Source organism: Oncorhynchus nerka, linkage group LG10, assembly GCF_034236695.1.
Source record: "Oncorhynchus nerka isolate Pitt River linkage group LG10, Oner_Uvic_2.0, whole genome shotgun sequence".
NCBI lineage: Eukaryota > Metazoa > Chordata > Actinopteri > Salmoniformes > Salmonidae > Oncorhynchus > Oncorhynchus nerka.
In genome coordinates this window covers 93135619-93279378 of record NC_088405.1, presented here as the reverse complement: position 1 = coordinate 93279378, position 143760 = coordinate 93135619, and the positions used below count along the sequence as shown (strand labels likewise).

The 143760-nt window shown below is 43.7% G+C and overlaps 5 protein-coding genes across 12 annotated transcripts; 3 read left to right on the top strand and 2 right to left on the bottom strand.

Annotated features, from left to right (window-relative positions):
• The first annotated feature begins 40557 nt into the window (after positions 1–40557).
• LOC115119474 (neuferricin) lies at positions 40558–43498 on the top strand. 2 transcript variants are annotated; one of them, XM_029648286.1, is made up of 4 exons: positions 40558–40962; positions 41142–41282; positions 41756–41942; positions 42499–43498. In XM_029648286.1, exons 1-4 carry the CDS (start codon positions 40707–40709, stop codon positions 42665–42667), a joined length of 753 nt encoding a protein of 250 aa, XP_029504146.1. In that variant the 5' UTR covers positions 40558–40706; the 3' UTR covers positions 42668–43498. The 2 variants fall into 2 exon arrangements, with proteins under 2 accessions (XP_029504146.1, XP_029504147.1); XM_029648287.2 differs by having other exon boundaries at positions 40842–40962; positions 41228–41282.
• On the bottom strand, positions 43086–83253 carry LOC115119473 (rabankyrin-5-like). Of its 2 annotated transcripts, none has more exons than XM_029648285.2 (25): positions 81657–83253; positions 79673–79889; positions 79208–79326; positions 78860–78995; positions 78472–78595; positions 71343–71492; positions 69713–69878; positions 65343–65547; positions 64817–64885; positions 64315–64520; positions 58567–58664; positions 57757–57958; positions 57523–57621; positions 54793–54946; positions 52825–52993; positions 52503–52621; positions 51556–51712; positions 51118–51318; positions 50806–50982; positions 47598–47745; positions 46445–46535; positions 46208–46332; positions 45769–45915; positions 45457–45547; positions 43086–45238 (listed from the first exon to the last, which is right to left on the bottom strand). In XM_029648285.2, the coding sequence occupies exons 1-25, from the start codon at positions 81664–81666 to the stop codon at positions 45106–45108; spliced, it is 3513 nt and encodes a 1170-aa protein (XP_029504145.1). In that variant the 5' UTR covers positions 81667–83253; the 3' UTR covers positions 43086–45105. The 2 variants fall into 2 exon arrangements, with proteins under 2 accessions (XP_029504145.1, XP_029504143.1); XM_029648283.2 differs by lacking the exon at positions 81657–83253 and adding an exon at positions 81314–81634.
• A 105-nt stretch (positions 83254–83358) lies between these two features.
• LOC115119476 (ubiquitin-conjugating enzyme E2 G1-like) lies at positions 83359–90882 on the bottom strand. Its single transcript, XM_029648293.2, has 6 exons — positions 90623–90882; positions 86362–86464; positions 85912–86009; positions 85452–85630; positions 85067–85189; positions 83359–84863 (listed from the first exon to the last, which is right to left on the bottom strand). Exons 1-5 carry the CDS (start codon positions 90666–90668, stop codon positions 85103–85105), a joined length of 513 nt encoding a protein of 170 aa, XP_029504153.1. The 5' UTR covers positions 90669–90882; the 3' UTR covers positions 83359–84863; positions 85067–85102.
• On the top strand, positions 89338–129075 carry spns3 (SPNS lysolipid transporter 3, sphingosine-1-phosphate (putative)). 4 transcript variants are annotated; one of them, XM_029648290.2, is made up of 16 exons: positions 89338–89430; positions 96416–96501; positions 98951–99050; positions 101243–101329; positions 102016–102153; positions 109585–109831; positions 110966–111031; positions 118211–118347; positions 119029–119180; positions 120181–120247; positions 120805–120947; positions 123153–123305; positions 123471–123660; positions 123823–123888; positions 124085–124183; positions 125824–129075. In XM_029648290.2, the coding sequence occupies exons 6-16, from the start codon at positions 109603–109605 to the stop codon at positions 125839–125841; spliced, it is 1320 nt and encodes a 439-aa protein (XP_029504150.1). In that variant the 5' UTR covers positions 89338–89430; positions 96416–96501; positions 98951–99050; positions 101243–101329; positions 102016–102153; positions 109585–109602; the 3' UTR covers positions 125842–129075. The 4 variants fall into 4 exon arrangements, with proteins under 4 accessions (XP_029504150.1, XP_029504148.1, XP_029504152.1 ...); XM_029648288.2 differs by lacking the exon at positions 101243–101329 and adding an exon at positions 124692–124863 and having other exon boundaries at positions 89357–89430; XM_029648291.2 differs by lacking the exons at positions 89338–89430; positions 96416–96501; positions 98951–99050; ... (1 more) ...; positions 102016–102153; positions 109585–109831 and adding exons at positions 115627–115798; positions 124692–124863 and having other exon boundaries at positions 110969–111031.
• Positions 129076–134805: 5730 nt separating this feature from the next.
• Positions 134806–141096, top strand: LOC115119478 (heterogeneous nuclear ribonucleoprotein A/B-like). Of its 3 annotated transcripts, XM_029648296.2 has the most exons (10): positions 134806–134898; positions 135007–135111; positions 135558–135784; positions 136105–136273; positions 136376–136534; positions 136652–136807; positions 139157–139265; positions 139519–139734; positions 139826–139911; positions 140451–141096. In XM_029648296.2, exons 3-9 carry the CDS (start codon positions 135567–135569, stop codon positions 139894–139896), a joined length of 1098 nt encoding a protein of 365 aa, XP_029504156.1. In that variant the 5' UTR covers positions 134806–134898; positions 135007–135111; positions 135558–135566; the 3' UTR covers positions 139897–139911; positions 140451–141096. The 3 variants fall into 3 exon arrangements, with proteins under 3 accessions (XP_029504156.1, XP_029504159.1, XP_029504157.1); XM_029648299.2 differs by lacking the exon at positions 139826–139911; XM_029648297.2 differs by lacking the exon at positions 135007–135111 and having other exon boundaries at positions 134829–134898.
• The last annotated feature ends 2664 nt before the right edge of the window (positions 141097–143760 follow it).

Genomic DNA, 143760 nt, shown 5'->3' with positions numbered 1-143760 from the left:
TGTGTTTCTAGCTCCAACAGGGCAGTAATGCTTGTGTTTCTAGCTCCAACAGGGCAGTAATGCTTGTGTTTCTAGCTCCAACAGGGAAGTAATGCTTGTGTTTCTAGCTCCAACAGGGCAGTAATGATTGTGTTTCTAGCTCCAACAGAGCAGTAATGCTGGTGTTTCTATTAATGCTTGTGTTTCTAGCTCCAACAGAGCAGTAATGCTGGTGTTTCTAGCTCCAACAGAGCAGTAATTCTTGTGTTTCTAGTGTTTCTAGCTCAACAGAGCAGTACTGCTTGTGTTTCTAGCTCCAACAGGGCAGTAATTCTTGTGTTTCTAGCTCCAACAGAGCAGTAATGCTGGTGTTTATAGCTCCAACAGAGCAGTAATTCTTGTGATTCTAGCTCCAACAGAGCAGTAATGCTTGTGTTTCTAGCTCCAACAGGGCAGTAATGCTGATGTTTCTAGCTCCAACAGAGCAGTAATGCTTGTGTTTCTAGCTCCAACAGAGCAGTAATGCTTGTGTTTCTAGCTCCAACAGGGCAGTGATGCTTGTGTTTCTAGCTCCAACAGGGCAGTAATGCTTGTGTTTCTAGCTCCAACAGGGCAGTAATGCTTGTGTTTCTAGCTCCAACAGGGAAGTAATGCTTGTGTTTCTAGCTCCAACAGGGCAGTAATGATTGTGTTTCTAGCTCCAACAGAGCAGTAATGCTGGTGTTTCTAGCTCCAACAGGGAAGTAATGCTTGTGTTTCTAGCTCCAACAGGGCAGTAATGATTGTGTTTCTAGCTCCAACAGAGCAGTAATGCTGGTGTTTCTAGCTACAACAGGGCAGTAATTCTGGTGTTTCTAGCTCCAACAGGGCCGTAATGCTTGTGTTTCTAGCTCCAACAGAGCAGTAATGCTTGTGTTTCTAGCTCCAACAGAGCAGTAATGCTTGTGTTTCTAGCTCCAACAGAGCAGTAATGCTTGTGTTTCTAGCTCCAACAGAGCAGTAATGCTGGTGTTTCTAGCTCCAACAGAGCAGTAATGCTGGTGTTTCTAGCTCCAACAGAGCAGTAATGCTTGTGTTTCTAGCTCCAACAGAGCAGTAATGCTGGTGTTTCTAGCTCCAACAGGGCAGTAATGATTGTGTTTCTAGCTCCAACAGAGCAGTAATGCTGGTGTTTCTAGCTCCAACAGGGCAGCAATGCTTGTGTTTCTAGCTCCAACAGAGCAGTAATGCTTGTGTTTCTAGCTCCAACAGAGCAGTAATGCTTGTGTTTCTAGCTCCAACAGAGCAGTAATGCTTGTGTTTCTAGCTCCAACAGAGCAGTAATGCTGGTGTTTCTAGCTCCAACAGAGCAGTAATGCTTGTGTTTCTAGCTCCAACAGAGCAGTAATGCTGGTGTTTCTAGCTCCAACAGAGCAGTAATTCTTGTGTTTCTAGCTCCAACAGAGCAGTACTGCTTGTGTTTCTAGCTCCAACAGAGCAGTACTGCTTGTGTTTCTAGCTCCAACAGGGCAGTAATTCTTGTGTTTCTAGCTCCAACAGAGCAGTAATGCTGGTGTTTATAGCTCCAACAGAGCAGTAATTCTTGTGATTCTAGCTCCAACAGAGCAGTAATGCTTGTGTTTCTAGCTCCAACAGGGCAGTAATGCTGATGTTTCTAGCTCCAACAGAGCAGTAATGCTTGTGTTTCTAGCTCCAACAGAGCAGTAATGCTTGTGTTTCTAGCTCCAACAGGGCAGTGATGCTTGTGTTTCTAGCTCCAACAGGGCAGTAATGCTTGTGTTTCTAGCTCCAACAGGGCAGTAATGCTTGTGTTTCTAGCTCCAACAGGGAAGTAATGCTTGTGTTTCTAGCTCCAACAGGGCAGTAATGATTGTGTTTCTAGCTCCAACAGAGCAGTAATGCTGGTGTTTCTAGCTCCAACAGGGAAGTAATGCTTGTGTTTCTAGCTCCAACAGGGCAGTAATGATTGTGTTTCTAGCTCCAACAGAGCAGTAATGCTGGTGTTTCTAGCTACAACAGGGCAGTAATTCTGGTGTTTCTAGCTCCAACAGGGCCGTAATGCTTGTGTTTCTAGCTCCAACAGAGCAGTAATGCTTGTGTTTCTAGCTCCAACAGAGCAGTAATGCTTGTGTTTCTAGCTCCAACAGAGCAGTAATGCTTGTGTTTCTAGCTCCAACAGAGCAGTAATGCTGGTGTTTCTAGCTCCAACAGAGCAGTAATGCTGGTGTTTCTAGCTCCAACAGAGCAGTAATGCTTGTGTTTCTAGCTCCAACAGAGCAGTAATGCTGGTGTTTCTAGCTCCAACAGGGCAGTAATGATTGTGTTTCTAGCTCCAACAGAGCAGTAATGCTGGTGTTTCTAGCTCCAACAGGGCAGCAATGCTTGTGTTTCTAGCTCCAACAGAGCAGTAATGCTTGTGTTTCTAGCTCCAACAGAGCAGTAATGCTTGTGTTTCTAGCTCCAACAGAGCAGTAATGCTTGTGTTTCTAGCTCCAACAGAGCAGTAATGCTGGTGTTTCTAGCTCCAACAGAGCAGTAATGCTGGTGTTTCTAGCTCCAACAGAGCAGTAATGCTTGTGTTTCTAGCTCCAACAGAGCAGTAATGCTTGTGTTTCTAGCTCCAACAGGGAAGTAATGCTTGTGTTTCTAGCTCCAACAGGGCAGTAATGATTGTGTTTCTAGCTCCAACAGAGCAGTAATGCTGGTGTTTCTAGCTACAACAGGGCAGTAATGCTGGTGTTTCTAGCTCCAACAGGGCAGTAATGCTTGTGTTTCTAGCTCCAACAGAGCAGTAATGCTTGTGTTTCTAGCTCCAACAGAGCAGTAATGCTTGTGTTTCTAGCTCCAACAGAGCAGTAATGCTTGTGTTTCTAGCTCCAACAGAGCAGTAATGCTGGTGTTTCTAGCTCCAACAGGGCAGCAATGCTTGTGTTTCTAGCTCCAACAGAGCAGTAATGCTTGTGTTTCTAGCTCCAACAGAGCAGTAATGCTTGTGTTTCTAGCTCCAACAGAGCAGTAATGCTTGTGTTTCTAGCTCCAACAGAGCAGTAATGCTGTTGTTTCTAGCTCCAACAGAGCAGTAATGCTTGTGTTTCTAGCTCCAACAGGGCAGTAATGCTGATGTTTCTAGCTCCAACAGAGCAGTAATGCTTGTGTTTCTAGCTCCAACAGAGCAGTAATGCTTGTGTTTCTAGCTCCAACAGGGCAGTGATGCTTGTGTTTCTAGCTCCAACAGGGCAGTAATGCTTGTGTTTCTAGCTCCAACAGGGCAGTAATGCTTGTGTTTCTAGCTCCAACAGGGAAGTAATGCTTGTGTTTCTAGCTCCAACAGGGCAGTAATGATTGTGTTTCTAGCTCCAACAGAGCAGTAATGCTGGTGTTTCTAGCTCCAACAGGGAAGTAATGCTTGTGTTTCTAGCTCCAACAGGGCAGTAATGATTGTGTTTCTAGCTCCAACAGGGCAGTAATGTTTGTGTTTCTAGCTCCAACAGAGCAGTAATGCTGGTGTTTCTAGCTCCAACAGAGCAGTAACGCTGGTGTTTCTAGCTCCAACAGAGCAGTAATGCTTGTGTTTCTAGCTCCAACAGAGCAGTAATGCTTGTGTTTCTAGCTCCAACAGAGCAGTAATGCTTGTGTTTCTAGCTCCAACAGAGCAGTAATGCTTGTGTTTCTAGCTCCAACAGAGCAGTAATGCTGGTGTTTCTAGCTCCAACAGAGCAGTAATTCTTGTGTTTCTAGCTCCAACAGAGCAGTACTGCTTGTGTTTCTAGCTCCAACAGAGCAGTACTGCTTGTGTTTCTAGCTCCAACAGGGCAGTAATTCTTGTGTTTCTAGCTCCAACAGAGCAGTAATGCTGGTGTTTATAGCTCCAACAGAGCAGTAATTCTTGTGATTCTAGCTCCAACAGAGCAGTAATGCTTGTGTTTCTAGCTCCAACAGGGCAGTAATGCTGATGTTTCTAGCTCCAACAGAGCAGTAATGCTTGTGTTTCTAGCTCCAACAGAGCAGTGATGCTTGTGTTTCTAGCTCCAACAGGGCAGTGATGCTTGTGTTTCTAGCTCCAACAGGGCAGTAATGCTTGTGTTTCTAGCTCCAACAGGGCAGTAATGCTTGTGTTTCTAGCTCCAACAGGGAAGTAATGCTTGTGTTTCTAGCTCCAACAGGACAGTAATGATTGTGTTTCTAGCTCCAACAGAGCAGTAATGCTGGTGTTTCTAGCTCCAACAGGGAAGTAATGCTTGTGTTTCTAGCTCCAACAGGGCAGTAATGATTGTGTTTCTAGCTCCAACAGAGCAGTAATGCTGGTGTTTCTAGCTACAACAGGGCAGTAATGCTGGTGTTTCTAGCTCCAACAGGGCCGTAATGCTTGTGTTTCTAGCTCCAACAGAGCAGTAATGCTTGTGTTTCTAGCTCCAACAGAGCAGTAATGCTTGTGTTTCTAGCTCCAACAGAGCAGTAATGCTTGTGTTTCTAGCTCCAACAGAGCAGTAATGCTGGTGTTTCTAGCTCCAACAGAGCAGTAATGCTGGTGTTTCTAGCTCCAACAGAGCAGTAATGCTTGTGTTTCTAGCTCCAACAGAGCAGTAATGCTGGTGTTTCTAGCTCCAACAGGGCAGTAATGATTGTGTTTCTAGCTCCAACAGAGCAGTAATGCTGGTGTTTCTAGCTCCAACAGGGCAGCAATGCTTGTGTTTCTAGCTCCAACAGAGCAGTAATGCTTGTGTTTCTAGCTCCAACAGAGCAGTAATGCTTGTGTTTCTAGCTCCAACAGAGCAGTAATGCTTGTGTTTCTAGCTCCAACAGAGCAGTAATGCTGGTGTTTCTAGCTCCAACAGAGCAGTAATGCTGGTGTTTCTAGCTCCAACAGAGCAGTAATGCTTGTGTTTCTAGCTCCAACAGAGCAGTAATGCTTGTGTTTCTAGCTCCAACAGGGAAGTAATGCTTGTGTTTCTAGCTCCAACAGGGCAGTAATGATTGTGTTTCTAGCTCCAACAGAGCAGTAATGCTGGTGTTTCTAGCTACAACAGGGCAGTAATGCTTGTGTTTCTAGCTCCAACAGAGCAGTAATGCTTGTGTTTCTAGCTCCAACAGAGCAGTAATGCTTGTGTTTCTAGCTCCAACAGGGAAGTAATGCTTGTGTTTCTAGCTCCAACAGGGCAGTAATGATTGTGTTTCTAGCTCCAACAGAGCAGTAATGCTGAGGTTTCTAGCTCCAACAGGGAAGTAATGCTTGTGTTTCTAGCTCCAACAGGGCAGTAATGATTGTGTTTCTAGCTCCAACAGAGCAGTAATGCTGGTGTTTCTAGCTACAACAGGGCAGTAATGCTGGTGTTTCTGGCTCCAACAGGGCAGTAATGCTTGTGTTTCTAGCTCCAACAGAGCAGTAATGCTTGTGTTTCTAGCTCCAACAGAGCAGTAATGCTTGTGTTTCTAGCTCCAACAGAGCAGTAATGCTTGTGTTTCTAGCTCCAACAGAGCAGTAATGCTGGTGTTTCTAGCTCCAACAGAGCAGTAATGCTGGTGTTTCTAGCTCCAACAGAGCAGTAATGCTTGTGTTTCTAGCTCCAACAGAGCAGTAATGCTGGTGTTTCTAGCTCCAACAGGGCAGTAATGATTGTGTTTCTAGCTCCAACAGAGCAGTAATGCTGGTGTTTCTAGCTCCAACAGGGCAGCAATGCTTGTGTTTCTAGCTCCAACAGAGCAGTAATGCTTGTGTTTCTAGCTCCAACAGAGCAGTAATGCTTGTGTTTCTAGCTCCAACAGAGCAGTAATGCTTGTGTTTCTAGCTCCAACAGAGCAGTAATGCTGGTGTTTCTAGCTCCAACAGAGCAGTAACGCTGGTGTTTCTAGCTCCAACAGAGCAGTAATGCTGGTGTTTCTAGCTCCAACAGAGCAGTAATGCTTGTGTTTCTAGCTCCAACAGAGCAGTAATGCTTGTGTTTCTAGCTCCAACAGAGCAGTAATGCTGGTGTTTCTAGCTCCAACAGAGCAGTAATGCTGGTGTTTCTAGCTCCAACAGAGCAGTAATTCTTGTGATTCTAGCTCCAACAGAGCAGTAATGCTTGTGTTTCTAGCTCCAACAGGGCAGTAATGCTGATGTTTCTAGCTCCAACAGAGCAGTAATGCTTGTGTTTCTAGCTCCAACAGAGCAGTAATGCTTGTGTTTCTAGCTCCAACAGGGCAGTGATGCTTGTGTTTCTAGCTCCAACAGGGCAGTAATGCTTGTGTTTCTAGCTCCAACAGGGCAGTAATGCTTGTGTTTCTAGCTCCAACAGGGAAGTAATGCTTGTGTTTCTAGCTCCAACAGGGCAGTAATGATTGTATTTCTAGCTCCAACAGAGCAGTAATGCTGGTGTTTCTAGCTCCAACAGGGAAGTAATGCTTGTGTTTCTAGCTCCAACAGGGCAGTAATGATTGTGTTTCTAGCTCCAACAGGGCAGTAATGCTTGTGTTTCTAGCTCCAACAGAGCAGTAATGCTTGTGTTTCTAGCTCCAACAGAGCAGTAATGCTTGTGTTTCTAGCTCCAACAGAGCAGTAATGCTTGTGTTTCTAGCTCCAACAGAGCAGTAATGCTGGTGTTTCTAGCTCCAACAGAGCAGTAATGCTGGTGTTTCTAGCTCCAACAGAGCAGTAATGCTTGTGTTTCTAGCTCCAACAGAGCAGTAATGCTGGTGTTTCTAGCTCCAACAGGGCAGTAATGCTTGTGTTTCTAGCTCCAACAAAGCAGTAATGCTGGTGTTTCTAGCTCCAACAGGGCAGCAATGCTTGTGTTTCTAGCTCCAACAGAGCAGTAATGCTTGTGTTTCTAGCTCCAACAGAGCAGTAATGCTTGTGTTTCTAGCTCCAACAGAGCAGTAATGCTTGTGTTTCTAGCTCCAACAGAGCAGTAATGCTGGTGTTTCTAGCTCCAACAGAGCAGTAACGCTGGTGTTTCTAGCTACAACAGAGCAGTAATGCTGGTGTTTCTAGCTCCAACAGAGCAGTAATGCTTGTGTTTCTAGCTCCAACAGAGCAGTAATGCTTGTGTTTCTAGCTCCAACAGAGCAGTAATTATTGTGTTTCTAGCTCCAACAGAGCAGTACTGCTTGTGTTTCTAGCTCCAACAGAGCAGTACTGCTTGTGTTTCTAGCTCCAACAGGGCAGTAATTATTGTGTTTCTAGCTCCAACAGAGCAGTAATGCTGGTGTTTATAGCTCCAACAGAGCAGTAATTCTTGTGATTCTAGCTCCAACAGAGCAGTAATGCTTGTGTTTCTAGCTCCAACAGGGCAGTAATGCTGATGTTTCTAGCTCCAACAGAGCAGTAATGCTTGTGTTTCTAGCTCCAACAGAGCAGTAATGCTTGTGTTTCTAGCTCCAACAGGGCAGTGATGCTTGTGTTTCTAGCTCCAACAGGGCAGTAATGCTTGTGTTTCTAGCTCCAACAGAGCAGTAATGCTTGTGTTTCTAGCTCCAACAGGGAAGTAATGCTTGTGTTTCTAGCTCCAACAGGGCAGTAATGATTGTGTTTCTAGCTCCAACAGAGCAGTAATGCTGGTGTTTCTAGCTTCAACAGGGAAGTAATGCTTGTGTTTCTAGCTCCAACAGGGCAGTAATGATTGTGTTTCTAGCTCCAACAGAGCAGTAATGCTTGTGTTTCTAGCTCCAACAGAGCAGTAATGCTTGTGTTTCTAGCTACAACAGGGCAGTAATGCTGGTGTTTCTAGCTCCAACAGGGCAGTAATGCTTGTGTTTCTAGCTCCAACAGAGCAGTAATGCTTGTGTTTCTAGCTCCAACAGAGCAGTAATGCTTGTGTTTCTAGCTCCAACAGAGCAGTAATGCTTGTGTTTCTAGCTCCAACAGAGCAGTAATGCTGGTGTTTCTAGCTCCAACAGAGCAGTAATGCTGGTGTTTCTAGCTCCAACAGAGCAGTAATGCTTGTGTTTCTAGCTCCAACAGAGCAGTAATGCTGGTGTTTCTAGCTCCAACAGGGCAGTAATGATTGTGTTTCTAGCTCCAACAGAGCAGTAATGCTGGTGTTTCTAGCTCCAACAGGGCAGCAATGCTTGTGTTTCTAGCTCCAACAGAGCAGTAATGCTTGTGTTTCTAGCTCCAACAGAGCAGTAATGCTGGTGTTTCTAGCTCCAACAGGGCAGTAATGCTGGTGTTTCTAGCTCCAACAGAGCAGTAATGCTGGTGTTTCTAGCTCCAACAGGGCAGCAATGCTTGTGTTTCTAGCTCCAACAGAGCAGTAATGCTTGTGTTTCTAGCTCCAACAGAGCAGTAATGCTTGTGTTTCTAGCTCCAACAGAGCAGTAATGCTTGTGTTTCTAGCTCCAACAGAGCAGTAACGCTGGTGTTTCTAGCTCCAACAGAGCAGTAACGCTGGTGTTTCTAGCTCCAACAGAGCAGTAATGCTGGTGTTTCTAGCTCCAACAGAGCAGTAATGCTTGTGTTTCTAGCTCCAACAGAGCAGTAATGCTTGTGTTTCTAGCTCCAACAGAGCAGTAATGCTGGTGTTTCTAGCTCCAACAGAGCAGTAATTCTTGTGTTTCTAGCTCCAACAGAGCAGTACTGCTTGTGTTTCTAGCTCCAACAGAGCAGTACTGCTTGTGTTTCTAGCTCCAACAGGGCAGTAATTCTTGTGTTTCTAGCTCCAACAGAGCAGTAATGCTGGTGTTTCTAGCTCCAACAGAGCAGTAATTCTTGTGATTCTAGCTCCAACAGAGCAGTAATGCTTGTGTTTCTAGCTCCAACAGGACAGTAATGCTGATGTTTCTAGCTCCAACAGAGCAGTAATGCTTGTGTTTCTAGCTCCAACAGAGCAGTAATGCTTGTGTTTCTAGCTCCAACAGGGCAGTGATGCTTGTGTTTCTAGCTCCAACAGGGCAGTAATTCTTGTGTTTCTAGCTCCAACAGAGCAGTACTGCTTGTGTTTCTAGCTCCAACAGAGCAGTACTGCTTGTGTTTCTAGCTCCAACAGAGCAGTACTGCTTGTGTTTCTAGCTCCAACAGGGCAGTAATTCTTGTGTTTCTAGCTCCAACAGAGCAGTAATTCTTGTGATTCTAGCTCCAACAGAGCAGTAATGCTTGTGTTTCTAGCTCCAACAGGGCAGTAATGCTGATGTTTCTAGCTCCAACAGAGCAGTAATGCTTGTGTTTCTAGCTCCAACAGAGCAGTAATGCTTGTGTTTCTAGCTCCAACAGGGCAGTGATGCTTGTGTTTCTAGCTCCAACAGGGCAGTAATGCTTGTGTTTCTAGCTCCAACAGAGCAGTAATGCTTGTGTTTCTAGCTCCAACAGGGAAGTAATGCTTGTGTTTCTAGCTCCAGCAGGGCAGTAATGATTGTGTTTCTAGCTCCAACAGAGCAGTAATGCTGGTGTTTCTAGCTCCAACAGGGAAGTAATGCTTGTGTTTCTAGCTCCAACAGGGCAGTAATGATTGTGTTTCTAGCTCCAACAGAGCAGTAATGCTGGTGTTTCTAGCTACAACAGGGCAGTAATGCTGGTGTTTCTAGCTCCAACAGGGCAGTAATGCTTGTGTTTCTAGCTCCAACAGAGCAGTAATGCTTGTGTTTCTAGCTCCAACAGAGCAGTAATGCTTGTGTTTCTAGCTCCAACAGAGCAGTAATGCTTGTGTTTCTAGCTCCAACAGAACAGTAATGCTGGTGTTTCTAGCTCCAACAGAGCAGTAATGCTGGTGTTTCTAGCTCCAACAGAGCAGTAATGCTTGTGTTTCTAGCTCCAACAGAGCAGTAATGCTGGTGTTTCTAGCTCCAACAGGGCAGTAATGATTGTGTTTCTAGCTCCAACAGAGCAGTAATGCTGGTGTTTCTAGCTCCAACAGGGCAGCAATGCTTGTGTTTCTAGCTCCAACAGAGCAGTAATGCTTGTGTTTCTAGCTCCAACAGAGCAGTAATGCTGGTGTTTCTAGCTCCAACAGGGCAGTAATGATTGTGTTTCTAGCTCCAACAGAGCAGTAATGCTGGTGTTTCTAGCTCCAACAGGGCAGCAATGCTTGTGTTTCTAGCTCCAACAGAGCAGTAATGCTTGTGTTTCTAGCTCCAACAGAGCAGTAATGCTTGTGTTTCTAGCTCCAACAGAGCAGTAATGCTTGTGTTTCTAGCTCCAACAGAGCAGTAATGCTGGTGTTTCTAGCTCCAACAGAGCAGTAACGCTGGTGTTTCTAGCTCCAACAGAGCAGTAATGCTGGTGTTTCTAGCTCCAACAGAGCAGTAATGCTTGTGTTTCTAGCTCCAACAGAGCAGTAATGCTTGTGTTTCTAGCTCCAACAGAGCAGTAATGCTGGTGTTTCTAGCTCCAACAGAGCAGTAATTCTTGTGTTTCTAGCTCCAACAGAGCAGTACTGCTTGTGTTTCTAGCTCCAACAGAGCAGTACTGCTTGTGTTTCTAGCTCCAACAGGGCAGTAATTCTTGTGTTTCTAGCTCCAACAGAGCAGTAATGCTGGTGTTTCTAGCTCCAACAGAGCAGTAATTCTTGTGATTCTAGCTCCAACAGAGCAGTAATGCTTGTGTTTCTAGCTCCAACAGGGCAGTAATGCTGATGTTTCTAGCTCCAACAGAGCAGTAATGCTTGTGTTTCTAGCTCCAACAGAGCAGTAATGCTTGTGTTTCTAGCTCCAACAGGGCAGTGATGCTTGTGTTTCTAGCTCCAACAGGGCAGTAATTCTTGTGTTTCTAGCTCCAACAGAGCAGTACTGCTTGTGTTTCTAGCTCCAACAGAGCAGTACTGCTTGTGTTTCTAGCTCCAACAGAGCAGTACTGCTTGTGTTTCTAGCTCCAACAGGGCAGTAATTCTTGTTTCTAGCTCCAACAGAGCAGTAATTCTTGTGATTCTAGCTCCAACAGAGCAGTAATGCTTGTGTTTCTAGCTCCAACAGGGCAGTAATGCTGATGTTTCTAGCTCCAACAGAGCAGTAATGCTTGTGTTTCTAGCTCCAACAGAGCAGTAATGCTTGTGTTTCTAGCTCCAACAGGGCAGTGATGCTTGTGTTTCTAGCTCCAACAGGGCAGTGATGCTTGTGTTTCTAGCTCCAACAGGGCAGTAATGCTTGTGTTTCTAGCTCCAACAGGGAAGTAATGCTTGTGTTTCTAGCTCCAACAGGGCAGTAATGATTGTGTTTCTAGCTCCAACAGAGCAGTAATGCTGGTGTTTCTAGCTCCAACAGGGAAGTAATGCTTGTGTTTCTAGCTCCAACAGGGCAGTAATGTTTGTGTGTCTAGCTCCAACAGAGCAGTAATGCTGGTGTTTCTAGCTACAACAGGGCAGTAATGCTGGTGTTTCTAGCTCCAACAGGGCAGTAATGCTTGTGTTTCTAGCTCCAACAGAGCAGTAATGCTTGTGTTTCTAGCTCCAACAGAGCAGTAATGCTTGTGTTTCTAGCTCCAACAGAGCAGTAATGCTTGTGTTTCTAGCTCCAACAGAGCAGTAATGCTGGTGTTTCTAGCTCCAACAGAGCAGTAATGCTGGTGTTTCTAGCTCCAACAGAGCAGTAATGCTTGTGTTTCTAGCTCCAACAGAGCAGTAATGCTGGTGTTTCTAGCTCCAACAGGGCAGTAATGCTTGTGTTTCTAGCTCCAACAGAGCAGTAATGCTGGTGTTTCTAGCTCCAACAGGGCAGCAATGCTTGTGTTTCTAGCTCCAACAGAGCAGTAATGCTTGTGTTTCTAGCTCCAACAGAGCAGTAATGCTGGTGTTTCTAGCTCCAACAGAGCAGTAATGCTGGTGTTTCTAGCTCCAACAGAGCAGTAATGCTTGTGTTTCTAGCTCCAACAGAGCAGTAATGCTGGTGTTTCTAGCTCCAACAGGGCAGTATTGCTTGTGTTTCTAGCTCCAACAGAGCAGTAATGCTGGTGTTTCTAGCTCCAACAGGGAAGTAATGCTTGTGTTTCTAGCTCCAACAGGGCAGTAATGATTGTGTTTCTAGCTCCAACAGAGCAGTAATGCTGGTGTTTCTAGCTCCAACAGGGAAGTAATGCTTGTGTTTCTAGCTCCAACAGGGCAGTAATGATTGTGTGTCTAGCTCCAACAGAGCAGTAATGCTGGTGTTTCTAGCTACAACAGGGCAGTAATGCTGGTGTTTCTAGCTCCAACAGGGCAGTAATGCTTGTGTTTCTAGCTCCAACAGAGCAGTAATGCTTGTGTTTCTAGCTCCAACAGAGCAGTAATGCTGGTGTTTCTAGCTCCAACAGGGAAGTAATGCTTGTGTTTCTAGCTCCAACAGGGCAGTAATGATTGTGTGTCTAGCTCAACAGAGCAGTAATGCTGGTGTTTCTAGCTACAACAGGGCAGTAATGCTGGTGTTTCTAGCTCCAACAGGGCAGTAATGCTTGTGTTTCTAGCTCCAACAGAGCAGTAATGCTTGTGTTTCTAGCTCCAACAGAGCAGTAATGCTTGTGTTTCTAGCTCCAACAGAGCAGTAATGCTTGTGTTTCTAGCTCCAACAGAGCAGTAATGCTGGTGTTTCTAGCTCCAACAGAGCAGTAATGCTGGTGTTTCTAGCTCCAACAGAGCAGTAATGCTTGTGTTTCTAGCTCCAACAGAGCAGTAATGCTGGTGTTTCTAGCTCCAACAGGGCAGTAATGCTTGTGTTTCTAGCTCCAACAGAGCAGTAATGCTGGTGTTTCTAGCTCCAACAGGGCAGCAATGCTTGTGTTTCTAGCTCCAACAGAGCAGTACTGCTTGTGTTTCTAGCTCCAACAGAGCAGTACTGCTTGTGTTTCTAGCTCCAACAGGGCAGTAATTCTTGTGTTTCTAGCTCCAACAGAGCAGTAATGCTGGTGTTTATAGCTCCAACAGAGCAGTAATTATTGTGATTCTAGCTCCAACAGAGCAGTAATGCTTGTGTTTCTAGCTCCAACAGGGCAGTAATGCTGATGTTTCTAGCTCCAACAGAGCAGTAATGCTTGTGTTTCTAGCTCCAACAGAGCAGTAATGCTTGTGTTTCTAGCTCCAACAGAGCAGTAATGCTGGTGTTTCTAGCTCCAACAGAGCAGTAATGCTTGTGTTTCTAGCTCCAACAGAGCAGTAATGCTGGTGTTTCTAGCTCCAACAGGGCAGTAATGCTTGTGTTTCTAGCTCCAACAGAGCAGTAATGCTGGTGTTTCTAGCTCCAACAGGGAAGTAATGCTTGTGTTTCTAGCTCCAACAGGGCAGTAATGATTGTGTTTCTAGCTCCAACAGAGCAGTAATGCTGGTGTTTCTAGCTCCAACAGGGAAGTAATGCTTGTGTTTCTAGCTCCAACAGGGCAGTAATGATTGTGTGTCTAGCTCCAACAGAGCAGTAATGCTGGTGTTTCTAGCTACAACAGGGCAGTAATGCTGGTGTTTCTAGCTCCAACAGGGCAGTAATGCTTGTGTTTCTAGCTCCAACAGAGCAGTAATGCTTGTGTTTCTAGCTCCAACAGAGCAGTAATGCTGGTGTTTCTAGCTCCAACAGGGAAGTAATGCTTGTGTTTCTAGCTCCAACAGGGCAGTAATGATTGTGTGTCTAGCTCCAACAGAGCAGTAATGCTGGTGTTTCTAGCTACAACAGGGCAGTAATGCTGGTGTTTCTAGCTCCAACAGGGCAGTAATGCTTGTGTTTCTAGCTCCAACAGAGCAGTAATGCTTGTGTTTCTAGCTCCAACAGAGCAGTAATGCTTGTGTTTCTAGCTCCAACAGAGCAGTAATGCTTGTGTTTCTAGCTCCAACAGAGCAGTAATGCTGGTGTTTCTAGCTCCAACAGAGCAGTAATGCTGGTGTTTCTAGCTCCAACAGAGCAGTAATGCTTGTGTTTCTAGCTCCAACAGAGCAGTAATGCTGGTGTTTCTAGCTCCAACAGGGCAGTAATGCTTGTGTTTCTAGCTCCAACAGAGCAGTAATGCTGGTGTTTCTAGCTCCAACAGGGCAGCAATGCTTGTGTTTCTAGCTCCAACAGAGCAGTACTGCTTGTGTTTCTAGCTCCAACAGAGCAGTACTGCTTGTGTTTCTAGCTCCAACAGGGCAGTAATTCTTGTGTTTCTAGCTCCAACAGAGCAGTAATGCTGGTGTTTATAGCTCCAACAGAGCAGTAATTCTTGTGATTCTAGCTCCAACAGAGCAGTAATGCTTGTGTTTCTAGCTCCAACAGGGCAGTAATGCTGATGTTTCTAGCTCCAACAGAGCAGTAATGCTTGTGTTTCTAGCTCCAACAGAGCAGTAATGCTTGTGTTTCTAGCTCCAACAGGGCAGTGATGCTTGTGTTTCTAGCTCCAACAGGGCAGTAATGCTTGTGTTTCTAGCTCCAACAGGGCAGTGATGCTTGTGTTTCTAGCTCCAACAGGGCAGTAATGCTTGTGTTTCTAGCTCCAACAGGGCAGTAATGCTTGTGTTTCTAGCTCCAACAGGGAAGTAATGCTTGTGTTTCTAGCTCCAACAGGGCAGTAATGATTGTGTTTCTAGCTCCAACAGAGCAGTAATGCTGGTGTTTCTAGCTCCAACAGGGAAGTAATGCTTGTGTTTCTAGCTCCAACAGGGCAGTAATGATTGTGTTTCTAGCTCCAACAGAGCAGTAATGCTGGTGTTTCTAGCTACAACAGGGCAGTAATGCTGGTGTTTCTAGCTCCAACAGGGCAGTAATGCTTGTGTTTCTAGCTCCAACAGAGCAGTAATGCTTGTGTTTCTAGCTCCAACAGAGCAGTAATGCTTGTGTTTCTAGCTCCAACAGAGCAGTAATGCTTGTGTTTCTAGCTCCAACAGAGCAGTAATGCTGGTGTTTCTAGCTCCAACAGAGCAGTAATGCTGGTGTTTCTAGCTCCAACAGAGCAGTAATGCTTGTGTTTCTAGCTCCAACAGAGCAGTAATGCTGGTGTTTCTAGCTCCAACAGGGCAGTAATGATTGTGTTTCTAGCTCCAACAGAGCAGTAATGCTGGTGTTTCTAGCTCCAACAGGGCAGCAATGCTTGTGTTTCTAGCTCCAACAGAGCAGTAATGCTTGTGTTTCTAGCTCCAACAGAGCAGTAATGCTTGTGTTTCTAGCTCCAACAGAGCAGTAATGCTTGTGTTTCTAGCTCCAACAGAGCAGTAACGCTGGTGTTTCTAGCTCCAACAGAGCAGTAATGCTGGTGTTTCTAGCTCCAACAGAGCAGTAATGCTTGTGTTTCTAGCTCCAACAGAGCAGTAATGCTTGTGTTTCTAGCTCCAACAGAGCAGTAATGCTGGTGTTTCTAGCTCCAACAGAGCAGTAATTCTTGTGTTTCTAGCTCCAACAGAGCAGTACTGCTTGTGTTTCTAGCTCCAACAGAGCAGTACTGCTTGTGTTTCTAGCTCCAACAGGGCAGTAATTCTTGTGTTTCTAGCTCCAACAGAGCAGTAATGCTGGTGTTTCTAGCTCCAACAGAGCAGTAATTATTGTGATTCTAGCTCCAACAGAGCAGTAATGCTTGTGTTTCTAGCTCCAACAGGGCAGTAATGCTGATGTTTCTAGCTCCAACAGAGCAGTAATGCTTGTGTTTCTAGCTCCAACAGAGCAGTAATGCTGGTGTTTCTAGCTCCAACAGGGCAGCAATGCTTGTGTTTCTAGCTCCAACAGAGCAGTAATGCTTGTGTTTCTAGCTCCAACAGAGCAGTACTGCTTGTGTTTCTAGCTCCAACAGAGCAGTAATGCTTGTGTTTCTAGCTCCAACAGAGCAGTAACGCTGGTGTTTCTAGCTCCAACAGAGCAGTAATGCTGGTGTTTCTAGCTCCAACAGAGCAGTAATGCTTGTGTTTCTAGCTCCAACAGAGCAGTAATGCTTGTGTTTCTAGCTCCAACAGAGCAGTAATGCTGGTGTTTCTAGCTCCAACAGAGCAGTAATTCTTGTGTTTCTAGCTCCAACAGAGCAGTACTGCTTGTGTTTCTAGCTCCAACAGAGCAGTACTGCTTGTGTTTCTAGCTCCAACAGGGCAGTAATTCTTGTGTTTCTAGCTCCAACAGAGCAGTAATGCTGGTGTTTCTAGCTCCAACAGAGCAGTAATTTTTGTGATTCTAGCTCCAACAGAGCAGTACTGCTTGTGTTTCTAGCTCCAACAGAGCAGTACTGCTTGTGTTTCTAGCTCCAACAGAGCAGTACTGCTTGTGTTTCTAGCTCCAACAGGGCAGTAATTCTTGTGTTTCTAGCTCCAACAGAGCAGTAATGCTGGTGTTTCTAGCTCCAACAGAGCAGTAATTCTTGTGATTCTAGCTCCAACAGAGCAGTAATGCTTGTGTTTCTAGCTCCAACAGGGCAGTAATGCTGATGTTTCTAGCTCCAACAGAGCAGTAATGCTTGTGTTTCTAGCTCCAACAGAGCAGTAATGCTTGTGTTTCTAGCTCCAACAGGGCAGTGATGCTTGTGTTTCTAGCTCCAACAGGGCAGTAATGCTTGTGTTTCTAGCTCCAACAGGGAAGTAATGCTTGTGTTTCTAGCTCCAACAGGGCAGTAATGATTGTGTTTCTAGCTCCAACAGAGCAGTAATGCTGGTGTTTCTAGCTCCAACAGGGAAGTAATGCTTGTGTTTCTAGCTCCAACAGGGCAGTAATGATTGTGTGTCTAGCTCCAACAGAGCAGTAATGCTGGTGTTTCTAGCTACAACAGGGCAGTAATGCTGGTGTTTCTAGCTCCAACAGGGCAGTAATGCTTGTGTTTCTAGCTCCAACAGAGCAGTAATGCTTGTGTTTCTAGCTCCAACAGAGCAGTAATGCTTGTGTTTCTAGCTCCAACAGAGCAGTAATGCTGGTGTTTCTAGCTCCAACAGGGAAGTAATGCTTGTGTTTCTAGCTCCAACAGGGCAGTAATGATTGTGTTTCTAGCTCCAACAGAGCAGTAATGCTGGTGTTTCTAGCTCCAACAGGGAAGTAATGCTTGTGTTTCTAGCTCCAACAGGGCAGTAATGATTGTGTGTCTAGCTCCAACAGAGCAGTAATGCTGGTGTTTCTAGCTCCAACAGAGCAGTAATGCTGGTGTTTCTAGCTCCAACAGAGCAGTAATGCTTGTGTTTCTAGCTCCAACAGAGCAGTAATGCTGGTGTTTCTAGCTCCAACAGGGCAGTAATGCTTGTGTTTCTAGCTCCAACAGAGCAGTAATGCTGGTGTTTCTAGCTCCAACAGAGCAGTAATGCTGGTGTTTCTAGCTCCAACAGGGCAGTAATGCTTGTGTTTCTAGCTCCAACAGAGCAGTAATGCTGGTGTTTCTAGCTCCAACAGGGCAGCAATGCTTGTGTTTCTAGCTCCAACAGAGCAGTAATGCTTGTGTTTCTAGCTCCAACAGAGCAGTAATGCTGGTGTTTCTAGCTCCAACAGAGCAGTAATGCTGGTGTTTCTAGCTCCAACAGAGCAGTAATGCTTGTGTTTCTAGCTCCAACAGAGCAGTAATGCTGGTGTTTCTAGCTCCAACAGGGCAGTAAATGTTTGTGTTTCTAGCTCCAACAGAGCAGTAATGCTGGTGTTTCTAGCTCCAACAGGGCAGCAATGCTTGTGTTTCTAGCTCCAACAGAGCAGTAATGCTTGTGTTTCTAGCTCCAACAGAGCAGTAATGCTTGTGTTTCTAGCTCCAACAGGGCAGTAACGCTTGTGTTTCTAGCTCCAACACTTCTGGGTTTTTCACGCTTAAATGTTTCCAGTGTGTATCAAGAAAATGGTCCACCACCCAAAGGACATCAAGCCAACTTGACACAACCGTGGGAAGCACTGGAGTCAACATGGGCCAGCATCCCTGTGGAACACTTTTGACACCTGGTAGAGTCCATGACCCGATGAATTGAGGCTGTTCTGAGGGCAAAGGGGGGGGGGTGCAACTCAATATTAGGAAGGTGTTCTTAATGTTTGGTAATGTTTGGTATATATATACATACAGTGCCTTGCTAAAGTATTCGGCCCCCTTGAACTTTGCGACCTTTTGCCACATTTCAGGCTTCAAACATAAAGATATAAAACTGTATTTTTTTGTGAAGAATCAACAACAATCATGAAGTGGAACGACATTTATTGGATATTTCAAACTTTTTTAACAAATCAAAAACTGAAAAATTGGGCGTGCAAAATGATTCAGCCCCCTTAAGTTAATACTTTGTAGCGCCACCTTTTGCTGCGATTACAGCTGTAAGTCGCTTGGGGTATGTCTCTATCAGTTTTGCACATCGAGAGAATGAAATTGTTTCCCATTACTCCTTGCAAAACAGCTCGAGCTCAGTGAGGTTGGATGGAGAGCATTTGTGAACAGCAGTTTTCAGTTCTTTCCACAGATTCTCGATTGGATTCAGGTCTGGACTTTGACTTGGCCATTCTAACACCTGGATATGTTTATTTTTGAACCATTCCATTGTAGATTTTGCTTTATGTTTTGGATCATTGTCTTGTTGGAAGACAAATCTCCGTCCCAGTCTCAGGTCTTTTGCAGACTCCATCAGGTTTTCTTCCAGAATGGTCCTGTATTTGGCTCCATCCATCTTCCCATCAATTTTAACCATCTTCCCTGTCCCTGCTGAAGAAAAGCAGGCCCAAACCATGATGCTGCCACCACCATGTTTGACAGTGGGGATGGTGTGTTCAGGGTGATGAGCTGTGTTGCTTTTCCGCCAAACATAACGTTTTGCATTGTTGCCAAAAAGTTCAATTTTGGTTTCATCTGACCAGAGCACCTTCTTCCACATGTTTGGTGTGTCTCCCAGGTGGCTTGTGGCAAACTTTAAACAACACTTTTTATGGATATCTTTAAGAAATGGCTTTCTTCTTGCCACTCTTCCATAAAGGCCAGATTTGTGCAATATACGACTGATTGTTGTCCTATGGACAGAGTCTCCCACCTCAGCTGTAGATCTCTGCAGTTCATCCAGAGTGATCATGGGCCTCTTGGCTGCATCTCTGATCAGTCTTCTCCTTGTATGAACTGAAAGTTTAGAGGGACGGCCAGGTCTTGGTAGATTTGCAGTGGTCTGATACTCCTTCCATTTCAATATTACCGCTTGCACAGTGCTCCTTGGGATGTTTAAAGCTTGGGAAATCTTTTTGTATCCAAATCCAAATTCTTCACAACAGTATCTCGGACCTGCCTGGTGTGTTCCTTGTTCTTCATGATGCTCTCTGCGCTTTTAACGGACCTCTGAGACTATCACAGTGCAGGTGCATTCATACAGAGACTTGATTACACACAGGTGGATTGTATTTATCATCATTAGTCATTTAGGTCAACATTGGATCATTCAGAGATCCTCACTGAACTTCTGGAGAGAGTTTGCTGCACTGAAAGTAAAGGGGCTGAATAATTTTGCACGCCCAATTTTTCAGTTTTTGATTTGTTAAAAAAGTTTGAAATATCCAATAAATGTCGTTCAACTTCATGATTGTGTCCCACTTGTTGTTGATTCTTCACAAAAAAATACAGTTTTATATCTTTATGTTTGAAGCCTGAAATGTGGCAAAAGGTCGCAAAGTTCAAGGGGGCCGAATACTTTCGCAAGGCACTGTATAGATATACAGTTGCAGTAGGAAAAGTTTACATACACCTTAGCCAAATACAACTAATTAACTCGGCAAAGGAGAAATGCTCACCAACAGGGATGTAAACAAATTTGTGCACAGAAAAATACGATTTTTATGCATCTGGAACATTTCTGGGATCTTTTATTTCAGCTCATGAAACATGGGACCAACAATTTACATGCTGTGTTTATATGGTTGTTTTGTGTACATAGTCATTGAACACTTAAAAAATGTTTACACACTATTTTACCCACTTCATATGTATACATTGGAAAGTATTCAGACCCCTTTTGGGATGTTTTTCAGTGACAGGGACTGGGAGACTAGTCAGGACTGAGGGAAAGATGAACGGAACAAAGTACCGAGAGATCCTTGATGAAAACCTGCTCCAGAGCACTCAGGACATCAGACTGGGGCGAAGGTTCACCTTCCAACAGGACAATGACCCTAAGCACACAAACAAGACAACGCAGGAGTGGCTTCTGGACAAGTCTCTGAATGTCCTTGAGTGGCCCAGTCAGAGCCAGGACTTGAACCCGATCAAACATCTCTGGAGAGACCTGACAATAGCTGTGCAGCAACTCTCCCCAATCCAACCTGACAGAGCTTGAGAGGATCTGCAGAGAAGGATGGGAGAAATTCCCCCAAAACAGGTGTGCCAAGTTTGTAGCGTCATACCCAAGAAGACTCAAGGCTGTAATCATTGCCAAAGGTGCTTCAACAAAGTACTTTGTAAAGAGTCTGAATGTAAATTCGATATTGAAGTGTTTTATTTTTTATAAATTTGCAAACATTTCTAAAAACCTGTTTTTGCTATGTCATTATGGGTTAGTGTGTGTAGATTGACGGGGGGGGGGGGGGCTGAATCCATTTTAGGATAAGGCTGTAACGTAACAACATGTGGAAAAAGTCAAGGAGTCTGAATACTTTCCAAATGCACTGTATATTGCAAAGTTGGCTACGAGCTAGAAAGAGGGTGGCCGTGTCTGTTGGCACCATCTTGTCTTTGTGTGTATGCTGATGGCATCTCAGGACATCACTATGAGACACAGTATGACTGCATGTGTGCAAGTGAAAAGTACTACTGCCCCCTGCTGTTAGAATAACACTAATGCTAGAATAACACTACTGCCCTCCTGCTGCTAGAATAACACTACTGCTAGAATAACACTACTGCCCCCCTGCTGCTAGAATAACACTACTGCCCCCTGCTGCATGAATAACACTACTGCTAGAATAACACTACTGCCCCCCTGCTGCTAGAATAACACTACTGCCCCCCTGCTGCTAGAATAACACTACTGCCCCCCTGCTGCTAGAATAACACTACTGCCCCCTGCTGCTAGAATAACACTACTGCCCCTACTGCTAGAATAACACTACTGCCCCCTACTGCTAGAATAACACTACTGCTAGAATAACACTACTGCCCCCTGCTGCTAGAATAACACTACTGCCCCCTGCTGCTAGAATAATACTACTGCTAGAATAATACTACTGCCCCCTGCTGCTAGAATAATACTACTGCCCCTTGCTGCTAGAATAATACTACTGCTAGAATAACACTACTGCCCCCTTGCTGCTAGAATAATACTACTGCTAGAATAACACTACTGCCCCCTGCTGCTAGAATAATACTACTGCTAGAATAACACTACTGCCCCCTTGCTGCTAGAATAATACTGCTGCTAGAGTAATACTACTGCCCCTTGCTGCTAGAATAACACTACTGCCCCCCTGCTGCTAGAATAACACTACTGCCCCCTGCTGCTAGAATAACACTACTGCCCCCTTGCTGCTAGAATAATACTGCTGCTAGAGTAATACTACTGCCCCTTGCTGCTAGAATAACACTACTGCCCCCCTGCTGCTAGAATAACACTACTGCCCCCTGCTGCATGAATAACACTACTGCTAGAATAACACTACTGCCCCCTGCTGCTAGAATAACACTACTGCCCCCTGCTGCTAGAATAACACTACTGCCCCCTGCTGCTAGAATAACACTACTGCCCCCTGCTGCTAGAATAACACTACTGCCCCCTACTGCTAGAATAACACTACTGCCCCCTACTGCTAGAATAACACTACTGCTAGAATAACACTACTGCCCCCTGCTGCTAGAATAACACTACTGCCCCCTGCTGCTAGAATAATACTACTGCTAGAATAATACTACTGCCCCCTGCTGCTAGAATAATACTACTGCCCCTTGCTGCTAGAATAATACTACTGCTAGAATAACACTACTGCCCCCTTGCTGCTAGAATAATACTACTGCTAGAATAACACTACTGCCCCCTGCTGCTAGAATAATACTACTGCTAGAATAACACTACTGCCCCCTTGCTGCTAGAATAATGCTGCTGCTAGAATAATACTACTGCCCCTTGCTGCTAGAATAACACTACTGCCCCCTTGCTGCTAGAATAACACTACTGCCCCCTGCTGCTAGAATAACACTACTGCCCCCTACTGCTAGAATAATACTACTGCCCCCTGCTGCTAGAATAACACTACTGCCCCCTACTGCTAGAATAACACTACTGCCCCCTACTGCTAGAATAACACTACTGCCCCCTACTGCTAGAATAACACTACTGCTAGAATAACACTACTGCCAGAATAACACCCTGAATAACACCACTGCCCCCTGCTGTTAGAATAACACTACTGCCCCTACTGCTAGAATAACACTACTGCTAGAATAACACTACTGCCCCCTGCTGCTAGAATAACACTACTGCCCCCTACTGCTAGAATAACACTACTGCTAGAATAACACTACTGCCCCCTGCTGCTAGAATAACACTACTGCCCCCTGCTGCTAGAATAACACTACTGCTAGAATAATACTACTGCCCCCTGCTGCTAGAATAATACTACTGCCCCCTGCTGAATAATACTACTGAATAATACTACTGCTAACACTACTGGCCCTGCCTAGAATAATACTACTGCTAGAATAACACTACTGCCCCCTGCTGCTAGAATAATACTACTGCTAGAATAACACTACTGCCCCCTGCTGCTAGAATAAATAACTACTGCCCCCTGCTGTTAGAATAACACTACTGCCCCTGCTGCTAGAATAACACTACTGCCCCCTGCTGCTAGAATAACACTACTGCCCCCTACTGCTAGAATAATACTACTGCCCCCTACTGCTAGAATAACACTACTGCCCCCTGCTGCTAGAATAACACTACTGCCCCCTACTGCTAGAATAACACTACTGCCCCCTGCTGCTAGAATAATACTACTGCCCCCTACTGCTAGAATAACACTACTGCTAGAATAACACTACTGCCCCCTGCTGCTAGAATAACACTACTGCCCCCTGCTGCATGAATAACACTACTGCTAGAATAACACTACTGCCCCCTGCTGCTAGAATAACACTACTGCCCCCTGCTGCTAGAATAACACTACTGCCCCCTGCTGCTAGAATAACACTACTGCCCCCTACTGCTAGAATAACACTACTGCCCCCTACTGCTAGAATAACACTACTGCTAGAATAACACTACTGCCCCCCTGCTGCTAGAATAACACTACTGCCCCCCTGCTGCTAGAATAATACTACTGCTAGAACAATACTACTGCCCCCTGCTGCTAGAATAATACTACTGCCCCTTGCTGCTAGAATAATACTACTGCTAGAATAACACTACTGCCCCCTTGCTGCTAGAATAATACTGCTGCTAGAATAATACTACTGCCCCTTGCTGCTAGAATAACACTACTGCCCCCCTGCTGCTAGAATAACACTACTGCCCCCTGCTGCTAGAATAACACTACTGCCCCCTACTGCTAGAATAATACTACTGCCCCCTACTGCTAGAATAACACTACTGCCCCCTGCTGCTAGAATAACACTACTGCCCCTACTGCTAGAATAACACTACTGCCCCCTGCTGCTAGAATAATACTACTGCCCCCTACTGCTAGAATAACATTACTGCTAGAATAACACTACTGCCCCCTGCTGCTAGAATAACACTACTGCCCCCTGCTGCTAGAATAACACTACTGCTAGAATAACACTACTGCCCCCTGCTGCTAGAATAACACTACTGCCCCCTGCTGCTAGAATAACACTACTGCCCCCTGCTGCTAGAATAACACTACTGCCCCCTACTGCTAGAATAACACTACTGCCCCCTGCTGCTAGAATAACACTACTGCCCCCTACTGCTAGAATAACACTACTGCCCCCACTGCTAGAAAAACACTACTGCCCCTGCTGCTAGAATAACACTACTGCCCCCTACTGCTAGAATAACACTACTGCTAGAATAACACTACTGCCCCCTGCTGCTAGAATAACACTACTGCCCTCCTGCTGCTAGAATAACACTACTGCCCCCTACTGCTAGAATAACACTACTGCTAGAATAACACTACTGCCCCCTGCTGCTAGAATAACACTACTGCTAGAATAACACTACTGCCCCCCTGCTGCTAGAATAACACTACTGCCCCCTACTGCTAGAATAACACTACTGCCCCCTACTGCTAGAATAACACTACTGCTAGAATAACACTACTGCCCCCCTGCTGCTAGAATAACACTACTGCCCCCCTGCTGCTAGAATAATACTACTGCTAGAATAATACTACTGCCCCCTGCTGCTAGAATAATACTACTGCCCCTTGCTGCTAGAATAATACTACTGCTAGAATAACACTACTGCCCCCTTGCTGCTAGAATAATACTACTGCTAGAATAACACTACTGCCCCCTGCTGCTAGAATAATACTACTGCTAGAATAACACTACTGCCCCCTGCTGCTAGAATAATACTGCTGCTAGAATAATACTACTGCCCCTTGCTGCTAGAATAACACTACTGCCCCCCTGCTGCTAGAATAACACTACTGCCCCCTGCTGCTAGAATAACACTACTGCCCCCTACTGCTAGAATAATACTACTGCCCCCCTACTGCTAGAATAACACTACTGCCCCCCTGCTGCTAGAATAACACTACTGCCCCCTACTGCTAGAATAACACTACTGCCCCCTGCTGCTAGAATAATACTACTGCCCCCTACTGCTAGAATAACACTACTGCCCCCTGCTGCTAGAATAACACTACTGCCCCCTACTGCTAGAATAACACTACTGCCCCCTACTGCTAGAATAACACTACTGCTAGAATAACACTACTGCCCCCTGCTGCTAGAATAACACTACTGCCCCCTGCTGCTAGAATAATACTACTGCTAGAATAATACTACTGCCCCCTGCTGCTAGAATAATACTACTGCCCCTTGCTGCTAGAATAATACTACTGCTAGAATAACACTACTGCCCCCTTGCTGCTAGAATAATACTACTGCTAGAATAACACTACTGCCCCCTGCTGCTAGAATAATACTACTGCTAGAATAACACTACTGCCCCCTTGCTGCTAGAATAATACTGCTGCTAGAGTAATACTACTGCCCCTTGCTGCTAGAATAACACTACTGCCCCCCTGCTGCTAGAATAACACTACTGCCCCCTGCTGCTAGAATAATACTACTGCCCCCTACTGCTAGAATAATACTACTGCCCCCCTACTGCTAGAATAACACTACTGCCCCCCTGCTGCTAGAATAACACTACTGCCCCCTACTGCTAGAATAACACTACTGCCCCCCTGCTGCTAGAATAATACTACTGCCCCCCTACTGCTAGAATAACATTACTGCTAGAATAACACTACTGCCCCCCTGCTGCCAGAATAACACTACTGCCCCTGCTGCTAGAATAACACTACTGCTAGAATAACACTACTGCCCCCTGCTGCTAGAATAACACTACTGCCCCCTGCTGCTAGAATAACACTACTGCCCCCTGCTGCTAGAATAACACTACTGCCCCCTACTGCTAGAATAACACTACTGCCCCCTGCTGCTAGAATAACACTACTGCCCCCTACTGCTAGAATAACACTACTGCCCCCTACTGCTAGAAAACACTACTGCCCCCTGCTGCTAGAATAACACTACTGCCCCCTACTGCTAGAATAACACTACTGCTAGAATAACACTACTGCCCCCTGCTGCTAGAATAACACTACTGCCCTCCTGCTGCTAGAATAACACTACTGCCCCCTACTGCTAGAATAATACTACTGCTAGAATAACACTACTGCCCCCCTGCTGCTAGAATAACACTACTGCTAGAATAACACTACTGCCCCCTGCTGCTAGAAAAACACTACTGCTAGAATAACACTACTGCCCCCCTGCTGCTAGAATAACACTACTGCCCCCTACTGCTAGAATAACACTACTGCCCCCTACTGCTAGAATAACACTACTGCTAGAATAACACTACTGCCCCCCTGCTGCTAGAATAACACTACTGCCCCCCTGCTGCTAGAATAACACTACTGCCCCCTGCTGCTAGAATAACACTACTGCCCCCTACTGCTAGAATAACACTACTGCTAGAATAACACTACTGCTAGAATAACACTACTGCCCCCTGCTGCTAGAATAACACTACTGCCCCCTGCTGCTAGAATAACACTACTGCCCCCTGCTGCTAGAACAATACTACTGCCCCCTGCTGCTAGAATAACACTACTGCTAGAATAACACTACTGCTAGAATAACACTACTGCCCCCTGCTGCTAGAATAACACTACTGCCCCCCTGCTGCTAGAATAATACTACTGCTAGAATAATACTACTGCCCCCTGCTGCTAGAATAATACTACTGCCCCTTGCTGCTAGAATAATACTACTGCTAGAATAACACTACTGCCCCCTGCTGCTAGAATAATACTACTGCTAGAATAACACTACTGCCCCCTTGCTGCTAGAATAATACTACTGCTAGAATAACACTACTGCCCCCTGCTGCTAGAATAATACTACTGCTAGAATAACACTACTGCCCCCTTGCTGCTAGAATAATACTGCTGCTAGAATAATACTACTGCCCCTTGCTGCTAGAATAACACTACTGCCCCCCTGCTGCTAGAATAACACTACTGCCCCCTGCTGCTAGAATAACACTACTGCCCCCTACTGCTAGAATAATACTACTGCCCCCCTACTGCTAGAATAACACTACTGCCCCCTGCTGCTAGAATAACACTACTGCCCCCTACTGCTAGAATAACACTACTGCCCCCCTGCTGCTAGAATAATACTACTGCCCCCCTACTGCTAGAATAACACTACTGCCCCCTGCTGCCAGAATAACACTACTGCCCCCTGCTGCTAGAATAACACTACTGCCCCCTGCTGCTAGAATAATACTACTGCCCCCTGCTGCTAGAATAATACTACTGCCCCCTGCTGCTAGAATAACACTACTGCCCCCTGCTGCTAGAATAATACTACTGCCCCCTGCTGCTAGAATAATACTACTGCCCCCTGCTGCTAGAATAATACTACTGCCCCCTGCTGCTAGAATAACACTACTGCCCCCTACTGCTAGAATAATACTACTGCCCCCTACTGCTAGAATAACACTACTGCCCCCTGCTGCTAGAATAACAGTACTGCCCCTACTGCTAGAATAATACTACTGCCCCCTACTGCTAGAATAACACTACTGCCCCCTGCTGCTAGAATAACACTACTGCCCCTACTGCTAGAATAACTCTACTGCCCCCTGCTGCTAGAATAATACTACTGCCCCCTACTGCTAGAATAACACTACTGCCCCCTGCTGCTAGAATAACACTACTGCCCCCTGCTGCTAGAATAACACTACTGCCCCCTGCTGCTAGAATAATACTACTGCCCCTGCTGCTAGAATAATACTACTGCCCCCTGCTGCTAGAATAACACTACTGCCCCCTGCTGCTAGAATAATACTACTGCCCCCCTGCTGCTAGAATAATACTACTGCCCCCTGCTGCTAGAATAATACTACTGCCCCCTGCTGCTAGAATAACACTACTGCCCCCTACTGCTAGAATAATACTACTGCCCCCTACTGCTAGAATAACACTACTGCCCCCTGCTGCTAGAATAACACTACTGCCCCCTACTGCTAGAATAACACTACTGCCCCCTGCTGCTAGAATAATACTACTGCCCCCTGCTGCTAGAATAATACTACTGCCCCCTGCTGCTAGAATAACACTACTGCCCCCTGCTGCTAGAATAATACTACTGCCCCCTGCTGCTAGAATAATACTACTGCCCCCTGCTGCTAGAATAATACTACTGCCCCCTGCTGCTAGAATAATACTACTGCCCCCTGCGGCTAGAATAATACTACTGCCCCCTGCGGCTAGAATAACACTACTGCCCCCCTGCTGCTAGAATAATACTACTGCCCCCTGCTGCTAGAATAATAATACTGCCCCCTGCTGCTAGAATAACACTACTGCCCCACTGCTGCTAGAATAACACTACTGCCCCCTGCTGCTAGAATAACACTACTGCCCCCTGCTGCTAGAATAACACTACTGCCCCCTACTGCAAGAATAACACTACTGCCCCCTGCTGCTAGAATAATACTACTGCCTCTCTGCTGCTAGAATAACACTACTGCCCCCTGCTGCTAGAATAACACTACTGCCCCCTGCTGCTAGAATAACACTACTGCTAGACTAACACTACTGCCCCCTGCTGCTAGAGTAACACTACTGCTAGAATAACACTACTTTCCCCTGCTGCTAGAATAACACTACTGCTAGAATAACACTACTGCTAGAATAACACCACTGCCCCCCTGCTGTTAGAATAACACTACTGCCCCCTGCTGCTAGAATAACACTACTGCCCCCTGCTGCTAGAATAACACTACTACCCCCCTGCTGCTAGAATAATACTACTGCCCCTTGCTGCTAGAATAACACTACTGGTAGAATAACACTACTGCCCCCTGCTGCTAGAATAACACTACTGCACCCTGCTGCTAGAATAATACTACTGCCCCTTGCTGCTAGAATAACACTACTGCCCCCTGCTGCTAGAATAACACTACTGCTAGAATAACACTACTGCCCCCCTGCTGTTAGAATAACACTACTGCCCCCTGCTGCTAGAATAACACTACTGCCCCTTGCTGCTAGAATAACACTACTGCCCCCCTGCTGCTAGAATAACACTACTGCCCCCCTGCTGCTAGAATAACACTACTGCCCCCTGCTGCTAGAATAACATTACTGCTAGAATAACACTACTGCTCCCCTGCTGCTATAATAACACTACTGCCCCCCTGCTGCTAGAATAACACTACTGCCCCCTGCTGCTAGAATAACACTACTGCCCCTTGCTGCTAGAATAACACTACTGCCCCCCTGCTGCTAGAATAACACTACTGCCCCCTGCTGCTAGAATAACACTACTGCTAGAATAACACTACTGCCCCCTGCTGTTAGAATAACACTACTGCCCCCTGCTGCTAAAATAACACTACTGCCCCTGCTGCTATAATAACACTACTGCTAGAATAACACTACTGCCCCCTGCTGTTAGAATAACACGACTGCCCCCTGCTGCTATAATAACACTACTGCCCACTGCTGCTATAATAACACTACTGCCCCCTGCTGCTATAATAACACCACTGCCCCTGCTGCTGTAATAACACTACTGCCCCCTGCTGCTATAATAACGCCACTGCCCCCTGCTGCTGTAATAACACTACTGCCCCCTGCTGCTAGAATAACACTAATGCCCCTGCTGCTAGAATAACACTACTGCCCCCTGCTGCTAGAATAATACTACTGCCCCCTGCTGCTAGAATAACACTACTGCCCCCTGCTGCTAGAATAATACTACTGCCCCCCTGCTGCTAGAATAATACTACTGCCTCTCTGCTGCTAGAATAACACTACTGCCCCCTGCTGCTAGAATAACACTACTGCCCCCTGCTGCTAGAATAACACTACTGCTAGACTAACACTACTGCCCCCTGCTGCTAGAGTAACACTACTGCTAGAATAACACTACTTTCCCCTGCTGCTAGAATAACACTACTGCTAGAATAACACTACTGCTAGAATAACACCACTGCCCCCCTGCTGTTAGAATAACACTACTGCCCCCTGCTGCTAGAATAACACTACTGCCCCCTGCTGCTAGAATAACACTACTACCCCCCTGCTGCTAGAATAATACTACTGCCCCTTGCTGCTAGAATAACACTACTGGTAGAATAACACTACTGCCCCCTGCTGCTAGAATAACACTACTGCACCCTGCTGCTAGAATAACACTACTGCCCCCTGCTGCTAGAATAACACTACTGCTAGAATAACACTACTGCCCCCTGCTGCTAGAATAACACTACTGCCCCTTGCTGCTAGAATAACACTACTGCCCCCCTGATGCTAGAATAACACTACTGCCCCCCTGCTGCTAGAATAACACTACTGCCCCCTGCTGCTAGAATAACATTACTGCTAGAATAACACTACTGCTCCCCTGCTGCTATAATAACACTACTGCCCCCCTGCTGCTAGAATAACACTACTGCCCCCTGCTGCTAGAATAACACTACTGCCCCTTGCTGCTAGAATAACACTACTGCCCCCCTGCTGCTAGAATAACACTACTGCCCCCTGCTGCTAGAATAACACTACTGCTAGAATAACACTACTGCCCCCTGCTGTTAGAATAACACTACTGCCCCCTGCTGCTAAAATAACACTACTGCCCCCTGCTGCTATAATAACACTACTGCCCACTGCTGCTATAATAACACTACTGCCCCCTGCTGCTATAATAACACCACTGCCCCTGCTGCTGTAATAACACTACTGCCCCCTGCTGCTATAATAACGCCACTGCCCCCTGCTGCTGTAATAACACTACTGCCCCTGCTGCTAGAATAACACTACTGCCCCCTGCTGCTAGAATAACACTACTGCCCCCTGCTGCTATAATAACACTACTGCTCCCTGCTGCTAGAATAACACTACTGCCCCCTGCTGCTAGAATAATACTACTGCCCCCCTGCTGCTAGAATAACACTACTGCCCCCTGCTGCTAGAATAATACTACTGCCCTCTGCTGTTAAATTCAAACCAAGACTCGAATTGAGAGGAAGAACAGGCCCTTGTTACTTTTAAGATTTTAAATACAATAAAACCAATCCAATTATATAAATGTATGTATAAAAGCGCTTTGGTCCGCAAAGCTTTATTCTAGAAACAAATTGTAAAATACCGGGAACGACGTTGATAGATTCATGCAATGCCTTTTCTATAAAGCAGATGTTTCCATCCCTACTCTTGCCCACGATGGTTTGCGAACCCACAGCCTTCTGCCCCGCAGCCCTGTGTGGTTTCAAAACTCCCGCGTTACCATAGAAGCTAATGCGTAAAGAATGAAGAACCGTTTCTAAAACTGTATTTCTAAGGTTCTGGTCTGTCTATGAAGTGTGGGTAAATGGTAGACATGTTCTCTGCTATACACTTTCTATGTTTTAATTATTATTTGGGGTATAGGGGAGGGTTACCATTTATTTTTTTAAGCGTTCAGGGAGGGTTTTGGTCAAATATATTTTGCTGAAGGGAAGGCTATTCCATTTTCATTTCAGAGAGGTTCGATATTCTCTACCTAACCGTTCACTCTCGAAATGAATGTTTCTTTGCAGAACAAGGTCTTTACTGACATTCAAGAATGCCTGAATTGCTTCGCCTTGCTTTTCTGGTTGTCTGGGAAGTTCACTGACTAATTATTACAGATCTACAGGAGTATAAGTTTCACGGACTAATTATTACAGATCTACAGGAGTATAAGTTTCACTGACTAATTATTACAGATCTACAGGAGTATAAGTTTCACCAACTAATTATTACAGATCTACAGGAGTATAAGTTTCACTGACTAATTATTACAGATCTACAGGGGTATAAGTTTCACCAACTAATTATTACAGATCTACAGGAGTATAAGTTTCACCAACTAATTATTACAGATCTACAGGAGTATAAGTTTCACCAACTAATTATTACAGATCTACAGGAGTATATGTTTCACTGACTAATTATTACAGATCTACAGGAGTATAAGTTTCACCAACTAATTATTACAGATCTACAGGAGTATACGTTTCACTGACTAATTATTACAGATCTACAGGAGTATAAGTTTCCCCAACTAATTATTACAGATCTACAGGAGTATACGTTTCACTGACTAATTATTACAGATCTACAGGAGTATAAGTTTCCCCGACTAATTATTACAGATCTACAGGAGTATAAGTTTCACCAACTAATTATTACAGATCTACAGGAGTATACGTTTCACTGACTAATTATTACAGATCTACAGGAGTATAAGTTTCCCCGACTAATTATTACAGATCTACAGGAGTATAAGTTTCCCTGACTAATTATTACAGATCTACAGGAGTATAAGTTTCCCCGACTAATTATTACAGATCTACAGGAGTATAAGTTTCCCCGACTAATTATTACAGATCTACAGGAGTATAAGTTTCACTGACTAATTATTACAGATCTACAGGAGTATAAGTTTCCCCGACTAATTATTACAGATCTACAGGAGTATAAGTTTCCCGACTAATTATTACAGATCTACAGGAGTATAAGTTTCCCGACTAATTATTACAGATCTACAGGAGTATAAGTTTCCCGACTAATTATTACAGATCTACAGGAGTATAAGTTTCCCGACTAATTATTACAGATCTACAGGAGTATAAGTTTCCCGACTAATTATTACAGATCTACAGGAGTATAAGTTTCCCCGACTAATTATTACAGATCTACAGGAGTATAAGTTTCCCCGACTAATTATTACAGATCTACAGGAGTATAAGTTTCCCCGACTAATTATTACAGATCTACAGGAGTATAAGTTTCCCTGACTAATTATTACAGATCTACAGGAGTATAAGTTTCCCCGACTAATTATTACAGATCTACAGGAGTATAAGTTTCCCCGTGGCACTGAACATGGCGATACGTTGGCGCATGAGAACTATTACGAGATGTCAAATATGTAATCGAGTAAATAGTCACTTATTGCATTCTATCCATGGTGTCTTTCACGGGCTACAGATATACGAAACAGATGGATGGGAGGGCATTCAGGCTGTCGCCAACATTGTTATGCGCAATTTGCCTAAATGGGTAACAGAAACACTTCAACCACTTCCATTGTTATTCGCATTTTCGCACCAGTGCTGTTTCCACCAAACTGACTTGTTAGAGTTTGTTTTTTTACATCCGTGCGTGATGATGTAGTGCACACGAACTGTACTTTTTCGCTCAAGTTTTCATGTACCTAATAAAAATCTAAAACTCAATGTGTTTTCATTGCATTTTCGACTCTACGGATAGTTTTCTTCCAAAACTGTTGCTTTAAATAGCAGAAGTGACTCCTTTGGTTTTACCATATGCAGTGCGGGTAAACTAGTCTACATGATGACATTATTATGGATAATAGCTAGAATATTTTTTATTTGTTACCAATACCCTCGATATTTATTGTAAAGGAGCATCAAGATCACCGTGCACTTTCACCAACCAAGTTCATCATAACTTATTTTATCTGTAGCGATAATAAACTGCACTGGCATGACAACTGTGGATGGAAACGCGGTTACTGTTCGGCTACGTGAGGACATCAAGTGCCCCGCGTACCTTCAAAATTATTCGGCGATAATCATTTATTCAATAAACTCTTGTTTCCATTGTCATTTGTGGCAATAAAGAAAGTTAGAAAAAAAATCGAATAAAATCCACTCCTGTAGACGGATAAAAATGTTGTTGATCTTTCGAAAATGTTGACCTTCAGGACATTTATCCTATAGCCTCTCTGCCGTTTCCACTAGGCCTACACGTCACAATGTTGACCTTCAGGACATTTATCCTATAGCCTCTCTGCCGTTTCCACTAGGCCTACACGTCACAATGTTGACCTTCAGGACATTTATCCTATAGCCTCTCTGCCGTTTCCACTAGGCCTACACGTCACAATGTTGACCTTCAGGACATTTATCCTATAGCCTCTCTGCCGTTTCCACTAGGCCTACACGTCACAATGTTGACCTTCAGGACATTTATCCTATAGCCTCTCTGCCGTTTCCACTAGGCCTACACGTCACAATGTTGACCTTCAGGACATTTATCCTATAGCCTCTCTGCCGTTTCCACTAGGCCTACACGTCACAATGTTGACCTTCAGGACATTTATCCTATAGCCTCTCTGCCGTTTCCACTAGGCCTACACGTCACAATGTTGACCTTCAGGACATTTATCCTATAGCCTCTCTGCCGTTTCCACTAGGCCTACACGTCACAATGTTGATCTTCAGAACATGTATCCTATAGCCTCTCTGCCGCTTCCACTAGGCCTACACGTCACAATGTTGACCTTCAGGACATTTATCCTATAGCCTCTCTGCCGTTTCCACTAGGCCTACACGTCACAATGTTGACCTTCAGGACATTTATCCTATAGCCTCTCTGCCGTTTCCACTAGGCCTACACGTCACAATGTTGATCTTCAGAACATGTATCCTATAGCCTCTCTGCCGTTTCCACTAGGCCTACACGTCACAATGTTGACCTTCAGGACATTTATCCTATAGCCTCTCTGCCGTTTCCACTAGGCCTACACGTCACAATGTTGACCTTCAGGACATTTATCCTATAGCCTCTCTGCCGTTTCCACTAGGCCTACACGTCACAATGTTGACCTTCAGGACATTTATCCTATAGCCTCTCTGCCGTTTCCACTAGGCCTACACGTCACAATGTTGACCTTCAGAACATGTATCCTATAGCCTCTCTGCCGTTTCCACTAGGCCTACACGTCACAATGTTGACCTTCAGGACATTTATCCTATAGCCTCTCTGCCGTTTCCACTAGGCCTACACGTCACAATGTTGACCTTCAGAACATGTATCCTATAGCCTCTCTGCCGTTTCCACTAGGCCTACACGTCACAATGTTGACCTTCAGGACATTTATCCTATAGCCTCTCTGCCGTTTCCACTAGGCCTACACGTCACAATGTTGACCTTCAGGACATTTATCCTATAGCCTCTCTGCCGTTTCCACTAGGCCTACACGTCACAATGTTGACCTTCAGGACATGTATCCTATAGCCTCTCTGCCGTTTCCACTAGGCCTACACGTCACAATGTTGACCTTCAGGACATGTATCCTATAGCCTCTCTGCCGTTTCCACTAGGCCTACACGTCACAATGTTGATCTTCAGAACATGTATCCTATAGCCTCTCTGCCGTTTCCACTAGGCCTACACGTCACAATGTTGATCTTCAGAACATGTATCCTATAGCCTCTCTGCCATTTCCACTAGGCCTACACGTCACAATGTTGATCTCTTCTTCGTTTACTTTTGTGGAATAAACCTGGGTCAATGGAAACCTGCATATTGAACTCCGTACAAAAACTCTTCACTTGGTGAGCGAAATAAACTATAAAAACACCTCATGCCGGAGAAGACAGATTTTGGATCCAGTAATCCCTCTCTTCCTCGCCTCTTCCTCCTATGGATTTTGGAGGGTTTTGGACAAATGCAGAAATAAGGTCTGTGGTAAACACAGGTTTAGGAGATCTTATAGCATACATTTTGTTCTATGAGAAACTTCATCACCTTTTGTGAATTTTGAAGCATTTATGTAACCAAAACAAGCACATAAAGGCTTCATAATTTAATTATTTTTGGTGTTACAACCCTTACAACCCATTAATTTCCCAATAGGCTTTGACCAATGATTGAGATGATTAATATATGTCTAATAGAGGACGAGGTGCTGAAACCACCACGCCTCCATCTTTGCACTCCATCACCGTTATTAAAAAAATGTTGGAAGCTACATAAATGCATTTATTCATGTCTACATTCATTTTGGCATGTTTATTAAATTACGAAAACCTTAATGCAAACTTGTAAATTATATTATATGAGCTAAACAGTAAAAAAATATATATATATAAAAAAAAATCCTTGAAATATACATTTGTTGAGATTACTAATGTTACTGTCCCCACTACAAAAACAACAACAAAAACAGCAATACATGTAATGTTGTCCTTGAAACATTGAATTGAAATACTGTAGAATTCCATTCATTCCTATGGAGGACTGCTCCTACTTGGGGAGTACCAATATGGCCGACCGATGACTTCATAAGCCTCTCATTGGCCAATGCATCATCGGCAAACCAGGGTTTAAAAACGTCATTGGCTTTGACCGATCAGCCATGGCTAACTCATTACATTCTATGCCCAATAATAAACGGATTAAGGATTGCTAGATGAGCTAGAGTAGATGTATTTAGACAAAAATATTTGATGTAACTATAAAATTAAAATATTCATGATATAGCTGTAGTACAAAGAGATTGTTCAGAACAAAAAAATGTCAGATTCACTAATGATTATAATGTGTAATTGCTGAATGGGCACTCTTTGTCCATTTGACACCAATCCAAACCAAAAATGGTGGCTAGATGATAGTTCACTCAGACTGTTTACCATTTAAAAACATGTTTAGTTCCAGTCTTCTTAATGGGGTGGGTCTCCCATAGATACCAATGCAATAGGATCTGGGTCTGGTCTACTAAGTTCATTGACTATCAGTGAACCAGAAAAAAAGAACGAATGTGGTGTCTCGCTACCTTTTCCATCTACAGTGCATTCGGAAAGTATTCAGACCCCTTAACTTTTTCCACATTTTGTTACGTTACAGACTTATTCTTAAATTGATTAATACAAATCCTCATCAGTCTACACACAATACCCCATAATGACGAAGAAAATGTATTACAATTTAAAAAATTAAATACCTTATTTACATAAGTATTCAGACCCTTTGCTGTGAGACTTGAAATTGAGCTCAGGTGCATCCTGTTGTCATGATAATTTTCAATCCCAATGATAATAACAATCAATCAATAGCTTTGACCAATCCCAGAGACCATGGGTTTAATAATAATTAGTCAAAGACTCAGCTTATGCAAAAGGCTAGTACAGTTTATTCAGAGAACGTTCTAAAGTCAAGAATACAAAAACATCTATTTTATAGCTGCGCACATACTTCCACACAAACAGTAGGTATCCTACGCACATACATACACACAAACAGTAGGTATCCTACGCACATACATACACACAAACAGTAGGTGAGTTTTATCCTTCTCCAGAGTTCTCACCACTTTGTATCCCTCCCCAGCCGACAGGTCCATTCCCCCGAGATTAGGGAGACCTTGAGAAGTACTCCCTGTCCTCTCCCAAGTCTCTCAGAGGCCTAGCTGACCTGAGACCTTGAGAAGTACTCCCTGTCCTCTCCCAAGTCTCTCAGAGGCCTAGCTGACCTGAGACCTTGAGAAGTACTCCCTGTCCTCTCCCAAGTCTCTCAGAGGCCTAGCTGACCTGAGACCTTGAGAAGTACTCCCTGTCCTCTCCCAAGTCTCTCAGAGGCCTAGCTGACCTGAGACCTTGAGAAGTACTCCCTGTCCTCTCCCAAGTCTCTCAGAGGCCTAGCTGACCTGAGACCTTGAGAAGTACTCCCTGTCCTCTCCCAAGTCTCTCAGAGGCCTAGCTGACCTGAGACCTTGAGAAGTACTCCTGTCCTCTCCCAAGTCTCTCAGAGGCCTAGCTGACCTGAGACCTTGAGAAGTACTCCCTGTCCTCTCCCAAGTCTCTCAGAGGCCTAGCTGACCTGAGACCTTGAGAAGTACTCCCTGTCCTCTCCCAAGTCTCTCAGAGGCCTAGCTGACCTGAGACCTTGAGAAGTACTCCCTGTCCTCTCCCAAGTCTCTCAGAGACCTAGCTGATCTGAGACCTTGAGAAGTACTCCCTGTCCTCTCCCAAGTCTCTCAGAGGCCTAGCTGACCTGAGACCTTGAGAAGTATTCCCTGTCCTCTCCCAAGTCTCTCAGAGGCCTAGCTGACCTGAGACCTTGAGAAGTACTCCCTGTCCTCTCCCAAGTCTCTCAGAGGCCTAGCTGACCTGAGACCTTGAGAAGTACTCCCTGTCCTCTCCCAAGTCTCTCAGAGGCCTAGCTGACCTGAGACCTTGAGAAGTACTCCCTGTCCTCTCCCAAGTCTCTCAGAGGCCTAGCTGACCTGAGACCTTGAGAAGTACTCCCTGTCCTCTCCCAAGTCTCTCAGAGGCCTAGCTGACCTGAGACCTTGAGAAGTACTCCCTGTCCTCTCCCAAGTCTCTCAGAGACCTAGCTGACCTGAGACCTTGAGAAGTACTCCCTGTCCTCTCCCAAGTCTCTCAGAGACCTAGCTGACCTGAGACCTTGAGAAGTACTCCCTGTCCTCTCCCAAGTCTCTCAGAGGCCTAGCTGACCTGAGACCTTGAGAAGTACTCCCTGTCCTCTCCCAAGTCTCTCAGAGGCCTAGCCAAGTCGGTCCAGACACAGTTTTAATTGTTCTTCGTTATTTTACTAGGCACACACACACACACACACACAAGTTCAAATCCTAAGCTACGCCTTGCTCAGACATTCTGTGTTTTTCCACTATAGATTGTTTAACATAATTCTGACTAAAACTACACACATCATCAGATTATAATTTTATGATTCTAATTAATTTCATACAGTTATAAGGTTTCAGAGTGGAATTATTTTATCATTATATTTCAACATATACATTATTTTATCACCTGTTTCCATTGATTATATAAGGTCCCACAGTTGACAGTGCATGTCAGAGCAAAAACCAAGCCATGAGGTCGAAGGAATTGTCCGTAGAGCTCCGAGACAGGATTGTGTCGAGGCACAGATCTGGGGAAGGGTCGAAAAAAACATCTGCAGCATTGAAGGTCCCCAAGAACACAGTGGCCACCATCATTCTTAAGTGGAAGAAGTTTGGAACCACCAAGACTCTTCCTAGAGCTGGCCGCCCAGTCAAATTGAGCAATCTGGGGAGAAGGGCCTTGGTCAGGGAGGTGACCAAAAACCCGATGATGACTCTGACAGATCTCCAGAGTTCCACTGTGAAGATGGGAGAACCTTCCAGAAGAACAACCCTCTCTACAGCACTCCACCAACCACGCCTTTATGGTAGAGTGGCCAGACGGAAGCCATTCCTCAGTAGAAGGCACATGACAGCCCGCTTAGAGTTTGCCAAAAAGCACCTCAAGACTCCAAGGCCATGAGAAACAAGTTTCTCTGGTCTGATGAAACCAAGATTGAACTCTTTGGCCTGAATGCCAAGCATCACATCTGGAGGAAACCTGGCACCATCCCTACTGTGAAGCACGGTGGTGGAAGCATCATGCTGTGGGGATGATTTTCAAAGGCAGGGACTGGGAGACTAGTCAGGATCGAGGGAAAGATGAACGGAGCAAAGTACAGAGAGATCCTTGATGGAAACCTGCTTCCGAGTGCTCAGGACCTCAGACTGGGTCGAAGGTTCACCTTCCAACAGGACAACGACCCTAAGCACACAGTCAAGACAATGGTGGTGTGGCTTCTGGACAAGTCTCTGAATGTCCTTGAGTGGCCCAGCCAGAGCCCGGACTTGAACAAGATCGAACATCTCTGGAGAGACCTGATAATAGCTGTGCAGCGACAATCCCCATCCAACCTGACAGAGCTTGGGAGGATCTGCAGAGAAGAATGGGAGAAACTTCCCAAATACAGGTGTGCCAAGCAGGTAGCGTCATACCCAAGAAGACTCAAGGCTGTAATTGCTAACAAAGGTTCTTCAACAAAGTACTGAGTAAAGGGTCTGAATACATATGTGAATGTGATATTTCATTTGATTTATTTTTATACATTTGCAAAAAAAGAAATCTAAAAACCTGTTTTTTGTTTTGTCAATATGGGGGTATTGTGAGGGGGAGAAAACAATTTAATCTATTTTAGAAAAAGGCTGTAACGTAAGAAAATGTAGAAAAAGTAAATTGGTCTGAATACTTTCCAAATGCACTGTTTGTCCAAACCACTGAGCTACAAAACCACTGAGCTACAAAACCACTGAGCTACAAAACCACTAAACAGATGGTTTGTAAATCTGTGGTGTAACAGAAGAGTCACTGTCTGTCCTTTTGTGTTTTGATTCTGAGTCTTTACCTGACAAACTAATGTAAGGATATATCAGTTTGTTCCAAACCCACTACAGTGTTTCAGGTGTCAAGCGTATGTTTATCTTGCATCTGTGTGTAGGAACGAGATTCTTAGATATGAGGAGTGTGCAGGGGGGGGGGCATGGAACAAAGGAATGTGTAGTTTCAGCAAAAACAATTTTACCTTTATTTAACTAGGCAAGTCAGTTAAGAACTAATTCTTATTTTCAATGACAGCCTAGGAACAGTGGATTAAATGCCTTGTTCAGGGGTAGAATGGCAGATTTTTTACCTTTTCAGCTCAGTGGATTCAATCTTTTAACCTTCCGGTTATTAGACCAACACTCTAACCACTACGTTACCTGCCGCCCCAAATAAGCGGTATGAGATCACTGCCAATGTTGCTGGGGATCAGAAGTATAAATAGTAGACGTACGAATGAAATATGCTTCAGTAAGGATGGCGTTTAGCGTTCATTGCCATGGTTATCGTCTGTACCGCAGAAATGGAATGTAAAGCATAGAAAATAGGTGATGTGGTGGCAGCTGCAGAGAGGTACTTGGGTGTACAAGATTTTACTGCAGAGGAGTTACAGGGAGTGTTGAATGGTCGTGTCCCTTCCTCTCAGGCTGTTGGCCTGGTGTAGAGGGTCAAAGTGGTGGAATGGGGTGGTGGGTTTTATTTTGTGTTGTATTTTTTAATAAGTGAAGGGTTATCCCCATGCTGTTTGTATTTATTTACTTTTCTGCTCTTTTGCACACCAGTATCTCTACCTGTACATGACCATCTGATCATTTATCACTCCAGTGTTAATCTGCAAAATTGTAATTATTCGCCTACCTCCTCATGCATTTTGCACACAATGTATATAAACTCTCTTTTTTTTCTACTGTGTTATTGACTTGATAATTGTTTACTCCATGTGTAACTCTGTGTTGTCTGCTCACACTGCTATGCTTTATCTTGGCCAGGTCGCAGTTGCAAATGAGAACTTGTTCTCAACTAGCCTACCTGGTTAAATAAAATTGGCAGGTTAATTTGATTTACACTCCGGTCCAGTTGGTGGCGGTAATTCACCTTTTGGTTGCCAACCGCCATTTAAAAAAAAAATACAGAAGAAGGCATTCGTATATCTGCACGGATGAGTATGTGTCGTGGATGAAATGCATACCCGGAAAAACAAAACAACAGAATCGGTGAAACATGTTGTCAATGACTGAACATTGGTCAAAGAGTAACGACAAATAACAAGGAATAGCCTTAGACATAATGTTAGGGTTTATCATTTCGTTTATTTTTGTATTAGTGGCAATACTATTACTGCGTCAGGACTGGGCCAACATTACTGGCGATGCACCTCATTCGACAGTTCCACCTGCGCGTCTCATAATCAAAGATGAGTTATCACTGTACACCGGAGAGGAGAACAGCAAGGGCCTTTATCTGGCCATTTTAGGACAGGTGTTCGATGTAGAGAAGGGGATGAAGCATTATGGTCCTGGTGGTGGTTATCGTTTCTTTGCAGGTGATTTTTTTTAAATAGTTTTAAATCTACGTGCCAGGGTCCTTTAACAGCGGATCTCTTAATTGTGAACATGCCTGTAGATTATATAACATTCCATACACTTAAAAATAAGAGACGCAGATTTTGTCAGACGTGTGAATGCATTTTTATGCTGCTTTCTATTCCCCCTTGTTTTTAAGGTAAAGACGCTTCTCTGTCCTTTGTCACTGGGGACTTCACAGATACTGGTCTGACCGATGACTTGTCTAGTCTGTCCCCTGCTCAGGTGGTGTCCCTGTACGACTGGCTGGCCTTCTATCACAAGGACTACGAGCCTGTCGGTGCGTATCATACAATGACTTGTGTTCGAGCGGATCACCTCTACTTTAGTCTACATTCGGTTACTTTCGCTTTAGCGCTCAAATGAGCCCGATGACTGTATGCCAGGCCAGGGTATCTTTATGGGAGGATCCGTGGTCCATTTGATCAATGAACATTTGTCACACGGTTGATATTATTATCATTGTTCAATACATTATACAATACATTATACAAGTGAAAATACATGATACACTTTTTTTTTTTTTGGTATAAATTCCCTTGCAGACTAAACGTTTTAAATACATAATTTCTCAGAATGGGGAAACTATCCAAGCCCGTGATATGGTTTAGTCTACAAGGGACTTCATAAAGAAATGTCATGTATTTTCACTTAGACATTGTTCGCCCACAGGACAGGCGTATACAGAGAACCCATTGACAGTATAAGGAAGGTAAGTCCATTAGTGTGAGATTAAAGTCTCCTATGCTACAGGCAGACTGGTGGGACGGTTCTACAGTGAGAGCGGAGAGCCCACAGAGGCCCTGCTACAGGTGGAGGCAGCCCTGGAGCAGGGGCGGAGACTCAAGGACCAAGCCCTGGCTGAGAAGCAACACCTCCCAGCCTGCAACTCGGAGTGGAACGCTGCCAGGAGAGGACGGGTCTGGTGCTCCACCAAGAGGTACTGACGACATGGTGCACAGAGAAACATTGGACTTGTTCCACATTGTAGCCGGCGGGGCAGGCGACTGCCGACTCTACGAATCACCTTGCATCTTTGCAAAATGAGTAACTGCTCATTTTATTATTTGTAGATCAGTCACAATGCACCACGGATTTGATGCGCTTGAACACGGCCATTGTATTTACTAGCCTATGTGGTGGTGGAACAACGTGTGCAGGTCCAAACGGTCCCATACTGAAAGATTTCATTACACTTGGGGGAGCCAACATATACATATGTATTGTTTTCCTGCTATGAAACAGACTGGATAGAATATTCACAGCCATTATAAGCAGTGTTTCCCACGTTTAGTTTCCCCCCCTAGCACTACAGCTGATTCAAATAATCAAGCTTTGGATCATTTTAATCAGCTGTGTAGTTAGGGCAAAAAACAAAACGTGCACTGAGTTTGGGGGAAGGCTGCATTACAGATATGGTCTCTGGAAGTATTATTAGGGAATTAACTGTTTTTTTTAAGCATGAACCTCTGATTTGACTGTTATTTTCCCCTTAGTGGTGGAGTGCAGAGAGACTGGGCCGGCGTACCTAGGAAGCTGTTCTCTCCTGGCTCGGGCCGCTCTCGCTGTGTGTGTGTCCAGAATTCCTCCACGCTGGAAAACCCAAACATTCAGGAGTACGAGGACTGCCCCCCTCACGCGGACTCATGTCCTGTCAGAGAGTAGAGGGCTCTGGGAAGGCTGAGCCTCTTGCAAAATGACTATAGAATGGCTTATATACTGTTATTTAAAACTCAGAGACTCTTCCCAAGGTGTCCTAATCAGAATTACTGGCTATTTGATTTATGCCAGTTTGAAAATAACCGAAGTTGATTTGTTTCTGTTTAGTTCTTTATGCATGTACATTTTTAAGTTCTGTGTAATTAATGTGCAGTATGCCAACTAACTAATCAACACTCTAATAACTAGGAATAGAAGGGAAATGTTTACTACTATATCTGTACATAGACTAGATAGACAAATTAAATTGTTTCATACGTGTTTTGGTAATTGTCAGATGGGATGTGAAGACAATTAAGGACAGAAAGGAAGTTGTACTGAAACATCATCTTAGAAATAAGTTCATGTTTTGTTGTATGAAAAGTATAGTGAAAAACAAGATTCTGTGTTTTATTAACTTTATGAAAAGTCGTCCTCCCCTTTTCTCTAAAAAAAGGACACGGAAGGAAGAGACGGGCTAGATATCTGCGCATAGAGAGAACACAACGTTCAGAAAAGATTAAGAGAGGCAAACGTTTCAGTTTTGTCACAAACAAAAAAAGCACAAACTGCATTAAGTACAAAACAGTTGTAGTGGTCAAAAATATTATACATTTCTGTACAATTTAACAATGCTTATAGTGGACCACTGACAGACCAATGGCCGCCACCAACTTCTCTCCCCTTATGTCAGAAATGTCATGTGATCTTTGATAAAGTGCACCTGTTAGGTTTTGAAATCCAGACGCATTAAAACATACAGGCTGGTTTTCTGGACTAAATGCCTGAACATGTTCATTGAAAGTGCTTTTTTTGTTGTTGTCCTGGACTCATCTTAATCTGGGTCTGGGAAACTAGCCTGGCAGGTCAAGACAACACTTGAGGCAATACCAATTGGAGCATGTTACATATAAATCCCCCCCCCCCCCTCCCCCCAACAACACCACCTTACTAAAGACCTAGATTTCATGGACTTGGAATGTACACTTTGGTGGTCTGGGAAACAGACACAATTCACAATGATTATAAGACAATACAAAAGTATAGGCTACAAATTAAATGACATGCATAAGCATAATAGGTATTTTATCATAAGTAAAATTTCAAAGCAATAATTATTTTGCATTTTCGGACTAATAAATCCTCAATGGTAAAGATGTTCTCAGCCTTTCCAGTTCTGATAGAAAATACCTCACGTGATAGTTGAGTGCCTAGTCCCACTTACCGATGCTATAAACCTTTACCATGTGGTCAAGAAACACTTAAGGTTGTTTTATTCCGTGACATTTCAAATCATGTGAATATAATCTCAAAGATTTTTTTTAAAGCAGAGGTCTCACTTTAAGTATTGAGAGTTAATTAAGCAATATATTTAACCCAATTAGTGTTTCATGAACATTTGAATCATTAAATCCAATAATTCCATCATTGAATCATCAATTCAAATAAATGTATTTTTTTGTATATGAAAAATAGTCAACTCCATTCCCTTAAAATCCAACCAACCCGTCTCTTGTTCATATAGAACCAGCCACACAGCCAACAGTTAAAGAGAAAATACAGCAGTCCTTTTTCTTCTGAATCCATGAAGGGAAGTGAACAAGTGCACATTTCGGGACAAAGGTCAGCTGATTGTAACGCAGGGCAGGTCTTAAGAGGGCAGGAAGCTCGGCTGCTGTTTCCTGTCTCACCAGCACAGTGCAGTGATGGGTTCATTTGATGAGTAGGCCAGCTCGGCTGCTGCACACATGCTGTCTGTCTGCTCTCAACCGAGACCAGGGTTAGGGCTCTGACACCATCACATTCATCACTGATTCTCATGATTCAATCTGACACTATTACATGTTCATCACTGATTCTCATGATTCAATCTGACACCATTACATGTTCATCAATGATTCTCATGATTCAATCGGACACCATTACAGATTCATCACTGATTCAATCTGACACCATCACTGATTCAATCTGACACCATTACATGTTCATCAATGATTCAATCTGACACCATCACAAGTTCATCCATGATTCCTTCAAACACCTGATGAATGATATCAGGGGTCAAATCAATACGATTAACATCTACCTCTCCCCAACCAGTCCAGGAGTCATTGAGTCAAGTCAAGCTACTTTCATTTGATCAAATTTTCACTACGTGATTAATTTGATTTAAAAGAAAAAAAACATGTACGTTTTTATATTCTACTTCTTAAATCCTGTTGGAACATTAGCTAACATGTTTTGATAGTCTGGAATGAATAGTACAGAGGTTGTGGTCTGTCTGTAACTCTGTCCAATAACTAGCCCTGGCTGCCACTGCCGAGTCACTCGATCTCCTGTTGTTGCCCAGCCTATGGTGTCGGGGTGGAGGGAGAGAAGGATGGAGGAGCAGGCTGTCCACTGCATTAGGACACCCCACCCAGAGTCAGCACGTCAAAGCAGACATCACAGACCCTCACGGGCTTGTTCAGGTCAAACTTAATGATGGGGATCTCTTTTATAGAACACTTGTGGCAGAGCAAGCGGCCGCAGTGACGGCTGGGGTGAGACGAGGGGGGAGGACAAGAGGGGGGCCAGGGAGGAAAAAGAAGGAAAACGAGGGAGAATGGCGAGAAAGACGAGCAGAGAGAACATTTAGTGAGTAAGGTCTGATATAATAACTTGTCAAAGACAACAGGACTTGGAACTAACAATTTCACTTCTCTCGGGAAGGACAAAAACAGTCTTTATTAAGAAACTGTTTTTCCGGTACCTACCAGTGATGTTTCCTTGTGGTGACTCCAAACTTGGCAGCACATTCATAACAGTTTGATCCATCACACCACGGGGGCTCTTTGGACAACATATCTAAAAATAAAAACACACAAAACACAGTGAGAATGGCCCCACCATCCTCTTAAAAATACCTTTTCAAAATGTACTGAATCCATTGGATCCAATGTAAACTCTTCTCTATACCTAAATGATATGTCAAAGCAGATGACCTAATGTGAACTATGTGCTGTAGGTCCTCTACACTGAACTACGGTATTGTAACACCAACAGCAGATCCATTCCAGGTGTCTAACCTAGGAGGCGGAAGAGCAGTTGCTTGGTGGCAACTTGGTAGTTGAAGATGTTGATTCCCTGGTTGTTGTTGAGGCCCATACGTGCACCAGACCTCACGATGGCACGACACAGGTTAGCGTTGCCCTTCATGTAGGCCAACAACAGAACTGAGGAACCAAAAAAAAAATAAGATTGATGTTATTCTCTAGAACATATATACCTCTTGGTTCCTTTAATTTAGTATTATTCGCTATTGTAAGAGAGAATGTGCTCCCAAATAATTTACCTGGTTAGATAAAGATAGAGGATAAATAAATATCATTATAATGGCTTATTACGAGTCAAACATTTGAGACTAACTAAGCAAGTTGTTAGTCAGGACAGAAACACTAAACCCAAAGGGGCCTTAATCCAATCAGTCAGAAAGCGATTGAAGCAGAACCCTGCTCTCCTTCCTACCGGTGTTCCCTTCATTGTCCACTTTGTCCAGAGGGTACTCGGGCATACACTCCAAGAAAAGCTCAAAGATGGCCGCCGCATTCTCTTTCCCATATTGCCCCAGGACGTGCATCGGTGACTGGCCCCTACAAAACAGACAAGTGTTCAGTGAATGAAAACACAATAAACCTTTTGTGTAATGGCCGTTAAGAGCAGCACCATGGCTGATGTTATGAACCGGTGAGAACAGGAGCGTACCGGAGATTGAAGGCCTCTGCGTCGATGTTGGACTCTGTGAGAAGGGCTCGCACATTATTAAGCCGACCCTGCATTACGGCCAGGTGCAGAGCTGAGGACGGACAGAACAAGAGAAAACAAAACCGTGAGGAAAAACAGGGAAAAGGAGTTTATAAAGAGTCAGTAAGTAAGCCCGGAACAGCCCACTTGGGACAGAAGAACATCACATCTCCTGTTTTTGTAACGCGCGACAACTTGATGTCCACTAGAGTTAAAAAGGCCCTTATTTGTCAGGCAAGTATCATAAACAACAGATATGGTGTGTTGACCTGATAAATCAGGAATGTTTTTTTTTTCAGCATGGGTAATAGTGCAGCAGAGTTGAGGACAATTAAGTATTAAATAATCATTCTAAGGAGGGTAGTTCTGTGGCTTGAAACAGCCCCTTCTAACATTACGGCTCAGGGCCATTACGGCTCAGGGCCATTACGGCTCAGGGCCATTACGGCTCAGGGCCATTACGGCTCAGGGCCATTACGGCTCAGGGCCATTGCGTCTCAGGGCCACAGGGCCATTACGGCTCAGGGCCATTACGGCTCAGGGCCATTGCGGCTCAGGGCCATTGCGGCTCAGGGCCATTACGGCTCAGGGCCATTACGGCTCAGGGCCATTACGGCTCAGGGCCATTGCGTCTCAGGGCCATTGCGTCTCAGGGCCACAGGGCCATTACGGCTCAGGGCCATTACGGCTCAATGCCATTACGGCTCTGGTTGCAATATAGTGTTTAGCAGAGATCTCGTGTGTAGCAGAGATCTCGTGTGTAGCAGAGATCTCGTGTGTAGCAGAGATCTCGTGTGTAGCAGAGATCTCGTGTGTAGCAGAGATCTCGTGTGTAGCAGAGATCTCGTGTGTAGCAGAGATCTCGTGTGTAGCAGAGATCTTGTGTGTATAAAAGTGACGCTGAAGGGCAAAACATTTTTTTTTTAAATCACCTAACGACGCACTTCTCTGTTCTACGATTGGTCTGAGTCAGTCGTTAAATAAGCCGTTTCAAGTGCAACGTTAATAACGAGGGTTTTGGGGAAACGGCTCTGAGATGTAACGATGTTCCTTCAAAAAGGTTCTAACGATGAACTTAGCCATAAGAAGATTTTGGGAAACCGGGGGCCTGTACCGTTGTTGCCATTCTCGTCCACAGCGGTGAAGTCCACTCCGTTTTCCAGCAGCACAGAGCAGATAGTGGCCAGGTCCTGCTGGGCTGCCAGGTGTAGAGCGGTCTGTCTGTGTTTGGTCAGCTCATTCACTTTGGCCCCAGCCAGCAGCTGCAGTGGACATACTAGAGTCAGACACCAGTCTCACACACACTCACGTTGCGTTCCAGGTTGTCTCATTTATAGTTGCGTATCTCATAAGAGGATGTTAACGTGGTTCCGGTCGTGTTAAACGCTTCACCATCTGACCATCTGCACACCGCGGCTGCAATTAAGATGAAAGTCCCAGACAGACGTGTGGCTCTAAGACATTGGAGTTAATGACAACGTAACGACTGTCAAAAACACACAACTTGAGACCACCACACGCCATATTAAGCTAAGCCATGGAGCACGTTGATTGACCAGCGAGTGGTCAAGCCCTCGTTACACCTACAGCTTATTTAAAAAAGTTTTTTTTTTTTATCAAAACAGCCCTTTCACGCCACCGCCAGCTATTTCGCCCACGATTCCCGCTGTGTGATAATAGCAAAAATATTTCTGTCACTCATGGGAGCTATAGCGCCACGTGAGAGCACCAGAAGTCTACCGTTATGTTTGTTCAAATAGAGCCCACAGACAGTCAGCTATCCTGACAGAAGAACAGCTACAGTGGTTTGTCCTTTAAAAGTTGCAGCGTACTGCGGAACAGCTTGCATGGTGCTGCAGAATTATATGCCAACCACTGGTACCATTAATGCTAGTTAGCGCTAGTTTGACCAGCATTTGAGAAGCATTTGATAGCCTTCAATAGTGGTTGAATTAGAGAATTTAAGAACATAGTGTATGGGACTGATTTTAAGAAATTTTGCTTAATTAATTTCATTAATATTATAGTGTTTTTATTCCAAGAAAAATGTAAAACCCTCTGGGTTTCCGTGGCGCTGTACAACGTGACGGTAGGGAGTAGGCTACAGTACTTGGCTATTTAGCTAAAGAATCCCCGTGTTATGCGGGCACGTGGAAGACCGGGGTTCAATTCCCCGATGGGGAGGAAGGAGTAGGCTGTTCTTGTAAATAAGAATTTGTTCTTAACTGACTTGCCTAGTTAAATAAAAGGTTACACTAATAGCATAGCATTTCTACACCCTAATTGTAGTCTAACCAATATCCAAAAGGAGATTCAGTGACAAAAATCTCATTGATTTATCAAGACCAGTCCCTATGCTTGTCTCAAAGCAGCGCGAAACGTTGCTAAAATAGTTGAGGCTATTGCTTCAAATCCAATTGCTTCTAACTTCAATATGCTCTTTAAATAAATAAGACCTACACCACTTTTAACAGCACATTACTCAACACTAGTGAGACTCATGTCGCCTACAGTATATCGGAAAAATATGACATGACTCTCCGTCAATAATTACATATGGAGGATTGGAGGATTCTAAATTAAAACCAAAAGCCGCACGGGTCTCCCGGTGGCGGACGGCACGGGTATCTGTAGCAACGCATTTTGCATTGCGGTGACTTCGACAGCTGCACCACTGGGGAGAGGCCCCATCCACTGGGGAGAGGCCCCATCCACAGGGGAGAGGCCCCATCCACAGGGGAGAGGCCCCATCCACAGGGGAGAGGCTCCATCCACAGGGGAGAGGCCCCATCCACAAAGCATCAAAATACAAAGAGGTGTTGGTAAAGGTAGATTGTCCTGCTACCAGCCCATAATGGGCTATGATAATACTGTACATGTTGTCCAGGTCAGGATAATCAAAACATTTATTTATTAAAGACTATCAGAAAGAATGTTGGTATATATTTATTTTGATCCAAAGCCATGAATGAGTGACTCACTCAAGCCTTATGTAGGCGCCGGTCTATATGTAGGCACCGGTCTATATAACTGTGCCATCAACTTAATATATAATGATATTTTGGAGGTCATTTCGTTTAAAAAAAAATCTGAAAGTGAGCGATTGTAATCTGAAAAAAGGCCAAAACATTTATTTGTGTTTTTAAAGGGAGAGATACACTGGGCTAGTTGTGCGCCGCCCTGTGGGACTCCCAATCACAGCCGGAAGTGATACAGAATACTTTGTTGTATTATTTGTTTTTCTTCTTCTGGTGGATTAAACTGAAATAGCAACCAATCACAGCCGGTTGTGATACAGCCAACTTAACAAAAATATACATTTGACAATATAATTTTGCTATGTAGCGTTAGCTATCGCCAGTCTGCTGTACCTGCACCAAAACTCCACTATTTTTCCACCTTATAGCTTGTTCTCAATCTTCTTTTTAAATAGTGAGCCAACATGTTTTCAGTACTTTTAGTTCCATGACTGATCAAAAGTCATTTTCCCATGCTCTCTCTCTCGTCCCTCTGAAGCAGACATATAGTGAGCTATGTGTTTGGAACATCGGATCGCAATACATATACAAATGGTGAGAATCACAATACCTTATCGCGATGCGCAGGGGCCCGATACGATAGTATCTCGATACCTATGGGCCGATACGATAGTATCGCGATGCGCAGGGGCCGATGCGATACGCAGGGGCCCGATACGAGAGTATCGCGATACCTATGGGCCGATACGATAGTATCGCGATGCGCAGGGGCCGATGCGATACGCAGGGGCCCGATACGAGAGTATCGCGACGCGCAGGGGCCCGATACGATAGTATCGCGATGCGCAGGGGCCGATGCGACACGCAGGGGCCCGATACGAGAGTATCGCGACACGCAGGGGCCCGATACGATAGTATCGCGATGCGCAGGGGCCGATGCGACACGCAGGGGCCCGATACGATAGTATCGCGACACGCAGGGGCCCGATACGATAGTATCGCGATGCGCAGGGGCCGATGCGACACGCAGGGGCCCGATACGATAGTATCGCGACGCGCAGGGGCCCGATACGAGAGTATCGCGACGCGCAGGGGGCCGATGCGATAGTATCGCGACGCAGGGGCCCGATACGAGAGTATCGCGATACGCAGGGGCCCGATACGAGAGTATCGCGATACGCAGGGGCCCGATACGAGAGTATCGCGATACGCAGGGGCCCGATACGAGAGTATCGCGATACGCAGGGGCCGGTACGATAGTATCGCGATACGATCATATCGTGAGGTCCCAGTCATGGGTGAAAAACACACTCAGCTCCAGACGAGGAAGCAGGGTGTCATTACCAGGTTACGGACGATCATTTCGGAGGCAGCGTGAACAGCTAGATGTAGAGGGGTCTGCTTGGCAGCGTCCTGCACACGGGAGTTCACGTTGGCCTGGACACTGATCAGGAACAGAACACTCTCGATGTCAGAGTTCTGCACCGCCACATGCAGGAAGTTACGCCCTTTGTTGTCCACCTGAGAGGGGAAAACGAGAGTGAAGGATTGGGGAGAATATTTGGTTTATATAAACAGTGTCAGATGGAGTACACTGTAGTAAATGGGCCAAAAGAGGAAGCTCTGTGTGTGTGTGTGTGTGTAAGTCGCTCTCACCTGTTCGGCAGCCCCAGGCTCTCTCTTGAGGATGGCCTCTGCAGCCTTGTTGTTCTTGTGGGTCATGGCGCAGGCGAAGGGGGTCATGCCCTGGCGGTCACGTACGTTCAGACGGATGTCCGGGTGGGAGATGAGCAGCTGGATGATGACGCTGTGCTGGCTGCTAATGGCAACGTGGATTGAAGCTCGGCCCTCTGCGTCCTGGGTTACACAGCTCATATTAGCCACAATGAACGGGCTCGGATAGGAGACACGAGATGCTCCTTACTCAACAATGAATCATTCTTTTAAATCGCAACTCTAAGTGGAGGAATCTATCACAGGGATGACCGTGTGAGATACCTGTGCTTAGAGGAGTGCCAGTCAGTGAGACTGGATATGTTGAAAGGAGGAGTAATGTCCAGGAGTAAAAGTCCTAAGTAAGCGAGCGAGACGTACCTGTGTGTTGACGTTGGCTCCAAACTCCAGAAGGCACTGTACCACCTCCTCCAGCCCCCAGCTGCTTGCCAGGTGGAGGGGTGACTGTCCGTCCCTGGCCTCCTCACCCCCCTCCCCGTTAGGGCCTGGCCGCCGCGGGCTGTTCACATCACAACCACTACAGAGACACACAGAGTTAGACTAGACCCACATATCAGCACTATGTCAGGAGGTTACAGCGGAGGAACTATGATATAACATATGACTTGACTAGAATCTAAATCATTACTGAAAACACTGTAGATCACCATTTAATATATGAGTTTGAAACCCCTGGTTTGCAGTCATCAGGCCACGGGTCACACTGATTAACCATGAAACTACTTCCATTTATATTTTAGTCATTTAGCAGACGCTCTTATCCAGAGTGCTTACATTTACAAACCTTCCCCGCTGTTTTGTACAGTGGGAAACGAACGCACAACCCTGGCGTTGCAAGAGCCATGCTTTACTAACTGAGCCACACGGGACCACCTTCCTCTGGCAGACTCTTTACGAAACAAGATGGATTCCTGAACTAGATTAAACCAAGATGGATTCCTGAACTAGATTAAACCAAGATGGATTCCTGAACTAAATTAAACCAAGATGGCTTCCTGAGCTAAATTAAACCAAGATGGCTTCCTGAACTAGATTAAACTGTAATCTGGAGAATTCTCACTCTTATCATAAATAAAGAAGTGGAAAAGTTGGCCAAACTCTATAGAGGACAGTGAAAGTAAAGAAACAGTTTGAATTAGCAGCAAAACAAGCCTGAGCTTGACTATCAACCAGACCCAAGCTCTGCTAAACAGCCAAACAAGAATTTGCAGTGAGTCCATGGTAAAGGGATGAGTGCGTTAGAAAGTGAGGCACATCGGCGACACTGGCGACATTGATAAAGGAGGGTTGAGTGTGATCAGACAGACCTGCGGATGAGGAAACAGGCGGTGACCTCGTTGTTCTCATCCACAGCCCTGTGGAGGAGAGTCTGCTGACAGCCTGAGGGACCAGAGCTCCAACTGGTGGCGTCACAACCGTGTCGGACCTACAGTAGCAGGGACAAGCAGACAACATATTCAACATCTGTGGAACAGATCCCAGTCAAACCCGACCCGACTCCTGACTAGCTCTCACATACAACGATCGTAGTATTCCACGCTCACTTATTTACATTCGTCTGTTGGGCTCCCATTAACACAACCTCCACCACCCTTCCTCTACCGCCACTTCTTCCCCCTCAGGTCTCACCAGTGTGGAGGCGATGTCCTCTAGGCCATTCTCCAGGGCCAGCCACAGAGGGGGGTGCCCCCTCTTGTCCACCACGGACATGTCCGCCCCCCGCGTGCAGATGGCGTCCACCACCAGCGGAAGCTGATTACTGATGGCCAGCTGCAGCGCTGTCTCTCCCTCCTGGGTCCTGCAGAGACATGGCGGTTTTATACACCTCCTGCTTACTTGTGCTCACAGGGATATTTATCCAATGTGTAACACTACAGAGCATATCAGGTCATATCACATATGACTTGTGCTTCCACAAGGTCTTTTTCTGGACCAAAAATAGGCTTAAGTGGTGGACGTGACAATGATCCCGGTTGGCCCGTCAGTGTGTCTACATAAATACTTTTTTTATTTTTATAAATGAGAACAAGTTCAAGTTCTCATTTACAATTGCGACCTGGCCAAGATGAAGCAAAGCAGTGCAACAAACAACAACACAGAGTCACACATAAACAAACATACAGTCAATAACACAACAGACAAAAAAAGTATATATACATTGTGTGCAAATGAGGTAAGATTAGGGAAGGAAGGAATAAATAGGCCAAAGTGGAGAAATAATTACAATTTAGCATTAATACTGGAGTGATAGATGTGCAGAAGATGAATGTGCAAGTAAAGATACTGGAGTGCAAAGGAGCAAAAATAAATAACAGTATGGGTATGAGGTAGTTGGATGGGCTATGTACAGATGGGCTATGTACAGGTGGGCTATGTACAGGTGGGCTATGTACAGGTGGGCTATGTACAGGTGCAGTGATCTGTGAGCTGCTCTGACAGCTGGTGCTTAAAGTTAGTGAGGGAGATATGAGTCTCCAGCTTCAGTGATTTTTGCAATTCGTTCCAGTCATTGGCAGCAGAGAACTGGAAGGAAAGGCGGCCAAAGATAGTGTTGGCTTTGGGGATGACCAGTGAAATATACCTGCTGGGGCACGTGTTACGGGTGGGTGCTGCTATGGTGACCAGTGAGCTGAGATAAGGCGGGGCTTTACCTAGCATGGACTTATAGATGATCTGGAGCCAGTGGGTTTAGCGATGAATATGAAGCGAGGGCCAGCCAACGAGAGCATACAGGTCGCAGTGGTGGGTAGTATATGGGGCTTTGGTGACAAAACGGATGGCACTGTGATAGACTGCATCCAATTTATTGAGTAGGGTATTGGAGGCTATTTTGTAAATAACATTGCCTAAGTCAAGGATCGGTAGGATACTCAGTTTTACGAGGGTGTGTTTGGCAGCATGAGTGAAGGATGCTTTGTTGCGAAATAGGATTCGATTCTAGATTTAATTTTGGATTGGAGATGCCGGGCGGGCAGGTGCCGGGCAGCGATCAGTTGAAGAGCATGCATTTAGTTTTACTTGCATTTAAGAGCAGTTGGAGGTCACGGAAGGAGAGTTGTATGGCATTGAAGACTACATGCTGCAGTTTTAAAGGCTGTTCTATACATTTTGCCATGGCTAACGCTGGGTTATTTTGCTCAAACATACTGCTAATTTAATTGTTTTAGAATTTTTCTATTCTCCCGATGGTCTAGCTTTTATTTTGCTGATTGTTAGTTGTCAAAGATTATATTATAAAAAATATATATATAGGTCCATTATATTTTCTACATACTTCATATCTCGTTTTAGTCTTTTCAGTTCACACTGAAAGCATTTATTTTCAATCAGAAAAATGATGTCAGAAAAAGGTTGACTTAACAACCCGAAAAAACCAGTTAGGTGGCCCGCCTAAGGATTACAGTGGCAGAAGAATCCCTGCTACTCTACATCTTCGTATTAGTGTATAATTCAGAGACTACACTGTTGTTTATGTCATTTGATATGTCATATGACTTTTAAAAACAGACGCCAAATTAACCCCCCCCCCTAGGGAAAATAAATAATTGAGAAATGCATCTGCTGGTTTATGAAGCTCCTGATCTGTGACTTATTTACCTGACGTTGATGTCAGCCTGGTGTTCCAGGAGGAACAGAGCACTCTTGCTGTCCTGTCTGTGGATGGCCATGTGGAGCAGGGTCTGACCGTTGGACATGGTGTTGTTGATGGATGCCCCAGAACCCAGGAGCTGGGCTGCTATGGTGTGCATACCTGAGGGACAGACGAGAGACACAAATAGGCAGACTTGTAAATGCTGTTATACATACAGTTGGAGTCGGAAGTTTACATACACTTAGGTTGGAATCATTAAAACTAGTTTTCCAACCACTCCACAAACGTCTAGTTAACAAACTATAGTTTTGGCAAGTCAGTTAGGACAACTACTTTGTGCAATTTGTAAGTCGCTCTGGATAAGAGCGTCTGCTAAATGACTTAAATGTAAAATGTAAATGCATGACACCAAGTAATTTTTACAACAATTGTTTACAGACAGATTATTTCACTATATCACAATTCCAGGGGGTCAGAAGTTTACATACACTAAGTTGACTGTCTTTAAACAGCTTGGAAAATTCCAGAAAATGATGTCATGGCTTTAGAAGCTTCTGATAGGCTAATTGACATCATGAGTCAATTGGAGGTGTACCTGTGGATGTATTTCAAGGCCTACCACTCAGTGCTTGACATCATGGGAAAATCAAAAGAAATCAGCCAAGACCTCAGAAACAGAAATTGTAGACTTCCACAAGTCTGGTTCATCTTTGGGAGCAATTTCCAAATGCATGAAGGTACCACGTTCATCTGTACAAACAATAGTACGCAAGTAAACACCATGGGACCACGCAGCTGTCATACCGCTCAGGAAGGAGACGTGTTCTGTCTCCTAGAGATGAACGTACTTTGGTGTGGAAAGTGCAAATCAATCCAAGAACAACAGCAAAGGACCTTGTGAAGATGCTGGAGGAAACGGGTACAAAAGTATCTATATCCACAGTAAAACGAGTCCTATATCAACAAACTAAAAGGCCGCTCAACAAGGAAAAAGCCACTGCTCCAAAACCGCCATAAAAAAAGCCAGACTACGGTTTGCAACTGCACATGGGGACAAAGATTGTACTTTTTGATGAAACAAAAATAGAACTGTATAATAATAATAATAATAATATAATAATAATTATATATATATATTTGTAAATATATATTTGTAATTGTCGTTATTACAAATATATATATATATTTGTAATAACGACAATTACAACAATACTGAATGAACAATGAACACTTAATATAATTACATAAATGAAATCTATTTAGTCTCAAATAAATCATGAAACATGCTCAATTTGGTTTAAAAAAAGTAAAAGTGCAATATGTGCCATGTAAAAAAAGCTAACGTTCAAGAATATATGAAAGCTGGTGGTTCAATATTCACAGTTCTTCAATATTCCCAGTTAAGAAGTTTTAGGTTGTAGTTATTATCGACCATCTCTCTATAGCATTTGTATTTCATGTACCTTTGACTATTGGATGTTCTAATAGGCACTATATTATTGCCAGCCTAATCTCAGGAGTTGATAGGCTTGAAGTCATAAACAACGCTGTGAATCAAGCATTACTAAGAGCTGCTGTTAAAACTCCGTTAAGTTTGAATGAATGCTTACGAGCCTGCTGCCGCCTACCACCGCTCAGTCAGACTGCTCTATCAAATCATATACTTAATTATAATAAACACAGAAATACGAGCCTTTGGTCATTAATATGGTCAAATCCGGAAACTATCATTTCGAAAACAAAACGCTTATTCTTTCAGTGAAATACGGAACCGTTCCGTATTTTATCGAACGGGTGGCATCCTAAGTGTAAACATTGCTGTTACATTGCACCACATTCAATGTTATGTCATAATTACGTAAAATTCTGAAAAATTAGTTCGCAACGAGCCAGGCGGCCTAAACTGTTGCATATACCCTGACTCTGCATTCAATGAACGCAAGAGAAGTGACAATTTCCCTAGTTAATATTGCCTGCTAACATGGATTTTTTTAATTAAATATGCAGGTTAAAAAAAATATACTTCTGTGTATTGATTTTAAGAAAGGCATTGATGTTTATGGTTAGGTACATTCGTCCAACGATTGTGCTTTATTTGCGAATGCGCTTTTGTTAAATCATCCCCCGTTTGACGAAGTTGGCTTCGCCAAATTAACAGGCACCACATTGATCATTTGCAACGCAGGACAAGCTAGATAAACTAGTAATATCAACAACCATGTGTAGTTAACTAGTGATTATGTTAAAATTATAGTTTTTTTTATAAAGATAAGTTTAATGCTAGCTAGCAATTCCTTGCTGCACTCGCATAACAGGTAGTCAGCCTGCCACGCAGTCTCCTCGTGGAGTGCAATGTAATCGGCGTCCAAAAATGCCAATTACCGATTGTTATGAAAACTTGAAATCGGCCCTAATTAAATCGGTCTACCTCTACACTACCTACATATTACCTCAATTACCTCAACGAACCAGTGCCCCCGGTATATAGCCTCGCTATTGTTGTTTTACTGCCGCGCTTTCATTATTTGTAACTTTTTTATTTATTTTTATTCTTAAAACTGCATTGTTGATATCCATGGCATGCCAGACTGGAGGAAAAGGAAGAGGTGGTGTGTGTGCCCTTCACTAAAAGGCGTGTTTTAAAGCATGTCAAGTGTCAGAGCACCAGCCAAATCTTCCACACTGACGTACCCAGTAGCTGATACGAGTGTCGTGTTGCTGTTAATGAAGCCTACCTGTCCAGAGGGCTAGACCCAACGCCGTCTGGTCCATGGAGTCTAGGAGGCTGAAATCTGGGATGATCTGCAGGTTGTTGGTGGCATGAAGAGCATTGGCTGGAAACAACAGGAAATTACATTGTCAGAATGCAGGTAACAAATCCAACCAGGGATAACTCATGTTTATTCATCCATCCATCCTCTGGTCTTATTTACATGGAGATGCTGCCCACTGTCCACTAACTAACCCACCTTTCTGCTCCAGGATGACTGACACCACATCAGGGTGGTTGTGTACAATGGCCATGTGGAGGGGGCTCTGTAGGGACACCCCCTGGGCCTCATCGGGGAGGGCCTTCTGGGTCTGCAGGTTAGGGTTAGCCCCCTGTTGGAGCAGCTCTGCCGTCAGGTCCGCCAGACCACAGCGACACGCCGTGTGGAGAGGGGTTTCACCCTGTGGAGGAGGAGAGAGGAGAAAGGGGGGGTAGAAAGAGATATACAGAGGAGAGAAATCAATACAGAGAGACAAACAGAGGAGGTTAGAGGAGGATAGAGGGGGATAGAGGAGGTTAGAGGAGGATAGAGGAGGATAGAGGAGGATAGAGGTTAGAGGAGGATAGAGGGGGTTAGAGGGGGATAGAGGGGGTTAGAGGAGGATAGAGGGGGTTAGAGGAGGATAGAGGGGGTTAGAGGAGGATAGAGGAGGATAGAGGGGGTTAGAGGAGGATAGAGGAGGATAGAGGGGGTTAGAGGATAGAGGGGGTTAGAGGATAGAGGGGGTTAGAGGATAGAGGGGGTTAGAGGATAGAGGGGGTTAGAGGAGGATAGAGGAGGATAGAGGAGGTTAGAGGGGGTTAGAGGAGGTTAGAGGAGGATAGAGGAGGATAGAGGAGGTTAGAGGGGGTTAGAGAAGTTTGAAGCAGTAGTTTGTGATGCAGTACAGTTTGAAGCAGTAGTTTGTGATGCAGCAGTTTGAAGCAGTAGACTTTATGAAGTAGTCATTTGTGATCAACTAGCAGAGCTGTGCTGCATCACGTGATATTGCAGGACAACGTAACATACCCATTTGTTGGCATGGTTGACCTTTGCCCCATGTGTGGCCAGGAAGAGGGCGGCAGCCTCATTGCCTGCACCTGCTGCCCTCTGCAGTAGACAGTTCTCTGAGGGATGGATGGAGAAAAGGAAGAAGATTGTAAATATTGTAGTGCACTGGTCTCCCATTTGTATACATTTTTTATTTAACCCTTATTTAACTAGGCAAGTCAGTTAAGAACAAATTCCTATTTACAATGACTGCCTACACCAGCCAAACCTGGACGACGCTGGGCCAATTGTTGCGCCGCCCGATGGGACTCTCAATCACGGCCGGATGTGATACAGCCTGGAATCCAACCAGGGACTGTAGTGACACCTCTTGCACTGAGATGCAGTACCTTAGACCGCTGTACCACTCGAGAGCCCGTTCCATTATCATTCATCCAATTTACTAATCATTCATAAACATGTAGACATCGAGTGTGTTCCCTTCAATTAGACATCGAGTGTGTTCCCTTCAATTAGACATCGAGTGTGTTCCCTTCAATTAGACATCGAGTGTGTTCCCTTCAATTAGACATCGAGTGTGTTCCCTTCAATTAGACATCGAGTGTGTTCCCTTCAATTAGACATCGAGTGTGTTCCCTTCAATTAGACATCGAGTGTGTTCCCTTCAATTAGACATCGAGTGTGTTCCCTTCAATTAGACATCGAGTGTGTTCCCTTCAATTAGACATCGAGTGTGTTCCCTTCAATTAGACATCGAGTGTGTTCCCTTCAATTAGACATCGAGTGTGTTCCCTTCAATTAGACATCGAGTGTGTTCCCTTCAATTAGACATCGAGTGTGTTCCCTTCAATTAGACATCGAGTGTGTTCCCTTCAATTAGACATCGAGTGTGTTCCCTTCAATTAGACATCGAGTGTGTTCCCTTCAATTAGACATCGAGTGTGTTCCCTTCAATTAGACATCGAGTGTGTTCCCTTCAATTAGACATCGAGTGTGTTCCCTTCAATTAGACATCGAGTGTGTTCCCTTCAATTAGACATCGAGTGTGTTCCCTTCAATTAGATTAGACATCGAGTGTGTTCCCTTCAATTAGACATCGAGTGTGTTCCCTTCAATTAGACATCGAGTGTGTTCCCTTCAATTAGACATCGAGTGTGTTCCCTTCAATTAGACATCGAGTGTGTTCCCAATTAGACATCGATTAGACATCGAGTGTGTTCCCTTCAATTAGACATCGAGTGTGTTCCCTTCAATTAGACATCGAGTGTGTTCCCTTCAATTAGACATCGAGTGTGTTCCCTTCAATTAGACATCGAGTGTGTTCCCTTCAATTAGACATCGAGTGTGTTCCCTTCAATTAGACATCGAGTGTGTTCCCTTCAATTAGACATCGAGTGTGTTCCCTTCAATTAGACATCGAGTGTGTTCCCTTCAATTAGACATCGAGTGTGTTCCCTTCAATTAGACATCGAGTGTGTTCCCTTCAATTAGACATCGAGTGTGTTCCCTTCAATTAGACATCGAGTGTGTTCCCTTCAATTAGACATCGAGTGTGTTCCCTTCAATTAGACATCGAGTGTGTTCCCTTCAATTAGACATCGAGTGTGTTCCCTTCAATTAGACATCGAGTGTGTTCCCTTCAATTAGACATCGAGTGTGTTCCCTTCAATTAGACATCGAGTGTGTTCCCTTCAATTAGACATCGTGTTCCCTTCAATTAGACATCGAGTGTGTTCCCTTCAATTAGACATCGAGTGTGTTCCCTTCAATTAGACATCGAGTGTGTTCCCTTCAATTAGACATCGAGTGTGTTCCCTTCAATTAGACATCGAGTGTGTTCCCTTCAATTAGACATCGAGTGTGTTCCCTTCAATTAGACATCGAGTGTGTTCCCTTCAATTAGACATCGAGTGTGTTCCCTTCAATTAGACATCGAGTGTGTTCCCTTCAATTAGACATCGAGTGTGTTCCCTTCAATTAGACATCGAGTGTGTTCCCTTCAATTAGACATCGAGTGTGTTCCCTTCAATTAGACATCGAGTGTGTTCCCTTCAATTGTTCCCTTCAGACATCGAGTGTGTTCCCTTCAATTAGACATCGAGTGTGTTCCCTTCAATTAGACATCGAGTGTGTTCCCTTCAATTAGACATCGAGTGTGTTCCCTTCAATTAGACATCGAGTGTGTTCCCTTCAATTAGACATCGAGTGTGTTCCCTTCAATTAGACATCGAGTGTGTTCCCTTCAATTAGACATCGAGTGTGTTCCCTTCAATTAGACATCGAGTGTGTTCCCTTCAATTAGACATCGAGTGTGTTCCCTTCAATTAGACATCGAGTGTGTTCCCTTCAATTAGACATCGAGTGTGTTCCCTTCAATTAGACATCGAGTGTGTTCCCTTCAATTAGACATCGAGTGTGTTCCCTTCAATTAGACATCGAGTGTGTTCCCTTCAATTAGACATCGAGTGTGTTCCCTTCAATTAGACATCGAATTAGTCGTGTTCCCTTCAATTAGACATCGAGTGTGTTCCCTTCAATTAGACATCGAGTGTGTTCCCTTCAATTAGACATCGAGTGTGTTCCCTTCAATTAGACATCGAGTGTGTTCCCTTCAATTAGACATCGAGTGTGTTCCCTTCAATTAGACATCGAGTGTGTTCCCTTCAATTAGACATCGAGTGTGTTCCCTTCAATTAGACATCGAGTGTGTTCCCTTCAATTAGACATCGAGTGTGTTCCCTTCAATTAGACATCGAGTGTGTTCCCTTCAATTAGACATCTAGTGTGTTCCCTTCAATTAGACATCTAGTGTGTTCCCTTCAATTAGACTGAGTGTGTTCCCTTCAATTAGACTGAGTGTGTTCCCTTCAATTAGACTGAGTGTGTTCCCTTCAATTAGACTGAGTGTGTTCCCTTCAATTAGACTGAGTGTGTTCCCTTCAATTAGACTGAGTGTGTTCCCTTCAATTAGACTGAGTGTTCCCTTCAGTTTGTTCCCTTCAATTAGACTGAGTGTGTTCCCTTCAATTAGACTGAGTGTGTTCCCTTCAATTAGACTGAGTGTGTTCCCTTCAATTAGACTTAGTGTGTTCCCTTCAATTAGACTGAGTGTGTTCCCTTCAATTAGACATTTAGTGTGTTCCCTTCAATTAGACATCGAGTGTGTTCCCTTCAATTAGACATCGAGTGTGTTCCCTTCAATTAGACATTTAGTGTGTTCCCTTCAATTGGACATTTCTGTATTGTATTCTCAGGTCGCCATATATAACGCACCCCTCAGAGAGAGACACAGCTTAATGTGAACTCACATCTTTCAACATGTTTACAAAAAGATAGATCAAACTTGGATTTTTCAGGATGCTACCCTCCACAGCATGGGCCCTTCTCTCCGGGTTAATTTTGGTCAAAATTAGGTTGTAGGTTTGAAGTTTTGATCTGAGCGATTAGTGAGATTACTGCTTCAGAGGTTTTATTTTTCCAAGCTGTACAGAGGATACTCTAGCCAACAAACAGCAGAGTCCTGAGGACACTATTCCAGCCTGGATCTGAGCTAGATACAAATTCAATTAGCACTAAAGGTGTGAAGGAAAAGGCCTTTGGGCCCAAAAAGTGTCAGGAGTCTTTGAAGCGTCCTCTGAAGCCCCTCACGCTGTTCAAAGACTATTCACTGGCATTTTCTACAAGAAATCTGACTCCAGCTTCTCCCAAGTGGGTGTGACACCTACTCCCACTGCCTGCTGCACTGCTGCTTGGGGTCCATCTGGCGATCTGTTCACCATCTGCCCTGGTCTGTCTCCCCCTGTCTGGTACAGGTACCTCCACCACACTCACCCCTCTCTGTTCACCTTCTGCTCTGGTCTGTCTCCCCCTGTCTGGTACAGGTACCTCCACCACACTCACCCCTCTCTGTTCACCATCTGCCCTGTTCTGGTACAGGTACCTCCACCATACTCACCCCTCTCTGTTCACCGTCTGCCCTGGTCTGTCTCCCCCTGTCTGGTACAGGTACCTCCACCACACTCACCCCTCTCTGTTCACCATCTGCCCTGTTCTGGTACAGGTACCTCCACCACACTCACCCCTCTCTGTTCACCGTCTGCCCTGTTCTGGTACAGGTACCTCCACCACACTCACCCCTCTCTGTTCACCGTCTGCCCTGGTCTGTCTCCCCCTGTCTGGTACAGGTACCTCCACCACACTCACCCCTCTCTGTTCACCGTCTGCCCTGGTCTGTCTCCCCCTGTCTGGTACAGGTACCTCCACCACACTCACCCCTCTCTGTTCACCATCTGCCCTGTTCTGGTACAGGTACCTCCACCACACTCACCCCTCTCTGTTCACCGTCTGCCCTGTTCTGGTACAGGTACCTCCACCACACTCACCCCTCTCTGTTCACCGTCTGCCCTGGTCTGTCTCCCCCTGTCTGGTACAGGTACCTCCACCACACTCACCCCTCTCTGTTCACCGTCTGCCCTGTTCTGGTACAGGTACCTCCACCACACTCACCCCTCTCTGTTCACCGTCTGCCCTGGTCTGTCTCCCCCTGTCTGGTACAGGTACCTCCACCACACTCACCCCTCTCTCCCTAGCCTGTCTCCCCCTGTCTGGTACAGGTACCTCCACCACACTCCCTCCTCTCTGGTCAACGTCTACCCTAGCCTGTCTCCCCCTGTTTGGTACACCACACACACTCACACTCTGTAGGGGCGAGTGACTCCCCAAGTCGTTATATATTTTTAGTTTTTTTCTTGCGTAATGTGCCTCATGACTCCTGTATACTTTGTTGACTACAAACTTTCTTTTGTAGTTTGTTCCCCACACTGACTCTATTGGTTACACAGACTCATGGCCTCTCATCCCATTCTAACCACCTCTCGCCAACTTTGTATTCATGTTATCTGATGAAATTGCTGTACAATATGATCTTGTTGCCATCAAATGCACATTGCTGTCATAAATCAACACGGCAGAGCTCTCCCTGTCCTCTGCCGTGCCTTGATTGTATTACTGTTGATGATATCTGGAAATGTGCATGTACACCCTGGCCCATCTACTGTTGATGATATCTGGAAATGTGCATGTACACACTGGCCCATCTACTGTTGCTAGCCCCAATTCTGACTTGTGCCCTGATATCTGCTTCACTGATTTCTGCTCTCGTAAAAGCCTGGGTTTTCTACACATTAACACTAGAAGCTTATTACCTAAAATGGATCAATTGAAAGCCTGGGTTTTCTACACGAGAGACAACACTGTGCTTCCAACACCTGCATTGCTTGCCGTTTGGGGTTTTAGGCTGGGTTCCTGTACAGCACTTTGAGATATCAGCTGATGTACGAAGGGCTATATAAATACATTTGATTTTGATTTGATTAGAAGCTTATTACCTAAAATGGATCAATTGAAAGTGTGGGTTCACAGCTCCAATCCAGATGTGTTGGTCTTTACTGAGACGTGGTAAAGGAAGAGTGTTTTGAACACGGATGTTAACCTTTCTGGTTATAACCTTTTTTAGCAAGACAGATCTTCCAAAGGTGGTGGAGTGGCAATCTTTACAGCCTCTCTTTATGTAGTGTTGTCTCTTGTTGTGATGTGTGTTTTGTACTATATTTATATTGTATTAAAAAAAATATTAAATCCCAGGCCCCCGTCCCCGCAGGAGGCCTTTTGCCTTTTGGTAGGCCATCACTGTAAATAAGAATTTGATCTTAACTGACTTGCCTAGTTAAAATAAAATAAAATGTCAACTCCGTTTTGGAACAGTACCTGAGGCGGTGTCTGGTGCGTCTGGGTTACTGCCTCTCTGCATGAGCTGGGCTGCAAAGCTGTTTTCATCAAACGATGTTCCGTTCTCCACCACCAGAGCTTCGTCCTCGAAGGGGTTAACGTTGGGGTCAGAGGACACGGTGATGTACTGCAGGGCCAGCCACAGAGCTGTGCTACCCTCATGGTCCTTCAGCTCCAGGTCCATCCTGAGGAGAGGCACAGGAGAAAAGGGGGGGGGGACAGGTGACAACGTTACACCAGGAAATACAGGCGGCTACTCAGGCGGCTTAGTGTTTAGTAAAGGGTTTCCTGTTTTTTTATTTACCTTTATTTAACTAGGCAAGTCAGTTAAGAACTAATTCATATTTACAATGACAGCCTAGGAACAGTGGGTTAACTGCCTGTTCAGGGGCAGAACGACAGATTTGTACCTCGTCAGCCCGGGGATTCGAACTTGCAACCTTTCGGTTACTAGTCCAACACTCCAACCGTTTTAACTCACTGTTTGCACTGTAGGAGCTGGTTGAACACAGGCTCGTTCCCCGACACCACCGCTTCATGCAAAGGAGTTCTGGGGAAACAAAAACGATCAATGTATAGCGCTACAGTATTGGGACAATTAGAAGAAGAAAAACCTCAGGTAACTCACACACAAACAGATCAAAACATTCAGCAGGGGCCAAAGCAGACTAAATGCCACGACTGAAACTTTAGTCGATCTCAGATCCATTTGTCTGGGGCCAAGTTAACCTCTCCTTTCGTGTCAGAAGTCCTGACCATCATGCTTTTAAGGAAAGAGGATTTATTTTGTACACGGTCAAACTCACAGTTTAATACAACTCCAGTCCTCTTTTCAATATCGGAAATCAAATCAAATAATCCATATAACGGAAGAGAGCTTTAACCCCCGTGGAACGAAATATAGATTAGAGGCCGATTTCAAGTTAAAGAACAAATCAAAAACATTTTAATAGACTTTTGTTATACATCACACCAGATGAGGTCATTGAAACAGGATCCCCACCCACCTTCCTTTGCTGTTCTGCATGTTGGGGTTGGCCCCTGTCTTGAGCAGAACCTCAGCGATGTGGGCCATGCCACTCATCACATCCCCAGAGTGCTTCCTGGGACTGAAGGAACACACCAGGTGCAGGGGGGTCTCCACCGCGCCGACCGTGGCCGCGTTCACCTGGGCCGAGTGGCGGATCAGGAAAGTGGAGGCAAACTCGTCACCTGTGGGGGGGAGAAGGGATGAGTGGAGGGGGGCGGGGGAGAGAAGGGATGAGTGGAGGGGGCGGAAGAGAAGGGATGAGTGGAGGGGGGCGGCGGGCGAGAAGGGATGAGTGGAGGGGGGCGGCGGAAGAGAAGGGATGAGTGGGGGGCGGCGGGAGAGAAGGGATGAGTGGAGGGGGGCGGGGGAGAGAAGGGATGAGTGGAGGGGGGCGGCGGGAGAGAAGGGATGAGTGGAGGGGGGGCGGGAGAGAAGGGATGAGTGGAGGGGGGCGGGGGAGAGAAGGGATGAGTGGAGGGGGGCGGCGGGAGAGAAGGGATGAGTGGAGGGGGGCGGGAGAGAAGGGATGAGTGGAGGGGGCGGCGGGAGAGAAGGGATGAGTGGAGGGGGGCGGCGGGAGAGAAGGGATGAGTGGAGGGGGGTGGGAGAGAAGGGATGAGTTGAGGGGGGGGCGGCGGGAGAGAAGGGATGAGTGGAAGGGGAAACATGATCTACATCTCCATTCAACGACTGGTTATGTAAAGGTCACAGGAGGCTGGTGAGGGAAGGAAGGCTCATAATTAAGACTGGAATGAAGTGAATGGAAACCATGTGTTTAATACTATTCCACTCCAGCCACTACTATGAGCCCGTCCTCCACAATTAAAAGGTTCCACCAGCCACCTGTGGCGCAGGTGCTGTAGTGCACAGGTGTGGAGAATCAGAACACACACTGGGGCGTGCCTTAACCTCAGCACTCAACACGCTTTATCTCTAGCACAGCGTTGATAAGGAGAGTTGTGTTATTGTCTCTAGCCCAGCGTTGATAGGGAGGGTTGTGTTATTGTCTCTAGCCCAGCGTTGATAGAGAGGGTTGTGTTATTGTCTCTAGCCCAGCGTTGATAGAGAGGGTTGTGTTATTGTCTCTAGCCCAGCGTTGATAGGGAGGGTTGTGTTATGGTCTCTAGCCCAGCGTTGATAGGGAGGGTTGTGTTATGGTCTCTAGCCCAGCGTTGATAGGGAGGGTTGTGTTATAGTCTCTAGCCCAGCGTTGATAGGGAGGGTTGTGTTATTGTCTCTAGCCCAGCGTTGATAGGGAGGGTTGTGTTATAGTCTCTAGCCCAGCGTTGATAGGGAGGGTTGTGTTATTGTCTCTAGCCCAGCGTTGATAGGGAGGGCTGTTTTATTGTCTCTAGCCCAGCGTTGATAGGGAGGGTTGTGTTATTGTCTCTAGCCCAGCGTTGATAGGGAGGGCTGTGTTATTGTCTCTAGCCCAGCGTTGATAGGGAGGGCTGTTTTATTGTCTCTAGCCCAGCGTTGATAGGGAGGGTTGTGTTATTGTCTCTAGCCCAGCGTTGATAGGGAGGGTTGTGTTATTGTCTCTAGCCCAGCGTTGATAGGGAGGGTTGTGTTATTGTCTCTAGCCCAGCGTTGATAGGGAGGGTTGTGTTATTGTCTCTAGCCCAGCGTTGATAGGGAGGGTTGTGTTATTGTCTCTAGCCCAGCGTTGATAGGGAGGGTTGTGTTATTGTCTCTAGCCCAGCGTTGATAGGGAGGGCTGTTTTATTGTCTCTAGCCCAGCGTTGATAGGGAGGGTTGTGTTATTGTCTCTAGCCCAGCGTTGATAGGGAGGGTTGTGTTATTGTCTCTAGCCCAGCGTTGATAGGGAGGGTTGTGTTATTGTCTCTAGCCCAGCGTTGATAGGGAGGGCTGTGTTATTGTCTCTAGCCCAGCGTTGATAGGGAGGGTTGTTTTATTGTCTCTAGCCCAGCGTTGAGCGTTGATAGGGAGGGTTGTGTTATTGTCTCTAGCCCAGCGTTGATAGGGAGGGTTGTGTTATTGTCTCTAGCCCAGCGTTGATAGGGAGGGTTGTGTTATTGTCTCTAGCCCAGCGTTGATAGGGAGGGTTGTGTTATTGTCTCTAGCCCAGCGTTGATAGAGAGGGTTGTGTTATTGTCTCTAGCCCAGCGTTGATAGAGAGGGTTGTGTTATTGTCTCTAGCCCAGCGTTGATAGGGAGGGTTGTGTTATTGTCTCTAGCCCAGCGTTGATAGGGAGGGTTGTGTTATTGTCTCTAGCCCAGCGTTGATAGGGAGGGTTGTGTTATTGTCTCTAGCCCAGCGTTGATAGGGAGGGTTGTGTTATTGTCTTTAGCCCAGCGTTGAGCGTGAAGCAATATACACTGCTCAAAAAAATAAAGGGAACACTAAAATAACACATCCTAGATCTGAATGAATGAAATATTGTTATTAAATACTTTTTTCTTTACATAGTTGAATGTGCTGACAACAAAATCACACACAAATTATCAATGGAAATCAAATGTATCAACCCATGGAGGTCTGGATTTGGAGTCACACTCAAAATTAAAGTGGAAAACCACACTACAGGCTGATCCAACTTTGATGTAATGTCCTTAAAACAAGTCAAAATGAGGCTCAGTAGTGTGTGTGGCCTCCACGTGCCTGTATGACCTCCCTACAACGCCTGGGCATGCTCCTGATGAGGCGGCAGGGTAGCCTCGTGGTTAGAGCGTTGGACTAGTAACTGGAAGGTTGCAAGTTCAAACCCCCGAGCTGACAAGGTACAAATCTGTCGTTCTGTCCCTGAACAGGCAGTCAACCCACTGTTCCCAGGCAGTCATTGAAAATAAGAATGTGTTCTTAACTGACTTGCCTGGTTAAATAAAGGTTTTTTTTTTTAAATGGTCTCCTGAGGGCTCTCTTCCCAGACCTGGACTAAAGCATCCGCCAACTCCTGGACAGTCTGTGGTGCAACATGGCGTTGGTGGATGGAGCGAGACATGACGTCTCGGGGCGGCAGCGTAGCCTAGTGGTTAGAGTGTTGGACTAGTAACCGGAAGGTTGCAAGTTCAAACCCCCGAGCTGACAAGGTACAAATCTGTCGTTCTGTCCCTGAACACGCAGTTAACCCACTGTTCCTAGGCCGTCATTGAAAATAAGAATTTGTTCTTAACTGACTTGCCTAGTTAAATAAAGGTAAAAAAAATTAAAAAAAATAAAATGTCCCAGATGTGCTCAATTGGATTCAGGTCTGGGGAACGGGTGGGCCAGTCCATAGCATCAATGCCTTCCTCTTGCAGGAACACTCGAGCCACATGAGGTCTAGAATTGTCTTGCATTAGGAGGAACCCAGGGCCAACCGCACCAGCATATGGTCTCACAAGGGGTCTGAGGATCTCATCTCGGTACCTAATGGCAGTCAGGCTACCTCTGGCGAGCACATGAAGGGCTGTGCGGCCCCCCAAAGAAATGCCACCCCACACCATGACTGACCCACTGCCAAACCGGTCATGCTGGAGGATGTTGCAGGCAGCAGAACGTTCTCCACGGCGTCTCCAGACTCTGTCACATGTGCTCAGTGTGAACCTGCTTTCATCTGTGAAGAGCACAGGGCGCCAGTGGCGAATTTGCCAATCTTGGTGTTCTCTGGCAAATGCCAAACGTCCTGCACGGTGTTGGGCTGTAAGCACAACCCACACCTGTGGACGTCAGGCCCTCATACCACCCTCATGGAGTCTGTTTCTGACCGTTTGAGCAGACACATGCACATTTGTGGCCTGCTGGAGGTCATTTTGCAGGGCTCTGGCAGTGCTCCTCCTGCTCCTCCTTGCACAAAGGCGGAGGTAGCGGTCCTGCTGCTGGGTTGTTGCCCTCCTACAGCCTCCTCCACGTCTTCTGATGTACTAGCCTGTCTCCTGGTAGTGCCTCCATGCTCTGGACACTACGCTGACAGACACAGCAAACCTTCTTGCCACAGCTCGCATTGATGTGCCATCCTGGATGAGCTGCACTACCTGAGCCACTTGTGTGGGTTGTAAACTCAGTCTCATGCTACCACTAGAGTGAAAGCACCGCCAGCATTCCAAAGTGACCACAACATCAGCCTGGTAGCATCGGAACTGAGAAGTGGTCTGTGGTCACCACCTGCAGAACCACTCCTTTATTGGGGGTGTCTTGCTAATTGCCTATAATTTCCACGTGTTGTCTATTCCATTTACACAACAGCATGTGAAATGTATTGTCAATCAGTGTTGCTTCCTAAGTGGACAGTTTGATTTCAAAGAAGTGTGATTGACTTGGAGTTACATTGTGTTGTTTAAGTGTTCCCTTTATTTTTTTGAGCAGTGTAGTACATGACATACTGTAGGGAATGTGCGGCCCCCTACCTCTTTGGATGGCTTTGTGCAGAAGGCTCCAACCACTCTGGTCCACCATGTCCACATCTGCCTTGTTGTTGACCAGCGTTGTGGCGATACTCTCCAGTTTACCAGACAGAGCCAGGTCCATGGCCAAGTCCCCATTGTTGTCCAGTTCATTCAGCTTCCCAGGCAACTAGGGATGTGGAGAACAGAAGAACATGTATTCTACTCTACACTGAACAAAAATATCAACGCAACATGTAAAGTGTTGGTTCCACGTTTCATGAGCTGAAATAAAAGATCCCAGAAATGTTCCACAGGCACAAAAACCTTATTTCGCTCAAATTTTGAGCACAAATTTGTTTACATCCCTGTTAGTGAGCATTTCTCCTTTGCCAATATAATCAATCCATCTGACAGGTGTGACAAATCAAGAAGCTGATTAAACAGCATGATCATTACACAGGTGCACCTTGTGCCGAGGACAATAAAAGGCCACTCTAAAATGTGCAGTTTTGTCACACAACACAATGTCACAGATGTCTCAAGTTGAGGGTGTGTGCAATTGGCATGCTGACTGTAGCAATGTCAACCAGAACTGTTGCCAGAGAATTTAATGTTCATCTCTCTACAATAAGCCGCCTTCAGCATCGTTTTAGAGAATTTGGCAGTACGTCCAAATCGGCGTCACTACCGCAGACCACGTGTAACCACGCCAGCCCAGGACCGCCACATCCGGCTTCTTCACCTGCGGGATTGTATGCAAACAGCCACTCGGACAGATGAAGAAACTGTTGGTTCGAACAACCAAAGATATTCTGCATAAACTGTCAGAAACCGTCTCAGGGAAGCTCATATTATTGCTCGTCGTCCTCACCAGGGTCTTGACCTGACAATGGCACTTTGAATGCACAGAGAAACCGTGACAAGATCATGAGGCCCATTGTCGTGCCATTCATTCGCTGCCATCACCTCATGATAATGCACAGCCCCATGTCGCAAGGATCTGTAAACAATCCCTGGAAGCTGAAAATGTCCCAGTTCTTCCATGTCCTGCATACTCACCAGACAGGTTACCCATTGAGCTGGTTTGGAATGCTCTGGATTGACGCGAAAAACAGCGTGTTCCAGTTCCTGCCAATATCCAGCAACTTTACACAGCCATTGAAGAGGAGTGGTACAACATTCCACAGGCCACAATCAACAGCCTGATCAACTCAATGTGAAGGAGATGTGACGCGAAAAGCTGCATGAGCTGCATGAGGCAGATGGTGGTCACACCAGATACTGACTGGTTTTCTGAACCACGCCCCTACTTTTTGGTTTTGTTTAAGATATCTTTGACCAACAGACGAATATCTGTATTCCCAGTCATGTGAAATCCACAGATTAGGGACTAATACCTTTATTTCAATTAACTGATTTCCTTATATGAACTGTGACTCAGTCAAATCTTTGAAATTGTTTCATGTAATATTTTTTGTTCAGTGTAGATAGAAAGACATCTAGTTAGCTTCTCAACACTGATCTGTCAATCAGCAACAAATTCAGGCCCTGCTCCAGATGACATAACAGGATATTGGTCTTCAGTGAAACCTGTTACACTGAACATACTTAGGGTTGCCTCCGAGGCAAACGTGTGTAAGTGGTCGCTCACCTGCGAGTCCATCTCAATGAGGTAGAGGAAGACCACGTCTTCCCTCTCAACCTTGATGGCTTTGTGAAGAGGGAACTCCGTTTTAGACTTAATCATCTTGTAGAGCAGCGGAGCACTCATAGTGCTGAAGTCCTCTTTCCTCAGGTCATCCTGTCGAGAGAAAGATTGTTTTTTTAAAAAAATGTTTTAATGCTCTGTCATCTAGGTTATAGAAATAGAGTTTCTAGAACAGACATTCCCATTAAAAGGTGGTCTTAAGGGGGGGGGGGTCTTGTCCCATCTAGTACGTCTATGGTGTTACATTACGACAGCTAGATGTGGGTTTTGTTTCCAATACTTAATTTCTTTATATTTTCCTTTGGGGCTGGACGAAATGGACTAAACTCCATATCTCGATTTTTCAAATTTATAGGCGATTCACAAGATATATACACACATATACATATATATACACACATATACATACACACACACACACTTAATATATCTCTTTTTTTTTTTTTTAAATAAAAGGTTCTCTAAATACGCTTTGTTGAACAATTAAAAAAGTCAATACACTGTATTTCAAACAGTCAGGAATAATGTAATTATAATAATAATAATAAAATTATAATAATAATAATGCAATTATAATAATAATAAAATTATTTCAGGGCTTGTAAAGTTATACAGACGTTAAATATAAGCCTAGAAACACTAAGACCCACTAATAATTTTATCAAAATATTTTAACATGCTTTTTTTTGTTGGTGAAAATGCAGTTTTTTAATACAAATGTATCCAGAACCATGAACAATGAACATTCACTAATAATGACTAACTTCCTGTAGCAGGAATAAGAGAATATACACAGGTCTCATAAACAATCTCTCAAGCCCACCTGCTAGTAAGTAGCCAGCTAATCTTTATAATTCTCTATTTTCTAGCTAACAAACTAGAACTGTTATGAATACACCCTCCTCTGCAACTGTTTGCAGGGTCTCGAGCTTGATGACGAGCTTGGAGGGTACTATGGTGTTAAATGCCGAGCTGTAGTCGATGAACTGCATTCTCACATAGGTATTCCTCTTGTCCAGATGGGTTAGGGCAGTGTGCAGTGTGGTTGAGATTGCATCGTCTGTGGAGCTATTTGGGCGGTAAGCAAATTGGAGTGGGTCTACAGTGTCAGGTAGGGTGGAGGTGATATGGTCCTTGACTAGTCTCTCAAAGCTCTTCATGATGACGGAAGTGAGTGCTACGGGGCGGTAGTCGTTTAGCTCAGTTACCTTAGCTTTCTTGGGAACAGGAACAATGGTGGCCCTCTTGAAGCATGTGGGAACAGCAGACTGGGATAGGGATTGATTGAATATGTCCGTAAACACACCAGCCAGCTGGTCTGTGCATGCTCTGAGGGCGCGGCTGGGGATGCCGTCTGGGCCTGCAGCCTTGCGAGGGTTGACACGTTTAATTGTTTTACTCACCTTGGCTGCAGTGAAGGAGAGGCCGCATGTTTTGGTTGCGGGCCGTGTCAGTGGCACTGTATTGTCCTCAAAGCGGGCAAAAAAGTTATTTAGTTTGCCTGGGAGCAAGACATCCTGGTCCGTGATGGGGCTGGTTTTCTTTTTGTAATCCGTGATTGACTGTAGACCCTGCCACATACCTCTTGTGTCTGAGCCGTTGAATTGAGATTCTACTTTGTCTCTATACTGACGCTTAGCTTATTTGATTGCCTTGCGGAGGGAATAGCTACACTGTTTGTATTCGGTCATGTTACCGGTAACCTTGCTCTGATTAAAAGCAGTGGTTCGCGCTTTCAGTTTGGGAATGTTTTAATCGTTGCTATGGGAACGACATATTCAACGCACGTTCTAATGAACTCGCACACCGAATCAGCGTATTCGTCAATGTTGTTGTTTGACGCAATACGAAACATATCCCAGACCACGTGATGGAAGCAGTCTTGGAGTGTGGAATCAGATTGGTCGGACCAGCGTTGGTCAGACCTCAACGTGGGAGCTTCTTGTTTTAGTTTCTGTCTGTAGGCAGGGATCAACAAAATGGAGTCGTGGTCAGCTTTTCCGAAAGGAGGGCGGGGCAGGGCCTTATATGCGTCGCGGAAGTTAGAATAGCAGTGATCCAAGGTTTAGCCAGCCCTGGTTGCGCAATCGATATGCTGATACAATTTAGGGAGTCTTGTTTTCAGATTAGCCTTGTTAAAATCCCCAGCTACAATGAATGCAGCCTCAGGATGTATGGATTCCAGTTTTCAAGGAGTCAAATAAAGTTTGTTCAGAGCCATCGATGTGTCTGCTTGGGGGTGAATATATACGGCTGTGATTATAATCGAAGAGAATTCCCTTGGTAGATAATGCGGTCGACATTTGATTGTGAGGAATTCTAAATCAGGTGAACAGAAGGACTTGAGTTCCTGTATGCTTTTGTGACCACACCACGTCTCGTTAGCCGTAAGGCATACGCCCCCGCCCCTCTTCTTAGCAGAAAGATGTTTGTTTCTGTCGGCGCGATGCGTGGAGAAACCAGCTGGCTGCACCGACTCCGATAGCGTCTCTCCAGTGAGCCATGTTTCCGTGAAGCAAAGAACGTTACAGTCTCTGATGTCCTTCTGGAATGCTACCCTTGCTCGGATTTCATTAACCTTGTTGTCAAGAGACTGGACATTGGCGAGAAGTATACTGGGGAGTGGTGCACGATGAGCCCGTCTCCAGAGTCTGACCAGAAGACCGCTACGTTTCCCTCTTTTACGAAGTCGTTTTTTTGGGTCGCCGGCTGGGATCCATTCCGTTGTCCTGGGTGAAAGGCAGAACACAGGATCCGCTTCGCGAAAGTCATATTCTTGGTCGTACTGATGGTGAGTTGACTCTGCTCTTATATTCAGTAGTTCTTTTCGACTGTATGTAATGAAACCTAAGATGACCTGGGGTACTAATGTAAGAAATAACACGTAAAAAAAAACTGCATAGTTTCCTAGGAACGCGAAGCGAGGCGGCCATCTCTGTCGACGTGGTACCTCAATGCCGTGCGCAACAGAAACAGAGCGTAAATATTCACAATCGGGTTCACTAATACCGCCGTTTAAGTAGGGTCGGCTCTGTTGTACATTTTGGGAATTGAGACATAAAAAAAAAAAAGACTATTGTTACAAAGTACTACTCAACTTTAGTAAAATAACATCTCAATGTGTTTCGGCGCACATGAGTGATTATGATGGACCAAACCTCAAGAGCAAATAGCGAGTTGAAACTGCTTATTGTCAGAGAGGAAGAGATTATATTTTGTCTTTGTTGTTGTGAACGGCAGGGGGAGGGGCTTGGTGTTGTGGGAATGTGCACAGGGAACACAGCATGGGAGGGTCTTGGTGTGGGAATATGCACAGGGCACACAGCACAGAAGGAGGGGCTTGGTGTTGTGGGAATATGCACAGGGCACACAGCACGGAAGGAGGGGCTTGGTGTGGGAATATGCACAGGGCACACAGCACAGAAGGAGGGGCTTGGTGTGGGAAGGTGCACAGGGCACACAGCACAAGGAGGGGCTTGGTCTTGGTGTGGGAATATGCACAGGGCACACAGCACAGAAGGAGGGGCTTGGTGTTGGTGTGGGAATATGCACAGGGCACACAGCACAGAAGGAGGGGCTTGGTGTTGGTGTGGGAATATGCACAGGGCACACAGCACAGAAGGAGGGGCTTGGTGTTGGTGTGGGAATATGCACAGGGCACACAGCACAGAAGGAGGGGCTTGGTGTGGGAAGGTGCACAGGGCACACAGCACAAGGAGGGGCTTGGTGTCACAGCACAGAAGGAGGGGCTTGGTGTTGGTGTGGGAATATGCACAGGGCACACAGCACAGAAGGAGGGGCTTGGTGTTGGTGTGGGAATATGCACAGGGAACACAGCACAGAAGGAGGGGCTTGGTGTGGGAATATGCACAGGGCACACAGCACAGAAGGAGGGGCTTGGTGTTGGTGTGGGAAGGTGCACAGGGCACACAGCACAGAAGGAGGGGCTTGGTGTTGGTGTGGGAAGGTGCACAGGGCACACAGCACAGAAGGAGGGGCTTGGTGTTGCTCTCTCCAAACCTCTAATCAAACTACCAGAGTAGTAAAGGTAGAATGACACAACAGATTGAGGAGCAGCACGAAAAGCAGTCGGTCGGTCGGTCAGTCAGGTGGCTGAGGATGACCAGACATTTCCTGAGTCCTGGTCATAAACGTAACCTTGAGAATCACGGGGCTCCGGAAGACGAGCGAAGGGATTTACGAGGTTATAAAACGAAGGGTTTTCTTGACACAGCAGGGCGAGAGAAAATAGAGATAACTCCAGTCTGGGCTCAGGACTAAAAGACAAGGTGTATTACCCCCAGAGACTGGACAAATGGATACAGAACAGAGGACTTGTTTCCATGGGGAACGTAGTGATACCTTCCAGAGATTCAGCTGCTGGGAACAACTGATAGATTATTGAATGCAATTATTTCCATTGAAGGCATTATAAAATAATTTTATCTTTAGACGAGGTAAAGGACAGTTAAGGAGACAGTATAATCCTGTCTACAGTTGGGACAGTATTTAATATTTAAAAAATGGATGGTATTTGACAGGATTTTTAGTTTTTTAATAATAAAAGCTCTACATTTGCTTTATGGGTAGTGAGTGATCCTAGGGTGCTTTATGGGTAGTGAGTGATCCTAGGGTGCTTTATGGGTAGTGAGTGATCCTAGGGTGCTTTATGGGTAGTGAGTGATCCTAGGATGCTTTATGGGTAGTGAGTGATCCTAGGATGCTTTATGGGTAGCGAGTGATCATAGGACGCTTTATGGGTAGTGAGTGATCCTATGATGCTTTATGGGTAGTGAGTGATCCCAGGGTGCTTTATGGGTAGTGAGTGATCCTAGGATGCTTTATGGGTAGTGATCCCAAGGTGCTTTATGAGTAGTGAGTGATCCCAGGGTGCTTTATGGGTAGTGAGTGATCCCAGGGTGCTTTATGGGTAGTGAGTGATCCCAGGGTGCTTTATGGGTAGTGAGTGATCCCAGGGTGCTTTATGGGTAGTGAGTGATCCCAGGGTGCTTTATGGGTAGTGAGTGATCCTAGGATGCTTTATGGGTAGTGAGTGATCCCAGGGTGCTTTATGGGTAGTGAGTGATCCTAGGATGCTTTATGGGTAGTGATCCCAGGGTGCTGTATGAGTAGTGAGTGATCCTAGGATGCTTTATGGGTAGTGAGTGATCCCAGGGTGCTTTATGGGTAGTGAGTGATCCTAGGATGCTTTATGGGTAGTGATCCCAGGGTGCTGTATGAGTAGTGAGTGATCCTAGGATGCTTTATGGGTAGTGAGTGATCCCAGGGTGCTTTATGGGTAGTGAGTGATCCTAGGATGCTTTATGGGTAGTGATCCCAGGGTGCTTTATGGGTAGTGAGTGATCCTAGGATGCTTTATGGGTAGTGAGTGATCCTAGGATGCTTTATGGGTAGTGAGTGATCCCAGGGTGCTTTAGGAGTAGTGAGCATTCCTAGGGTGCTTTAGGAGTAGCGAGCGATCCCAGGGTGCTTTAGGAGTAGTGAGTGATCCCAGGGTGCTTTATGGGTAGTGAGTGATCCCAGGGTGCTTTATGGGTAGTGAGTGATCCCAGGGTGCTTTATGGGTAGTGAGTGATCCCAGGGTGCTTTATGGGTAGTGAGTGATCCCAGGGTGCTTTATGGGTAGTGAGTGATCGATCCCAGGGTGCTTTATGGGTAGTGAGTGATCCTAGGGTGGCAACACACATTCTAAGTGGTTTCAATGAGTCTCTCCATTCTGATTGAACAGTATAAAACAATTCACCTTCAACAAAAACTAATTTCAGCACTTTTATCATTTCCTGCACCCAATTGCAGTGGTGGAAAAAGTAACCAATTGTCATACTTGAGTAAAAGTAAAGAATCGTTAATAGAAAATTACTCAAATAAAAGTTACCCAGTAAAATACTACTTGAGTAACAGCCTACAAGTATTTGGTTTTTAATATACTTAAGTATCAAAAGTAAATGTAATTGATCAAATATACTTAAGTATCAAAAGTATAAATAATATCAAATTCCTTATATTAAGCAAACCAGACAGCAACATGTTATTTTTATTTACGGATAGCCAGGGGCACACTCCAACACTCAGACATCATTTACAGATAGCCAGGGTCACACTCCAACACTCAGACATCATTTACCTATAGCCAGGGTCACACGCCAACACTCAGACATCATTTACCTATAGCCAGGGTCACACTCCAACACTCAGACATCATTTACCTATAGCCAGGGTCACACTCCAACACTCAGACATCATTTACAAACAAAGCGTGTGCGTTTAGTGAGTCCTCCAGATCAGAGGCAGACCAGGGATGTTCTCTTGACAAGTGTGTGAATTGGACCATTTCCCTGTCCTGCTAAGCATTCAAAATGTAACGAGTACTTTTAGGTGTCAGGGAAAATGTATGGAGTAAAAAGTACTGTATTTTCTTTAAGAATGCAGTGAAGTAAAAGTATAAGTTGTAAAAAAAAAACTAGTAAAGTACAGATACCAACAACAAAAAAACTTCAGTAGTACTTTAAAGTATTTTTACAACAATGCTCAATTGAGATAATTTCCACACTGCCACATGGGCTGCACGATAGGCAAATAATCTAGGACTTATTTTTAACCAAATGTTGCAATTGTGATTTGACTTGCGAATTCGAGCAAAACTGTTGGAATCATGGAAATAGAATGACTATTCTAATAATATAGTTAGAATATAATAGTGGGCACTTTGAATACAGTGTTTGAGATGACAACGAATTAAAATGCCAGGGACGAGTTAATGTGACAGGGTAGGAACTAAAGTGTTGATAAGTGATTCCTAGGGGACTCTATAAGCTTTTGCATGTTCTCTTAGCTACTTCATTCATGTAGCTAACATATTCTTCTTTGATTTGTTAGATACTGGTGCACAAACAACATGCTGATTTAGGTCTACACCAACACTGGTATTATCAGGCTTTATTAGCTAGCTACGTTTGTTCTTACTCAGTACATGTATTAGCTAGATAGCTAATAACAGTCAGTGGAACAGTGAACAGTCAGTTGGACGGTCAGGTGGACAGCGGAGACTCACCCAGTGGCTGGCGATGATCTCTCCACAGTAGTTCATGAGGGTTGTGGCATCCAGCTCCTCGGCCGTCTGGTAGAACCGGATACAGTTTCTCACGTTCACCGATGACATCACCCCTTTCTCGCACCTTTTCCAAGAGAACAAAAAGCAATATTTGAGGACATTGACGTCAATGGGAGATATTGTACAATGCATTCATAGCCTAGAAGATAGGAAAACACAAAGAGCATAGAGGGACTGTGAGTTTTAGATGACAGTCGGTAACAGTGCAGTCACCAACTAATCTACAAACCGTAACGAGTAGTCATCTATGAGGCAAGGTCATCAGCGACTGAGCAGAACTGATTCTCTCAAACACGGACAGCGTGTGTGTCAGGCAGCCCCTGCCTACCTCTCTCGAAGCAGCTGCAGCTGGAAGCGGTTGGCCAGCTTCATCAGGTCGATGAGGAAGGCATCGTCCTCGCTGAGCTCCAGGTTGTCTGTGTAGGCCCAGCGCAACATTGCCATGGCAACCTCCGGTTTGGCATCTGGAACACCCAGCATGGTCGAAAAGACAGTGTTAACGACCCAGAGTGTAATGAAATGTAACTTTACTTAACTGTAGCTACACTATCAATAAACTGCTTTTAATGCATTTGTTGGAAGACAGTTTGTAGAGCATTTTCCAAAAAACAGTGGACTCGTCTATTTTCTTGGGGTACATTCGGTAGTGTGACAGCAGGGAGGATGCTCAACTCACCAGACAGGTCCAGTTCTGAGGTGGAGGCCAGGTTGGCCAGGCTCCAGGCATCACTGCGAGCAGCCAGGACAAACTTGTGAGCGTTGAGTGTCATCTCTCCAACCGTCACCTTCAGATCACTACAAACATGGCAACAGTCACAACATAAGTGAGAAAGAATATAGCCCATGTCCATAACTACAGTAACTAGGTGTTGCATATATTTTCCCAGGATTTCTGTAGAAAGCTGTGAATCGTAGAATATAAGACCTTGGTATAACCACCGGAAATAATTGATAATTGGGTGTCATTGAACAATGAATATGACATCAATTAATAAAACAATGAATATCACATCAAGTGCAATTTTTCCTATTCTTGGCTTTTCCACATTAAGAAAAAAAAACCCAGCTGGTCCTCTTTCTGACTGTAACCATAGCAACAGCACATGTTGCTGCATACATTATATCACACCTCTCCCCTCACCTGTACTGGTCCTGCTGGTAGAGCTGGGCCACGATGTCAAGCAGACGGCTGATGAAGGTGTCTCCTGCCCCGGTCCCGAAGGTGTTGGTGGAGCCCTGGCCAGAGGTTTGAGCAGCCAGCACGGCACATCGCCTCTCTGTGTCAGCCAGCTTCTGCTGCATCTTCACATACTCCTGCCTCAGCAGGGCTAGGTGCTTCTGCAGCTTGGCCACCTCCTCTGTCACACAGAGAGAGGGAAGAGACAGAGTGAGTTGAGAGGTAGAGAGGCAAATGGAGGAGGTGACGAGAACAGGGAAGCGAGTAGAGAGCCTTATGCTGGATTAGGATTGCATTAAGCACATTCTGGCTCACAATGCTTTGTGTTGTTTGTCCAGATTAGGAAATTAACCAGAATAGACGTTGTACAACCAAACAGTAAAACTAACCCGTCTAATTTTCTCTTACTATAGTAACCCAAATGAGAGTTGTATTGTTTCAATGATGCCTAGTATTTCTCAAGGCAGGTTCCTGCCTAGATATAAGCTAGGGATGTTTCTCTTTAAAGCGTATTACGTGTCAGAGCCCACTCAACCCAGGAGTGCACATAACTTCCCACTTCCATTTCCTTCCCATTTATGCTTACATTTGAGTGAAGACTGAATGCTGAGGCAGCACATAACTTTGCCCTCCCACGGGTCAGAGGGTTAACTAGCTGACTGGCTATAGCTTCATATACAGTCATTGGGCTATTGTCATGGGGAAGGGACGGCTGCCAGTACCACCTGATCAACGGCCACAGGAAAGGATCACTGCTGCAACAGCAAGATAGGCTGAGCTGTTTAACGAAAAACAGTTTCAGGGTCACATATATTACCACAGTGCAACTTATTGTCACACTTCATTCATAACGTTCCATTCATTTTGAAAAGGGAGGATATGATTGCCAATGTTGTGCATGTTATAAGCATCTTACCTTCAACCCAGCACTTTTAGACATCTTTAAAATAAACTTTATAGGACCAATAAAAAAATATAACTTTCTCTAAGTGTCCACAGCACTTGGGACCACAATGGAAGAGTGACAAGCTTACGCAATCTAGCTAGTGAGAAATGATTGACTGACTTGGGGGGAAAAAAGGGAAATACTAAACGAAATCAATGCATGCAACAGTTAAAAGGCAGCACACACACCAACTGGTATATCATTATAATTTATACCGAGTAATTAGCAAGCTAGTACTGTAGGCCTACTCTACATTCACTCTTCGATGAGGCTGCAACCACACACAACTGAATGTAAACATGTTTAAACTGTCTGTAGTCACAACTAAACAACACATGATCGAGGCACTGACAGTGCTGTCAAAGCAAGCAAATTAACCAAGTCATCTTGACTGAAGACAAATTGATATATCACACTCGTCAAATACTCAAACATTTTCGCTAGTTACAAGAAAAATACGTGCTCAATGACACAACAGCAATTTTGCATTTGGTTACAATGCTTAATTTAACTATCTAGCATGGTACTGTAGCCAAAGATGGCTAACTAACGGTACATTGTAACGCTCATCATAAAAATGAACCCGTCCTAGGGTCGATTTGCTAAGTTACAAAAATAATAACGTTTGCTAATATCAAATGGTCGCGTGGAATAATCACCTTCCTTATGCATTCTGCGTTAGTAAATTCTGCTTTCTTTAGTTACCAATCCCGTTCATTGAGTCCAACCACCCGGCGAATTAAGTGGCTAGCCTGCTAAACTAGCCAACGTTTAGTTGCCTTCTCCGCCCAACCCAACAACATACCACCCGACGAGCTAGTGAGTTGCAAGTGAAAATTAGCAACTAACTGTACAAGACGAAGGGAAGACAGTCGTTTATGTTTTTATAACATTGCAAATCCCAATTAAATCAAATACAGTGTAGCCATTAAAATAATGCATTTAATTCGAGTCTTAGAAAGAAAGGGCGTAAAAAAAATGTTCAACAAATCAGTCACATACCCTCAGCCATGATGGTTCCGTGGCTTTTTGGTTTGGTATCGCGAGATCACAGAGCTGAAAGTAGGCGGTGACAATAAATTCTCTATTCGACAGGTGTACCAGCATCTTTCCAAAGTTGCCTTGAAAAGCGATATGATATGCATTGTGAAATAACACACTAAGAAGTTTCCAAATCTGTATTGACTGCGTACATCTACCTTGCATATTGTTTCAGATCAATTCCACTTGTTCAGATTTATGAGAATGCATGCATTGCGTACTTGTGTTTAGCTATACCTACATGTTATTATGAATGATCTTCATAATAATTTGTGATTGGTTGAAAAGCGTGAGACATTTGCTGGGCATAAGGTTAAGTGGTACTTGCATTGTCTAGACTGGAGCCTGTTCTTAGCACAGATCCCCGAAACCTGCTTTTCTGAGATCTCTGCCCGGCCAGCAGTTCATGTGGGGAAAGGGAATAAGTCTGTGGCAATCACAACACCTCACATTGTGTGAAAGTGATACTTGGCTTTCTTCTTAATATGAGAAACTACTAACACACACACTATTCCCACATTTGTGCCAAGTGACAGTATTCAATTGTTAATATCAATGAGTCACGGATACTTGCTAAATCTAGCTTAATGTGTTGTGTGACAACTACATGATACACTATGTATACAAAAGTATGTAAACACCCCTTCAAATTAGTGGATTCGGCTATTTCAGCCACACCTGTTGCTGACAGGTGTATAAAATTGAGCACACCGCCATGGTCAACTGTAAGTGCTGTTATGGTGAAGTGGAAATGTCTAGGAGCAACAACGGCTCAGTTGCGAAGTGGTAGACCACACAAGCTCACAGAACTGGACCGCCAAATGCTGAAGCTCATAAAAATCATCTGTCCTCAGTTACAAAACTCACTACATTGGAGGCCATGTCAGCACAAGAACTGTTAATATGGAGCTTTATGAATTGGGTTTCCATGGCCGTGCAGCCACACACAAGCCTAAAATCACCATGTGCAATGCCAAGCGTCGGCTGGAGCGGTGTAAAGCTCGCCACCATTGGACTCTGGAACAGTAGAAACGCGTTCTCTGGAATGACGAATCACACTTCACCATCTGGCAGTCCGACAAACAAATCTGGGTTTGGCAGATGCCAGGGGAACACTACCTACCCCAATGCATAGTGCCAACTGTAAAGTTTGGTGGAGGAGGAATAATGGTTTGGCTTGGCCCCTTAGTTCAAGCAAAGGAAAATCTTAACATTCTAAACGATGCTGTGCTTCCAACTTTGTGGCAACAGTTTGGGGAAGGTCCTTTTCCTATTTAAGCATAACAATGCCCCCCCATCAACAAAGCGAGGTCCATACAGAAATGGTTTGTCGAGATTGATGTAGAAGAACTTGACTGGCCTACACGGAGTCCTGACCTCAACCCCATTGAACGCATTTGGGATGAATTGGAGTTTCTGAATGCGAGGCAGGCCTAATCGCCCAACATCAGCACACAACTTCATTAATGCTCTTGTGGCTGAACGGAAGCAAGTCCTCGAAGGACCAAGTTTGGGATACCCTGACCTGAAGTTTGGGATACCCTGACCTGAAGTTTGGGATACCCTGACCTAGGGGTTCAGACACCACATGATACACATGAGAACATGCTAGGAAGTAAGATCATGTGTGTAACAAAGAAGTAGATGTCTGGTAATATAACAAAACATTGTACACATCATTTTCATTAAAATAAAATACCCCAACAATTATTGGAGGGGGAATCATATTTTAGAAGAACTCACTACACAAGGTGACAATTTTCATAACATGAAAAATATACATCAGAATTTTGTCTTTGTACATTAGGCAAGTAAACTGCAAAAGTCCATCAGAGCCAGAATAAAATCAAACACCAGGAGAAAATCGAAGATCTGTGGGGGGGGGAATAAAACATGGCACAAACATACATTTTAAATCAAAACCCAGACACTACTACCAGCATGGAAACCTAATGTTAAAGCATGCACAACAAATCCTACCTACGACACCACACAAAGGAAATCAAGCGTTGTAAATTCACCTGTTTCATCAAGGTGACTTTAAGAGAAATAGCTTCCCTAAATCTCATCAGAATGTTAAAACAAATATAAGACCGTACATCACACATCTGGGGAAGGTTATTGCTACACCAAATGGTTACCAATATGTTTGATTATACATTGTACTGGTGTGAAGGGTTATAAAATAACACTTAAGCGGTTAACAATTTCTCTGACTTCTCTGAAACTAACTCTGGTTCAATACAGGGTGCAATTGCCAAGCAATTTAATAGGAGGCACTTTTTGAAAAATGTATAATTAAAAACCTAACTACGAGCTCAATTTGTGAATGCATGACTTGTAATGGCTATGTCCATCTCCAAAGAAACACACCTGAACTTGACAAATGAGGTATGTGATCAATTCGGGGTACATGTGCACCACGGTAGGGGAACTTCCTAATGGTGTTAAAAATCAAAAATAAAGACTTGCCTCTATAAACTTATTCATATTTTAAAATGGTGACTTACAGCAAATTTTCCTGAAGTGCTAAAGGTGAAGGAACCTAACATGACAAGCATGCTACAGAATGTGTCTATTCTAGTGCACCCTCTGCCATAAATGCCATTTTGGCCCGATATTCCGGTCATTCTAGAACCCGAACTCCGCTGTTCTCCAATAGTGGGATTCTACAACAGCATCGCATTCTTACCATTCTGCCTTCAAGGCTTCCTGTCCATCAAAGCAACCTGTAACATACCTACACTAATACACACTAGAGTGGATGTTGAATGGGGAAGAGGACTAAAAACTTCCAATAACTCACAGGGCTCAAATTCTACCTACAGAAGCACTACTTATTTGGTACTATGAGTCTTGCTGGATGGGTAGGAACAGTTTATATATTATCCAGTTTTAGGTCTGTGCTATATACAGATCTTTACAATCTCTTCCTGAAAAGTTCATAGACTTCAAAAAAATGTGTTTATTCATCTTCTGTTTTGTTGTTTTTGAGTTGGCACTTGTGTGGCAGTTTTCGGTCAGCATGTGGCAACAGCTGTTAAGTTCTATTGCCTATTGCGGCCTATTGTTGCCAGACGGTTTCTGCCAAATGCAATGAAGACGAGCCTGGCAATCGGGTAGTAGAGTGCAGGAAAACAGTGCCATGTTGTTTCTCAAATTGGAGACCTGTGGAAGACAAGAACTTGAACCTTAGAACATATTGATATACTGTAATACACTTCCAGTAGAGTGTCTTCAGAAAATGCAACAGGTATGAACAAAGTGTGAACAGTTGGATAAGTGACTCAGTGATGCAGTATAATAGCATCGGGACCTCTTCAAAACTACAAGACATGACTTGTGAAAGACCAAAAGTCCACTATTCTTACCCTGAAAAAGTGAAGCTAGATGCAGCTTGATAAAATTCACTCAAAGGCAGTCTCTTGGCTCTTTCTTACACAACGGGCCACTTTTCTTTTGAATTCCCCATGTCGGTCTTCCCGCCACTCTTTCTGCAGGGGGAATCAAAGGTGCAAAAACATTTAAGTTCAAAGATGATGACAGTTCTGCTCTCCACAAAAATACAAATTTGTTGTTTGAGAACCTGCAACATTCAGAATATATTCAGAATTATGTGCACTAAAGAGACAGAATCAAAATCCCCATTTACTCCTTTTGTCCCAAACAACAATCCACTGATTGTCTATGTATAAAGAACTAATCCGTGTGAGCTTAAACCGGTGATTTGGCCCCTCGGGTGAAAATGAGACTCACTGCAGCGTCAACATTGGCAGGCGAGTCTCCGTTCGGGTCCGCCAACATAGAGATAACACTAATCATGATGGTTTCCACTGTGTGGATGGGCAGCCAGCGCTCCTCAGGCTTCTCATAGCCGTACTTATCCTCACCAGGCTCGTGTAAAATAGATATACATACGTCACCGTTCTTGTCAACTGCAAACAGGACAAGAGACATGATATTAGACTTGTGTTCTATTGAAAACTTTCATGTAAACATCTATTTATTTATGTGTGTGTGTGTGTGTGTGTGTGTGTGTGTGTAAACAAGGATTTTGGTGCATTCCATAAAAATCTTTACTTTAATGAGAAACACAACTGATCCTCCAGAGGGATAGCTGACATTTCCCAAACAGTAAAACAGACCCCCCCCAAAGCGTACTAACACTTTGAGGAGAAGGGGAAAAAAACACCCAGTACAATTGACCCATACTTACCATTAGGGTGCCATATATCTGTGATAAATGTCATTTTAGGTGGCCTGAGAGGGTAGTCTTTGGGAAACGTGAGGTGTGCTTTGAACACACCACCTTCACTGTGAACATGAAGGCAGAGAGAAATGCCTGTCGTTATGGTCCAATCGCAGGGGGTTGGTAAGATCAAGACATTTTGACAGACAACTGTTGTACATGACGTATACATTAGTGGTGCTCGAGTTGACTCATAACCCGCAGTTCCCATGGTTATGGGGAGTTAGGTCTACTGCATTTTCTCCCTGGTCCCTAAACGTCTTTGCTTCGAGACTGAAGCAGAGAAAACAAATGGGTTGTTCGCGATAGCTGAACCGCGCACCACTAAAATACATACCCACATACAAATACTCCCCAGCTGACTCATCAACACATCCACACAGCAAACTCAGAGTGGAACTGGGCTGGCAGACTTACTAGCATGTGTCTGGTGGGCCGATGATTAAGACTTCCCATCTGTAGAGGTCGTTATCGTCTATCAAACCTGCTGAGAATCCCTCCACTGGGTTCTTATTGAGCTCTGGGAAATCAAGAGAAAACATTTGAACAGTTTTTTTTCCCATCCGAAATACACACAAAATATAGTAGTGTCTCTACGGTGATGTTTGACAGTGATGTTCTACGGTGATGTTTGACAGTGCCGTTCTACGGTGCTGTTTGACAGTGCTGTTCTACGGTGATGTTTGACAGTGGTGTTCTACGGTGATGTTTGACAGTGGTGTTCTACGGTGATGTTTGACAGTGCCGTTCTACGGTGCTGTTTGACAGTGCTGTTCTACGGTGCTGTTCTACGGTGATGTTTGACAGTGCCGTTCTACGGTGATGTTTGACAGTGCCGTTCTACGGTGCTGTTTGACAGTGCTGTTCTACGGTACTGTTTGACAGTGCTGTTCTACGGTGATGTTTGACAGTGCCGTTCTACGGTGATGTTTGACAGTGCCGTTCTACGGTGCTGTTCTACGGTACTGTTTGACAGTGCTGTTCTACAGTGCTGTTTGACAGTGCTGTTCTACGGTGCTGTTCTACGGTGCTGTTCTACGGTGATGTTTGACAGTGCCGTTCTACGGTGATGTTCTACGGTGCTGTTTGACAGTGCTGTTCTACGGTGATGTTCTACGGTGCTGTTCTACGGTGATGTTCTACAGTGCTGTTCTACGGTGATGTTTGACGTGCCGTTCTACGGTGATGTTTGACAGTGATGTTCTACGGTGATGTTTGACAGTGCCGTTCTACGGTGATGTTTGACAGTGATGTTCGACTTTTGAACTATATCCAGTCAATAAAGTGAGACATCCATCTCACTAATCAGTTTGTGGAAAATGCTGAAGTCAGCCTTCTCAGACTGAAAATGTTCCTCCGTGAACATAAATATTTCATTCCACAAATCATCCTTATCCCTAAAAAAAATCTAATAAAAAGTGATATCCCTATAAAGTGCCCATTATACCAAATAAACAGCTTCCTAAGTAGCAGTTTAAACTGAACTCAGAAGTTCACTGTGGTTTAGATGTGCTGTTACCGTGGCAGCCAGTCTCCTGCTGTGCTGAAACACCAGCACATTTAAACAACTGTACCCATCTGTCACATCCTGGGCTCTGGTCCTAAAAGAATCAACTTGGTATGTGGATTTCAACCACTTCATTTCCTCACGAAACAACCACTTCAACAGTGAAGTCAACCTATAGAGGGCATATTAAAATGATTCCCATAATGCACCTCTTATTGTGTAAATAAGTAGTCAAGCATTCTAAATACAGCAATTATTCATAAACGCTAACTTGATCAGGGCTTGCTCAGCTCCACCTTCACCTCAAAGCACAGAGCAGTACACAGTGACTACTGCTGTTACTGGGGGGTGAGCAGCTATTACTACGACTGCTGTTAATGGGGGGTGAGCGACTATTACTACGACTGCTGTTACTAGGGGGTGAGCGACTATTACTACGACTGCTGTTAATGGGGGGTGAGCGACTATTACTACGACTGCTGTTACTAGGGGTGAGCGACTATTACTACGACTGCTGTTACTGGGGGTGAGCGACTATTACTACGACTGCTGTTACTGGGGGTGAGTGACTATTACTATGACTGCTGTTACTGGGGGTGAGCGACTATTACTACGACTGCTGTTACTGGGGGGTGAGCGACTATTACTACGACTGCTGTTACTGGGGGGTGAGCCCCTATTACTACGACTGCTGTTACTGGGGGGTGAGCGACTATTACTACGACTGCTGTTACTGGGGGGTGAGCAACTATTACTACGACTGCTGTTACTAGGGGGTGAGCGACTATTACTACGACTGCTGTTACTGGGGGGTGAGCGACTATTACTACGACTGCTGTTACTGGGGGGTGAGCGGCTATTACTACGACTGCTGTTAATGGTGGTGAGTGACTATGACTATTAATGGGGGTGAGCGAGGAGTCAAAGGAAAACAGATGTAGTATCAATGATGTGTATAAACCCTGGACTGATAGGGGGCGCTGTATTGAAGCCAAAAGGGTAGCCATCTTGGCACTCAATTTTAAAAATATATTTTTGAAGCTCTAGTAATACATTTATTAACATCTACACTAGTTTCTGCAAAGTTTATTCTATCACAGACACCATACTTTAAAACTACAATATGTGAGCTAAATATAAAAATAAAATATATAAAAAAACATTTTTCTTTAAAGCATTTTATTTTGAGAGTAGTAATGTTACTGTCCCCACCACAATAGAAAATATGCAATTGTGTCCGTGAAACATTTAATTGAAATACTGTAAAACTCCATTTCTAGAGGACTGCTATCCTACTAAGGCGTACCAATATGGCCAACTGGTGGCTTCAAAGCCAATCAATAGCATCAGCAATCCAGGGTTTATATACAGTACTAGTCAAAAGTTTGGAAACACCTACTCATTCAAGGGTTTATCTTAATTTTTTACTATTTTCTACATTGTAGAATAATAGTGAAGACATCAAAACTATGAAATAACAGATATGGAATCATGTAGTAACCCAAACAAAGTGTCAAATATAAAATACAGTTTGATTTAACACTTTTTGGGGGTTACTACATGATTCAATGTGTTAATTCATTTTCTTTATGTCTTCATAATTATTTTTACAATGTAGAAAATAGTCCAAACTAAAACCTTTGAATGAGTAGTTGTGTTCTAACTTTTGACTGGTAGTGTACGTTATGAAGTAGTACATCCCTTTTGAACAGCAACCCTGGCGATCATGTTTAGGGACAGCGAAGGCCACTGGAACACAGCCACATGGGGCTTCAGATTGAGCTGTTCTCAACTGAGAAACTTTGGCAAGGTGCAGCAATAGCCAAGTAAAACACAACGATAAAGCGTAACTCAGACTACATCGAGTCACTGTCGAGGAAACAGACGGTGGTTGTATTTTACGAACGTTTTAATGAAAAATATGGATTACAGCAAACAAATTAAGGCACACCGCTACGGATTTTCAACAGGTGTACACGGTAAGGGTTTAAATTCCGACCTTCGGCGACTCGATGTAGTCGGAGATACAGTCCACACACACGTCTCCGCTCAACTTTATTGAAGTCAAGTAAATCGCGGAGTTTAATTGTACTTGGCTAGAAGCAGCAGTATGTTTATGCATGTCTGTCTAGCTTTTAAATGTGTATGAAAAAGGAAATAAAATAGCATGGTGAAATCATGGGCTATTGTACACAATTTATTTCTATATCCCCCTTCAACATAAAAAAAATGGAACAATATAAACATGGTATCTATCACTCTGAATAGGTAATTGAAGTTTGACAGGCACAGCCATATTAGGCTAGCTAGGTACATTTCTGAATGTACACCAGGCACCTCGGTTATTTGCGGTAGCTAGCGAGCTACGCATTGCCGTCAATCCAGGAAATCGATGGCGTGCAGGGATTATGCCATGCCTAGTTAACCAGACATTATGCTGCCCTTTACTGTGAAGAGACCATTTGTTCTGCATGGAGGGAAAAACATCAACACACATATATATAAATATATAACGGGTGGTTCAGTAAAACTCCTGCACAGCCCTTAATTTAAAAATCAAGCTGCCAGCTGTCCAATGACCACCGACTGGTAGTTGACGTGTGTCTGATAACGTTGAGTTAGACATCGACATCACGTTCAAAACAAAGGGGTGGGATATTACACACGTTACGTTTAGCTTGCTATCTAGTTAGCTTAGCTAAAGTTGAACCATATAAACGTGAACGTTATCCCCAAACATACACGTGGATGGCTAGCCACCGAACGACTAAATATTACCCCAAACTTGGTGGAAAGATAGAAAATAGTGTTGCGATGTTAGTTAAATTACTGCCAACTGTAACGTTAGTTCGCTGCCACTGGTTAGCTAACGTGAGATGATTTAGCTTAACGTTGACACAACGAGGGGGTTTAAAGACCACATATTTTATTTGACTCGCTATATTCAACTATCAAAATGAAGTAAGCCAAGATGTGACATTTCACACCATATACACGATAGTAGTTAGATAAAAGTAAAAGCCGAAACAAAGATTTTACGTGGGCCAAATGAGATGGATTAAGCTAACGTTAGCTAGCATAGCAACCCGACCAGCGGAAAAAAATCAACCGTTTATAACTAAGTATAACGTTTTAAATGAGTTGACGTTAGCCATCAGTTTTATAAATTACCTGCCAGCTGTCTCCTGAGTAACAGTGCTGCCTGAGGCTCCGTCATGTTTTTTTTTAACAACTTGGATTACAAAATGACAAATGTTAATATTGCTTGGTGAGAGAATTAGCTAGCTATCTATTTTCAATAAATAACGACAGCGCCGGTGCAGTTCTTCTTCTTCGATATAACAGCAGTCCGTAAACAAACGTTAACGGTGCATGCCACCACCTACTGTGCTGGAGTGTGTGATTAATCCCGGTTTACAATTCTTCTTCATCATCTTCTTTGATGAGGTTTAACGGCGGTTGGCATCCAATACATGTTACCTTAGCGCCACATACTAGACTGGAGTATAACTCCCTTACACTTTGCTTGAAAATAATAATAATTATAAATACTCCTACTTAATTTAGTACTTCTAAAAAATTAAAAAATAAAGAGCCCTACTAATAGACCCTCCCCCGTCCTAGAAAAAAAATACAACCCCGTCCAACCTCAATGATCCTACACTTTCCCTCTCTTCAACATACTGTAATGATATAATACTTACAACAATATAGCAACACTTTCTCCACTGTTTCATCGACCATACACTCCAGACACAAACCACTCACGTGCTGCCAATCAGATGTAATGACGAGTTCAATGAACAATGTCCTAAACGCAATCGAGCAAACAACACCTCTTCCTTCCTAATCTGACCTTTCAATCTTTGTCCATCCACCTTTCTTTGTGAGGCATATAAATGCCGGCCCTTGGGCTCAGAGTCCCATCTCTTCTGCCACACATCAATCAAAATGGCTCTGATCTTACATTTGTCCTCACCTCTGCTCAGTGGAACATTCATTATCAATTATATCTTGTTTCAAAGCTCTTTTAGCTAACTGGTCTACAATTTCATTCCCTTCCACACCCGAATGTGCTGGGACCCAACAGAATCTCACTAATACACATATTCTCTCAATTCCCCATAATTACATTAATAACCTCCAACAGAAGGTCACTCCTATCAGATTTACCAGATGATCAACTATTTAATCCAGACAGAGAATCTGTGCAAACTATAATTCTAACAGGTTGTACGTCCTCCACCCACTGGAGGGCAACTACTATGGCCAACAGTTTAACTGAGTATACCGACAGTTCATCTGTTAGTCTTCTACATATCAGCACATCAAATTCAGGAATGTAAACGCCTGCTCCTGCGCGTTCACTTTCTGGGTCCTTGGATCCATCTGGGGCCTTTGGATCTATCTGTGGCCTTTGGATCCATCTGTGGCCTTTGGATCCATCTGGGGCCTTTGGATCCATCTGTGGCCTTTGGATCCATCTGGAGCCTTTGGATCCATCTGTGGCCTTTGGATCCATCTGGGGCCTTTGGATCCATCTGGGGCCTTGGATCCATCTGGGGCCTTTGTATCCATCTGTGGCCTTTGGATCCATCTGGAGCCTTTGGATCCATCTGGGGCCTTTGGATCTATCTGGGGCCTTTGGATCCATCTGGGGCCTTTGGATCCATCTGGGGCCTTTGGATCTATCTGTGAAAAGTGGTAAAAAAGCATAACTCTACCAATGTAATAGTCAACCAGTTTTCCTATATCAGTGGCTTCGGACCAATCTTTATTTTTTTCTACCAAGGTTAGATGGACAACAGGATCTGGGAGTAACCATGGAGGAACATCCCCTATCACCACAGAAGGGCCAAGCTCCAACTCCCCCAAACCACTCTCATAAGCAAGCTTTCCAACTGTCCAACCAAAACCACTGCCTTGTCTACTAGTATATTCCCAACAGTCATCTAGAACAGTAGCAGTGGGATGCTCAACCTCACAGCATTCGACCTAACACTATAAGCAAATTACGATTTTGTTGTGCCGTATTTTCCATCTAGGGACTGAATATACTCTCCTGCAACCCGCCTCAACCAATGGGGTACGGATCTGCTGTTGTTATACTTTAGAACCGGAACCCCCATCAGAAGCTAGCCAGCTAACTAGCTACTAGCTAATAGTCAGTTAGCCACTGCTAGCAGTCTTCACCGTTAACTCGTACAACAGCCAGCCTCAGCTCGGTCAATACCTGCCAGTCTGCACAGCGCGATATCAACCCAGAGCATATCGGACTGCTTTTTCTCTACCACATCTCTGGATTCCTACCGCAAGCTCTGAACTTTTACACCGGATCGTCGCAGATAGCGAGCTGTAATCCAAATGGCTGACACCTCTGTCCCGAAGCAAGCACCAGTTAACCTAGAGCTAGCCTCGAGCTAGGCCCATCTCCCGGCTTGCCGAAGAGGTCCACCAGCTAATTCTCAGACAGAGTTCAGTGTGTCAAATCGGAGGAGGGCATGTTGTCCGGACCTCTGGCAGTCTCGTTGGGGGTGCCACAGGGTTCAATTCTCGAGCCGACTCTTTTCTCTGTATATATCAATGATGTCGCTCTTGCTGCTGGTGATTCTCTGATCCACCTCTACGCAGATGACACCATTCTGTATACATCTGGCCCTTCTTTGGACACTGTGTTAACAATTCTCCAAACTAACTTCAATGCCATACAACACTGCCTCCGTGACCTCCAACTGCTTTTAAATGCTAGTGATTGCTGCCCGCACCCACCCGCCCGACTAGTATCACTACTCTGGACGGTTCTGAGTTAGAATATGTGGACAACTGTAAATACCTAGGTGTCTGGCTAGACTGTAAACTCTCTTTCCTTACTCACATTAAGCATCTCCAATCCAAAATGATATCTAGAATCGGCTTCCTATTTCACAACAAAGCCTCCTTCAGTCATGCTGCCAAACATACCCTCGTAAAACTGACTATCCTACTGATCCTTGACTTCGGCGATGTCATTTACAAAATAGCCTCCAACACTCTACTCAGATTACATCCAGTTTGCTATCACAGTGCCATCCATTTTGTCACCAAAGCCCCACATACTACCCACCACTGCGACCTGTATGCTCTCGTTGGCTGGTCCTCGTGTAACAGTATAGCTTCCGTCCCTCTCCTCGCCCCTACCTGGGCTCGAACCAGGGACCCTCTGCACACATCAACAACTGACACCCACGAAGCATCGTTACCCATCGCTCATCAAAAGCCGCGGCCCTTGCAGGGCAAGGGGAACAACTACTTCAAGGTCTCAGAGCGAGTGATGTCACCAATTTAAACGCTATTAGCGCGCACCACCGCTAACTAGCTAGCCATTTCACATCGGTTACACTCACTACATATTCGTCACCAAACCCCCTGGCTCCAGGTCATCTATAAATCTTTGCTAGGTAAAGCTCCGCCTTATCTCAGCTCACTGGTCACCATAGCAGCACGCGCTCCAGCAGGTGTATTTCACTGGTCATCCCCAAAGCCAACACTTATTGGCCGCCTTTCCTTCCAGTTCGCTGCTGCCAATGACTGGAACAAATTGTAAAAATCACTGAAGCTGGAGTCTTATATCTCCCTCTCTAACTTTAAGCATCAGCTGTCAGAGCAGCTTACTAATCACTGTACCTGTACACAGCCAATCTGTAAATAGTACACCCAACTACCTCATCCCCATATTGTTATTTATCTTCTTGCTCTTTTGCACCCCAGTATCTATACTTGCACTTCATCATCTGCACATCTATCACTTCAGTGTTAATTCTAAATTGTAATTATTTGACCTCCGTGGCCTATTTCTTGCCTTTACCTCCCTAATCTTCTACATTTACACACACTGTACATATATTTTTCTATTGTGTTATTGACTGTACTTTTGTTTATGTGTGACTCTGTGTTGTTGTTTTTGCCGCACTGCTTTGCTTTATCTTGGCCAGGTCACAGTTGTAAATGAGAACTTGTTCTCAACTGGCCTACCTGGTTAAATAAAGGTGAAATAAAAAATAAAAAATATCCAAAGGCATCTCACCTGCCTCCACGAGTAGGCACATACAGACATTGATTTAAACGCATATCAACATATATCCGTAAAGCTATATACTGGATTGTTCCATGAACTAAACACCCGTCATAAATTGTCGTCCTGATCAGAGCTCTTTAAATATCCCCCCATGACGGTCTATCATCACCCCGTTCATAACCAGAGACAAAGCACATAAGATTCACCACCTTCTTACACTATGATTGAACATTTAGGTAATATTACAGGTAATATTACTGCGTGTTTCCAACCACAAGGTATAACCCCCCCCCCCACTCCAAATCTTATTAAATAATCCCAGGGGAACATATATGACCTCGTCAGGTAGACGCTTAAACATTGCATAGCCCAACTGATCATGACCTCGTCAGGTCCCAACTGATCATGACCTGGGTCTATATATCCACAGCATATTAAGGCTGAACACATCTCATGTATGGTTAAACCAGAATCCAAAGAAGAGTCAACAGTATCCCTTTTCTTATACACATTAACATAAGCGTTTAAAATCTCCAACCTGCTTATTTATATACTTCATCCAGAGTCACCCCACCATGTATCCTAGCAAATGTCTCCCCCAACAAGTCAGTTTTTCTTTATCAGATCCCGGACCTTTTTTGACCCATAACCAAAACTGGAAGTCGAGCATCTTCCAGTCCTCTTCTTCAACATAGAGCATACATCCCCCAGCTCAGTACCCTGCCTATTGTAGAGCAGAACTGTCTCCATGTATTTCTCCCGACAGACTTAATGACCCTACATACTAAAGCTCTCTTCCTTTGAAAATCAACTAGATTCTCAGGAGTCATATTTGCACACAACACTCTGTAAACCCTATTCAGTTCTCGTATAGCAGCAGTCTCTTCGGTCCACCAAGGAACCACCTTCCTTTTCTCACCCACTTCACACACTGGCACATATACATTTGCAGCACTTAAAAGCAGAGGTCACAGAAGGCAGCACATACATCAACCCGGCCTCTCTAAAGACAAACTGTCCAACAGACTTTAAGTAATGATCACCAAACTTTTCCCAGTCTGCTTTATGAAACCACCATCTTCTGAATGGTACTCTATCTGGGGGTGGCAGGTAGCCTAGTGGTGAGAGCGTTGGTCCATCGAATCCCCGAGCTGACAAGGTAAAAATCTGTCCTTCTGCCCCTGAACAAGGCAGTTTAACCCACTGTTTCTAGGCCTTCATTTTAAATAAGAATTTGTTCTTAACTGACTTGCCTAGTTTAATAAAGGTTAAATAAAAATCTGGAATAGTAACATCAAAGTTCATGGTACACGAAATCGGGAAATGATCACTTCCAACAGTAGAATCATTCATTACATTCACACATATACATCAACTCTTGTACCACATTCATCGTTAAGACATACAGTGCATTCGGAAAGTATTCAGACCCCTTGACTTTTTCCACATTTTGCAACGTTACAGCCTTATTCTAAAATTGTTTAAATAATTTTTCCTCCTTCATCAATATACACGCAATACCCCATAATGACAAAGCAAAAACAGAAGACTGAAATATAACAAAACATTTGATTATTTATTTTTTTGCTGATTAATTATGAAAAATATGAATAACATTCCACCCATGAGGCCACTAGAGGGCGATTTGGTCATTTGACTTCAGGAAAGGGTTCTACTCAATGGTGTGTTGGATACCACCCATATACGTTTGCTTGACACCCCCTCATTATTATATTAGAGGAATAAATGAAGAAATAATATAAATGAATGAAAATGGGATTTATTATTTAAATGATTAATGATGTATTTATGTTTGTATTCATTCATTCATGTATTTATGTATCTATTTATATGTGCATTTATTTATTCATGTATTTATGGGTGAATGTATTTATTTATAAATATGGCAGGTTTGATCCTCCATACATCAGGACCACAACCATGGATTCCATTCCGATGACCACACTGATTTAATCTGCAATAATAACTTTAAAATGTAAGTATTCATGTTGTGTTTGTCGAGGATTTGACGGCTTTTAGGACTAAGCAGGTTATTGAGAGTGCCCTCCTAACACATTTTCAACAACTTTTTTATTTTATTTTTTTAAATCAGTCAGCGACTATAAGCTCTGTGGAAACACCGTAGCACTTTAGAAAGTGACAACTGGGATATTTGTGTACAACTTAGTCAATATGTTTTACTGCCTAAACCTGTTTCAAACTAGTAAACCGGAATCATGTAATTAACTTTGGTCGGTTTTGATTATACTGTTTCTCTAAATAAACATGCAGTAAATGTGGTTTATTTAGATGTTACACATCTTTATTTCACCTTGATTATCAAGCATTTTAGGAATTTTATAAGTGAGAATTCACTGTTTTTTTAAAACTTTTCTAGCCATATCAATCAAATGTATTTCATAGAGCCTTTTTTATATCATCAGTTGTCACAAAGTGCTTTACAGATACCCAACCTAAACCCCTAAAGAGCTTTACAGATACCCAACCTAAACCCCTAAAGAGCTTTACAGATACCCAACCTAAACCCCTAAAGAGCTTTACAGATACCCAGCCTAAACCCCTAAAGAACTTTACAGATACCCAACCTAAACCCCTAAAGAGCTTTACAGATACCCAACCTAAACCCCTAAAGAACTTTACAGATACCCAACCTAAACCCCTAAAGAGCTTTACAGATACCCAACCTAAACCCCTAAAGAGCTTTACAGATACCCAGCCTAAACCCCTAAAGAACTTTACAGATACCCAACCTAAACCCCTAAAGAGCTTTACAGATACCCAACCTAAACCCCTAAAGAGCTTTACAGATACCCAACCTAAACCCCTAAAGAGCTTTACAGATACCCAGCCTAAACCCCTAAAGAACTTTACAGATACCCAACCTAAACCCCTAAAGAGCTTTACAGATACCCAGCCTAAACCCCTAAAGAGCTTTACAGATACCCAACCTAAACCCCTAAAGAACTTTACAGATACCCAGCCTAAACCCCTAAAGAACTTTACAGATACCCAGCCTAAACCCCTAAAGAGCTTTACAGATACCCAGCCTAAACCCCTAAAGAACTTTACAGATACCCAACCTAAACCCCTAAAGAGCTTTACAGATACCCAACCTAAACCCCTAAAGAGCTTTACAGATACCCAGCCTAAACCCCTAAAGAGCTTTACAGATACCCAACCTAAACCCCTAAAGAGCTTTACAGATACCCAGCCTAAACCCCTAAAGAACTTTACAGATACCCAACCTAAACCCCTAAAGAGCTTTACAGATACCCAACCTAAACCCCTAAAGAGCTTTACAGATACCCAACCTAAACCCCTAAAGAGCTTTACAGATACCAGCCTAAACCCCTAAAGAACTTTACAGATACCCAACCTAAACCCCTAAAGAGCTTTACAGATACCCAGCCTAAACCCCTAAAGAGCTTTACAGATACCCAACCTAAACCCCTAAAGAACTTTACAGATACCCAGCCTAAACCCCTAAAGAACTTTACAGATACCCAGCCTAAACCCCTAAAGAGCTTTACAGATACCCAGCCTAAACCCCTAAAGAACTTTACAGATACCCAACCTAAACCCCTAAAGAGCTTTACAGATACCCAGCCTAAACCCCTAAAGAACTTTACAGATACCCAACCTAAACCCTAAAGAGCTTTACAGATACCCAGCCTAAACCCCTAAAGAACTTTACAGATACCCAACCTAAACCCCTAAAGAGCTTTACAGATACCCAACCTAAACCCCTAAAGAGCTTTACAGATACCCAGCCTAAACCCCTAAAGAACTTTACAGATACCCAACCTAAACCCCTAAAGAGCTTTACAGATACCCAGCCTAAACCCCTAAAGAGCTTTACAGATACCCAACCTAAACCCCTAAAGAGCTTTACAGATACCCAACCTAAACCCCTAAAGAGCTTTACAGATACCCAACCTAAACCCCTAAAGAGCTTTACAGATACCCAGCCTAAACCCCTAAAGAGCTTTACAGATACCCAACCTAAACCCCTAAAGAGCTTTACAGATACCCAACCTAAACCCCTAAAGAACTTTACAGATACCCAACCTAAACCCCTAAAGAGCTTTACAGATACCCAACCTAAACCCCTAAAGAACTTTACAGATACCCAGCCTACACCCCTAAAGAACTTTACAGATACCCAACCTAAACCCCTAAAGAACTTTACAGATACCCAGCCTAAACCCCTAAAGAACTTTACAGATACCCAGCCTAAACCCCTAAAGAACTTTACAGATACCCAACCTAAACCCCTAAAGAACAAACAATGCAGGAGCATTGGGAAAAACTCCAGAGAAGGAAGAAACCTAGAGAGGAACCATGCTCTGATGGCTGGCCAGTCCTCTTCCTAAAGGTGCATTAAAACAAGCATTTTCTTATCCCTCTTGTATGTCTGTCCACAGAGCCCAGGATAGGAGTACCCAGAAATGTAGTGCATCTATTTTCACCAGTAGATGGAGAAGAAGATACCGGTCAGTGATCATATCTCCAAAACAAGCTTGGGTAAGTTCATGATACATTGTCACACTTGACTGCACTGTAGGTATGATTTAGAAAAAGCCTCTTGAGGGAACATTATATAAATCAAATCAAATTTATTTGTCACATACACATGGTTAGCAGATGTTAATGCGAGTGTAGCGAAATGCTTGTGCTTCTAGTTCCGACAATGCAGTAATAACCAACAAGTAATCTAACTAACAATTCCAAAACTACTACCTTATACACACAAGTGTAGGGGGATAAAGAATATGTACATAAAGATATATGAATGAGTGATGGTACAGAGCGGCATAGGCAAGATACAGTAGATGGTATCGAGTGCAGTATATACATATGAGATGAGTATGTAAACAAAGTGGCATAGTTATAGTGGCTAGTGATACATGTATTACATAAAGATGCAGTAGATGATATAGAGTACAGTATATACGTATACATATGAGATGAATAATGTAGGGTATGTAAACATTATATTAGGTAGCATTGTTTAAAGAGGCTAGTGATATATTTTACATCATTTCCCATCAATTCCCATTATTAAAGTGGCTGGAGTTGAGTCAGTGTGTTGGCAGCAGCCACTCAATGTTAGTGGTGGCTGTTTAACAGTCTGATGGCCTTGAGATAGAAGCTGTTTTTCAGTCTCTCGGTCCCAGCTTTGATGCACCTGCACCTCGCCTTCTGGGTGATAGCGGGGTGAACAGGCAGTGGCTCGGGTGGTTGTTGTCCTTGATGATCTTTATGGCCTTTCTGTGACATCGGGTGGTGTAGGTGTCCTGGAGGGCAGGTAGTTTGCCCCCGGTGATGCGTTGTGCAGACCTCACTACCCTCTGGAGAGCCTTACGGTTGTGGGCGGAGCAGTTGCCGTACCAGGCGGTGATACAGCCCACCAGGATACTCTCAATTGTGCATTTGTAGAAGTTTGTGAGTGCTTTTGGTGACAAGCCAAATTTCTTCAGCCTCCTGAGGTTGAAGAGGCCCTGCTGCGCCTTCTTCACGATGCTGTCTGTGTGGGTGGACCAATTAAGTTTGTCTGTGATGTGTACGCCGAGGAACTTAAAACTTACTACCCTCTCCACTACTGTTCCATCGATGTGGATAGGGGGGCGTTCCCTCTGCTGTTTCCTGAAGTCCACAATCATCTCCTTAGTTTTGTTGAGTGTGAGGTTATTTTCCTGACACCACACTCCGAGGGCCCTCACCTCCTCCCTGTAGGCCGTCTCGTCGTTGTTGGTAATCAAGCCTACCACTGTTTTGTCGTCCGCAAACTTGATGATTGAGTTGGAGGCGTGCGTGGCCATGCAGTCGTGGGTGAACAGGGAGTACAGGAGAGGACTCAGAACGCACCCTTGTGGGGCCCCAGTGTTGAGGATCAGCGGGGTGGAGATGTTGTTGCCTACCCTCACCACCTGGGGGCGGCCCGTCAGGAAGTCCAGTACCCAGTTGCACAGGGCGGGGTCGAGACCCAGGGTCTCGAGCTTGATGACGAGCTAGGAGGGTACTATGGTGTTAAATGCCGATGAACAGCATTCTCACATAGGTATTCCTCTTGTCCAGATGGGTTAGGGCAGTGTGCAGTGTGGTTGAGATTGCATCGTCTGTGGACCTATTTGGGCGGTAAGCAAATTGGAGTGGGTCTAGGGTGTCAGGTAGGGTGGAGGTGATATGGTCCTTGACTAGTCTCTCAAAGCACTTCATGATGACGGAAGTGAGTGCTACGGGGCGGTAGTCGTTTAGCTCAGTTACCTTAGCTTTCTTGGGAACAGGAACAATGGTGGCCCTCTTGAAGCATGTGGGAACAGCAGACTGGTATAGGGATTGATTGAATATGTCCGTAAACACACCAGCCAGCTGGTCTGCGCATGCTCTGAGGGCGCGGCTGGGGATACCGTCTGGGCCGGCAGCTTTGCGAGGGTTAACACGTTTAAATGTTTTCCTCACGTCGGCTGCAGTGAAGGAGAGGCCGCATGTTTTGGTTGCGGGCCGTGTCAGTGGCACTGTATTGTCCTCAAAGCGGGCAAAAAAGTTATTTAGTCTGTCTGGGAGCAAGACATCCTGGTCCGTGGTGTTAAACAGACGTTCTCCAGACGTTCTCCAGACGTTAAACAGACGTTAAACAGACGTTAAACAGACGTTAAACAGACGTTCTCCAGAACAGATCATGTTTCTACTTTTGTTTCTTTACTCCTCTACAGCCAAAAGTGTTAAGAAGACAGACAAATAACAAACAAGATTTTGCAGGTAGCAGAGACATGGGTGTTTCTAATAGTCTTTTTGATAAGGTAATATTTTCTATTATTTTTTATAGTTGAAGGCAATGAAGGATATTGTTTGAGTGCAAGACATTTAACTGACTGCCAAATGGAAATTTAGAGGAGCCATCACATATTATCCATGCTTATTGTTGTGAACAACATGCAATATCATTTAGACATCTTCACGGTTGTGTCCAAAGGCTACAGACAAACAGCAGCACTGTCTCTCTGTGTTATTTCATTTCAAAGTTGCATAATGGCCTGTTATGTTGTCCTGGTAACTGCTTTGCAGGATACATAAAGTTCAATCTGTTAGGATATCTGGGCTGTGAAGAGGTATCCCAAATTCTGGTGTGTCACTTAGTGTTTACTCCAAGTCCATTCTGTATTTTGAGAGCTTTTGAAATCCTAACATTTTGAATGCACAAGTAGTCCACTCGACTTATATGTTGAAGTAGCCTAAAGCAGTTGAATGACAACAGGCTTTTTTTGTACTTCAAAGTTACCTTGTATTTGGCTCATTTATTGAGCTGTTGGATCCGAACATTTAGTATTGTATGTAGAGTGCAGTAAGAGATAGCAATGTGTTAGTTTCCAATGTGGCCATTGGCTTGTTTTCAACATTGCATCACAGTGAAGAACTGTGTGATTGCATATGCCCAACCCAGAGGGGGCTGGCCCCTGTGCTGACTGTTAACTTAATATCCCCGCAGCATATTACCGTTTGAGCCTGAGGAGGATTTCCTGCATGCTCTCCGTCTCTGTCTCAGCTTTGGAGACAACACACTGTGACTTCCCATCATCATCTAGAAACAACATGTTCAAGATTTCAAGACTTCATTAACCAAAATGTAAGATATATTTTTTATTTTATTTTTTTTATTCAGTCTGATCGTATGGGTTAAAGTAGCCTACTGTTGACGTTGCCATTACGCTGAGTTCTACAACTGCGTTTCTGACCTGTCATATAACTCAAGTTATATTCTAACTACAGAACCCATGTCCATGTGTGTAGGCTATATCATGTTTAAAAAACATACCTAGTTGCAGTGGTGTAAAGTACATAAGTAAAACATACTTTAAAGTACTACTTACATAGTTTTTTGGGGGGTATCTGTACTTTACTATTTACTATTTTTTACCATTTTTACTTTTACTTCACTACATTCCTAAAGAAAAATCATGTACTTTTTACTCCATAACATTTTCACTGACAATCAGTAGTAGTCGTTACATTTTGAATGCTTAGCAGAACAGGACAATGGTCCAATTCATGCAGTTATCAAGAGAATATCCCTGGTCATTCCTACTGCCTCTGAGCTGGTGGGCTCACGAAAACAAAGAATATCTCTGGTCATCCGTACTTTCTCTGATCTGGTGGACTCACGAAACAGAGAATATCCCTGGTCATCCCTACTGCCTCTGATCTGGTGGGCTCATGAAACAGAGAATATCTCTGGTCATCCCTACTGCCTCTGATCTGGCGGACTCACTTAACACAAATGCTACGTGTTGGAGTATGCCACTGGCTATCTGTAACATACAAACACAAGAAAAGTGTGCCATCTGGTTTGCTTAATATAAGGAATATGAAATGATTTATACTTTAAATTTGACTTTTGATCCTTAAGTATATTGAAGTAATTACATTTACTGCTGATACTTAAGTATATTTAAAACAAAATACTTTTAGACTTTTACTCAAGTAGTATTTTACTGGGTGACTTTCACTTTTACTTGAGTCATTTTCTATTAAGGTATCTTTACTTTTACTCAAGTATGACAATTGGATACTTTTTCTACAACTGCCCAGTTGTTGGTGTGTTTATGTCTGAACAGTGCCATTGCATTGTGGTATGTTGCTCTGGGAAGAAGAAGCTGCACACATAATTGTTGTATTGTTGCGATGGACCTGACAGATTCTCTCAGAGTTTACTGCTACTGTTGACGTAAACAACCACCGCAGCTATCGTTTTAAAAAGCATCAAAATGCGTGATTACATTGCATATTTATAACATACAGTGTGATATTAGTGAACTATGTCAATATTAGTCAAAATGTCAATGTATTTAATTTGCAAATCACTGAGGTGTTGTAATAGCTGATACGTCGAGGACAACAAGATTCAAATAATTATATCTTGCCCCAGATTCTTTTGAATACCACTTTTGATTGAATCGAGTTCTAACTACATCCTACCATTAGGCCTAACGGGGCCTTCTGTTTACATGCTCTAAATCAATAGCTTGAAACACAGAGGACATCCCATCAATCAGATCTCCTACTGTATTCAGAGGTTATCAGCCCAGAAAAAGTCTATAACAAACACAGGAAAGTTAAACATAAACAGTTTTGATAAAGATAAACCCTTTTGAACTCTGGCCACCATTGTTACACCATAAATTGCCTGTTTAACAACACACCTTGTGTTCTGAATGACATAGTGATGTAACTATGGTTACTTCTTTGTCAGAAACCCAGGAGGAGGAGGCTGGTGTATCTGTAGAACGTTGACGCAGACAAATACTAATGTACATTGAGACACATTGTAGAGGATTGCTAAACTCTTCTTCCTTCCTCTTCATCTAACAACCACATTTATCCGGTTTACAGCATTTTAAAATTAGTTCCCACTATTCTGATTGGTCTGTATCGCAAGGGTGATTTGCAGTGTTTCCTCAAACAAGATTAACATATTTTGGCGGTGAAACATTTTATTTGTCACATGACCCAAATACAACGGGTCTAAGACCTTCCTAACAATGCTGAGTTTAAAAAAAGAATAACCCAAATAAAAATAGTAACATGAGAAATAAAATATACAAGAATGGAGCTACACAGGGAGTATCAGTAGTAGATGGAAAAAGCTGTGGAAAAGGTATCCAGAAAACAGGAAAGCGCTCACCCGGAGGTGGTGCTCCTAGTGGCTGGGGACTTAAATGCAAGGAAACTTAAATCGGTCTTACCAAATTTTTATCAGCATGTTAAATGTGCAACCAGAAGGGAAAAAAACCTCTGGACCACCTTAACTCCACACACAGAGACGCAAACAAAGCTCTCCGTCTTCCTCCATTTGACAAATCTGACCATAATTCTGTCCTCCTGATTCCTGCTTACAAGCTAAAATTAAAATGGGAAACACCAGTGACTCAATCAATAAAAAAGTGGTCAGATGAAGCAGATGCTAAGCTACAGGACTGTTTTGCTAGCACAGACTGGAATATGTTCCGGAATATGTTACTCCGATGGCATTGAGGAGTACACCACATCAGTCATTGGCTTCATCAATAAGTGCATCGATGATGTCGTTCCCATAGTGACTGTACGTACATACCCCAACCAGAAGCCATGGACTACAGGCAACATCCGCACTGAGCTAAAGGCTATAGGTGCCGCTTTCAAGGAGCGGGACTCTAACCCGGAAGCTTATAAGAAATCCTGCTATGCCCGCCGACGAACCATCAAACAGGCAAAGCATCAATACAGGACTAAGATCGAATCATACTACACCGGCTCTGACGCCTGTCGGATGTGGCAGGGCTTGCAAACCATTACAGACTACAAAGGGAAGCCCAAACCGAGAGCTTCCCAGTGAAGCAAGCCTACCAGACGAGCTAAACTACTTCTATGCTCGCTTTAAGGCAAATAACACTGAAACATGCATGAGAGCACCAGCTGTCCCGGAAGACTGTGTGATCACGCTCTCCGCAGCCGATGTGGGTAAGACCTTTAAACAGGTCAACATTCGCAAGGCCGCAGGGCCAGACAGATTACCAGGACGTGTACTGTGAGCATGCACTGACCAACTGGCAAGTGTCTTCACTGACATTTTCATCCTCTCTCGGTTTCGAGTCTGTAATACCAACATGTTTTAAGCAGACCACCATAGTCCCTGTGCCCAAGAACACAAAGGTAACCTGCCTAAATGACTACTGACCCGTAGCACTCACGTCTGTAGCTATGAAGTTCTTTGAAAGAAAGGTCATGACTACATCAACACCATTATCCCAGAAACCCTAAACCCCACTCCAATTTGCATTCCTCCCTAACAAATCTACAGATGATACAATCTCTATTGCACTCCACACTGCCCTTTCCCACCTGGACACAAGAAACATGTGAGAATGCTGTTCTTTGACTACAGCTCAGCGTTCAACACCATAGTGCCCTCAAAGCAATCAATAAGCTAAGGACCCTGGGACTAAAAACCTCCCTCTGCAACTGGATCCTGGACTTCCTGACAGGCCGCCCCCAGGTAGTAAGGCAAGGTAACAACACATCCGCCACACGGGCCCCTCAGGGGTGCGTGCTCAGCCCCCTCCTGTACTCCCTGTTCACTGATGACTGCATGGCCAGGCACGACTCCAACACCATCATTAAGTTTGCCGATGACACAACAGTGGTAGGCCTGATCACCGACAACGATGAGACAGCCTATAGGGAAGAGGTCAGAGACCGGTCCATGTGGTGCCAGGACAACAACCTCTCCCTCAACGTGATCAAGACAAAGAAGATGATTGTGGACTACAGGAAAAAGAGGACCGAGCACACCCCCATTCTCATCAACGGGGCTGTAGTGGAGCAGGTTGAGAGCTTCAAGTTCCTTGCTGTCCACATCACCAACAAACTAACATGGTCCAAGCACACCAAGACCATCGTGAAGAAGGCATGACAAAACCTATTCCCCCTCAGGAGACTGAAAAGATTTGGCATGGGTCCTCAGATCCTCAAAAGGTTCTACAGCTGCACCATCGAGAGCATCACTGCCTGGTATGGCAACTGACCACAAGGCACTAGAGAGGGTAGTGTGTACGGCCCAGTACATCACTGGGGCAAAGCTTCCTGCCATCCAGGACCTCTATACCAGGCGATGTCAGTCATAGACTGTTCTCTTTGCTACTGCACAGCAAGCGGTATTGGAGCGCCAAGTCTGGGTCCAAGAGGGTTCTAAAACAGCTTCTACCCCCAAGCCATAAGACTCCTGAACATCTAATCAAATGGCTACCCACTATTTCCATTTTACACCGCTGCTACTCTCTGTTGTTATCATCTATGCATAGTCACTTTAATAACTCTACCTACATGTACATATAAACTCGATTACCTCGACTAACCGGTGCCCCCGCACATTGACTCTGTACTGGTACCCTACTGTGTATAGTCTCACTATTGTTATTTTACTGCTGCTCTTTAATTACTTGTTACTTTCATTTAATGTAATTTCTTATTCATTTTATTTAAATTGCATTGTTGATTAGGGGCTGATAAGTAAGCATTTCACTGTAAGGTCTACAGCTGTTGTATTCGGCACGTGACTAATAATTTGATTTGAGATCAATGTGCAGGAGTAAGATGTATTTGAGGATGAAGGCAGGGTAAAGTGACTAGGCATCAGGATAGATAATAATAAGGTATTTGAGGTAGATATGTACATGAAGGCATGGTAAAGTGACTAGGCATCAGGATAGATAATAATAAGGTATTTGAGGTAGATATGTACACGAAGGCAGGGTAAAGTGACTAGGCATCAGGATAGATAATAATAAGGTATTTGAGGTAGATATGTACATGAAGGCAGGGTAAAGTATCTCATAGGAGAAAGCATCATAGCGAGCTAAACAGCGCCCCTCTTTCTCTCTACATGTAGGCCATCTATCTGATACTGTCTTGACAACAAAGTATAACAATGTGCCAATCAGCGTTGAGCTGAACTGAGCAAATCAACTGTAAATGGTCCTGGCGAAAATTTAAAAAATGTCAAGGGACGTCCGTTTTTATTTGGCGTCTCTCCTATCAAATCGCTTTCAGGGCATATGTCAAGGACAGAAACAACTTGAATTGTTGCATCTCGTTGTGTTGTTGTCCTCCGGTAGCTAGCTAGCTAAAATTGTCCCTTTCATCAATTAGCCATGGATGGAGATAGAGATATAGACTTGTGGTTTTCCTTCATTCTCCGTACTGGCCAGTGATTACAACATGATTCTGATCCAACCATGAATTCATACATTGTCGTGCCCCTGGCCCGAGTGGATTTGTACAGAAGCTAGATGTAAGAAAGCTTATGTTAACTAGCTAATGTTGCCCATGAATGGAAGTTAGGCTAGCGAGCATTTTAGCCAAGTAGCCTTGGACAACAAAGAATTAAAGCATGTACGATGTGACCGTTTTGTCAACATGAAAGAGAGGAGGATGGCATTTCTCTACAAGTAGGGTGAATCAACTGCCTTCGCCAGAGCCTCTTTGTCCTTCCAGTCTCCAAAGTGCCCTTTTTGGGTAGGTGGTGGTGGTGTAATTTCCCCCCAAAAGTGTTTTTTTGGTATACATTTTTTTGTAATTGTTGTTTGGGAACCCACTGCCTGTCCACAAGTCATTGTGAAGTTCACCACCCCATCCGTTGGTTGCACTGGTTGATCTGCCCTGTACAAGTCTACCATGTATGGAGATTGCACCGTTATCCCAAACATGCATGGCTTGAGAGATGTTTTTATTTATTTAACCAGGCAAGTCAGTTAAGAACAAATTCTTATTTTCAATGACGGCCTAGAGGGTTAACTGCCTGTTCAGGGGCAGAACGACAGATTTGTACCTTGTCAGCTCGGGGGTTTGAACTTGCAACCTTCCGGTTACTAGTCCAACACTCTAACCACTAAGCTACCCTGCGTTCACTGGTCCAGTGTGTGTAGCTAGCAACCTACTTCAAATATCAACAGTACTGCCACAGCAGCATAACACTTGATTTAGCATACATCTTCATCAATATACGGTCTGGTTGGCTGATATGCGCAGCAGAGAGATATAGAGCGTCTTTTCATTTTGAGCACCTGTCCCCTGAAAGGTCTGTGCACTGCCCTCTTAAAGGTTGGCCAGAAACTGCAGCCTGGTCTCATAGACTAGACGTAACATAGTACACGTTCATGGAAGGTTACTTTAGGGTGGTTGGTTAGAGTGGATCAGACTGGTCCCATAGACTACACATAACATAGTAAACGTAAATCCCGTATACTCAAATTAATTATAAACTGGGTGGTTCGAGCACTGAATGTTGATTGGCTAAAAGCCGTGGTGTATCAGGTATATTTTTTACCATTCTAATTACTTTGTTTAACAGTTTATAATAGCAATAAGGTACCTCGGGTGTTTGTTTAGATATGGCCAATATACCACGGCTAAGGGCTGTATCCAGGCAATCGGCTTTGCATCATATGCATAAGAACAACCCTTAGCCGTGGTATATTTGCCATACACCACACCCACTTGGGCTTTATTGCTTAATTGTATGGTTACATAAGATAGGCGGTTACTTAAGGAAAAAATTAAAAGTAGGGTGGTTGGTCAGACGAATATCTAGCAACCCAAAGCTGGCGAGTTCGAATCTCATCACGGACAATACTTATTTTCCACCATCATTTGCAAATAAATTCATAAAAAATCCTACAATGTGATTTTCTGGATTTTTTTTCTTCTCATTTTGTCTGTCATAGTTGAAGTGTACCTATGATGAAAATTACAGGCCTCTCTCATCTTTTTAAGTGGGAGAACTACTTTTTTGCCCCACTGTATTGAGCATTTGAGTTAATTAGCAACTTTACAACTACTTACTACTTTTCAGCTACTTTGCAACTACTTAGCATGTTGGCTAACCCTTACCTTAACCCTTTAACCTAACTCCAAACCTTAACCCCTAGAGCTAGCTAACATTAGCGTTAGCAGCCTAGCTAACGTTAGCGACAACAAATTGTAATCGTAACATATTGTATATCATACAAATTGTAAAGTAATCCGGGCATAATGAGAAGCCACACCCCCTGAATCAGTCTCCTAGATGTTGTTGTTTACTTTCTCACTCTATTTCCAGTAACTCAATTATGACTGAGATTTCATCTTAATGTTTGGTTTTTTTCTGTCACTGGTTATTTGGACAAATCATGATTTTGCCGGTGTTAGCATCTTTCGAATTTTGGAAGGGGAGGGGACATTCGGCCTGGGTTAACTGAGATTAGCTAGACTCAAACCTGTAGACGTCACATACACACTCTTGATTTTTACCAGTGGTATCTATGAATAAATGTGATAAAACAATAGTCTTTCTCATCACCGGAACTCTGAGGAGCATGTCACTCTTAGTCAGAGGCTTTATGTCAACCTTAACGGTGCAATCTGCAATACATGTAGTTATATCTATAGTATATCTATAGTTCCATATATGAATTTGGGAGTTAATACAGTTTGGTCCACCCCTCAAATTGTGTCACCCTCTTCATATGTTACCTTCCTTGTTCAGATCTCAGTGTTGGGAGACATGGAGACGAATGGGTCAGTGATGTCTCTGAAGGATGAAGAGAAGACTCGTCTGAGTTCAGTTTCCAATGAAACTTCCACACGCTACGGTTCCATAGCTGACAGCCTTCCTACTGATGAACCATCCACAGTGGAGACAACAGTCCTCTCTCCACGACGCTCCTATATAGCAGTAGCTGTGCTCTGTTATGTCAACTTAATCAATTACATGGACCGATACACAATCGCAGGTGAGAGTCTTTCAACACTTCTCTTGAAAACAGATAACACCTGCAGTCAAGCTTGCAACGTCCCCTTTTTGTGGTGGCACGGGCCACTTTTCAGTCAAGCGCTTGCACAACGGCACATCAGGGATTCGAACCAGCAACCTTTCACTTACTGACCAAAACGCTCATAACTGCTATGTTTCCTGCCACTAACCTACATCAAGCTTGTGACTCTATAAACTTGTTGGATGCATTTGCAGTTTGTTTTGTTTTAAGATAATGCATAGGCATTTCCAGTGGCGATTTTAGCATGTAAATCTTGGTGGGGCAAACAAATGTAATAAAGTGGGACGCATGCTAGCAAAGCCACTACACAACACAACACTAAACATTAATTACACTACAGCGGTGACAAATGGTGTCCACAAACTGTTAGGGCCTACATAAAGCTGTCCCAATAGCAGTCCCAACATCTTACCACTGCTACACCTGGCTGTCAGCTGAGCCTTGTCTGGCAATGGAACAGTTAATTCAGCCTAATTTACTGCCTTTAAAAAAAAACATAGCTGATATGGCTGAACAAATGTGGTTTCTAATGACAATTCAGATCTACAAACTCTGGCATAAGGGGACGACAAGCGGATAAGAGGCCATCTGTAATTTCGATTAGGATATTAATGAGTGAGCTAGGATGGACGTTGTCAATATAACTATTTGTTTAGTGCTTTTAAAATGTACAGCGGCACAATTCAGAAAATGGTCTGTTCTTACAGTGTTCTCCCTGTACACCAAGTCAGAACCTTAGGATAAATAAAGGGGGCTTATACGCAGACAATGAAAGCTCTTACAAAATTCAATGATTACATTTCTCTGAAACAGGTTAGAGGCTACATGTGCACTACCAAGTCAGAACAGTAGGAGAAATTAAGAGTGGTAAATAGACCAAATTATTAGAGCACATTACCAACACCTAAGCTCCTTATTTTCCAATGGCTGCCCAACCATCACAAAAAGAGTTAGGCTGAAACACCTGCATTTTGGAGTTGCCTCACCTGCCCTGAATGACTGGTCACCACTGGGCATTTCTGATGCTGATAAGTATTGGAGGGTCCCTTTTGTACTAACTAATGCAATACTGTTTCTCTTTCTTTCTCACAGGGGTCCTTCTCAGTATCCAGAAGTTCTTTGATATAACTGACAGCACGTCTGGACTACTACAGACAGGTATATGATGATTCAAATTTACATTCATTTCACACCCTTTTCTGTTAATGTGTTTACAACCACAACCACATTATGCTGAGGGTGCAGACTACAGATACCCTCACATTACAAGAAGACGGGAAGAAAATAGATCAACGATTACTTCACTTCCTGTGCAATATGCATTGATACCATCTCAGATAATCTGTTTTACAGTGCCTTCATAAACTATTCATACGACTCTCCACATGTTGTTGTGTTACAACTTGAATTTAAAATGGATTACATTGAGAATGTTTGGTTACTGGCCAACACAAAATACCCCATCATGTCAAAGTGTACATTTTTACAAATGAATTAAAAAATGAAATGTCTTGAGTCAACAAGTATTCCACCCCTTTTGTTATGGCAAGCCTAAATAAGTTCTAGAGTAAAAAATGTGCGTAACAACTCACATAATAAGTTGCATGGACTCAATAGTCCAAATTGGTTATGTGAAATACTTACTCACATGATATTTCACATGATCTTAGTATATATACACCTGTTCTGAAAGGCCCCAGAGTCTACAACACTACTAAGCAAGGGGCACCACCAAGCAAGCGTCACCATGAAGACCAAGGAGCTCTCCAAACAGGTCAGGGACAAAGTTGTGGAGAAGTACAGATCTGGGTTGGGTTATAAAAAAAATATCTGAAACTTTGAACATTAAATCCATTATTAAAAAATGGAAAGAATATGGCACCGCAACAAACCTGCAAAGAGAGGGCCGTCCACCAAAACTCACGGACCAGGCAAGGAGGGCGTTAATCAGAGAGGTAAAAAAAGAGACCAAAGATAACCCTGAAGGAGCTGCAAAGCTCCACAGCGGAGATTGGAGTATCTGTCCATAGGACAACCTTAAGCCGTACACTCCACAGAGCTGGGCTTTACGGAAGAGTGGCCAGAAAAAAATTAACAAACACATTTGATGTTTGCCAAAAGGCATGTGGGAGACTCCCCAAACATATAGAAGAAGGTACTCTGGTCAGATGAGACTAAAATGGATCTTATTGGCCATCAAGGAAAACTCTGTCTGGTGCAAACCCAACCCCTCACATCACCCCGGGAACACCATCCCCACAGTGAAGCATGGTGGTGGGAATGTTTTTCATCAACAGGGACTGGGAAACTAGTCAGAATTGAAGGAATGATGGATGGCGCTAAAAACTGAAATGATTGAGAGAAACCAGTTTTAGTCTTCCAGAGATTTGAGAATGGAATAGAGGTTCACTTTCCAGCAGGACAATGACCCTAAGAATACTACTAAAGCAACACTCGAGTGGTTTAAGGGGAAACACTTAAATGTCTTGGAATGGCCTAGTCAAAGCCCAGACCTCAATCCAATTGAGAATATGTGGTATGACTTAAAGATTGCTGGCATGTTGTGTAAATCAAATGACACAAACCCCCCCAAAATCACATTTTAATTCCAGGTTGTAAAGCAACAAAATAGGAAACAATCCCAAGGGGGGTGAATACTTTCGCAAGCCACTGTAAGTGTGCAATAATAGTGTTTAACATTATTTGTTTTATAACAAAAGTTCTGTACCCCACACATACAATTATCAAGCAATGAATTTCACACCCATATTTATCCACAAAGGCCAGGAAGGTTTTCCAATGTCTCGCAAAGTAGGGCACCTATTGGTAGATGGGTAAAAAATATAATAAAATAGAAGCGGACATTGTATATCCCTTTTAAACATGAAGTTATTAATTACACTTTAGATGGTGTATCAATACACCCAGTCACTACAAAGATACAGGTGTCCTTCCTAACTCAGTTGCCAGAGAGAAAGGAAACCGCTCAGGGATTGAGGCCAATGGTGACTTTAAAACAGTTACAGAGTTTAATGGCTGTGATGGGAGTAAACTGAGGATGGATCAACAACATTGTAGTTACTCCACAATACTAACCTAATTGACAGAGTGAAAAGAAGGAAGCCTGTGCAGAATAAAAATATTCCAAAAACACACAGCCTATTTTCAAACAAGGCACTAAAGTAAAACTTAAAAAATATGGCAAAGAAATGCACTTTTTGTCCTGAATACAAAGTGTTATGTTTGGGGCAAATCCAATACACAACACATTACTGAGTACTACTCTCGCTATTTTCAAGCGTAGTTGTGGCTGCATCATGTTATGGGTATGCTTGTAATCGTTAAGGACTGTGGAGTTTTTCAGGATAAAAAATATCCTAAAGGAAAACCTGGTTCAGTCTGCTTTCCACCAGACACTAGGAGATGAATTAATCTTTCAGCAGGACAAAAACCTAATATATAAGGCAAAATCTACACTGGAGTTGCTTACCAAGAAGAACGTGAATATTCCTGAGTGGCCGAGTTACAGTTTTGACTTAAATCAACTTGAAAATATATGGAAAGACCTTAAAATGGTTCTCTAGCAATGATCATTAACCAATTGGAAAGAGCTTGACGGGAAAATGTTGAACAATCCAGAGTTGTGTTCGAATACTCACACTAACCATATTATTTTTTATGTAAATTGACTATGTAGTATGCTTATTGGTCATAGCGTGGATATACAGTTGAAGTCGGAAGTTTACATACACTTAGGTTGGAGTCATTAAAACTAGTTTTTCAACCACTCCTTAAATTTCTTGTTAACAAATTATAGTTTTGGTAAGTCGGTTAGGACATCTACTTTGTGCATGACACAAGTCATGGTCAGTTCATTTGCATGGCAAAGAGGGACTTTGCAATTAATTGCAATTCATCTGATCCCTCTTCATAACATTCTGGAGTATATGCAAATTGCCATCATACAAAATTAATATTTGTGTCATCGCCAAAACTTTTGGCCACAACTGTATACAAACAATGGTACGCAAGTATAAACACCATGGGACCACACAGCTGGCATACCGCTCAGGAAGGAGATGCGTTCTTTCTCCTAGAGATAAACACCATGGGACCACACAGCTGGCATACCGCTCAGGAAGGAGATGCGTTCTTTCTCCTAGAGATAAACACCATGGGACCACACAGCTGGCATACCGCTCAGGAAGGAGATGCGTTCTTTCTCCTAGAGATGAATGTACTTTGGTGCGAAAAATGCTAATCAATCTCAGTACAACAGCAAAGGACCTTATGAAGATGATGGAGAAAACGGGTACAAAAGCATCTATAGCAACAGTAAAACGAGTCCTATATCGACATAACCTGAAAGGCCGCTCAGCAAGGAAGAAGCCACTGCTCCAAAACCTCCTTACAAAAGCCAGACTACGGTTTGCGTCTGCACATGGGGACAAATATGGTACTTTTTGGAGAAATGTCCTCTGGTTTGATGAAACAAAAATAGATCTCTTTGGCCAAATTGACCATCGTTATGTTTGGAGGAAAAAGGGGGAGGCTTTCAAGCCGAAGAACATCATCCCAACCGTGGAGCACGGGGGGTGGCAGCATCATGTTGTGGCGGTGCTTTGCTACAGGAGGGACTGGTGCACTTCACAAAATAGATGGCATCATCTAATTTAAAGGCAATGTTACCAAACACTAATTGAGTGTATGTAAACTTCTGACCCACTGGGAATGTGATGAAAGAAGTAAAAGCTGAAATAAATCATTCTCTCTACTATTATTCTGACATTTCACATTCTTAAAATAAAGTGGTGATCCTAACTGACCCAAGACAGGGAATTTTTACTAGGATTAAATGCCAACATTTGAAGTATACAAGCAGTGGACACTATTTCTGTACTTTTAGGGCCCATAACTAATTATGACAAATGTTAAGAAAATGTTGCGCAATTTAATATAAAAAGTAATGACTTTCCAAATATGTTACTGTACGTTCCATGTTACGTTGGCTGACAATTTGTTAGCTTTGCTAGCTTTATGAACTGCATAGTATATCATTACAGCTGTTGCTTGTATGTACCCTTATGTTAGCAAGCTACCTATATGGTAACTATACGCTAACTACCAAACGTTTATTAACTTGATTATCCGTGTCTTTCTTAGCATAGTGAAGTGGTATAGTCGTTGTGCTTTCTCAATGGACATTGTTATTGAAGTCATAAGATGTCTAGCTAGTAGTTTGTTATGCTAACACGCTAGCAAGTTGCATAGCAACGGCATCAACTTCCGGTAGACCGGTGAAGTGCTATACTAAAATTAACTAATAGTATGTAGTATACAGTATGTTAGGATAGGTATTTGAACACAGCTCAGGTGTTGGACATCTCTTATATACTTACCCAAAAAGACTCACAGCTGTAAAGGTGCTTCTACAAAGTATTAACTCAGGGGTGTGAATACTAATGTAAATGAGATATTTCTGTATTTAATTTTCAATAAATTAGCAATAATGTCTAAAAACATGTTTTCACTTTATGGTGTATTATGTGTAGATGGGTGATAGAAACAAAATCTATTTAATCCATTTGGAATTCAGGCTGTAACACAACAAAATGTGGAATGAGTCAAGGGGTGTGAATACGTTCTGAAGGGTTTGTTCATGTGTGTTTTTTTTACCACATCTCCTAATCATGTCCATTTAGTTCTGGGTCTGTTGGTCCTGATTGTGTTTTCACATGTAACATATTGTCCAGCGTTCTTCACGGAGATCAAGTATTCTGGCGACATTCATACTTTATCTACTCCGACTGAATCCTAATGACCATCTGCTCCTGTGGACCAGCACGAGTGTCGGAAACAGAGCACCTCTTACTCTAACACTGACTGGGCCATTTAATGAAGGCATTGTGGAGATGCACCACCGAGGTAGACTTAACCAATACAAGCTGATTTAGGCAACAACATTAGACTATCTCAGAGACTCTTTTATTTTCACCCCTAGGCTTTTCAGTCAGAAGCATAGTGCAGCAGTATTTGTCAAAAGTTTTAACGATGCTTTCCTGACTGTGGTGTATTGCATTATCAACATAAACGTTTCCCTTGCATTGTGGCTGCAGTTATTGGTAAAACAAAAAACTGCAGTGTCATGATGGTAGGCATTTTGTTTTGAATGCCTTCCATGAGGAGATAGTAGTGTGCTTTACTACCCACTCAGTTCCTCACTCCGACAAAATGAATCATCCAGTCTCATGATGTTGTATACTGTGAAACATTTTAATTTAAAACATTTTTTAGGGGGTAGATAAACTGTAATATTGCAGATTGTGGTTTCTATCAATGTAGTAGTTGGGATTATTTCCAATCCCCATATTTTTATTTTTTTCTGTACATACAGTATCAGACAAAAGTTTGGACACATCTACTCATTCAAGGGTTTTTCTTTTTACTATTTTGTACATTGTAAAAATAATGGTGAAGACATAAAAAACTATGAATTAACACATTGAATCATGTAGTAACCAAAAAAAGTGTTAAATCAAACTATTTAATGTTTGAGATTCATCAAAGTAGCCACCCTTTGCCGTGATGACAGCTTTGCACACTCTTTGGCATTCTTTCAACCAGCTTCACCTGGAATACTTTTCCAACAGTCTTGAAGAAGTTCCCACATATGCTGAGCACTAGTTGGCTGCTTTTCCTTCACTCTGCGGTCCAACTCATCCCAAACCATCTCAATTGGGTTGAGGTCGGGCTATCATTGAGGCCAGGTCATCTGATGCAGCATTCCATCACTCTTCTTCTTGGTCAAATAGCCCTTACACAGCCTGGAGGGGTGTTGGATCATTGTCCTGTTGAAAAACCAATGATAGTCCCACAGTGCAAACCAGAATGGGTGGTATATCACTGCTGAATGTTGTGGTAGCCATGCTAGTTAAGTGTGCCTTGAATTCTAAATAAATTACAGACAGTGTCACCAGCAAAGCACCATCACACCTCCATGCTTCACGGTGGAAACCGCACATGTGGAGATCATCCGTTCACATACTCTGCAATCTCACAGAGACACGGCGGTTGGAACCAAAAATCTCAAATTTGGACTCATCAGACCAAAGGTCAGATTTCTACCGGTCTAATGTCCATTGTTTGTGTTTCTTGGCCCAAGCAAGTCTCTTCTTCTTATTGGTGTCCTTTAGTAGTGGTTTCTTTGCAGCAGTTTGACCATGAAGGCCTGATTCACACAGTCTCCTCTGAACAGATGATGTTGTTATTGTTATGTAACCTTTAACCTTTATTTTAATTAGGCATGTCAGTTTTAAGAACAAATTCTTATTTACAATGACTGCCTACCCCGGCCAAACCCGAAGGACGCTGGGCCAATTGTGCGCCACCCTATGGTACTCCCAATCACGAACGGTTGTGATACAGCCTGGAATCGAACCAGGGTTTGTAGTGATGTCTCTAGGAGTGAGATGTGGTGCCTTAGACCGCTGCGCCACTCGGGAATCCCCATGTTGATGTGTCTGTTACTTGAACTCTGTGAAGCATTTATTTTGGCTGCAATTTCTGAGGCTGGTAACTCTAAGGAACTTATCCTCTGCAGCAGAGGTAACTCTGGGTCTTCCTTTCCTGTGGCGGTCCTCATGAGAGACAGTTTCGTCGTAGCGCTTGATGTTTTTTGCGACTGCACTTTCAAAGTTTTTGAGATGGTACGTATCGACTGACCTTCATGTCTTAAAGTAATGATGGACTGTCATTTCTCTTTGCCTATTTGAGCTGTTCTTGCCATAATATGGACTTGGTATTTTACCAAATAGAGCTATCTTCTGTATACCACCCCTACCTTGTCACAACACAGCTGATTGGCTCAAACACATTAAGAAGGAAATAAATTCCACAAATGAACAAGGCACGCCTGTTAATTGAAATGCATTCCAGGTGATTACCTCTTGAAGCTGGTTGACAGAATGCCAAGAGTGCACAAAGGGTGGCTACTTTGAAGAATCTCAAATATAAAACATGTTTTGACTTGTTTACCACTTTTTTGGTTACTACATGGTTCCATATGTGATATTTCATAGTTTGATGTATTCACTGTTTTTCTACAATGTAGTAAATAGTTTAAAAAAAAATTTAAAAAAAACTTGAATGTCTAGGTGTGTCTAAACTTTTGACTAATACTGTGTATTATTTCCCCCTTAACCCTAATTCGAGTAAACTAATGGGCAACAATAAGGCTTCTACCTCCACCAATACTTAGGATTATTCCTGTGAGAAGTAGAAACCTGTCTCATGATATTGCAATCTGTAAACACACTTAAATTGTTAATGCGTTTACAGTTTTCATCTGCAGTTTCATTATTTTGGCTCCAATCTTTGGGTACCTTGGCGACCGCTACAACAGGAAGTTCATCATGATTGGCGGGCTGAGTGTGTGGGTGGTGATGACCCTGAGCAGCTCTTTTGTCACAGAATCGGTAAGTAAAACATTGGCCGTGTTCGAGAGCATCAAAATCGTGGTGTATCATGGGTAAATTGTGACTGAATGATATTCAAATAATATTTAGTAGTTATTTATTATTTATGATGCAAGATGATTTGTAGATCAGTCAGACTCAACACACCTTTACATACACCTTAGCCAAAAACATTTAAATTCAGTTTTTAACAATTCCTGACATTTAATCCTAGTAAAAAAATCCCTGTATTATGTCAGTTAGGATCACCACTTTATTTTAAGAATGTGAAATATCAGAATAATAGTAGGTTTAAGTTTGAAGGTAGGCCTTGAAATACATCCACAGTTACACCTCCAATTGACTCAAATGATGTGAATTAGCCTATCAGAAGGTTCTAAAGCCATGACATAATTTTCTGGAATTGTCCAAGCTGTTTAAAGCCACAGTTAACTTCTGACCCACTGGAATTGTGATACAGTGAAATATAAGTGAAATAATCTGTCTGTAAACAACTGTTGGAAAAATTACTTATGTCATTCATGCACAAAGTAGATGTCCTAACCGACATGCCAAAACTATAGTTTGTTGACAAGAAATTTGTGGAGTGTTTGGTCTTTTAACTTCATGGCTTCACTGAGATGGGGCAGTCATTCTCCCCTGGAATGGACTGGTAAAGTTTCAGTATTTTTGCATTGTCAGTATTTCTGGCTGCTGGTGCTGTTGAGAGCCCTGGTGGGGACAGGAGAGGCCAGCTACTCCACCATCGCCCCTACCATCATAGGAGACCTGTTCTCTGGAGCCAAGAGGACCGTCATGATCTCTGCCTTCTACATCTTCATCCCTGTTGGAAGGTCAGATTCCACACCGTAGTTTAGTAATCCTCATGGTGCCCTCAACACACTACTAATGGAGTGTGGCTGAAATGGCACCCTATTCCCTATTTAGTGCACTACTATAGCACACTATTCCCTATTTAGTGCACTACTAGAGCAACCTATTCCCTATTTAGTGCACTAGTATAGCACCCTATTCCCTATTTAGTGCACTACTATAGCACCCTATTCACTATTTAGTGCACTACTATAGCACCCTATTCACTATTTAGTGCACTACTATAGCACCCTATTCACTATTTAGTGCACTACTATAGCACCCTATTCACTATTTAGTGCACTACTATAGCACCCTATTCACTATTTAGTGCACTACTATAGCACCCTATTCCCTATTTAGTGCACTACTAGAGCAACCTATTCCCTATATAGTGCACTACTAGAGCAACCTATTCCCTATATAGTGCACTACTATAGCAACCTATTCCCTATATAGTGCACTACTATAGCACCCTATTCCCTATATAGTGCACTACTATAGCACCCTATTCCCTATATAGTGCACTACTATAGCAACCTATTCCCTATATAGTGCACTACTAGAGCAACCTATTCCCTATATAGTGCACTACTAGAGCAACCTATTCCCTATATAGTGCACTACTATAGCACCCTATTCCCTATATAGTGCACTACTATAGCAACCTATTCCCTATATAGTGCACTACTATATAGGGAATAGTGCACTACTATAGCACCCTGTTCCTATTTAGTGCACTACAACATTTGACCAGATCCACATGGAATAGGGGAGCTATCTTGCTCTAGTGGTTTTGCAAAATAGCAGAAATCTCGTAATCAAGTCACAGGCAAGGGGAATCACATTGGAGAAAGCAAACAAACAAAGTCTAAAATCAGTCTCTCTGCAACCAAACAGAACGTTGGGCACTAGCATTCCTTTTGGGCATTAGGCTAGTTCACATTCCAATGTCAATGTCCTCCTGTTTGTGTTTTTCAGTGGTCTGGGATACATAATAGGATCCTCTGTTGCCAATGCCACTGGAGACTGGCGTTGGGCCTTACGGGTAAGTCCCAGAAACACAACCTATTGTATTGAAATAAAGCAGCACACCTCCAGTTCTCATGTTGTGACACGACATCTTTATAACACACCTCTAATCCACACCCCGTGGCACATTATCTTCTCAGTATTTCATCAGGTGTGTATTCATTCCGAAAACCATTTACCGTGTAAGAACCAAACGGAATGAAACGGGGCGGGACCAACAAATACCTTCATTTGTCCAATATGAACTTTTGTTTGTGTTTTCCATTTGGAGAGAACGGTTTCTGTTGCAACAGACAAAACCTTTTGCCACAGAATCGGCATAATGTTTAGACCCCTGATGTGTTCTTGCAGCTTCCTGTTCACAAGCAGCGTCTGTCATGAAATAATGTCATTTGAGATCGGACAGTAGTTGTTCTATCTGAAGAAGCAGATGAAATCATGTCATCTCTCCTTGAGTCCTGTTGCCTGGTGACAGAGCGCAAGAGCAGTAGACATTCTCTCCTGGTTTGATGACTCATATTTGTCTGCCGTTCTCACTGTCTGTCTGTTGGTCTGTCCATCTGTCTGTCTCAGCTCAATCCCATCCTGGGTTCCCTGGGTCTGCTCCTGCTGGCTGTGTTTTGCCCCAACCCCCCACGAGGGGCCTCTGACGGCCATGGAGGAAGTACCATAGAGCACACCTCTTACCTGGAGGACGTCAAGTATCTTCTGAAGAAGTGGGACAAAATGAGAACACATAATGCATCTTGTCTCCTTGATTGAATACTGTGTCTCCGACTCAGGTCCGGCAGTAGCCTTTTCGGGGCCTACCCACCTTGTGGGCAAAACATTTAGTGTCCATCTCTTGGCGGTGGAGAGAGAAGATAGCAATTTTACAGCTACACTATATATACAAAAGTATGTGGACACCCCTTCAAATTAGTGGATTCAGCTATTTCAGCCACACTCGTTGATGACAGGTGTATAAAATCGATCACACAGTCATGCAATCTTCATAGACAAATATTGGCAGCAGAATGGCCTTACCGAGGAGCTCAGTGACCGTCATAGGATGCCACCTTTCCAACAAGCCAGTTCGGAAAATTTCGGCCCTACTACAGCGGCCCTGGTCAACTGTAAGTGCTGTCATTGTGAAATGGAAATGTCTAGGAGAAACAACGGCTTAGCCGTGAAGTGGTAGGCCAAACAAGCTCACAGAACGGGACCGCTGAAGCGCGTAGCGTGTAAAAATAGTCCGTCCTCGGTTGTAACACTCACTACCGAGTTCCAAACGGCCTCTGGATGCAACATCAACACACAAACTGTTTGTTGGGAGCTTCATTTAAATGGTTTGTGTTTTTTATTTAACCATTATTTAACTAGGCAAGTCATTTATCATATTCCTATTTACAATGACAGCCTACCCCGGCCAAACCCTAACCCTGACGACAATGGGCCAATTGTGGGTTTCCGTGGCCGAGCAGACACACACAAGCCTAAGATCACCATGCGCAATGCCAAGCTACGGCTGGAGTGATGGAAAGCTCGCAACGATTGGGCTCTGGAGCAGTGGAAACGCGTTCGCTGGAGTGTTGAATCATGCTTCACCATCTGGCAGTCTGAAGGATGAATCTATGTTTGCCAGATGCCAAGAGAATGCTATTTGCCCGACTGCATAGTGACAACTGTAAAGTTCGGTGGAGGAGGAATAATGGTCTGGGGCTGTTTGTCATCGTTCGGGTTAAGCCCCTTAGTTCCAGTGAAGGGAAATCTTAATGCTGCAGCATACAATGACATTCTAAACAATTCTGTGCTTCCAACTTTGTGGTAACAATTTGGGCAGGGCCCTTTCCTGTTTCAGCATGACAGTTCACCTGTGCATAAAACGAGGTCCATACAGAAATGGTTTGTTGAGATTGGTGTGGAAGAACTTGACTGGCCTGCACAGAGCCCTGACCTCAACCCCATCTAACACATTTGGGATGAATTGGAATGCCGACTGCAAGTCGGGGCTAAACGCCTAACATCAGTGCCCGACCTCACTAATGCTTTTGTGGCTGTATGGAATCAAGTCTCTGCAGAAAGCCTTCCCAGAAGAGTGGAGGCTGTTATAGCAGCAATGTTCCAACATCTAGTGGAAAGCCTTCCCAGAAGAGTGGAGGCTGTTATAGCAGCAACGTTCCAACATCTAGTGGAAAGCCTTCCCAGAAGAGTGGAGGCTGTTATAGCAGCAAAGGGGGAACCAACTCCATATTAATGCCCATGATTTTGGAATGAGATGTTTGACAAGCAGGTGTCCATATACTTTTGGTCGTGTAGTGTATTTTCACATTTTGCCGTTTTAAGATTATTTCTACAATTATACACATTTTGTCATGATTTATGCCATGTTAATATGATGAGAGGGGCTAACAAAATCAATGGGGGCCCTCAGGAGGTCCGGAGCCTGCCTGCCCGGTCGGTAATTCAGCCAGGATTACTACCAGGTTTAGATAGCTGGCTAGACTAACTTACCTCGCAATCTAAAACATTTTTAGCTGACATGGGCTAATTGAGTGACTGTCAGTGATTGACACAACAAGAGGAAAACTGCTGATGCACAACCACATTTCAAAATTGCACCTTTGTCTAACTAAGTTAAGACCCCGACTGAGTTCCTTTAAACAAAAACAAAAAAGTGGGTGGGAGGCCCCTAGCCCCATGCCGTAGGGTTACAAGGGAAGGGTATATTACCGGTAACTTTCCAAGTTGACCAGTAAACTACCGGAATTTTGGAAACTTTCAGGATTTTATGGAATTTTTATAACATGTCAAATATATAAAATCATTTAAAAAAAAATAAAAAAATAGAATGACAAAGCTGTGAAACATTCTCCAAAATATAACTCACCAATTTAGTGAATGCTGTTTGTTTAATATGTCTGTTTGTTTCTCCATGGCAGTAAGAGTTTTGTGTGGTCATCACTGGGAGTTACTGCCATGGCTTTTCTGACTGGAGCTCTGGCCTTCTGGACACCCATCTTCCTGAGCCGAGCTCAGGTCGCTCAGGGCATCCAGCCACCCTGCAACACTGAACCCTGCGACACCTCCGACAGGTATGAACGAATAAATTAATGAGTGGATAGATTAATGAACAAATTAACGAAAGCCTTTTTTTTTGCCTTGAACTCTGACCTTTTTACTCTCTTTGCTTGAATTCCTTAAAACAATAACACTTTAGTTACATGTGTCAACTGTTTAAAAAATATATTTCTGTCCAGTTACATCTTTGGGGTCGTGACGGTGGTGACGGGTATTTTGGGTGTTTCGTTGGGCAGCACCATCTCCAGGAAACTGAGGGACAGGGTGCCCAACGCAGACCCCCTCATCTGTGCTGTGGGCATGCTCAGCTCCGCCCCCTGCTTCTTCGCCGCCATCGTACTGGCGTCTACAAGCATCCCTGCCACTTATGTATGACATCAGCTCTTTAGCTTTTCCTGCTTGCTCTTTGGGGTTGCCAGGTTACTGTAAAAATCACTCTGTGACAAGTGCTGATGGACAAAATGTTTTTAAACAAATGTTACGTTGACCAGATGTTGTTTTGGATACCTGTGAATGTCTCATTCTGCTCAGGTGTTCATAGGCATTGGGGAGACTCTATTGTCACTGAACTGGGCCGTTCTAGCTGATATCCTACTGGTGAGTCTGATTCACTGATATCTTTTGACTCTTCAGATGGCAAATGGCATTAACCAAGCAGTTTCAGTGAGTTAGGCATATGTTTCTGTATACCTTTCCAACCCTGCATCTAAAGAATTGACTTGAGCAAGCTAGTTCTTGATTCTACTTATGTGACAAAGCCTGATATATATATATATATTCCTTCTCTTCTCAGTATGTGGTGGTGCCAACCAGGAGAGCTACAGCTGAAGCTCTGCAAATCATGGTCTGTCATCTCCTAGGAGATGCCGGAAGCCCTTACCTGCTAGGATCTGTAAGACTGTCATTCATGGTTGAATCAAAACTCTTAGGCCTACAGTATGGTGTGTATGTCGCAGATTGACATTTATTGGGATGAGTCTTATCCTTGAGGCAGAACTGAGCGATTTTTGCTAGATGGGCCAGCTGCAAAGTCGAAATTGACTATATTGTAAGAAGTCATGAAAACAAAAATGAGCTTTTTGGTCTTAATTTAAGGTAAGGGTAAGTCAGTAGGGTTAGCAGTGTGGTTAGGGTTAGCAGTGTGGTTAGGGTCAGATTTGATGACTTTGTGGTTATGCCAGCTAGTGACCACTCAGGAGGTTTGCCTCCAGAACAACATTCATGCCGAAAATGCTAACCTGCGTGCATGTACGTCAGTAACCAGTGACCATCAAGGTTGAGGTCAATTTCAATTTTAAAAATGTTCTCATTAAATTATCATTGATTTGACAAAATTTAATATGGAATTGAGTCAGACCCCTGTGACTACTGCCTCTTTTCTTGCCCCTATCGGTCTGTAGATCTCAGACGCTCTGCGTACATACCAGCCTGACTCTCATACGTGGAGTTTCCGTAGTCTGGAGTACAGTTTCCTGCTGTGCCCTTTCGTAGGGGTCCTGGGTGGGCTCTTCTTCCTCATGACAGCCCTCTACATCACAAAGGATAGGAAGAATGCAGAGCTACTCACTGCAGGTACTATAGGGACGTATGGTTTCATATGGGTATATGGTTGATGTGTGTTCTGCTTGTATGTTTTTTGACTAAACATGCCAGAACTGTGAAGGTTAGGTTTGAGTTAGTCTCTTGTGATACGGTTAAATAAATGTTTTGTTCATGGCACGTGAGATTTGATTCTTGGCGCCAAGGTTAGATTTGATACTATTTGGGCTTTTATATGCCATACATCCTATATCCTACCTTTTGAATGGTCTGGAAGTATGATGCAAAGCCAAATAAGTGTGTGTGTGTGTGTGTGTGTGTGTGTGTGTGTGTGTGTGTGTATTCTTGTGCACATGCGGGTTTGAGGCTGGCAGTGGACTAAGAGCTCTTGGAGTGTGTTTGGTCGTTGTGTTCGCTAGCGTTGGTGCCGAACAGAGTCATGACACATGATCGTGATGCTTACTCAAGGCCATGCCTGGACAGAGGCTCTCTTTGTCCCCTTCATAACTCTTCTGAACCATCCCAACACGCTTCCTCTCAGAAACTGCTCTTCCTCACAACCCAGATAGACAACACACACACACAATCAGTACAGGTCCTTGATTAGGTTAAAAAGGAAACAGATGGTGAGAGGGCAAGGCTCCCTCCACAGACAAAGACAACATTGTGTTTTAAGTTTAGTATCTTGTAAGTGTAGTTTCTCAGATACCTCACAATCCTCTTCAGTCTGTGGGCCTGTGTTTATGAGTCGTGATAGAAGACCCACCACCTCAGGAGATAAGAGTTGGTTCCTTCCTTCCTGATAAGCTTTTCTGTAATCTCTCTCTCAGATTTCTGACCTGTATTACTCACAACAGTCATCTGCAAAGTAATTGTTTCACATGCATGATACCGTCTAGTAGTTGCCTTTGTGTTCCAGACAGAAAACTTTTTCATGTCTAATACTGTTTCCCTGGGTCTCTATCTTACTGCACCTCTCTCTGTGTGTTTCAGGGGTGTGTGATCCAGTAGATCCTCCTACTCGGTTTAGTGCCATGGCAGGCTCCACAGATTGCTGAGGTGAAACTGGGATCCTTGGAGGACACTCGGGCTAGAGGAAGATATGTTAGGTTAGATGTTGTTTGGTATGTGACCAAACTGAGAGTTGGGGTGATTGTCTGTAGTACCCCAGACCACTCTATATGAGAAAATAATGCAACTGGTAAAACGGATTCCAAAGCTGCACACTGATCCAAAGAAAATGAGTTTGTGGTCCATCATACACAGAACTGTTGTTAAATGATGTGCCTTTTATTGCAAAAAATGTACACCCGTTTTATAATTACTGTCTTTTTGTCTGACCACATCAATGTTTTTATCTCACACAACCTTAATTGGGGTGGCAGGTAGCCTAGTGCTTAGAGCGTTGGGACAGTAATTGAAATGTTGCTAGATCGAATCCCCGAGCTGGTAAAGATAAAAGGTCAAAATCGGTTGTTCTGCCCCATGAACAAGGCAGTTAATCCACTGTTCACCGGTAGACCGTCATTTTAAGTAAGAATTTGTTCGTAACGGACTTGCCTAGTTAAATAAAGGTTACATTTTTTTTAAATCTAAAAAATAGTCCTTGTAAGTGTCCTAAACCATACCTGCCCCTGAACAACTGAATTTTCTGGGGAACAAACCAGCAACAATTGAAAAAACAACAACATTTAAGTCCAGCGGATGAATCTGTCAACCCGTCCATTTTGTTAGGACGTTCCAGATTGACCTCTCCCTCCCCAGGTCCAAGCGTCCCTCTTCCACCCAGCAGCCAGCTGCTTCTTGCTAATGAGGACGGTAGGGGCTGTAGCAGGAGGTCCTGGGTTTAAAATGGAGGCTTCTCCACTCCACCTCACAGTGTGCAAGGGAATCCCCTGCCAATTCTCACTTTTTTTTCTAGCTTGGTCAATCCACCTATTAAAATAACTGCAAAATGATTAGAATAATGACCATGTGGCAAGAAATGTGGAGTTTAGTTGCTGTTGAGTATATGTACACTGAACAAAAATATAAAAGCAACATGCAAAGATTGAAAAGATTTTACTAAGTTACTTATAAGGAAATCGGTAAATTGAAATAAATGAATTAGGCAGTAATCTATGTATTTCACATGACTGGGAAGGGGTGCAGCCATGGGTGGGCCTTGGAGGGCATAGGCCCACCCACTTGGCAGCCAGGCCCACCCACTGGGAAGCTAGGCCCAGCCAATCAGAATGAGTTTTTCCCAACACAAGGGATTTATTATTACAGACAGAAATACACCATGTTTTCCCCAGCACAAGGTGCACCTGTGTACTGCTCATTCTGTTTAATCAGCTTCTTGGTATGCCACATACATTTTTCTGAGAGTTTAACAGAGAAACTTTTAAATATGCCTATGAATCTTGCAGGATGTGAATATAGTCTACCATTAGGAATGCTGCTTGTGCTCGAAGCAGAAATTAGGTACATGTATTGTCTGTCCTGACAGTACGCTGGCATTACTGGCTGTGTGGAGACTGAATGGGGTTTTAATATCCCTGTGTTCTGGGCTCTAGCTAGTAATGAGCTTGGTACCCTCCCATCACCTGACTAATAAGCAGAGCTGGTAAGAGGTCATCTATCTCTATAAACATTCAAGATGCTGTTATCCCACCTGCTCTCCTCATAATGGTACTGTTCCTAAACAACCATAACCATAACCATGGATTAAAACGATAAAGTATTCAATGACGCCACCTGGTGCCCGAATAGCAATTTACAGTAGATCTCACAGGGGAAGAGCTGTCCACATAACAGTTGAAGTCAGAAGTTTACATACACCTTAGCCAAATATACATTTAAACTCAGATTTTCCACAATTCCTGACATTTAATCCTAGTAAAAATTCCCTGTCTTAGGTCAGTTAGGATCACCACTTTATTTTAAGAATGTGAAATGTCAAAAATAATGGTAGAGAGAATGATTTATTTCAGCTTTTCTTTCATCTCATTCCCAGTGGGTCAGAAGTTTACATACACTCAATTAGTATTTGGTAGCATTGCCTTTAAATTGTTTAACTTGGGTCAAATGTTTCAGGTAGCCTTCCACACGCTTCCCACAATAAGTTGGGTGAATTTTGTCCCATTCCTCCTGACAGAACTGGTGTAACTGAGTCAGGTTTGTAGGCCTCCTTGCCTGCACACGCTTTTTCAGTTCTGCCCACAAATTTTCTATAGGATTGAGGTCAGGGCTTTGTGATGGCCTCTCCAATACCTTGACTTTGTTGTCGGTAAGCTATTTTGTCACAACTTTGGAAGTATGCTTGGGGTCATTGTCCATTTGGAAGAGCCATTTGCGACCAAGATTTAACTTCCTGACTGATGTCTTAAGACGTTGCTTCAATATATCCACATAATTTTCTGTCCTCATGATGCCATCTATTTTGTGAAGTGCACCAGTCCCTCCTGCAGCAAAGCATCCCCACAACATGATGCTGCCAACCCTGTGCTTCACAGTTGGGATGGTGTCTTCAGCTTGCAAGCATCCCCCTTTTTACTACAAACATAGCGAAGGTCATTATGGCCAAACAGTTCTATTTTTGTTTCATCAGGCCAGAGGACATTTCTCCAAAAAGTACAATCTTTGTCCCCATGTGCAGTTGCAAACCGTAGTCTGACTTTTTTTTATGGCAGTTTTGGAGCAGTGGCTTCTTCCTTGCTGAGTGGCTTTTCAGGTTATGTCGATATAGGACTCGTTTAACTGTGGATATAGATACTTTTTCACCTGTTTCCTCCAGCATCTTCACAGGCTTAATTGCTGTTGTTCTGGGATTGATTTGCACTTTTCGCACCAAAGTACGTTCATCTCTAGGAGACAGAACCCGTCTCCTTCCTGAGCAGTATGAAGGCTGCGTGGTCCCATGTTATTTATACTTGTGTACTATTGTTTGTACAGATGAATGTGGTACCTTCAGGTGTTTGGAAATTGCTCTCAAGGATGAAACAGACTTGTGGAGGTCTAAAATCCGAGGCGAGCGTTCATAATATGAACACTTTTTGAACTCTCTCTTTGGAGGGTAACTAGGTGGGCGGGCATGGTTGGGCTGTGTTTTCTCTGAACTATGAATTAGTATGTACTAGTTTCAATTAATTTTGTAATGTCTCATTGGTAGGATGGTGAATGCACCAATTTGTAAGTCGCTCTGGATAAGAGCGTCTGCTAAATGACTTAAATGTAAATGTAAATGTAAAATGATGTTTCTTAGCTCTTGGCTGGTTGCTTTTGATTTTCCCGTGACGTCAAGCAAAGAGGCACTGAGTTTGAAGGTAGTCCTTGAAATACATCCACAGGTACACCTCCAATTGACTCAAATGATGTCAATTAGCCTATCAGAAGGTTCTAAAGCCATGACATCATTTTTGGGAGTTTTCCAATCTGTTTAAAGGCACAGTCAACTTAGTGCTGGAATTGTGATACAGTGAATTATAAGTGAAACAAACTCGTTCTGTGAACAAGAAATGTGTTAAGTGGTTGTAAAATGAATTTTAATAATTCCAACCTAAGTGTTTTGTAACTTCCGACTTCAACTGTATGACACATCACACCTTGCTCAGTGGCAGGTGGTTACAACACAGCATTGGCATTATATATTCAAAGATTTATTTAACAAATAAACAAATTCAAACGTGTAATGTACGTCAACAGGGATAGGCTAAATCATGAATGTAAAACAAGCTACTAAATAGAGGAGAAAATGATCTAGTAGTTCATACAAGTAAATTCACTTTAAAAATGTATTTGATAATGTTCCTTTGCTGTCTACAATGTTTAAATTTGCTGTTGTGGCAAAATCAATTTGATTTCATCCCAGCAGGAACGCATCGAAACAAAATATTCCTTCGGGGGAAGCTCCCAAGCCATCAAGACCCACGCCTCACGCCATTGGCCGTTCGATAGCCACGCTTTCACCGCGGCGTTCGAGGAGTAGCAGTCTGCCTGCCACAGTGCCACATCCAACCAGCCAATAGTACGATTATTTACTGACAGATAGCAAGCTAAATGCCACCACGCTCCATGTAAACTTAGCAAGCTAGCTAGCGGATTAGATATGTTAACGAATAAAATTGCTTGTTTTCAAATACAAAAATAGAGCTAAAGTTGCATCATTGGCATGGTGGTTTTGACCTGGGTCCACCCTATGTTCCCCCTCAGCCCTATGTTCCCCCTCAGCCCTATGTTTCCCATCAGCCCTATGTTCCCCCTCAGCCCTATGTTCCCCCTCAGCCCTATGTTCCCCCTCAGCCCAATGTTCTCCCTCAGCCCTATGTTCCCCTCAGCCCTATGTTCCCCCTCAGCCCTATGTTCTCCCTCAGCCCTATGTTCCCCTCAGCCCTATGTTCCCCCTCAGCCCTATGTTCCCCCTCAGCCCTATGTTCCCCCTCAGCCCAATGTTCTCCCTCAGCCCTATGTTCCCCTCAGCCCTATGTTCCCCCTCAGCCCTATGTTCCCCCTCAGCCCTATGTTCCCCCACAGCCCTATTTTCCCCCTCAGCCCAATGTTCTCCCTCAGCCCTATGTTCCCCTCAGCCCTATGTTCCCCCTCAGCCCTATGTTCTCCCTCAGCCCTATGTTTCCCCTCAGCCCTATGTTCTCCCTCAGCCCTATGTTTCCCCTCAGCCCTATGTTTCCCCTCAGCCCTATGTTCCCCCTCAGCCCAATGTTCTCCCTCAGCCCTATGTTCCCCCTCAGCCCAATGTTCTCCCTCAGCCCTATGTTTCCCCTCAGCCCTATGTTTCCCCTCAGCCCTATGTTTCCCCTCAGCCCTATGTTCTCCCTCAGCCCTATGTTTCCCCTCAGCCCTATGTTTCCCCTCAGCCCTATGTTTCCCCTCAGCCCTATGTTCCCCCTCAGCCCTATGTCCCCCCTGAGCCCTATGTCCCCCTCAGCCCAATGTTCTCCCTCAGCCCTATGTCCCCCCTCAGCCCTATGTGTCCCCTCAGCCCAATGTTCTCCCTCAGCCCTATGTCCCCCCTCAGCCCTATGTGTCCCCTCCGCCCTATGTTCCCTCAATACCCACTGAACCAATTTCAATCAAAATTGGCTCAAATGCTTACTGCCCAAATAATTTGTTTTGTAATCAATGTTGGCCTTGTTTGGGGGCGGAGATCATTAGAATAATACCCAGTGTGCTTTGCAAGTGTTAATTTTCACGTAAAAGTGTCTGCTAAATGAATAATGTTACCACACTATAGTGTCATGGCACTTCTGATACCAATGCAGTACATTTGGGGTCATAGGGGGCATGGTTAGGGAGTAACAGATTTCATGTAATACCTTACATGTAACAGATTACAAAAAACTAACTGTAATCCATTAAATTACCAGCAAAAATATTGTAATCTGATTACAGATACTTTTGAAAAAGTAGATCATTATTAAAAAGGACTACTTGTAATTTCAGAAAGGATGTTTGTGTAAAAAAAAATTTGGGCCACATTTCTGTTTTCACGACATTGAAAAGGCACATTGAAAAGGCACAAGTTTGAGTTTTCCGCCTGAGCAAATCTGACCACAAGTCAGAGACCACCCTGATGACACACCAAATGATGACCACCAATCAGAGACCACTCTGATGACACACTATGATGCGTTTGATGGATCGCTGGAAAGGAGCAGGAATAGGCTTTTATAGGCTACAGTCCAAACTATGTCTTCCAATAGTACGACTGCTGTCGACATCCAGAGATGATCTAATTTGAATAAACGCTTTGGGTAAGAATGATACAGTGGTGGAGCCGATGGGCGATACGGATTTCACTTATTATTGACATCTACATAGCGCGTTGATGTGAATCACACTGCTGCTCTCTCATGTAGCTATTTGCGCTTTATGGATTGTTGTGGATGGCTGTTCACAAATGTATGTTTATTTTAACTCAATAATGGTTTAATTAAATAAGTTTAAACTGCCTATCAATCATTGTTTTTGCGACTAGTGGACAAGACGGTGTAAAATGCGCTCTTGCAACAGCTGCATTGTGTGGATCCCTGCCTATAGAATAAAAGGTTGAGGAGTTTCTCCCTTCTAAACTCGTGCGTGGTATTGTGCTCCACATACTGTCAAAAACAAGTTTAATTTAAGAAGACAACGAGTTTGGCTTTTGTTGCTCAATCTAATTTGTGCTGATAAAAAAAATATCCATAGTCCTAATGGACATGTGCAAACTGGCACACTTTTGATAGACTTAAACGGCTGCAAATTACCAAGATATCGAAAGTGTCACCGACAAAAATGTAAACAATAGGCCTGTAGCAAATTCAGCATTAGGCATTTAGCACTCTCGGTAGTGCTCAAAGCATGCCGTTCTATGAGAGCAGCATTTATTTTTCAACTCGAAGCAATCAGTCCTCCATGACAACAAAATCATAAACAACAGAGAAGGCTAACTAGGAAGGGGAGTTGGAGACAGGACAAGCCTGGCTGGAGAAAGTATTTATCAATACTACATTGTAAATGTATTTATTGTTGTGACTTGCAAACCCGCTGTAAAATGAATAAGAGTTCTGGCCAAATTAGGAGATGAGGCCAAGTCATTATTATTCCTTGTTTGCCCATTATAGTGTAGGAGCCAATGGTGGTCATTGGAGAGAGTGGAGATGGCTCTATGAGGGATTGGGACGGGAGAACTGGGAGGGCATCAGACACATCTCTGAAGTATGTGTGGTGCCTCTACTCATCTCACTTCGGTCTCTCTGTGGACCCACTCTCCCCAAGTAGAGCCCCACCAGCCACTATACTTTCATTTAATTCACAAGTTATTACAAACTGACCACAGTATTTAAGTGGCAGTCTTTCTCCAGTGTATTTACAATGACATAATCCACAGATTTGTGGTACATTAGTGCAGAAGTAGGAACTTAAAAGCCCTAAAAAGGCACATCGCCTCAAAGTACATAGGACTTTATGTTTTGTGTGTGTTCTCTGTTAATAAATGTTTGCTCAACCTACATGTTCCTACCTGTTCACATGTTTTATATATGTAATGTATACAATAACTACATATTCGTTAACTGAAAACTATGTCATTGGCAAAAATATTTGGAACTCTTTCTTATTGGTCTATTAACTAATTTACCCAAAACTCCATCCCACCAAAACAGGCTGAAATTTCAGGCCATCTTTTCAAACAGCTCTTATACTACAAGGGCATTTTCATAATTGTTATTAATCGGAGACAACTCAAGCCATATGAACTTATAATCAACAATTCAGATTTATTCAAAATAGATAAACATCATTGTTATCAACCCCTTGTACAGCCGGCCCGCTCATTAAGCAGGATTAGCTGGGCCCGCTCATTAGGCAGGATTAGCTGGGCCCGCTCATTAGGCAGGATCAGCTGGGCCCGCTCATTAGGCAGGATTAGGCGGTCTCTCATTAGGTAGGATTATGCGGTCTCTCATTAGGCAGGATTAGCTGGGCCCGCTCATTAGGCAGGATTAGGCGGTCTCTCATTAGGCAGGATTAACTGGGCCCGCTCATTAGGCAGGATTAGGTGGTCTCTCATTAGGCAGGATTAACTGGGCCCGCTCATTAGGCAGGATTAGCTGGGCCCGCTCATTAGGCAGGATTAGCTGAGCCCGCTCATTAGGCAGGATTATCTGGGCCCGCTTATTAGGCAGGATTAGCTGGGCCCGCTCATTAGGCAGGATTAGCTGAGCCCGCTCATTAGGCAGGATTATCTGGGCCCGCTCATTAGGCAGGATTACCTGGGCCCGCTCATTAGGCAGGATCAGCTGGGCCCGCTCATTAGGCAGGATTAGGCGGTCTCTCATTAGGCAGGATTAGCTGGGCCCGCTCATTAGGCAGGATTAGGCGGTCTCTCATTAGGCAGGATTAGGCAGCCTCTCATTAGGCAGGATTAGGCGGGCTCTCATTAGGCAGGATTAGGCAGCCTCTCATTAGGCAGGATTTGGCAGACTCTCATTAGGCAGGATTAGGCGGCTTTTCATTAGGCCGGATTAGGTGGTCTCATTAGGCAGGATTAGGCGGCCTCTCATTAGAATCGGCCTTGATTATCACATTCACGGACATTGATTTTTGGTCCGACCAAATCCAAAACTATCATAGACATCTATGTTTTGTTCAGATTTGGTGCGGTCTGGACCAGACAAACACAGACGTTTATAAATTACATTTTCAACTTTCATTCAGAACTGAAAATGTACCTGATATCATAGTCTGGAAAATACGTATTTTCCAATGTCTTTAACGCCTTTTCAACATCCGGAATAATACGACTTTTCACCTTTTCATTCATAACCTAAATTGGACCTAATTTCAACATCTGGAAAATACATATTTTAGACGTCTTTTCAACGTGATTTTGCTTTAATGGGACTATTCTACATTTCCAGGGGCGGCATATTTTTGTCTCGCCTAGGGGGGCAGAAAGGCAAGGACCGGCCCTGACCCCTTGCCTTGGGGGACATGGTAACTTTAGCAGGACAAAATGCAACTATACAGACAAAGTAGAAAGGGAGAGAGGAATATAATCCAATCTAAATCGTTGGCTAGTTTGTCAGTTTACAAATAGCGAGCTAAATACAATGAAATCTATCTGTCAGTCAATCGGAGCTGGCTGAATTTCTGCAGTCTCGTGACGCAGCCGGTAGCTAGCGAGCTACTTTGCCGCTTTGGATGCAGCAGGCAGACTACCGGCCGAGATCAGCCATGCTTTCCTTCGCCCTCAAGCAAGCTAAATAGCGATATAAATCAACAGTCAATCCAGTATGGTCTGGAAACTATAGTCAACTTCGATTGATCAATCTCAACGGGATGTCGCGGAGTAAATTCAATAAAATAAAAAAAATCAGTTCATTCAAATGTTGGTCCTTCATTGAAAATGAATATTTGTTTTGAATATCGTGTTTTATCGCCCTCCTTCGGATGTAGCGGTGGAAGCGTTGCTCAGAGTCCATTGGCTATCGGAAAGGTCAATGTTGTGGGTATTGAAGGTTTGGGAGCTTTTCCCGGAAGAAACATTTCGGTTCAACTTGCCAGGAGGAACATCTCGTGTGACTTGAGGTAAGTAGGTGGCACTTTATTTTTTATTTTTTTTGCAAAGAAGCCAATAGGAAAACACTTATCATGATGACAACGTTTAGATACCCAATCTTAAATTACTTCTTACAGGAGCGCTCTCTTCCGGTAGTATAAAGATTGCCACGAGTTAGCTCGCCGAGTCGGAGAGTATCCATCTTGAAAAGCAGCCTCCGGCACCTTGCTCAATTTTAAACGGTAAACGCCATTTGTATTTGTTTACCGCTCACGTATTGAGTTATGTGATTCAACGATTTATATCTCCTGCCATTAAGCTAGCTAAATAATGTATTTGTTACCTTAACGTTAGCTATTGCTAACTAGATTTGTCAAGTCAGGCACCACTGGCAGGCCGCGAACACTAACAGAATAACCAACTAAGTTTAGCTAGATTAATTGCTAGCTAGATCTGTTTTAAGATGGTTTTTTTGCTGGCTTTTTAATTGTTTCTGTACAATTTGCATGAATGCGTATGAAGTAAAACGTTGGCTCAAAGTGATTTGTGTTAGCAACATTACATGCTAACTAGCCAGAGAAGCCGGTTAGCTTTATGGCCTGCGTCAGAATGTGCACGAATGTCTACAACAAATGTCATGCATTTTTAGCTAACAGCCAGCTAACGTTTCCTTTATCCCCATGGGTAGGTGATCACTATGTCTGACGACGCTGAACAGCAATTAATGGAGACGTCCGAAAATGGAAACGAAGCAGAAGAGTTGAATGGAGCAGAAGAATCCACATTACAGGCCGAGACGGAGGAACAAGACAAACAGAGTTGTGAGGAAGAGGCTGCTGTGGAGGAAGTGGACGCCCAGAACGGAGCGGCAGAAGGGGGACAGATAAATGCAAGCAAAGGCGAGGATGACGCTGGGTAAGTTTATGTATGGTTGTTTTACATAGTCGTATTATAATAACGTTAGCTGCAAACGTTTTATCTTTTGTTTAGTCTTGGCGCCATGCCCAGCCCATTTGGGGGATGGGCTTCAACTGGCTAGCATTGTTACACTTATGCAATCGGTGTTTTGAGTTGCGGTGATACAACCGAAGTGTGAACTCCCATTTTTATTGGCCTGTACAAATTTGTAAGCCACAATGTGTGCCTATCCGAACTTGAATGAAATTTAAGTGCCTGCTCAGTTGTCAGTTCATGAGCTTTGTCCTCGGTCCTTACTGATCTGTGTTTCTCTGCAGCAAAATGTTTGTTGGTGGACTTAGCTGGGACACTAGCAAAAAAGACCTGAAAGACTACTTCTCCAAATTTGGAGAGGTGACAGATTGTACCATCAAGATGGACTCAAACACAGGAAGGTCACGCGGGTTTGGGTTCATCTTGTTCCAAACGGCAGCAAGTGTAGACAAGGTGTGTGTTCCGTGGGAAAGGTGACATGATTTTGATATCTTACATTTGTGGAAGTTGGGCTTTGTAGACTATTTTTTTTTTTTTTTTTGGGCAACCTTGAAGGTTCTTGAGCAGAAAGAACACAGGCTAGATGGACGACAGATAGACCCAAAGAAGGCTATGGCAATGAAGAAGGAACCAGCCAAGAAGATCTTTGTTGGTGGTCTAAATCCAGAAGCCACAGAGGAGACCATCAGAGAATACTTTGGAACCTTTGGGGAGGTTTGTCACTGTCCCTTCTATCATTCTATGATGACCTCTGCATGACCCTCCTGTGTTTCAGTAGCTACGGATGTTATTGATGTGTTATTCATTTGTTTCTTTCTCAAACCTTTTTAGATTGAATCCATCGAACTCCCAGTGGACCCCAAATTCAAAAAAAGGAGGGGTTTTATCTTCATCACGTTCAAAGAAGAGTCCACTGTTAAAAAATGCCTTGAGAAAAAATTCCACAATGTGTGTGGAACTAAAGTTACAGATGGAAAGGAAGGTCTTGTATGTATATTTCTTTATTTTTCTACTTACTGTTGGTGGATGCATCCTATATCAATTTGCCTAAGCATCCTATCTGTGTGTGAAATGCTAACTTGTGTCTAATTGCAACTTTATTTGTGTATAGTCTTCATTCCCTGCTGAAATGCTTTGGGGCATGGTCACTCACCCTGGCTTGAAATAATGTATCCTCACTAGGGCTGGGCGGTATACCATATTTTATGATATACCGGTATTGATGCATGGACCGGTTTGGGTTTTTACTTTACCTTCTATACTGGTATTTGAATGTTTGGTTTGTTAAATGTGATAAGCCGTGGGTAACATCCATTTGCATAGTTTACTCGGCTACTTGAGTCATCTCTCTCTCCATGCCGCTTTCTACAGACCTAGCCCCGCCCCCTGTCACTCAGAGTGCATTGTTGCTCCTCAACCACGAGACACTTGCGTCCAGTCTCTGCATGATCAATGCAGCACATACAACAATAATGCTGTTTTCACTTTGCTTCATAATATACATCCACTAGCGTTCTATAATGACACTATTAGTTTGTTTCTTACATCTGCAAACCGCTCGTTTGTCTTAGCAAGTTGCCATAAATCTTGAGATGCTATTTGTTAGCTGCTAATAGCTAGCTAGCTAATAAATGTACTGAGTAAGAGCAAACGTAGCTAGCTAATACAGCCTGATAATACCAGTGATGGTGTAGACCTAAATCGGTGTGTTTGTGCAACAGTATCTTCTAAAGCAAGAATATGTTAGCTACATGAAGTAGCTAAGAGAACATGCAATGTATCTGACGCTTATAGGGTCCCCTAGGAAACCGAATTAGAATAGTCGTTCTATTTCCACGATTGCAACCGTTATGCTCAACTTTTACTTCACGACATTCTTCAAGAAAATACTGTACTTTTTGCTCCATACATTTTCCCTGACACCTAAAAGTACTCGTTACATTTTGAATGCTTAGCAGGACAGGAAAATGGTCCAATTCACACCCTTGTGAAGAGAACATCCCTGGTCAGCCTCTGATCTGGCCGACTCACTAAACACACATGCTTTGTTTTTAAATTATGTTGGAGTGTGCCCCTGGCTAGCCATACATAAAAAAAAAATGTGTGTGTATATATATATATATATATATATAAAACCTAGAAAATGGTGCGATCTGGTTTGCTTACTATAAGGAATTTGAAGTTATTTATACTTTGATACTTAAGTACATTTTATCAATTACTTTTGATACTAGGTGTATTTAAAACCAAATTCTTTTACTCAAGTAGTATTTTCCTGGGTGACTTGCTTGAGTAATTTTCTATTAACGATTCTTTAGTTTTACTCAAGTATGACAATTGGTTACTTTTTCCACCACTGCAATTGGGTGCAGGAAATGCAGAAATGATAAAAGTTCTGAAATTTGTTTTGTTTGAAGGTGAATTGTTTTATACTGTTCAATCAGAATGGAGAGACTCATTGAAACCACTTAGAATGTGTGTTGCCACCCTAGGATCACTCACTACCCATAAAGCACCCTGGGATCACTCACTACCCATAAAGCACCCTGGGATCACTCACTACCCATAAAGCACCCTGGGATCACTCACTACCCATAAAGCACCCTGGGATCACTCACTACCCATAAAGCACCCTGGGATCGCTCGCTACTCCTAAAGCGCCCTGGGATCGCTCGCTACTCCTAAAGCGCCCTGGGATCGCTCGCTACTCCGAGGGCACCCTGGGATCGCTCCTAAAGCGCCCTGGGATCGCTCGCTACTCCTAAAGCGCCCTGGGGGATCGCTCGCTACTCCGAGGGCACCCTGGGATCGCTCGCTACTCCGAGGGCACCCTGGGATCGCTCGCTACTCCGAGGGCACCCTGGGATCGCTCGCTACTCCTAAAGCACCCTGGGATCGCTCGCTACTCCTAGAGCAAATGTTGAGCTTTTATTATTCTAACAAAAAAATACCATTTAATTTTTTTAATACCGTGATATAATATTTTGGCCATATCTCCCAGCCCTAATCTCACCAACATTTTCATGTTGCATGCAAGAGTTTCAGACTTGTTTTCATGGTGTTAAATTATTTGACTGCTTCGTTTCATCAATTTGAACACATTTTTCGTATTTGCATTTTAGAGTTCAGATCTAATTATTTTTTATTTTTATGAATTGTATTGACATTCGGTGTCTGACTGAGATGGGGGGGGGGGTCCAGTGTGAGCTCTAAGCTAAAGTCAATGCTTCAACTTAAGATGTGACTTGTCTGAATTAGCTCTAGCATGTTTGTACTCCATGCTGCGATCTCTTTACAGCATCCTGTATAATTAAACATCCTCGTTTGTCATCCCAGTGTGAGATCAAAATCGCCCAGCCCAAAGAGGTGTACCAGCAGCAGCAATTTGGGGGCCGTGGTGGCGCCAGCTATGGAGGAGGCCGGGGAGGCAGAGGCCGTGGTGGTGGTGAGTATTAACTCAACAGTGACATTTTGTTATGAGTGACCAGGGCATAGAGGTCTGTGTACAATGGGTTCTACCTGCAGGAAGACATTCTGGTCTAAGGCTGCGAGATGGGTGTGGTACTCTAGGCAGGGACGGCTCAGAGAAACTGGATTGCTAATTGGCATCTCTGGACTATGAATATCTGTTTTTATTTTTTTGTGTGAAACCAATTTTTAGTCTGTTTGACTTGGAACCACCTTTTTGTTTCCCTCAGGCCAAAACCAGTATGGAAACCAGGGTTATAATAACTACTGGAACCAGGGCTATGGCAACCAGGGCTATGGCAACCAGGGCTATGGCAACCAGGGCTATGGCAACCAGGGCTATGGTTATGGTGGGCAGCAGGCCTATGGAAACTATGGCGCTTACGGCAACTATGACTACTCTGCTGGATACTACGGCGGTGGCTATGGAGGGGGTTACGACTACAGTGAGTATACAGACCTCTGGCAAGCGCCTACCTGATTTATATGACTTGTCTTTGCACAGAAGCACTCAGTCCTCTCTCTCTATTCCTGCAGACCAGGGCAATACAAGCTATGGGAAAACTCCAAGACGTGGAGGTCACCAGGGTAGCTACAAGCCATACTGATCTCATGTAGTGCAGGTATGCATTTTAGTGCCTTGTAACATTGTGGTCCTATATATATAGCTGTTAGATTTGTGGCATTGATGCCAACAATTCCTTGTCACGATTTAGTCTGGCCCAGGGGGAAGGCTATTGTGGATTAGAATGAAATTATCCACTGTTCATCAATTGGATTTAGAAAGTACCGTTCTGTTGGGGGACAGGAAACTTTGTTTAAAAGGACACAACCTCAAACCCTCAAATTTGCCCGCATAATCTGCATCAAAGATGCACCCCTACAACTACACTACTGGATCAATAAGGGTTGATGTTGCGGTGGACCATGTTCTAGAGCGGGAGATGGGAGACTATCTGCTTAAAGCTGCACAGCAAATTTAACAAAATGTCTGCCGTTTCCCTTAATGCTATGCTATGACCGATCTAACCAGCAGCATTGGCTTCCTAATCATCCCCTTCTTGCATGCTTGTTGCTCTAGCTGTTTGCTCTTTGATGCAGGGTGGTGGGGGTCGTGTCATAAGTGGTGTGGCAACAATTCCCTTTTTCTCCTCTCTTAAAGGACTCAAGTAATCCAGATTTGAGACTGGGGTGCGGCAGTGTGCAGGACTTCATCCTTTCCTTTGGGATGACAGACTTGACCTCCACTTGTACAGACCATCTGAGGAACTGGGGAAGCAAATGTCACTTTTCCAAGGTTTTTTATTTTATCTTTTTTTTTTTTTGTCCACATTTCCAGAGATGGAAGTAATTTTTACTGTACTTTTTGGTACCTTTGAATCTAATGTATTGTATGGTATTTTACATGGCGACTGGATTTACATGAGCATCGAAAGCTGTCGGAGCTTTTAAAATAAAGCAATTGTGAGTAATTTTTTTCTGGTTTCTAGATTACTTTATTTTCTGACTCTGCAAGTTGGCAACAGAACTTTCAACAAGGAATTCGGTGTAGGGTTGGCGATCATGTAAAAAAAGGGATTTATCATTTATCTGATCCCCCCCCCATTTAAGATTTGTCTCTAGAGAATGTCTGCTTGTAAATGGAAGCAACCAATATATTTTGGATTCATTTTTAATTTTGACCTGTGTTAAGTGGCATTTACACCTAGTTTTATGCTTAAAATATTGCAGGGGGGGTTGCAGCCCCCTGGAATTACATTCCACCAGTGTCTTTGGCAAATTGTTAGAAATAAACATTTTCGTTTATACTTTGTGTCCATCTCTGTTTAATTGCATAACTTATGGATACTGTCCTTGGCGTTAAGGTCATCAAATGGCAAATTTACAATCCTCTTGTAAACTATTTGTGTTTTCCAACTGAGGTTGCTGACACGTTTTGGCATATTTAAGTTAATTCAGTATTTTTTTAACATTATGCTTTCATTTTATGGTTGGGTTTACTTACACCGGCAGCCCAAGTTTGTTATTTTTGCCCAATTGGCGAAAGGTCTGATCTTATCAGTCAAAACCAATGAAATATTTAAAATCATATTTGGGCTGCCTATGTAAATGAAGCTGTACGCATTGCGAAACGAACACACAACTTACATGTAGGCGACGTGGACCATGCTTGTGCAATGGCAGACTGAAGTGTGTTAAAATTTGTTGAGTGTCTTGTCAGCTCTACAAAGGGACTTACCTCTAATCCTAAATTCCCACCTGTTAGTGTTCTGTTCTACGTGATTTAATTGCACAACTGGTGTACCAGGTCTAAATCTGTCCCTGACTAGAAGGGAACAATGGAAAAAATGAAGTGGAACTAGGTGTTGGGGTCTATAGTTGCGTATTGAGGGTGTTCTACACAATCCAGTGACAAATTGCCTGTGAAGCGGTCTCCCTTATATTATACAGACTAGATCAATTGTAATTGAACATGGTGGCATTCTGGACATGTTTATGTTCTGGAATGTTCAATTGAACTGCAACAGTAGGGTACTGAATGACCAGTTGAACAAGGTGGTGGGGAACATGGTTAGCATGGCCACTGCCCTTTTTAAATGTCTAATGATCTGTATTATGTTTTGCGTGAACCCCAGGAAGCGTAGCTGCAGCTAATGGGGATCCTAATAAAAATATCAAAAACGTCACTCATTGCTTCAAGCCACACCCAGCAAACGTACCCTGAAGTTTCTTCCAAAAAAGTTTGGGGGCAACTTGTCATTCAGTACTAACCGTTCTGCAACAGTTAGAGCGAACCAATGCACCCCATGTTCTTTCAGCCTGGTCCCAGATCTGTTTGCTTTTGCCTACTCCATTATCAAGCCTAACAAGTTGTCAGAAACTGACTGGTACCCAGGCTAGCCACTAATCAATGTTTCTTGAGCTACAGCTGCTATTCTGAGGTTCTGAGAAATGTGGAAGACTGCCTCTGAAGAGATTAATATACTGGTTTTGATCTTTAGGCCTCTGAAGAGATTAATATACTGGTTTTGATCTTTAGGCCTCTGAAGAGATTAATATACTGGTTTTGATCTTTAGGCCTGTAGAAGAGATTAATATACTGGTTTTGATCTTTAGGCCTGTAGAAGAGATTAATATACTGGTTTTGATCTTTAGGCCTGTAGAAGAGATTAATATACTGGTTTTGATCTTTAGGCCTGTAGAAGAGATTAATATACTGGTTTTGATCTTTAGGCCTGTAGAAGAGATTAATATACTGGTTTTGATCTTTAGGCCTGTAGAAGAGATTAATATACTGGTTTTGATCTTTAGGCCTGTAGAAGAGATTAATATACTGGTTTTGATCTTTAGGCCTGTAGAAGAGATTAATATACTGGTTTTGATCTTTAGGCCTCTGAAGAGATTAATATACTGGTTTTGATCTTTAGGCCTGTAGAAGAGATTAATATACTGGTTTTGATCTTTAGGCCTCTGAAGAGATTAATATACTGGTTTTGATCTTTAGGCCTCTGAAGAGATTAATATACTGGTTTTGATCTTTAGGCCTCTGAAGAGATTAATATACTGGTTTTGATCTTTATGCCTCTGAAGAGATTAATATACTGGTTTTGATCTTTAGGCCTCTGAAGAGATTAATATACTGGTTTTGATCTTTAGGCCTCTGAAGAGATTAATATACTGGTTTTGATCTTTAGGCCTCTGAAGAGATTAATATACTGGTTTTGATCTTTAGGCCTCTGAAGAGATTAATATACTGGTTTTGATCTTTAGGCCTGTAGAAGAGATTAATATACTGGTTTTGATCTTTAGGCCTGTAGAAGAGATTAATATACTGGTTTTGATCTTTAGGCCTCTGAAGAGATTAATATACTGGTTTTGATCTTTAGGCCTCTGAAGAGATTAATATACTGGTTTTGATCTTTAGGCCTGTGAAGAGATTAATATACTGGTTTTGATCTTTAGGCCTGTAGTGTACTTTAATTTGAGGACGCATCCTGTTAACATGACAATGTAAGAAAAACAAACATTTTTTTTCAATGTCATCTTTATTACTCTTAAGGTGGTGTTTACACTGGCAGCAACACATATTTTTTTCAGAGCTGATCTGATTGGTGAAAATAAGATTTTAATTTGGGCTGCCTGTGTAAACGTAGCCAGAAAGACATACAAAACAAATTGAGCCATAAGTGTTTGGAAAAACTCCTCTGGCTCTGACTGTAACAGCCAATCCTAATACCCCTCTAGAATTTGACATGTTGAGCACCAGTGTGATAGTCTAGGTCTTGTCATAGTGGAGGTTCCCGGCAGACGGGCTTGATAATCAAATTAAAGTAGCTTGTCTGAAACTCTTCCTCTGGTCAATGCGATTGCCCTCGTTTCCTCTCTTCATCGATCGCTACAACAGAGAAACAAAGCAAAATGTTGAACCCTTTTCAATGAAGACAGCCATCTCTGATATTCATGAATCATAA

Bases quoted from the DNA above. Each gene is read 5' to 3' on its own strand.
- LOC115119478 (XM_029648296.2), top strand. From the start codon at position 135,567: ATGTCTGACGACGCTGAACAGCAATTAATGGAGACGTCCGAAAATGGA. The intron at 136,274-136,375 runs GTGTGTGTTCCG...GCAACCTTGAAG, and splicing joins CGGCAGCAAGTGTAGACAAG to GTTCTTGAGCAGAAAGAACA. The intron at 139,266-139,518 runs GTGAGTATTAAC...TGTTTCCCTCAG, and splicing joins AGGCAGAGGCCGTGGTGGTG to GCCAAAACCAGTATGGAAAC.
- LOC115119476 (XM_029648293.2), bottom strand. From the start codon at position 90,668: ATGACGGAGCCTCAGGCAGCACTGTTACTCAGGAGACAGCTGGCAG. The intron at 86,465-90,622 runs GTAATTTATAAA...TTGATTTCCCAG, and splicing joins ACTCAGGAGACAGCTGGCAG to AGCTCAATAAGAACCCAGTG. The intron at 86,010-86,361 runs GTAAGTCTGCCA...TCATGTTCACAG, and splicing joins GGCCCACCAGACACATGCTA to TGAAGGTGGTGTGTTCAAAG.
- spns3 (XM_029648288.2), top strand. From the start codon at position 109,603: ATGGAGACGAATGGGTCAGTGATGTCTCTGAAGGATGAAGAGAAGACT. The intron at 123,661-123,822 runs GTATGACATCAG...CATTCTGCTCAG, and splicing joins CAAGCATCCCTGCCACTTAT to GTGTTCATAGGCATTGGGGA. The intron at 124,864-125,823 runs GTACTATAGGGA...TGTGTGTTTCAG, and splicing joins TGCAGAGCTACTCACTGCAG to GGGTGTGTGATCCAGTAGAT.
- LOC115119474 (XM_029648286.1), top strand. From the start codon at position 40,707: ATGTTAGGGTTTATCATTTCGTTTATTTTTGTATTAGTGGCAATACTA. The intron at 41,283-41,755 runs GTGCGTATCATA...CCTATGCTACAG, and splicing joins CAAGGACTACGAGCCTGTCG to GCAGACTGGTGGGACGGTTC. The intron at 41,943-42,498 runs GTACTGACGACA...TTTTCCCCTTAG, and splicing joins GTCTGGTGCTCCACCAAGAG to TGGTGGAGTGCAGAGAGACT.
- LOC115119473 (XM_029648283.2), bottom strand. The intron at 57,959-58,566 runs GTATGTTACGTT...CCTCCTCCACAG, and splicing joins TCAACCATGCCAACAAATGG to GGTGAAACCCCTCTCCACAC. The intron at 52,994-54,792 runs GTAAATAAGTCA...ATGTCTCTGCAG, and splicing joins CAGGCTGACATCAACGTCAG to GACCCAGGAGGGAGAGACAG.